The sequence below is a fragment of the Tasmannia lanceolata genome, unplaced genomic scaffold, assembly GCF_043159265.1.
Source record: "Tasmannia lanceolata isolate RefF3 unplaced genomic scaffold, GAP_Taslan_0.1 ptg000003l, whole genome shotgun sequence".
NCBI lineage: Eukaryota > Viridiplantae > Streptophyta > Magnoliopsida > Canellales > Winteraceae > Tasmannia > Tasmannia lanceolata.
In genome coordinates, this window is record NW_027518680.1 from 62,114,076 (window position 1) to 62,242,947 (window position 128,872).

General features: G+C 39.0%; 6 protein-coding genes, 1 long non-coding RNA gene and 3 pseudogenes across 8 annotated transcripts in view; 5 read left to right on the forward strand and 5 right to left on the reverse strand.

Annotated features, from left to right (window-relative positions):
- Positions 1–4,502, forward strand: part of LOC143864131 (cytochrome P450 81Q32-like) — a 4,662-nt gene extending 160 nt beyond the window's left edge. The window contains exons 1-2 of the mRNA XM_077374954.1: positions 1–746; positions 3,882–4,502. The exon at positions 1–746 is cut by the window's left edge and continues 160 nt beyond it. Coding sequence (XP_077231069.1) covers positions 1–746; positions 3,882–4,502 — 1,367 coding nt within the window. The remainder of the gene's footprint in view (positions 747–3,881) is intronic.
- Positions 4,503–7,209: 2,707 nt separating this feature from the next.
- Positions 7,210–7,850, forward strand: LOC143864139 (MFP1 attachment factor 1-like). The gene has a single exon (XM_077374966.1). It carries the CDS (start codon positions 7,263–7,265, stop codon positions 7,692–7,694), a length of 432 nt encoding a protein of 143 aa, XP_077231081.1. The 5' UTR covers positions 7,210–7,262; the 3' UTR covers positions 7,695–7,850.
- Positions 7,851–28,006: 20,156 nt separating this feature from the next.
- On the reverse strand, positions 28,007–31,061 carry MEE59 (maternal effect embryo arrest 59). The gene is made up of 4 exons (XM_077374981.1): positions 30,771–31,061; positions 30,557–30,658; positions 28,591–28,746; positions 28,007–28,228 (listed from the first exon to the last, which is right to left on the reverse strand). The coding sequence occupies exons 1-4, from the start codon at positions 30,993–30,995 to the stop codon at positions 28,184–28,186; spliced, it is 528 nt and encodes a 175-aa protein (XP_077231096.1). The 5' UTR covers positions 30,996–31,061; the 3' UTR covers positions 28,007–28,183.
- Positions 31,062–37,033: 5,972 nt separating this feature from the next.
- Positions 37,034–41,308, reverse strand: LOC143864143 (transcription factor bHLH113-like). Of its 2 annotated transcripts, XM_077374998.1 has the most exons (6): positions 40,821–41,298; positions 40,589–40,732; positions 40,039–40,104; positions 39,666–39,731; positions 39,514–39,564; positions 37,034–37,519 (listed from the first exon to the last, which is right to left on the reverse strand). In XM_077374998.1, the coding sequence occupies exons 1-6, from the start codon at positions 41,052–41,054 to the stop codon at positions 37,373–37,375; spliced, it is 708 nt and encodes a 235-aa protein (XP_077231113.1). In that variant the 5' UTR covers positions 41,055–41,298; the 3' UTR covers positions 37,034–37,372. The 2 variants fall into 2 exon arrangements, with proteins under 2 accessions (XP_077231113.1, XP_077231120.1); XM_077375005.1 differs by lacking the exon at positions 40,039–40,104 and having other exon boundaries at positions 40,821–41,308.
- A 6,002-nt stretch (positions 41,309–47,310) lies between these two features.
- Positions 47,311–64,912, forward strand: LOC143870003 (uncharacterized). The gene is made up of 3 exons (XM_077376531.1): positions 47,311–48,291; positions 61,677–64,295; positions 64,464–64,912. The coding sequence occupies exons 1-3, from the start codon at positions 47,523–47,525 to the stop codon at positions 64,910–64,912; spliced, it is 3,837 nt and encodes a 1,278-aa protein (XP_077232646.1). The 5' UTR covers positions 47,311–47,522.
- Positions 64,913–66,513: 1,601 nt separating this feature from the next.
- Positions 66,514–89,600, reverse strand: LOC143864164 (uncharacterized). Its single transcript, XR_013241112.1, has 3 exons — positions 89,440–89,600; positions 88,497–88,537; positions 66,514–67,475 (listed from the first exon to the last, which is right to left on the reverse strand). It is a non-coding gene; the product is annotated as an uncharacterized LOC143864164 (long non-coding RNA).
- On the reverse strand, positions 84,097–84,818 carry LOC143864156 (VIN3-like protein 2 pseudogene; annotated as a pseudogene).
- Positions 89,601–97,604: 8,004 nt separating the features above from the next.
- Positions 97,605–101,027, forward strand: LOC143870004 (uncharacterized). The gene is made up of 2 exons (XM_077376532.1): positions 97,605–100,293; positions 100,462–101,027. Exons 1-2 carry the CDS (start codon positions 97,605–97,607, stop codon positions 100,908–100,910), a joined length of 3,138 nt encoding a protein of 1,045 aa, XP_077232647.1. The 3' UTR covers positions 100,911–101,027.
- Positions 101,028–102,298: 1,271 nt separating this feature from the next.
- On the reverse strand, positions 102,299–109,153 carry LOC143870005 (VIN3-like protein 2; annotated as a pseudogene).
- A 5,542-nt stretch (positions 109,154–114,695) lies between these two features.
- LOC143870006 (receptor kinase-like protein Xa21 pseudogene) lies at positions 114,696–118,015 on the forward strand (annotated as a pseudogene).
- Positions 118,016–128,872: the final 10,857 nt, after the last annotated feature.

Sequence of the window (128,872 nt, forward strand, 5' to 3'; positions counted from 1 at the left end):
ATCTCTCCCTCCGATACGGCCCCGTCCTCCTCCTCCGATTTGGGTCCCGCCCCGTCCTCGTAGTCTCCTCCCCTTCCGCCGCCGAAGAATGCTTCACAAAAAACGACATCATCTTCGCCAACCGCCCTTCCTTCCTCGTCCTAAAACGTCTCAATTACAACAGCACTACCCTCGGCACCACCCCGTATGGCCCACATTGGCGAAACCTCCGCCGAATCACCACCGTCGAAATCTTCTCCACTACCCGGATCCTCATGTCCTCCGCCGTCCGATCAGAAGTGATTCGATCTCTAGCTCTACAGCTGTTTCGAGACTCCAATCAAAGTTTTCGAAAAATTGAGCTGAGGTCTACGCTCAAGGAACTGACTTTTAATCTCATGATGCAAATGATTGCCGGAAAACGGTATTATGGGGAGAATGTGGTTGATTTGGAAGAGGGGAAACAGTTTCGTGATGTTATCAAGGAGGGTTTCTCCCTCATCGGAACGCCGAATTTGGGCGATTTTTTGCCTGTTTTGAGGTGGGTTGATTTAAAGGGACTGGAGAAGAAGTCGTTGAGATTGTTGAAAAAAAGGGACCCTTTCTTGCAGGGTCTAGTGGATGAACGTAGGAAGAAGAGAGGCTTTGGTTGTTGTTCTACAGAGGAGGAAGGTGAGACCGAGAAGACGATTATTGATGTTATGCTGTCGTTGCAGGAGTCGGAGCCTGAATACTGCACCGATGAAATTATCAAAGGCGTCATCTTGGTAAGAAACACTCTTTTAGTTTTGTTGTTTAGACCGAAAAATATACTTGGAATTTATCCATATAATATAGGGAAATGTTATCAGCACTACTGTATTTTGATGAGGGCACTCCTCACTTTATTAAAAGTACGGTATGGGGGGGGGGGGATATCATTTCCCTAGTATTCATCTATATCGGCTATTGATTGGGAAACGATATCACCACAACCGTGTTTTAATAATCTTGTCTTTTATAATTTAAAGAGCTGTTAAAGGTTGTTACACTCATGGTTTAAAATTTCGGATACCGGTGGGGACCGAAACCGGAATTTTCTGAAATTTCATTTTTCACCCTTTCGGTTTAATGACATTATTTATTTAAAAAAAAAGTGTTACAAAATTTCGGAATTTCGGTCAGGAGTTTGGAACCAAATTACCAAATTTCAGACCGAAATTTCGGTTTTTGGTGGGGTCCGAAACGGTTGCTGAAACCGAAATTTTAAACCTTGGTTACACTTCCCAGAAAGCACTGACAAGCCAACTAAAAACAAGACAAGCTGAGTTTGTGCAATTATTAAAATATGGTTGTGCTGATATCATTTCCCTGCTGATATTTGCATTCCCATGTTTTGATGCCCCACTCACTTTCTCTTTTATTATTTGCTCAGCTCTTATAGGCTATTACATTTCCTAAAAAGTTCTCGATTGGTAGAGTACTAAAAAAGAAAGGACAATGTGAATCTGTCTCATTATCAGAACATGGTAGTGCAAATATCACTAGCCAACTACTGATATTGGCACTACCATGTTTTGATAATGGTCAAACTCACCTTGTCTTTTACTATTTAATCAGTTGTCAAAAGTTATTACAATTCCCATCAGCCACTTAAGATAGAAAGAACAGGTCGAGTTCGGCTCATTATCAAAACATGGTAGTGCACTCATAGCATAGTAAGAGGATTTTGTCTTGATGAATGAAAAACAACTAAAGATCCTAGCCTTAACAAACAACTAAGAAAGCAAATCCCAAAAACAAAATTTATTTCATCCAAGTGGGCACGTAACGGAGTGATCTTGTAATGTCTGCAAAGTCAACGACCTTGATTTCATATAAATCCCCCCTCCCCCACTGTGCCTCTTGTAAGGCCCAAAAATTGCCTTTTTCCATCAATTGTAAAAATGAATCTATGTGTACTCAATTCTCTTTTCTTTCTCTAGGTTATATTTCTTCTTGTTTCTATAATAATTCATTGGATTAAAGATTATTGGGTGGCGACAAAATTCTGTAATTTTTGTCCTCTGGTACCGGAAACCAAAGTAGCTGAAAAGTGGCGTCGGACCATTTTTTCAAAATCAAAAGATGATTTTGTCCTCATATAAAATATATATAAAAAAAAAGAAGCACAGTAAGAGTTATTCTTCGTCTCCTTCTCCCATTTTTACATCCGGTTTTCATCCTTTTTTTCATCTCCGCAAGTCAAGAGAAGAGGAAGAGAAGAGGAAGAAAAAGAACAGGAAAAAGTAGAAAAAAGGGGAAGAACAAGAAAAAAAGACAGAAGAGAGGATGGAGGTAAAAATAGAAATCGACAAAAAAAATGGTAAGTCGCTAGGGAAAAAATCGGACAGAAGAGGAAGAAGGGAATAAAGAAAAATTAACACCGAAAAAATGGAAGTCAGAGGAAAAAATGGAAAAGAAGATGAAGGACAAAAAAAGAAGAATCGACACCGAAAAAAGGCGAAGGCACCGAAAAACATGGAAAAGAAGAAGAAGAACTCATGGTTGTCTTGGTCAGACTCGGGGTTATCCCGATCTGACTTGGGGTTATTCAGATTCGAGGTTATCTTGGTCCGACTCATTGTTATCCCGTTCTTACTCAGTGTCATAGCTTATCTGTTCCAAACTCAGGGTTATCTTGGTCTGACTAACCCTGAGTCAGACCCGGATAACCTTGAATCAGAAACGGATAACCCCAAGTCAGAACGGGATAGCCCTAAGTCAGAACCAGATAGCCTCGAGTCTAATCTAGATAACTTTGAGTTCTTCTTCTTCTTCTTTTCCATTTTTTCAGGCAACTTCTATTTTTTCAACATTGACTCTTCTTTTTTCCCTTCTTCCTCCTATTATTTTTCATTTTTTTCAGCAACTTCCTTTTTTCGTCGTCGATTCTTCTTTTTTTCCCTTTTTGTTCCTCTTCTTTTCCATTTTTCAGACAACTTCCATTTTTTCCTTCACCGATTCTTCTTTTTTCTTCTTCTTCTTCATCTGCTTTCCATTTTTCCTACGACTTTCATTTTTGCCTTTTTCATCCTCTCTTCTTTAATTTTTTTTCTTCTTCTTCCTCTTTTTTTCTTACTCTTCTTCCTCTTCCTCCTCTTCTTCTTATCTAGAGTTGAAGAGATGAAAACCGGATGAAATACGAGAGGGGATGAAGAAGTATTGCTGTGCTTTGTTTGACTTGACGGTAAAACCGTCTTTTGGTTTGAAAAAGCTGTAAAACGTCACTTTTAAATCACCTTGGTTTTGGGTACAACCGGACGAAAATTTCAGATTTTTGCCGGCACCCAATAGTCTTTAAACCTAATTTAGATCTCCTAAAATCCCTACTCCCAAAACAGAAAAGAGAAAAACACTGCCACAAACAGGATTCCGTTTAGAAAATAAAGACAAAAGGGGAAATGACCGACCATTTGGTCCCACCATGCCTTTCCTTTATATGAGAAATTTTATGAGTGTGACACACTAAGGGTAGACCACAAAATTTTCATATCATGTTTGTAACTAATTAACTGGGGCCCACCACATATTTTACTTTACTAGTGTGGTATATAGTTAGCAAAACATGATTTGGCAAAAAAAACAAGAGAGGGAAATTTTGAGTTGAATACCGAATCGGTAAAAAAAAAACTTAGTAAAAATAAAATAAACATAAAGACTATGTATTTAAAATTTTGTCATTTACAAAATATAGTAGCGGCAAAATTGGAAAGTAGGCAAAAATGTTTTTAAAATGTTTTCCTCACAAAAATGGAGGTTTTTTTTTGTTTTTACTATAGAAATTTTAAAGGGGGTATTAAACAGAAAACCAATAAAATGTCTTTTTTTATTCAAAAAAAGAATTGGAGTTATCTTACATTATTTTGTTTAGCTTTGATCAGGCAATGCTAGCGGCGGGAACAGATACTTCAGCATTGACGATGGAATGGGTAGTGTCACTTCTCCTCAACCATCCAAATGCGTTGCATAAAGCTAAGGTGGAGATAGATATCCATGTGGGACAAGGTCGTCTGATCGACGAATCAGATCTTACAAAGCTTCCATATCTCCATTGTGTCATTAACGAGACGTTCCGACTTCATCCTGTAGGCCCACTTCTATTACCCCATGAGTCATCTGAAGAGTGCACTGTTGGAGGTTTCGACGTGCCACGTGGAACGATCCTGATGGTCAACATGTGGGCCATTCATAGGGACCCAAAGCTATGGGTAGAACCCATGAGTTTCAAGCCTGAGAGATTTGAAGGTTTGGAAGGTGCAAAGGAAGGTTTTAAGTTTATGCCATTTGGGCATGGAAGGAGGTCATGTCCGGGTGCAAACTTGGCCATGAGGGTGATGGGGTTGGCATTGGGAACTCTGATTCAGTGCTTTGAGTGGGAAAGGGTTGGGGAAGAGAAAGTTGACATGAGCGAAGGGAAGGGGATTACCATGCCCAAGGCTGAGCCCTTGGAGGCAATGTACAGACCTCGCCAAATCATGATCAACAGTCTATCTCAACTGTAATCACCGATTCCAATCTGTTTCTCTTCTGAAAATCATATGTAATTTATGTATTTTGAACACCTCGGGAAAGTGAACATTCGATTGATTTCATTCCAGTTTCGACACTAGATCCTCTCAAGCCACCCCTCTCAACAATTCCTCATTTATCGATTTTATGCCAACTGGTCCCTTACATTGTCTAGACATTAATTCCAAAACCTGAAAATGATCAGAGAAGTGAAGTGAGAAGAGGGAACTGATCAAGGGGAGCCTCGACTTAAGAAAGTACCATAGGCCATTAGTGAGAAGGTAGTCAGTCACTATTAGTGGTGCAACCGGGTCGATTTTTGGGAATTCAAGTTGAGCATTTACCATATAATCGAGTTGATTCCTGGGTGCAACTTGGGTCAATTTTTTAGTATTCGGGTTGAGCTTTTACCTTAAAATATAGTCAGGTTTGGGTTAATTCCAATTCATTTCTTTAGCAAAAGTCCACCCTGACCCAACCCAAGTTGCACCCGATTCCAATTCATTTTTAACCAAAAGCTCACCCAAGCTGCACCCCTAGTCGTTTCAAGTGATCACCTAGACAATCCCGCTTCTATGATGGACAAAAACAACCATGATTCATTGCGTACTTAACAAATGTGCTTGGTGATGGGGCCATTGATCTGAGGAGCCATCACAGTGTAATCCTATTAGTCCAGGTCGCCCAAACCTAGATCTCATTCACAAGATTGAGGCGTGCAAAAAACCAACTGCTCATTGACATCTTAATGGACCCCTTCTTCATCTTGATCCAAGGCCTAGAATCACCCGACGAGCCGGGAATTTCGCAAATTTATGGATACGATCACTGTATATTTTGCGATAGATCCCCGCCCGTATGATCCCTGATCATCTTAAAAAAATTTCCTTCTTGAAAAAGACAAACAAAAGGGGGTTGAAAGCTAGACAGGAAGGATAGAAATATCAGTGCCCCAGAGAAAAAAAAGGGTGGCAGGGTTTTGGTGGTACGGTTCCATCGCAGATTGGAGGGTTACGATCATCCTAAAAAAATAATCTACTTGGCATAACATATTTATACCATCAATGAACGGTTTGGATCATCCTACTAAGTGGGCCCCACTGTACTTTTAAAAAAATAATCGCCTTCTAAATTCTCAAAAAATCAATGGAATATCAAATCTTAAAAGTATATCTTCTTCATTGTACACGATCAAAGGTCTAGAATCAGTTTCCCTATGTAAATTTTTCAAATTTATGGATCCAATCACAGTAAATTTTGCAATATATCCCTGTCCTGACCCCTGCGTTCCCTTGTCATCTTAAAAGATTTTTCTTTTTTGAAACAAGACCAACAAAACGGGGCGAAAAACTGGAAAAGGGGGTAGAAATATCACTCCCCATATAAATAGTACTTTCTATAATATGTAGTTCCTATTTAGATCGGAGGGTTAGGATCATCCTATTGAAATGATTTTGTGGTCACAACCTATTTAGCGTGTGGCCCATCAAATGGACGGTTTGGATCATCCAATGGTATGCGGCATTTAAAAAAAACTGACTACACCAGCTTACACAGTTACACTGTATAAGAACTAAAAGATTTTACACGGTGTAAACCCTTATAATCCCTTATTTTTCAAAAAGTACTATACGGACCGCACTATAGGATGATCCAAACCGTCCATATGATAGGCCATAACGTAAATAGGTTGTGCCCAAAAAAAAAACCCATTTCCATAGGATGATCCTAGCCCTCCGATCTATAGAGGTTTCCATAGTTTGGTCGGTATAGTACTTTTTGAAAAATAAGTGACTATCAGGGCTTACATCGTATATAGAGGTGTCAACGGATCCACTTCGGATTGGATCCACCTATGTCTTAGTCACGATCCAATCAAACCCTTATCGGTCGGATCAGATTCGGAGTGTTCTTCAGATCCTACTTCTTGTGTCCCAGTCATAATCCATTTCAAATCGGACTGTCCATCGGAGTGTCCTAGTAGGTCATGCTTACAAAACAGCAAAAAATCTCAGCTTTCTTCATTTGAAATGAACTCCAAAACTTCCTCAATTCAGAAAAGAATTAGTCACTATATCTAATAACAACCCATGATTTTGATGAAGATCGAATAGGATTTCATTGTTGAAAAGAACTCCAATGTTCAAGGGTGCGTGAGGATAATACTTTCTACTAACTAATTCTTGTTAAGGGTGAGTGGCAAATTTACAGGAAGAAAAACCGATTGAAGAAAGGAAGAAAAAAAGATGTACGGAGAAGGGGGGAAGTGGAAAGTCATAAGCTAAGCAATATTTACTTCATTTTTATGAAAATTCCTCTCCTCTTAAGACTAATATAAGAAATGTTTTGAGGGTATTTTAGTAAAAGAACTTCGGATCGTGACTATCCATTGGATTTTTTTACCATGTCTTAGATCACGATCCAAAACGATCTTACGAAGAGGATCCAAAATATGTCCAAGGATCCTTCTAATGTGCCTAGATCCTGTCTATTAAGGTTCGGATTCGGACTATCTATCGGACCGTCTGGGTCCATTGACACCCCTAACCATATAAAATCTCCCTCTCACTCTGAACTCTTACAATCGATCCCTGCCGTACGATCCTCGATCGTCTTAAAAGATTTTTCCTTTTTCAAAAAAGACAAACGAAAGGGGGCGAAAAGCTGGAAAAGAGAGTAGAAACATCACTCTCCCAATCAGACCAAAGGCTAAAAAAGGGTTCTGGTGGTGCATTCTTCTCATCTTAGTAACAATGGCAGGAACCGAAGAAGAGCATCAGCCTCAAATGAAGGAAGAAAAGATAAATTTCTCAGTGAGCATCTGGCCTCCGACGCAACGGACCAGAGATGCAGTGATCCAACGGTTAATAGAAACCCTATCCACACCGTCCGTTCTTTCCAAGCGATACGGTTCCATTCCGGCCGAAGAAGCCTTGGCCTCTGCTCGCCTCATAGAGGAAGAAGCCTTTTCTCTGGTATCTCGTTCCGACCATAATTCTTCCGCTGCTGATTCCGATGAAGTCGGAATCGAGATCCTTCAGATCTATTCAAAGGAGATCAGTAAGCGTATGCTCGAAGTTGTGAAATCTAAGGCTGCTTCGGCTTCTCCATCAGACAACTCTCAGACTCCCCACATCACTAGTGAGGAAATCTCTTCTCTTGAATCTGAATCTTCTCAAACTTGATTTCTTTTTTAGGTTGTCGATACTATCTGATCTGTTAGGGTTTGGATTTGGACTGTTTGGATGTTGTTGGATTTTGTTTGTGTAACTCTTTGTTAAAGATTGGGTTTATGATCTCTCTGTATGTTGTTTTGAATGGAACTTTTAGGGTTTGTTATTGCTTGATCTTGTTATAGATAATATATGGTGAAGAACTGTTAGAAGTAGGATTTTTTTTTTGTTTCTTTTATTGAATTATTTGGATGAGTTTGGAGGAAGAAGGTTGGAATATATGTGAAATGATGTTTTGGCATGAGTGTTAGAAAGAATGATATTATTATTAATTTTTTTTAATGTGAATTTTAGATGCATTTGGTTTCCTGATGAATGGGAAATCTCTGGATCTAGACTATGTTAAGAAGGCAGTTAATTCGTGGGGTATTGTTTAGGTATTAGTCTTTTTCTGTTTGTTTGTTTGTTTCTTCAAATGTGGAGGATCCTTGGCCTTGTAACTTCATTCTCAAAGTCTTGGTGCATGTTGCTGCTTCTCTGAAATGTTAGGGCCTATGATTTGTGGACACGGACATGGTTATTGTGTGTCGACATGGACACGGCGGCCCTCCAAAATGAATACACGGGGACACGGCTAGAAACCGAGACAATGTTACATATATACAGACAATAAAAATAATAAAAGTCATTGGCAACACAAAAATTATGAATTTAAGGCATAGTTATGAATTTAAACATCCTACATATTGGTTTTTTTAATAGTCAAAGTTGTAGATATATACTATTTGACTAAAAAAATTAGTTCTTTATATAATATTTGGGTAACAGATGTTTTCTTTATCGTTTCTGTCACCCATCGATTGGAGTTCTATGAGAGAGAAGAGTTGCAGTCTCACAGTTGCAACAAAAAAAAAAGTTATCTATAATATTTTGGTATAAGATGTTTTAGGAGAAAAGTACGGAATACGGATAATGATTGCCATATACTACGAATCTCGGATACCTTTCATCTTATCTATCAAATAAACACAAGTCTTCAAAAGTGGTCCACAAAAGACCCTAATGCCCTTCCTGACAGAATCAATATTTGTCATGATTATCTCTGTAACCATCTTTTTTATATTTTAGTATTATCTTCGATAGAAACTAGGGCTGCATTTAATGCATTTCACCTTAGCTGTCATCCTTTGGTTCGTTTGAACATGTGTTTGAACCCAAAAAACCTTGGGTTCGTTTTAATCTTTGCCGTTAGCGATAAGCAGAGATCGTTGGATCATTGACAAGTGGATATATTTTTATATACTTCAGATATTCCGGTGGCGTACTCAAGAATCCGGCGGCGTACTCTAGAATCCGACGGCATATTCGAGATTCCGGCGGCGTACTCGATATGTTTGAACCCAGAAATTTCGGCAGCTTACTTGAGATTCCATCGGCGTACTCGATATTTCGGCGACGCACTCGAGACTCCGGCGGCGTACTTGATATGTTTGAACGATGTGTGTTTCTTGATACGATGGGCCACATTAACGGTATAACTAATAACATAGCTGTTCTCAGCCAAAAGTGACGTAGGAAATAACAAAATATTCAAATGTAGAGTTGAAAGATAATGATTGACGTTGGGCTATGAGTGTGTCAGAAAAGGCAATAGAGTCTTTTTACCTCTACCTTTTCAAGATTCGTGCGTGTATTGATGATAAGAGTAAACTTGTCATTTTTTGTGGAAAGTGAAAAAAACTATCCGTATGTCGTGCTTTTCTCTTCATTTTCGGCATTTATGTCACCCATCGATTATAGTTTTTTGAGAGAGAAAATAGTTGCAGTTTCACAGTTGCAACAATACAAGTTGCAGTCTCAGCAGAGTCAAGGCTGCATTGCAGAGATGTAGAGTTACACCTGTCTGCTTGCTGCTGCCAAAGTTACCTTTTACTTTTTGCATCTTGTAAGGAAAAGTATTTTTATGCAAGGAAAAGGAACTTTTAAACTTTTGGTGTGACTACCGAGTATCAAGGAAAAGGAGTCTGGCGTGTCCAAACCAGTGTTTAAAAACTCCTTGACTCGGCAAGGAACTCGCCCGAGTCGACTCCTTTTTACCTCGGCCGCATTCCGCGTTTCACCACATCCGCGTTCCGCGTTTTGCCTTACAGAGTCAATAAACTCCTTTGACTCTCCCGAGTTATGACCTCGTCAACCGTGTTAACCGCGTTCTTGGCCCCGTCCGCGCCGAGTCACAGGATTTTTCTTGACCGCGTTCCGCGTCAAATCCGCTTTTTTAAACACTGGTCCAAACAAGTGTCGACATGTGTCCACACCCGTTCCCGTGTCGACACGTCCGTGTCAACATGCCTATATGCTGAAAATCTGAAGTGTCCACAAATCATAGAGCAGTATTTGAATTTTCGGTTCAAATATTGTGTCGAACTTGTTTGTTTGCTCTAGTGCTGTACTGTTTTTTTTTATTTCTTCTTGTTCTTCATTTCTATTGCTCAACTTTCTGCATTTTCCCTACACCACTTATTCCCTACATTATTTGGTGTTAGCCCAAGTTCTGATCTCATTGACTTTCTGCATCAAAAGACTCGCATCAGTTGCCTCTCTATCTTGGAATCCATGAGTTGCGATTCTTTTCCCTTTTTAGAAGCCATGTCACACACCAGCTCAAACACAAGTAATATCAGCCCAAACAAATATAATAGCACAAACAGCCAAGCACAACCCAAACAAGCTGAAATGAGTGCCGATCACCAATGCAAACAGTCCACAAAAAAAATCTGCTCAACACCCTGCAAGTAACTTGTTCTCAGATTTTTAGAGTTAGGGAACTCCACAGGCTTGCTCTGATACCACTTTTGATGCAGGGTAAAGCGGTCAACAATTTCTGAAGGTCAGTTTATCCCAAAGTGATTTATTGAACTCTCAACTTCTAGGTATTAAAGCTTCTTAGAACAAATAAGTCTTCATTGAGGCATAGAACCTGCTTATGTGTGGTTTGGATCTATGAAGAAAATCATGTACTTGATGTTAAAATTGTCATACACCTTTCACCAGATAGCTTGTAAGAAGGAATTTGAATACACTTTGAAGGCAATCAAATGTGGCTCTCGGTTGTACAAAACAATTAGAAATTCTAAGTAAGAGTTAAAAAATTAGTGGTCTTTTCCATCCATTCAAGATTGCATGACAATATGCATACAAGTCATGAGAGCTCAACTAAGTTTCTGATCTAGCACAAGGCATTTCAACAAATACCTTATGTGCATACATGGAAGAACCAACCAATGACTTAATGCTTCCACCTACTCAACCATGAACATGATTTATATCCAGTTAGGGCTTCTTCCAATGAACCGAAGATTCATGCATTCCAAATCAATTTAATGAAGAAAGAGCACCTATGCAAAGGTTGTGATGAATAGAACAATATCATGACATTAAGCTGCTTAAATGAGGACAAAAGGACTCATTAGAGGAAGATATTTTCTTCAAGATCTAAACTCATTCATGCAAGCTATTGTAGCACAGCAGAAAGTCATTAACATATTGATCTAAATGCAAAGGCTCTTGATCGTATGACCTAAAAGGAAGTAAAATCTGAGCAAAGGCCTATAGGCAACTTTGCTACCTCTATTGCAGAAACCGAATAAGCACAAGGACTACAAATTCGGTTCAAAACACCAGGAAACCCTTGCAATGTACATATCCAAAGGAACTATGCTTCCAATGTCTTCAAATTTGGCCAATTTCAATCCAAACTTCCATGATTTCTTGGATCTGATGATATAAAAGGAAGCTAAGGATATTTTTCAATTAAAGAGGAATCAACAAGAGAACTCACAACACTTGGAGAATTTCCAGTAGCTTCAATTCACACAAAGCAAAAGGACAATTCTGCTCCTTTAAAGATTTTCACTGAAGCTTTTGATGGATCTTGGCATGGAAACACCAAGATTCAAATCAAATGTAATCCCTTGCAGATCCAAGGGTTGATGATGAAGAAGAAAGGGAGAAAAGCTTGATCCCAAGCTCAAGAATCCCTCTCTTGAGCGTATTGTGCAAAGTAACCTTCTCTTGGCAAGAGGTTTCTCACTAAAATGAAATAAACACAATTTTTTATTCAAAATCAAAGTCTCTAATGACAAATGGCAATTGGCTTTTATAGCCCATTAAAATCCTAAATTCCTAAACTACCCTTATTTAAAAGAAACAATGACAATTAAGAACTAACTGCCTAAACTACCCTCATGTATACGGATAGTTTTTTCAACTTTCCACAAAAAAGAGCACGTTTGCTCTTATCATCAAAAGACGCACGAATCTTGAAAAAGTGGAGGAAAAAAGACCCTATTGCCCTTTCTGACACATTCAGAGCCCAACGTCAATCAATATCTTTCAACTCTAGATTTAAATATTTTATTATTTCTCACGTCTGTTTTGGCTGAGAATGACTACGTTATTAGTTATACTGTTAAGGTTCCTCGGCCTATTGTATCAAGAAACACCCATCGCCCAAACATATCAAGTACACCACCGAAATATAGAGTACGCCGCCGGAATCTCGAGTATGCTATCAGAATCTTGAGTATGCCGCCGGAATATCGGGTACGCTGCCAGAATTTCTGGGTTCAAACATGTGCTTCGGACATATCAAGTACGCCGCCGGAATATCGAGTACGTCACCGGAATACCAAGTACGTTGTCGGAATTTCTGGGTTCAAATATGTGTTGCAGACATACCGAGTACGACGCCAGATTCTTGAGTACGCCACCGGAATATCTGAAGTACATGAAAATATATCCACGTGTCAATCCAACAGTCTTTGCTTATTGCTGACGGCAAAGATTAAAATGAACCCAAGGTTTTTTGGGTTCAAACACATGTTCAAACGAACCAAAGGATGACATCTAAGGTGAAATGCATTAAATGCAGCCCTAGTTTCTCTCGAAAGATAATACTAAAATATAAAAAAAGGTGGTTACAAAGATAATCATGACAACTATTGATTTTGTTAGGAAGGGCATTTAGGGTCTTTTGTGGACCACTTTTTGAAGAATCGTGCGTGTTTAGTAGATAAGATAAAAGGTATCCGAGATTCGTAGTAGGTGGCAATCATTATCCGTATTCCGTACTTTTCCCGTATTCCGTACTTTTCTTGCTAGAACCATTGAAACAAAAATGAGACACTACATTAAAGAGCATCTAGGCCGATGTAGCTTTGCTAAGGGGATGCTCCTGCATTAGGGCCCACGTGGACAAGACTATTATATTACCTAGTTTCTAATTTCAGTTGGAGGGCCTTTAGAGTCTATGTTCGGGACGTCTTATTTGTTTCTAAAGTTGGTATCGTTCTTTGGTCTGTTACTTTTAGAAAGTTTATTAAATTAGGATTGTTAGTATAGTTTTTAGAAGTTATTAATTTTGATTAGAATTCTTTTTAGCAAGTTTTTTTAGGAGTCTTCGTTCTTATTCCCAATTCATTGAATGAAATGGCATACAAGTTCGCCAAACCTGGGAATGATGGAGAAATATTGTTTGTTTTTTACTCTCTCACCCCTTGTTGTAATAAGTTCTCTTTTGTTTGTGTAGGCTTAGGGTCATCTCGGTCAAGGTTTTAAATCTCGGTTTCGGTTTTGGCCATCAGCGAAACCGAAACGTTTCGGTTTCAGTACGAAATTTCGGACGAAATCTTGTAAAAATTTCACCGAAATTTTCGAAGCGTTTCACTGAAAATTCTAAAATTAAACGTTTCGGCCAAAATTTCCGAAACACTTCGGTCGAAATCTTGTACTTTTCTAAAACTATGTGCATTTCGTTTCATTTTCTGCCGAAACTGAAATATTTTGGCCGAAACGTTTCGTTTCGGCTGAAATTTAAATCCATGATCTCGGCCTATCCATTTCTCCTTTTCTTAATAAATTTTGATATTCTAAAAAACGCATGTTTAGAAGTCTTTTAGGCCTTTCTATATATTTTATAAGATCGATGGCCAGCCTCACTATAATTTAATGAATAAAGAGTACAGTTTTTTCAACTTCATGCAGTTCGTGGATGTGAAGTCTACCAATCGAGGTGTGATGTTTTGATCTCCTTTGGTTTGATGCTGTAGAAACCCCTAAGTGTGATGCCCTGGGTCTTGGTGGTGTGATTTCAACAGTACTATCCTTTCTATCTAATCTATTTAAAAACATTTATAGTTATTTTGATTTATATTTGATTCAATCCTGAGTTTTTTTTTCTTCTCCCTACCACTAATTCTACCTACCACTAATTAGATCTTTAGTTTTCTGCCCTCATCTTGTTTAGGACTGTTCTATTCCATTCTCAACCCTATGGACTGTTTAGAATCATCTTCAACCCCTACGGCCAGTTCAGAATATGAGTTTTTCTGTTTTCTTTCTTATTGTTTATCTCTATGCAATCCTTTGGTGTTTTTCTGAAAGTTTAGATTGTGTCTTCTTAGATCTCAGCTGCTAGATCTGATTCATCCATTCCTAGATGTATTCAAAAGCCTAAGTTATCTTCTTCATCCCATTTAGTCTGGTTTTCATCATAGATTAAAGCCTAGAAAACTTAACCTATTCCTGTAAGTTATCATCCCATTCAGTCCAGTTTGTGTCATATATTGAAGCTTGGTAAAACTGAGCCTATTCTATTGCTCATATCATTCTCACGACCAGTTTATTATCCAGGTTCAAATCCTGGAATTTTCAAGTTTATTCCATCTCATAGTCGGTCCTACATTAGAAGCCCTTGGTGAATAAATCAGCCACTTGTTCTTTACTAGAGACATAGCCGCGATAATCTCTCTATATTCTATCTTTTTTTAATAGAGAAGCTTTTATTAAGAGAAAAAAGAAGAAGAGAAATACAGCTGAGGACCGAGATTGTCAAATACAAGGCAAGAAGTGGAACATAAAAGGGAACAAAGAGGGGAATAAAAGCTAAAAATCTCGAGGAAGAAAGTCAAACATTTCCCAGGCATCTCTAGCAACGCCCCCCGCCCCCCAAAAGAAGAAGATAAATACAGCTGAGGACTGAGATTTGGCATCCCTATTTGCCGATCTCCTCACATGCCTATAAGAAATACGTCCGTCTTCTACCTTTTTTTTTGAATGGTACGTCCGTTTTCTACCTTACACATATGAAATGGTAATATATTTCAATGTGCTTTCTACGAGCAGGGAAGATTGGATTTTGAGATAGTTTAACGGCACTTTGACTATCACAATAAAGAACATGTGTTTCCCGATCTCAAGTGCAACTCATGTAGGAGATGTCCCAAGCCATGAACTTGTATATTATGCCCCTGTACTGGATCTGGCCAAAGCGTTGTTTGTTGCTGCATGTGATTAGACAACCACTAAGTAGAATATAATATTCTGATAATGACCTCTGTTCGTCACTCTCTCTCTCTCTCTCTCTTGAAGAAGGTAAATCTATTGATCCTGAAAAGCCAATTACAAGCTAACACAGGGGACTAGCTATAGATACATAATAGTAAACAATCCCTTAAAACGATACATCACCCAGTTGTCCAACCTTAAGAGACTTGATTAGCTCCACATGCATTTTTTTCACTCCTGACTTTGCCAACTCGTCCACTTTGTTGTTTGTGGACCTATACCTGGGGACAAATTGAGTTTTAGCAGTCTCAAAATTCCGATATAATACTCAAGAGTTTCCAAGAACCTATTGCCGAACCACTTGCCCAAGCCAAAATGATGGAAGAGTCCCCTTCGACGATCAAAAGGGAGGAGAAGCACGTACCATCTTGGGCCCCACAATAATGATGTTGCTTCGGCCTCAGTAAGCTCGCATACGCCAACAGGACCCAAGAAGGATAGCAATATATGCCTATATGGTCGAAAGAGTCCCTTATAAGCATGGTTTTAAATTTCGGCTGAGGACCGAAATTTCGGATTTCGGTGAGGAATGAAACGAAATGGTACCGAAACCGAAATTCTCGAAATTTATCAAATTTTGAATGAAATTTCGGAAATTTCGAATAATTTCGTCGAAACTTATAATAAAATAATACTTTTTTATTGCGTTCAAGAATTTCAAACAAAATGACCGAAATATCGTTAATTTTGATCCAAAATTCGTCCTAAAAAACCAGGATTTCGTGCGGCAGTGCCAAATTTCGCCTGAAATTTTGGGATTTCGGCTGAAATTTCGGTTTTGGATAAGTCTGAAATTTTAGCCAAAACTGAAATTTAAAACCATGCTTATAAGACCCCGAATGCCTGCTCATCTTGGTTTGCCTCTTGCACTCTCGTTAGAATTGAGTTTTAGCCACCAAATAGTTGGAGGGTGCTAATGCTTAGAAGGGTGTTTTTTAAAGATTTTCTCCCAAATCATTGAACGCCAATTCCGAATGATTGATTTTCTATTGTCTGGTGCCCAATTCACTTGAGCCAGGAATTCCAACTGAAGTAGAATTGGTCGGTTCTTAGTTTGCCCTAAATGGTTGGAGGACTTTCCTGATTTATGCCAAAAAGCCCTTGACCACCACTGGGTGTCAGATCAAAGATCACTCCTCCCTTCTTGGGGACCCGCGACTTGAGTCTTGGGGCCCTCCTCCATTTAGATTGAGATATCTTGGTTGGAGTGTCCTAAGATGGAGGAGAAAATGGGTGAGTGGCGGGCCAATGCAAAAGTAGATGGTCCTGCAGTTGTTGTGATTGGTTCCAAACTGCGGCTTCCGAAAAAGAAACTCAAGTCTTGGAATTCTGATAGATTCGGAAAATAAGAGAGAAAAATGGTTAATATCCATAATTAAGGAGATAGATTTAGCTCTGGGAAGGGGGTTGGCCGGTCAGTCAGAGATAGAAGAGGAAGGGCGACTGAAAGAGGAGCATAAAAGGATGCTTTTGCAGGAAGATATCTCTTGGTGACAAAAATCAAGGGTGGGAGGGTTGCAGGAAGGTGACAAGAACATGGCCTATTTTCATGAAATAGCTAGTGTAAGAAGACGAAGAAATCGTATTGAGATTCTTTAGATATCGGATAACAAGTAAGCAATTACGAAAGTAGTGGATTACTAGCATTAATTATTTATGTCCGATGAGGTTTTGTGTCCTTCCCTTCAAGGAGTAGATTTTAAAAGCCTTGGGGAGGTCGAGATAAGAAAGCTTGAGATACCTTTATCTGAAGAGGAGACTGAGAAGGGGGTTTTCTCCTTGGGGAGGGTTAGAGTTCCTAGCCATTTCTATCTTGTTCTCTCAGGGTTGCTGGGAATATGTAAAGGAAGATATTTTTTGTTTCTTCAAATAATTTGTTGATGGAGCTGGACCGTGGTACTAAGGCCACTTTCATTGCCTTGATCCCAAAAGTTAAGGGAGCGTCATCAGTAGCGGAATTTAGGCCTAATAGTTTGGTTGGGAGCTTATATAAGATTCTTGCCAAGGTTCTAGTGGAACGGCTAAAAATGGTCTTGCCCTCAGTTATTTCTGGCAATCAAAGTGCCTTTGTCAGTTATAGACATATTCGAGGCGTTCATTGGTAGGTAACGAAGTTGTGGACTTATATCAAAAGGTTGGCCATGGTGATATTATCTGTAAGTTGGACATGGAAAAGGCTTACAATAGGGTGGAATGGAAATGCTTGGATGACCTCATGAGTAGAATGGGGTTTGGAATTAGATGGAGATCTTTGATATCAAGATGCATATCATCAGCTTGGTTTTTTATACTCATCAATGGATCACCAAGAGGATATTTAAGGCATCCTGAGGCTTAAGACCAAGGTTACTTGGAGCGCGATTTGTTCCGGTACGCGATATGGGAATGGGTACGGGGTACGATGGTAGCCCGGTACGCGGTGCGATGAGGGTAGGTTAAATTGGTTCGCTTTATGGGGTTGGGGTCGGTCAGGAGTTCTAATTCGAGTTGCTTTGGTGCTCTCTCTCTAGTTTAATGTTATGCCAAGAGATACTAAAGCATTGTTAGGCTCTTAAATATGACGGTCAAGCATATCAACTGGTGGCTACTGACAGTTTTTGGGAAAGGTAATTACATATGACAACTATTTAAAAAAGAGATTAAAACTTATAGTGCCAATATCAGTTTTTGGGAAAGGTAATAATATTCAACAACTGTTTAAAAAGGAGGTTAAAACTTGTAGTGCCAATATCAGTAGGATTGTGGTCGGATTATCTGTTTAGGGTTTTTAAATGGCTGCATGTCTTCCACGATTTCCCTTTTCCCTCCTCTCTAATGCCATTTACAAACCTCCATCACTCTGCAAAAGTAAGGAAGCAGGGAAGGAGGTTTTATAATACTGTACATGGATTGTATTTCGATTGGCAATCTTCAATAGAAATTTATGTCGAAACAACATCTGTTTTAGGTTAGTCTCTTTGCTTCTTCTCACTTTCTTCTTTTTTTTGGCCTCAAATAAAGTATATGATTAGATTAAAGCTAGGAAGGAGAGTTTTTTTTTTTTTTTTTGGTTTTCTTTCCCCCGTCTTCCCTCTCTCTCTCTCTCTCTCTCTCTCTCTCTCTCTCTCTCTCTCTATACGTCTCTCCCTTCCCTGCGGGTCGCCCGGGTCGCCATTTTTGGCGATCCGGTTTGAAAAAGACCCACGTTTGGGGTCTTCGCTAGATTGCGGGTCAGAGGGTGGTAGGGCGATCCCAATAACTTTGCTTAAGACAATGGGATCCTCTTTCTCCCTTTCTCTTTGTCATTGTTGCAGAGACTAAGGTTTTAAATGTCGGTTTCGGCTACAACGGAAACCGAAATGTTCGGTTTCCTTAAAATTTCCACCGAAAAGTACAAAATTTCGGTGGAAATTTCGGCCATTTCGGTGGAAACCTTTTACATTTCGGTAGAAATTTTGTAAATAAGGGTGAAAAACGAAATTTTGGATTTCGGCGAAATTTCAGGGAAATCATGTAAAAATCCGATTCAATGTAATTTCAGTTTCGGCCCAAACCGAAACCGAAATATTTCGGCCGAAATTTAAAACCATGGCAGAGACTCTAAGCCGTCTTATTGAAAGGGCAAATCATGTATTTTAATTGAAGGTTTCAAGATAGTTGTGAACAGGGTCGAAGTGACCCGTTTTCAATTTGCAGATGGCACTATTGTTCAGTTCCACTGAGGTTTTGAAAGTGATGAACATGAAAGCAATCTTGAGATGTTATGAAGCAATAACGGGGCAAAGAACTAACTTTCATAAATCCAGAGCCTTTGGAATTAATTTAGAGGAGGGAGTAATTCAAGCGTTGGCTGGCATTATAGGGTGCAAAGTGGATGTTCTCCCTTCTACTTATCTTGAGCTGCCTCTTGGGGCAGGTGGGACCACATAGTGGAAAGAGTGGAAAAAAGATTGAACACTTGGAAGAGAAATCTGGTGTCTAGGGGAGGAAGAATCACTCTTAGTAAAGCAAGTAGTGTTCGCTAATATTCAAATCTACCAAATGTCGGTATTTAAATGCCACATCAGTGTTGTGAATTAAATTGAACAAATACAAAGACGTTTTCTGTGGGGGGGCACTGGTGATAAGTGTGGTATCCCGCTGGTAAAATGAGAAGAAGTATGCAATCCCATCAAAGGAGGATTGGGAGTAAGGAGGATAAGAGAAACAAACTTTGACTTTAGGGAAATGGTTATGGAGGTTTGATAAGGAGGAGTCACCCCTTTGGGCTAGAGTAATTGTAGGAAAATGTGGTGCTATGCTCGGTCATTGGGCGTCAGAGGACAACGACAACTTCAGGTGCCAAGGGGTAATGATATGGAGAGAAATATTGAGATTCAACCATTTGTACACAGTTGGTATAAGATACAAGGTCTATTCCGGGAATAAAATTCGGTTTTGGCAAAATAAATGGTGCTTTGATCGGACACTAAAAGAAATGCTTTTGGACTTGTTTATCATTGCAGTGTGTTATAATATGGAAAGGGTAACTGAAACTTTATCTTGGAAGCTTCAGAAGGAATTTCTTTGAGAGAGAACTTGCATCCATTGCTAGACTATTGGCGATGCTTGATGAGGGCCACATTAAATTGAATGGGTAAGACAAACGGGTTTGGATCTGGAATACATTTGATGATTTCTCAGTTAAGTCTTTCTACCATCATCTAGTGCCTAGCCCGGAGTCCTCCAAGGTAGCCAAAGCTGTTTATGATCGTCCTTTGCAAAGCAGAGGAGGTGGGTAGTAGCGAAGGATTTGATCTAAAGATTCTTCTTCCAACTTGCACAAGATGCACTGTCTTGCCATAGAGACATTGCGTCTCTTGAGTTGATTGCAAGTGTTCATCCGCTTGTTAGAAACCGTCCAAATGAAAGCCGTCACCTTAGGGGGAGCCGACGATCTCCATATTGTTGAGTACTTGGTATCCTAGCCATTTCCACTAACCAACCTATAGAAAAATTAGCGAACCGAAAAGATGCCAGAAATTTCAGGGGACCAAACCCTACAATCTTGATTGAATGGGGAACAATAGTGGGATTCAAGGAGGGAAAAGAGGTTGGAGAAACTGACTATCTTCTGATCCTTGAGAAGCCTTGATATCTCATTGAGATCTCTTCTGAGCTTGATGATTCAATCAACCTTCACATAACCTTTTCTATCCATTTAGTTGAAAACTCTCGTCCCTTTGTCAAACGCCAACTCATAAAGGTCTGGGAAGGCATGACACAAACCAGAATCCCTAGCCAGAGATTACCCAAAACCCGTTTACCCTCCCCCATGCTCACATATGATCTTACACACGGTTCAGAGAAAGGTTGAGATAGACAAATAGAATTCCTTGCACCCGGTCCTTTACATGTAGGAGTGTCCCTACATTCCCAATCCAGCCTTGCCCATATTTATCACCTAGGATTTGATGACATAAAGTGTCCTTCGCTTCACCATAGCACCCGGGCCATTTCCCCCAACAGGTACATATTCCTCATCTTAATTCGTTGGATACCAACCCCTCCTTGACGTATAAGTCTACAAACCTTATCCCATCTCATGAGATGTTTGATATGTCCCTTAGTCTCGCTACGTTCCCATCAGGAATCTCTCTACAATTTCTCAATGCATCTTGCCACCTTAGACGAAACTTTGTAGAGAGATAAATAGTACACCAGCATGTTCACCAAAGCATCCTTTATAAGCTTGATTCTCCCTCCAAGTGATAGGTATTGGCTCTTTTACGTTGCCAACTTTCTCTCTAATCTTTCCAGCATGGGTTCCACAAAGAGGCTCTAGGCATCCTATGCTCCAGAGGTGAGCTGAGATATGTTATTGGCAAGACCTCGCATTTAGGATAGTAGCATTTTGCGTTGGGCACTGCCTTTTCCTTCTCCAAGTTCTATCTTGCTAGTAAACTCTGAGAAGTTGACTTTTAACCCATGTGGCATTTCCAACCATCTAAGGATTCCCTTTGGATTTCTTGTGTGCTCTAAACCTTCCTATAAAAAGATGAGCGTATCGTCGGCAAAATGCAAATACGAGATGGGTATGGGTACGAGTGTCGGAATCTAACATAGGTATGGAGTGTCGAATTTAGCAAACTCAAGAAAAAGGATTCGTGGATTTGATCATATATTTGAATAAATTCTAAAAATTTAATGCTTTTACATATTAATATGATTTTAACAGATTTATATTGGGAATTTTAATAGGTAAAGCATATGTAATGCTTTATTTCTGTATGAAAGGCTTACTATTAGGTTGTATTTAAACTCAAAACTTGTTCTAATTATAATTTTTTCAGAAAATGGTAGATAAAAGAGATTTAGAAGTCTCACAACAAATCCTTGAAGTGTCAGCTAGATTGCTACTTTTCCATTCCGTCGCACTTACTGGGATGGACCGCTTCTGATGGCCTATATCAGAGATGACTTTGACGGCCTTCTACTCCTACTGCGAGAGTGGGTCATTCACATATTTGATCTAGGTGGACTAGAACTCTAGGCGAGTTCTTTTCAAGAGGGGGAGAATAATGTAGATTGTAGGCTCAATAAGAGGCATATTTGCCCATTAGAACTCTTAGGATTTTTATTTCCATGTCATTTAGTTTCTAGGATTTTTATTTTCATGTTTTTGTTTTTAGGGCTTTTATTTTCCATGCTTTTTTATTTCGAAGTTATTTCAATTGCCTATATAAGGCCCTCATGTGTTAGGGATTTTAGAGTTTATTTTGATGAATTAATGAATTAAGAATAGATTTCTCCCGAATTTCTTCTATTCTTCTGTTCCTCTTCTTCTTCTTCTCTTTTCCACTCTATCTTCTCCTTGGCATATTGAAAAGAACCCATGTAACAAAGGTTACTATGTAACATTATCTGTTTTGATTTCTCATTGATAATAGGGGGGTTTCTGATCTAGACGGTACGTGTCTAAGCTTCTCTTTACTTGCATGACGATTTCATTGTATATTTCTTGGATGTTATGGACCACTGTTTAAAACTCCCTGACTTGATCATCAACTCACCCAAGTTGACGCCGTTTTGTGTTGGTCGAGTTCTCATCTGAGTGAGTTTTGCACTGCAAGCCAAGCAAAAATTCCTTAAACTTGCCCGAGTTGATGAAACATCGACCACGTCAATCATTTACTTGCCCAAGTTGACTCCTTTTACCTTGTCTGAGTTCTAGTCCTGTACAACCGGAGTCAATTGAAATGGTCGTCTAATATGCACCCTTGGGTTCTTACAAGGGTCTTCCAGACGAGCTAACATCTCTATGCTTTCTCTCAATGTTCTAAACAAAATACACATTTTCCCCCTAAGTGACTTCGTTACGAAAGAGACTTTTTTTTTTTTTTTTTGAATAGTCATGAACTAAATTCATTCAAAGAAGAGGGGGCAGAGATGATCAATACAGAAATAAGGGGAAAAAAGAAGATAAAATACAGAGATGACTCCTCAAGGGGGAAACAGAGACTTCTATTCTTGTAAGCTATTTTACATGGCATAAGTTTCAACATGTTGGAAGCCCTCATTTTGGTTTGAAACGTCCTTGGAGATGGTATTAAACAGTGTTCTCCTTCCACGAATTATCACATCATTAAAATAGCATCTGTTCTGCGTATGTTAATTAGGATATATGCTTTCAGTTATTGCCTCTAATTCTATGTCTGATCCATATATAATATGCTTTCTCAACCATTTCTGCTGAAATTTGGTTTGTGAGCTGGATCTTATATTTTTTATTCCTATTAGGTAGCGATCAGATATTTCTATTAATTATCTTTGCAAATGGTCTTGTGGGTGTTAGTATTACCCAAACACATTGATAAATGTTTAGAGAATCCCAATTACAGTCACATACTTAAACTGAGTAACTCTATTTAGGAAACAACAGTGAATTTATGTGGCATTGATCCGCCGCTGGTAATGTTGGCTGATGTTCAACGTTGAGGAGTTCCGAGGTATGAATGATCACCATGTCAAGTGTGTATCATTGTTCATGTGCTTCCTATGCCATCTTGGACATTGAAGGAAATATTTGACATGCCACATACCGCTCTGTGTGCTCTTTCGGTTCATCTCCTTAGGTCTGACCAGTGAGAATTTGCCCCAACACCCCAACCCTTGTAAACCCTTCTTTCACCTCATTTTTATCAGCTAGACATTTCTTTCCCAGATGCCTGCGGGCATCTGCTTCCTTTTTGGGTCATCGATGAATCATCTGTAGGTGGAAGAATTGTTGAATCCTCATTTTTATCAGCTAGACATTTCTTTCCCAGATACCGTCTTCAGTTATTCTGTTTGAATGATCCACCCAGAAAGACCCAAAGTCTAACATCTTTCACCAAATTCAGGGTTGTGTTTTGGACCTGGAATCAAGTCTCTAGCAACAATATTCTCAAGCAAAAAGATGATGCAATGGGTTCTTTCCTAGGTTGAGAAGGGCATTCTCAGTTCTCTCTAGTCGACACACTAAACTAGTGTGCATTTGGACAAAAGTAGTCCCTTAACTTCTTATTTTTGGATTCTGATTTAGCTTTCCTGGAACCAGATGAAGAAACCTTTGTTATTGTCACACCTCTAAATTACAGTGAACTGTAGTTTTACTTTTCACAGTGGACTCGAACGGACGAGACTGCGATTGAGACTTGATATCTCCTTGAGTTGAACGGAAGAGATTTCGATTGAGGCTCGATATCTCCTTGTATGGAGTGGCAATCGGGTGTATAACCCACTTTAGTTTTGGATGCAGTCGCCTGTGAACTGCAAGAAAAATGCAAAAAATTGATGGTGGCTGTTAGGTTTTTTCTTGAGCCATTTTTTGCGCGTCACTTTGGGATCCTTTGATCTGATGGTGACCACAAGTTCGGCGTATTGCCATTGACTTTACCGCAAGTTCAGATGATCCAAGCCTTGTTTAGTAGGGGTGGAACTTGGGTCTGGTCTAGCTTTTGCTAAAAAATTAAATGGATCACCCGAACTTGACCTGATTTTATGGTAAAAGCTCAACCCGAAAAAATTAAGTGTTAATTTTTCTTGTCGTTTTATCTTACACATGGGATGTCTGTTTGACACAGGATTAGGACCATGTGTTTACCTCATGACAGTCAAGATACCCATGAACTCATCAATAGGCAATCAAAGAAGTATTTAATAAAGTGGAGTGCCATTATCAATGCAGGGAATGTAGATTACAATATAAATGTCCCCTTGGGGCCCACGTTTACCTATTTCATGTGATTGGATCCGTTCCCTTTGAAAACAAACACATTGATCATATGATCCTAGCTCATTTATCCAAAAGCCTCATTTAGGGTTGCGCCAAGAGAAGCAAAACCTTTTATTTTTGTAGTCCTTTATCTTACACATGAGATGTCCACTGAGGATGGGACCGAGACCATGTGAGTTAGGGGTCTCGTGATCTTGTACAAGATCAATGGTCTTGATTTCACGTAACCATTTATTTTTTATAGTCCTTCATCTTACTCATGAGATGTCCATCGAGGATGGGATCGAGACCACGTGGGTGACGTCTTGTGATCTTGTACTAGATCAATGGTCTCGATTTCACATAACCATTTATTTTTGTGTTCCTTTATCTTACTCATGAGATGTCCATTTGAGGATGGGACCGAGACCATGCGGGTGACATCTTGTGATCTTGTACAAGATCAATGGGCTTGATTTCGCATACCCAAAACTTGCCTTCTACCATTGATTGTAAAAGTGACTTGTCATTCTTTATACAGTGGATTCTGGGACGCCTTTGCACAGCGGCCTACAAGGGACCATAGATGGGTCAAATGGGGTGTGGGCTAGTCTTTGCCTGTTATATTTGGTTTGAGTTATCCTATATGAGTTGTCATTTCTTGAATAGTCATATGGTAGATGTCATATGAATTTTGAAGGGTGAGTAATCTCACCGTGAGTTCTTTGCTTCTTAGTAAAAGATGATGACACATCTTCCCTGTACTTCTATTCACACTTCTGAACTAAGTGCCGTTACGAGGGGAGGGGAAAAAGTTCTTGGAAGTTTGACTGTCCCCGTAAAGAATCGTTTCGCATGGTTAATATGTCTGGGAATGTATCATTTGGTATTAGAGCTCGAATTGCTCTCTGACTTGACAAACGTAGGACTACATGAAGAAGCTGACCATGATACATGTACATAATCTCATGCCCACGTGTGCACATGTTCATGATCCTTTGAGCTAGTGTGCCAAGACATGCCAAATATTTTGATATAAGTCTCGCCTTGCTTAGATGATCGTAGAGTTGGATCATTAAGATGACTTTGTTGGCTTATGTAAAGAAGCTAAATCCTTGGTTTTTTTAGGCGTGAATCTTGTTGATGGGATATTTATTCAACATGAAACCAAGGTCGTGGTGGCATCTCATTGTTCACACTATATTAGAAATACTAAGGCAATTCGGATTGTCATTAAGGTGAAATTTGAAGCAATTCGTTCAAACCATTAGCTAATTTCAACGTAGATTAGTGAATGGCACATGCACTTTTTCTTATTCTTATCCGGGCTGTTTGGCACGGGAATAGCTTTCAGAGGAAATGGAGGCATTTTAGGTTTCTAGGAAAGGAAGGTAAGGTGGAGGGCAGAGAGAAGATTGCCATTATCCTTTGTCTTCTCTATGTTTACTCTCGTCAAAGGGACAGGAAGGGAGAAGAGATGATTATGGAAATCAAGTAGAGTCATAAACTTATAACTATAAAGCAAATGATATCATCACAACCATGTTGTAATATTTGCACCAACTCTGCACGTCTTATTATTTTAAGTACTGTCAAATGTTATTACATTTACCAAAAAAAACTCTCACAAGCCAATTGATAGAGAAGACAAGCTGAGTTTGTGCAATTATTGAATCATGGTTGTGCTGACATCATTTCCCAGTTTTAATATCAATATCTGTTGGAATTTTATTCGTACTTGATGGGGAAATCAAATTGTTACCTCTGGCCATGATAATCAGACAGAATCCATAGATGGTGCACACCATCTGACTGTTAAAAATGTGCACCGGACAAAGTATCGTGCTTAATGAGAAATCAAACTGTTACTTCTGGCCTTGAATCCATGATAATCAGATAGAATACATAGATGATGCACTCGAACCGACTGTTAAAAATATGCTACATACAAAGTATGGCATATCGAACACTGAAGAGGCCGTCTAACTTAACCAAGTCTTAGTCCTTATGCTTAGATCAATGGAATCACACAAAGAGGCCTGATTGCTCTTGCTTTTCCTTCTTTTATGTTGCTCCCATTAAGCAACCACTTATGCTCTGTTTGGTTGCCGGGTTTTTTTTGTTCCCGGGAGTTATGTGGGAGAAAAAAATACCCTGGGAGATAGGTGGGAAAAAAAGAGTCCTGGAAGTATCCTGGTAAAATAAAAATCTCATGTTTGGTTATGTGGGAGAAAAAAAATACCCTGGGAGATATGGTGGGAGAAAAAAAAACCTTTGTTTGGTTGCTTGAACTGTTGGGTAGAAAAAAATTCTTCTCAAGCTTATTTTTGGTTCCTGAGTTTATTTTTGTTCCTGGGATTATCTTGGGATGGGATGAAAAGGCAATCATTACAAAAGTGGGATTAAAAAATTCACCCCACAAGTAATCATTACAAGAGTGGGATTAAAATAAACCTAGACCAAACATGGGATGGGACCAAAATTTAACTTACTCTCCCACAAAACTCCTAGGCACAAAAAAAACCCGGCAACCAAACAGAGCATTAGGCGTGTTCAGCAATCATCATAAAAAGGATTTCTAGTGATTTTGTTGGACGAGAAAAGTAAGAAAATCTTGGTCAGGAGCCACACCCACAAAACCTTTCTCCCTTATTTCTCCTTTTTTGTGCGAGTGGATGATGAAATTCCACTGAGTAACTCGGAGTCGCTCCACAGATTCTCATCAATCCGTTTCTACTCGGATCTTCTGCCAAGAATGAGAGGCCTTGCTGAAGACGCCTTTAATTTAAATTTTACAGATTAGCGTTAGATTTCCATTCACCAAGACTTGCTAATTTAGGATTCTTGATAAGAGTTATCTTTAGTTGGCCCAAATCCTTAAAAAATCTCCCTAATCAATTAGGTTTTGCCATTGTTGGCCGTTCTAATGAAAACATGTTTCCAACAATATCCTCTGGGTGAGGGTTGGAACGTGGGTCGGGTTGAGTTTTGGTAAAAAATGAATAGGAATCAACCTGAACACGACCCGATTTTACAACAATATCCTGTGTGTAGAGTTGGGAACTTGGGTCAGGTCGGGTTGAGTTTTTGTTAAAAATTGAATAGGAATCTACCTGAACCCAACCCGATTTTAAGGTAAAAGCTCAATCCGAATTCCTAAAAATCGACCTGAGCCCCTACCTCTGGGCAGTGATAAATCGGCCCCCATATATCTTAAATTGACCCGCATCTCTCTCTCTCTCTCTCAATAGACCCCATATATCTTAAATTGACCCGCATCTCTCTCTCTCTCTCTCTGTGTGTGCACTGCCCTATATGGGGTTGGATTAAAGATATACGGGGGCCGATTTATAACTGCCCTATCCTCTCTGACCTTGTTGCATGGCCTAGAAATGAGGAAAGAAGAGAAGCGTTTCTACCAATACCCTATGTTCCCTTCTTGCATGACCTGGAAATGGGGAAAGAAGATGAGCGTTTCCATCAATACCCTATGTTCCCTTGCATGACCTAGAAACGGGGAATGAGCCTCCTAATTTTTGAATGGCACAAATGCTGATGGTGGAACATGAAAGCTACCAATGGATACCATAATCCCATGCCCAAACAACCCCTTTAAGATTTAAAACATTCATATATTGTTGGAACCATACCATCATTATTTTATTTAAATGACTATAAATAATCAGATAAGACAGTGACGAGGGAGTTATCTAAAACTTTGAGAAATTTAATAATTTAGCTTGGTTTATTTACTTGTTTTGATAAGCAAATCCTCTTCATAAACGTTATTACTTGTAAAGAAAACCACTACAGATAAAAAAAAACTTCCCATACAGAATTGAGAAGAGGCAAAAAGCGGAAGCCCACCAACTCAAATTCCCTCTCAACAACTCTCGCTCCGATTTGGCTTAGAAGAAGCAAAAACAGCCTGAAAGATAAAACCCAATAGAGTAATTCAGAGCATACAGAGCTGTTAAAAGTATAAAAGATTAAATAACGCCAACTCCAACATCTTAAGCTTTTGGAGCAATTGGTTGTTTCACATGGCATCAGAGCCAAAGGTCCTCAGCTCAAGCCTTCTTGATAGCAAAAATCCACATGCAATGGCCAAACCCAAAAGAAGGGCCACATGTGCCACGTGTAGGCCAACCCTAGAAAGTTGGGCCACACGTGAGGGGGAGTGTTAAAGTACAAAAGATTAAATAACACCAACTCCAACAGCTTAAGCTTTTGGAGCAATTGGTTGTTTCACAAAAGCGGAGATATAGGTGTGCAGTGATATCGTATTACCTCTTCTCCATCGACCTTTGGTATCCAGTCATTTGTTGCAGGGTTGCTTTTTAAACCCTTCATATCTCTCCCTCCATCTCCAAACCCTTGCAAGCCACCAAGAAGAGACCCATCTCCACCATCATCTGCCACCATTCCTATAAATCCACTACCAGTCTGCATCCAAAACCAAATCAGTAACATGCTCGACACATACATTCTCAAACATGTATACAAACAGAAAACAATGAATTAAACGCTATTACGAAAGCCATTGAGCTACAAGTTTGAAGGAAGTGGCAAGCAAACATATCTTTTATATAGAAAATACAAATTAAGAATCCCAACCCTAATCCCAGTACAACAGTTTGACCCAAACTCGAAAGCTATTCAATTTTTAGACGGAAAAATACCCTTAATTTGGAGGTGCTGCCACCGGTTACAAAATTCTCCCAAGTAAATTGATGAGATATTGAAGAAAATCCCATTTTTGCCATTTTGTTTCAAACTTAAAGAATCCTCGTACAATTCGAAGGTCCTCTTAATTTTCAAATTAAATGTGTATTTTCTAAATTAAATCTAATTTTTACGATTCAAACTTAAATTTAATGAATAATTCTTAAGTTTTTCATAATTATTCATAAATCTAACAAAAAATTCAAACTTAACGAAAAAGATATTGTAGTAAAAACTAAATTCACATCCTATTCTTGTTGGGGGTTCCACATGAAAGCAAAGATCTCACACCGGAAATGTGAAAGAGATGTGGATGCGCTTGCAAGGGCTTAGGCACAATCCTTAACGACTAACCTTTTAGGAGTGAGTTCTACCCGGGTCCCAACAATTCGTATTAGAGTTTGAGAATGGAAACCCGGTGTACCCTTGAGGAAGGATTTTGGGAAGATCTCATTAACCCCAGTAACCTTGAGGACGGAGAAAATCCCCTGTGGAAGATCTTGTAGTTCCCACATGGAGGGGGAGATTGTTGGCAGTTCCTTGCGAAAGCAGAGATCCCACATCAGAAAAGTTATAGATATGTGGATGGGCTTATAATGTTTTGGTCACCCTAATGTCTAGCTTTTAAGGGTGAGTTCTAGGTCCCAACATTAATCATAGGGATGTCAATGGTCCAATACAAAAGGTAATTGATAAGATTTCGGTATAACAGTTGGATCTGAATTGTGTCGATTGGATCCATATCCTATGGTCCAAAACTATTTCGGGTCATGACCCGACATAGTTATAAAATCCGATTGAGCCTCCTAAATCTGAATGAAGGCAACAATCATATTTAACTTTACTATTAAGAAAAAAAAATGCACTTTTCTTTAAGCGATTCCCAAGAAAGAACTTTTCTTCAACTGTATGGTGCTTGATTGCCAATGTATCATCGAAATCCTTGGAGACTGCGAGACAAGAAACATGTGTAATAATTGCATATCTGGTGGCATGGCATCACTTAGATCTCCATATGAAATAACCCAAAAAAAAAAAAGAAATTTCTTAGGTGATCCTCCCCTCTTCTCTCCTGGTTAACTTGCATCCAGACAGAATAAAGCACATGGCTTTACCAGGGTTTTAATTGCATCCAAAGAACGTTTAAACGACAAATAACATTTCATTTTGATGATGACTTTCCTGTCTCTATCGTGTTTCTTCCTTTTCCCTCCCCTAACCCTAGCCATAAATGTGACCAGTGTACGTAGGACTATCGGTCCCATTCAAAATGGATCATGACCCACCAATCTTAGAAAGTAGGATCTAAAGAGCACTAGGAAAAAAAATGATCGGACTGATAAGGGATCCAATTAGATCCAATCCGAAAAGGATCGGACTGAACAATTCTGAAATCCGAAATTTGTAACTATGGCTGCCATCAATCTCTTCCCTTATGGACTCTGCTCTTTGGTATGGTTTAAAAGGGCCAAAATATGTTGGTGTCAATATCAATTCTATAGGTGAAACTAAACAAAGAAAAGAACCAAACCGTGTAATGTTGCTTGTCAACAGAGTTCAACTCCTTGTAGTATTGTGTCTCCTCAAAATCTTCTTCTACATAAGAACCACCACCTTCTTTCCCATATATGATCTGAGAGAGAGAGAGAGAGAGAGAGAGAGAGAGAGAGAGAGAGAGAGAGAATCAATAATATTAGTAGAAATATGGCATATTGAGACAAAACAATAGAGGAAAAGAGACTGACATGGGATTGAGATTGAAGAGTTCTAAACTTGTCGAGTTCAGGAATGATTCCAATGGAATCGTCATCGGAAAGGGAATCATCAGAGACTCCTTCACTTCGATTGGGTTTCTTTGGGCGCTTTGGAGCAATGGAATCAAAGTGAGATCTGACCTCTTGGGTCATCTTCACTTGTTGATCAGCCTCCAAAACCTCATCGCTCCGACTTGGTTTTATCACCACCGCCATAACTCCCTTCCTCTCTTGCTCTGGTTTTTTTTGCCTTTATGAGTAAGGAAGAGGACAATTGGGTTTTTTATAGTCTGGTAGTGTCTAGAGTAACGATTGTTAAATAAGATTAAAAAAATAGAGAATCCTACGGTTTAGGATACAGAATGGAACGTGGCAGAATCTTGGGCATCGAATGAGTTATGATTAGACCTGGCAAACGGTGGGCTGCGTTACTTTCACCCAACCCATACAGGTACGGGTGGTGGAATCTTACGACTTACAGGTCACTATTTTGTGAACCCGGACCCCAGCCATATGGGCTGGGTGGACCAGTGCGTCTAAGTCTCCAGTTTTTATTCCCACACTATAGGATGATCCAAACTGTCGATGTGATGGGCCATATGGTAAATAGCCTGTGCCCAAAAAATCATTTTCATAGGATGATCCTAGCCCTCTGATCTATGGAGGGATTTCATATTATTATTTATGGAAACCTCTATAGATCGGAGGGCTAGGATCATCCTGTGGAAATGATTATTGGTGCACAACCTATTTGAGTTGTGTTCCATCACATGGATGGTTTAGGTCATCCTATGATGTGGTCCATATAGTACTTTCTGAAAAATATGGGCTATAAAGGGCTAACACCATATAAAATCTGGATCATTTGGGTTTTTAGGGGAACTTGGGTATATCCAGCTCGGCCTAGTTTTTGTCAGGCTGGGCTAGGCCAGGTCAAATTTCAATGGGTCACTAATTTAGTAACAGGGTCACTAACAGGTCACTGATTTAGTGACCCAGACCCCGCCGGGTGGACTTGTGGGTCCAGGTCACTTTTTGCCGGGCCTGCTTATAATTGATGATTTGATTAATGAAAAGCTACCTAATGGTACAAAAGTAGATGGAGCACTCATTCAATTAGAAAATTATGGGTGTCATGATCCGATGGATCTGACAGATCTGATTTTAACGGACAGGAGTTAGGCAAACAGCCTGATCTGAACCGTGTCCATTAGATAATGATCCACCTAGCCATAAAATTAGATGGAGCGTCCTAAAACCAATGGAGGGCTCTGGTATAGAAAAATAGCCTTCATGTTTTTCTTCATTTCTTTGTTCATGAGGGTGCTTAGGGATTTGCTAGCATCCATCGCAGATGGTTTGTTGCATGTCAGATGAGCCACCTCATGAATGAAGACAAAAGCTGCTGTAAAGTGAGCCTGTGTGGCTGGTCTGACATGCAAGAGAGCATCTGCGACGCTAGCAAATCCCTTTTTATAATGTCTACAATCCTTACAAAAAAAAGACACTATTTTATTTGTTTTTTAGTCGCTTTTTGGATAGTTGATGATTATGCCCTATTTCCTCCCTATATCTTATGCCCTAATTATATATAACCTATTTTTTGGTAGGTAATGAATGGTTAGGCAGACCCCAACCGGCATTAAGAAGCAAAAGCATATACATTACGATATTGGGGAACACCAGTTCAACAGAATCATTCATTATGATCTGTTGGAGTTCATTGGTAATGCTATCAGGGGGAATATCCACCCCTGTACAAGGATAAGAGAATTTTGAAAGAAGATCAGCAGCTTAGTTTCCTTCTCTCCAAACGTGGGATAGGGACCATGAGGGGAAGTGAGAGAGACTCTTTTAGCATTATTCAAGGTGGGGATCATTCTCCAGGGGCATAGGCTTGGGTTTTTGAAGGCTTGAACAGCACCCTGAGAATCTGATTCTATCCATATGGGGTATTGGGTGTGAGTTACTACACAATTGATTCCAATTGAAAGGGCTAGGATTTCTAGTTCTTGGATTTGAGCTGGAGGAACATTGAGATTATATATATAACCTAAGCAGGACCTAGAACACACATATGGGCTGTCCAATTCAGAATTGATTGTGAACAATACTCAGGAAGTAGGAACCGATGAGTACTCCAAAAAAAGATTCCTACTAATAAGGGGTCAAACTGATCATGACCAAGACATCGGTGGATCTGATCCAAAGTGGATCTCCATTGGCACCGCTATAAACAATTTGTTGAATTAGTAATATATAATCAATTGGAATAACTTCTTTAAGAAGGGGCATTCTTGGAATGTGTTTTTATAAGCGCACTGAAGATGGTTTTATCTTTAGTTTGGGGTTATCAATCAAAAGAAGTGATTTAGGGCTTTTCTCTACAAGAGAAGGGTTTTTTTTATCTCTCTCCAAGGGTTTTTCTTTTGCAAAGCTTAATGTAAGGGTTTTGGATTTCTTTTATGGTGTTTTTGGGGTTGTAAAGACGTTGTAAGAGGGAGTTGGGTATTTTTGCTTGAGTTGCAAGAAGAAGGTATTGGTGGGGGTTTTCACCATTGTTGGAGAGGTAAGGATTTTAACCCTTGTTTGTAATTTTTCATTGTTCATAGTGAATTTCTACCAACCAGATTACCCGAGTAAGCCAAGTGCCGAACTACGTAAATCTCTTGTGTCTCTTGGTTTGTTATTTTCTTTCTTTATTTCATAACACTCATTTCTTATTCTTTTTTTTTTTTGGTAGGCAAGCTCGGGTTAGGCGGACCCCTACCAGAAGTAATTATGAAAGAAAGGAACAATACGGAAGTAGGCCACGAGGGCAGCTAAAAGGGAAAGAAGGAAAAATCGTACAAGTTCCCAATATCCCAATAACACAAAGCCAAGAAACAGGCAAGCCAAGGCACAAACAGCAGCTGGAGGGCGTTATGAACGAGTGTAAATTGTGCCAGAGAAGTCGGATCTGATGATGTTTATTAGATCAAGAGGGAGGGAATCAGTTGGGATGTCTTCACCTTTTATGGGGCATTTGAATTTGGATAGGAAATCGGCTGCTCCATTTGCTTCTCGCCAAGAGTGGGTGATTTTCCAAGCAGGGAGCTCCGATAACTTGGCGCTAATAGTTGCAAGGGTTGGAATTAGTTTCCAAAGACATCTGGCCTTTCCATTGATCACACTGACTGAGTACAGGGAGTCTGATTCATGCCATAAATTTCTGATTTTGTATCTCAATGCAGTGCTGATATCTCATTTGTTGCACACACTCGTTTGGGCTAATTCCGTGTGTTATTGGAGGCTATTTGGTATTGTTTGGTTCGAGGCTATTTGGTATTGTTTGGTTTAAGTAGTTTCCTATACCGGATTTCTAGTAGTAGGGTCTTGCCGCAACACAATTATCAAACCTCCGTGACAAGTGTTTATTAACCAAAAAATTCATGAAAAATTTGGATAATTATATAAGCCACTTATCATTAGCCTGTAATGTCATCATCGGTTGTAATAGACCAACTCCCGAACGAACATAAATAACTTAGGGAGATGATTTAATCGCCACCCCCCCCCCCCCAAAGGATAATGCGCCCCCCTTTTAATGGAATTATTGACACATTATCACGTTAAAAGGGAGGCGGGGGAGCTGCCCATAATTCACATTAACAGGGGGGCACATTATCCTACAAGGAGGTGAAAAATCCATCGCCCATAACTTAGCTGTAAAGCAGTTGTCGGAATCATATCACGGAACAGGACGATCCAACGACTACCGCTAGCTTCATCCAACGGACAGGGTGCAAAACACTTTGGTACAAAATACTATATATTGAAGATAGCAAGTGAAGAGAAGACAAGAGAAAACAATTTCATAGACCAAGACTAACGGTGTCAATTATGGCTCGGGCTCGGAGGCTCGCTCGAGCTCGGCTCGAGCTTGGCTCGAATCCTTAACGAGCCGAGCCGAGCCTCTCGTTAAGAATTTAATATATTTAAATATATATATTATATATTAATATATACATTAAAAGGGTTGTCCATGGAGTGAAAGAGGGGGGGGGGGGGGGCAAAATATGTCACTTCATTTTTGGAACCCCATTTGTTACTAGGACCACCCCCATAATGTAAAAAAAGTAGTCAAATTACACTAGTAGGGCTGTCCAGGGAAGATGTGGGGGTGTGAACATAATATAACCCAAGCTCGGTAAGGCTCGCGAGCCTGGTTCGACCCCGAGCCCGAGCCGAGCCTCACTTGTGAGCTTAACGAGCCGAGCCGAGCCGAGCCTGGCCAAGCTCGGCTCGTTTACACCCCTAACCAAGACGTTGGTTTATCGTAGACAACATAGAAGAAATGAAGTAAACTCCCCATTTCTACCTGCCTCTGCGTTTAGGTGTGATATCTGAAATAGTCAAACCATAAATTAGGTGTGATATGGAGGAATAGTCCAACCATGAAACAATGATGTTAATCCCCGATTAGGTTATATGTAATTTCTTTTGTAGGAATCCCAATGCAGCTAAACCCTTTTTTTTTTTTTTTTTAAACAGATACAGCTAAACTTGATATCCCACTTTGGCATAGAACAACAACCGAGGATTGCCAGTATTCCAATTCAATGCCTGGGTCCCAGGGTGTGTTTTGTTGCACAAAAGCTCAGCAGCCGTCAGAATTTGGCTTGGATTTGGCATGACATTTCACGTTTGGTTGCTAAAATAGCATTGGACTCCCCTCTGATTTCCTTGGATGTCTCATATGTAATAATTGCTTGTCCACTGATGTAGATTCATTGTCCCTTTGTGACTTTTAAACCAAATTCTTTCAAAAGCAAGGAATTTTAGGTGAATTTTCTAAGGAATTGTGCTCTCTCTCTCTCTCTATTGGTAATGACAACCCTTACTTATTCTCATACTCTCTGAGTATATGTCGCGGAACCAAACACCACTTACACTATTCCAACTATTCTAACACAGGATAGATGATGATGGTCACTTTGATATAGAATGAGGATTGCCGCTATTCCAACTCATTGCCTTTGGTCCATTAAGGGATAAATGATTCCAAGCTGTTAAATAAATCTTGATTGTAGGTGGTTGAGCTACTGGACTAGTTATTCAAAGTCTTACCTTGTCTTTTCTATTCCATCGCTGTGGTGGGCCAAACTTGTTCACGACAAAAACTATGAATCGCATGGCTGCTCGTAGTATGGAACATAAATTTTTAGGTTTTGGACCACATGAAACATGGGATCACCAATGACTTTCAGCGGCCACCTTTAGAAAGACTACACATAATGTCACTTTTACTACCAATGGGAAGCCAACTTAACTTAGGGAGGGACAAGGCATAACGTCACTTTTACTATCAAGGGTTTTTTTAATTCTTTTTTCATTATTATATTTTACCCCCAGGCCAACCTCTACCTAATCCGATCCCACCCAACTCAGGCTCGATTTTCCAAATTGGAATAGACAGGTCGAGTTAGGTTTGAGAGATTTAAAGGCAGGTTGGGTAAGGTTGAGAGATTTAAAGAACGATTGGATTAGGTTTGGCCATCCTAGACCCGAGGCTCAGGTTAGGTTTGAGGCTAGGGTTGGTCTCAACCCAACCCTACCCGAGTAGCACCCCTATGAAGAAGATAAATGACTACATAAATCAATGGTCCAGCCTTTCTTGATGAGAAATTATACGATGCCCGACAGTCAAGTCACGTGAAGGTGGCACTTCAAAAGTACTACCCTTGATATTTGATCCAACAGCAGCCTCTTAAAAAGTGTGTCATCTCCTGTATGTTTTTCAATGACAATCGGCCCATCTCATGGTTGGTCATATAATCAATAGATCCGATCATTTTTTTTTGAATAGATCTGATCACATACACTCATCTCCTGTATGTTTTTTTCCAGCCACAGCCTATCCATATCGAGGCCGTTCATCCCGTGGGCCAGACCATGTTCAGATAAATGGCAACGATCGCCTTTCATACTATACCTTAAAAATGTTTCATGTTTAAACCATACTCTAATTCTATTCCCAGAATGAAGTCAACCTCTAAAAAAAATAGAGCAACTGCTCCCATATCTTTCTCTATACTTATAAGGAAATGGAAAGAATCCTGCCCATTTCCCACCAGCCATAAGGAAAGGACAAAGAATACCTAACATCATTCATTGAGACAGAACTCCAACCTCCCTTGTTCATCTTTCTACCAATCTCTGTCATTAATATAGATGGATTATTAGCAAAGAACATTGATAAGAAAACGCCATAATGCAGAGTCAAAACACGACTACTCATTAAGCTCAATGAGACTGTTCTCTGTCAAAACAAAATCAGGGTTACTTCTCTTTTCAACTATAAAAAACACCCCTTAAAACCAGTTTTTCTTCTGACTTCTGAGTAGTGTGATACTTATGATTTTCTGATAACCATTGGGGGTGGAAATATCAATTTTCCTTCATGTTTTTTCCATTGGTTATCTTTTCTTTTCTTTCCTGTGTAGGCTGCTTCTAGTAAAAAGGAGGCCAAAAAGGAAGCAGCAGGTATATGAAAACGACAAAAAAACAAGAAAGAAGAAGAAGAAAAAAGAGGCAAAAAAGAAAAAAAGATTTTAGTGATTTGAAGAGTTTTTGGTTCCCGTGACTGGTGACCAGAAATCAGCACCGTTGGTATTTGCCACGTGTACGGTGCATGCAACTGGTACAAGGCATAGTCCTCGGCTACTTAAATCGTATCTCGATTCCTCTTCTCCTGCCTCCTGCAAGAAGAAAAGAAAATAGATAATGCAAATCAATTGATATGTTATTCAACCCCTCCCTTTTGGTAATCACACACATAATGCAAGAAAATTGCATCCCCTCTGAGATAACATTAATCATGTGAAAATACATGGTTTTATGACTCAATTAGTATGATGGATTGCTGGAATCAGGAATTGAAATTGGCGTCCTATTCTGATTCCCTTGTCAATTGAATGAACACATAATTAAATAAAAATAGAAAAAAAGGGCAGTCGAGTGCAAGAGGCTCCCGCCATTGCAGGGTCCGGGACAGATAGATGTATACAGCCTTACCCTTGCTTTGCAGAAAGGCTGCTTCTGTAACTCGAACCCGAACCCGTGACCATCAAGCACAATGGAGCAATCTTACCGTTGCGTCAAGGCTCGCCCTTTATAATTAAATAAAAATATAATTAAAAAAAAAATCCAATGAAAAATTCATTCTGATCAGTGCTGAATCACAACACCATCTCTTAGGGAGAGAGAGATTTTGGCTTTTCCCCACTTTAATTCTGCTCTGATATGAATTCCGCCCCCTAATTTCCGTTCATTTATGGAATCGAATGCTGGAATCGAGCGGAACTGGGATCATATGCTGATTCAAGAATCTGATCTTGACAATCCAGACGCATGCTGAAATCGACATCTTGTTCCAATTCCGCCTGATTCCAGCATTTGGTTCAAATAAAGGAACGAAATTTGTGGGGAGAGCTCAAACCGAGGAACACATTTAGAAAAAAATGCCAAAATTTGTTTCCGGCCCAAAATGCGATATTTTGATTCCACCCCGTTTGGAATTAAATGTTTATTGGAAATTTTTATTTCAACGTTTCCTAATTCCAGCAATCCGAACCCACCTGTAAAGTAATTTACATCAATAAGGTATTCAATAAGGTATTTAATAGCTATAGAGAAATTTACATCCATAAGATATTTAATAGCTCTAAGAATATGGAACGCGAACAGGCGAACAACGTTCACACAAAAAATACATATTATGACCATGGTTTAAAATTTCGACCTAAATCCGAAATTTCAGATTTCGGTGAGGACCAAAACCGAAATTTTCTTAAATTCAATTTTTCGCCATTTACCAAATTTCGGACCGAAATTTCAATTTAATGATATTATTTATTAAAAACAAAAAGTGTTACAAAATTTCGGTCCGAAATTTGGGTCCGGAATTTGGAACCAAATTACCAAATTTCGGACCGAAATTTCGGCGAAATCCGAAATTTCGGTTTTTGGTGGGGTCCGAAACGGTTACCGAAACCGAAATTTTAAACCATGATTATGACTAGAGTTTTGTGGTAAAAATGATCCCACAGCTATAGAGCTATACAATACAAGGCATTTAATAGCTACAAAGAAATTTAAATCTATAGAGATTTTATATCTATAGAGAAATGTATATGTATAAGATATTTTATAATAAAGAAATATGCATTAGTTAAGAAGACTTTAGATTTATAAGGTTTTAAATAGCTTCCAAGAATATAGAAATTTCATAATATCTTATATTCCATGAATAATATATCTGATAGCTATGAAGAAATCTACATTTACAAGGTGTTTAGTAGCTAAAGGAAATAGATACAAGGGCGCCCTTACATAAAGAGCAGGAGAAGGGCCATTGATTGGATCCACGCCATTAAGTGCAGCCGAATTTACTTTCTCAAATGTTGCGGAAATGACGGGGATCCAATCAAGAGCCCTTTTTCAGCTCTTTATGCAAAGGTGCCCTTGCATCTATCATTCCTCACTTTATATTTATAAGTTATTAAGTTTTGGCTCTCCATGTTTTTCCCATTAGGCCATGTTTGGCAACCATAAATATTTTCCCAGGTAATATTAATTTTTCTGCAATGGTGATTTTCCCATTAAACCTAAGTAGGTTTGGTAAAGACAAAACACAGGGTGTCAATATCAACCAAGGAGAGGAAAATCAGATAAAATGGGTATATGTCTTTACCGGCAGAGAAGCAGAAGATGGAAGGCGTTGCAGGTACGGAGAGCTCAGGACCTGAAGAACAGAAATAGAAGAAGATATTCACCAGAAATTAAACACACAAATAAATAAATGTGAAAATTTCCATAAATGCCCTAATTTTTTTAATAAATTACCTGAACTTGGTCATGCAGAAACCTGATGTATCCCATCGCTTCATGAAGAACTGAAGCCGTATCTGTCTGCATCAGTCAAAGTCAAACAGACCCTTCTGTCATTAAACAGAAATTCTCAGAAGAATCTGTAAATTCAGATATTTCAGCTCATTTTATTTTGGATATTGATATTGGCACTGCCATGTTTTGATAATTACAGAAACCCAATTTGTCATTTGTTTTTTAATGGACATCTGGGTGCCTTTTGGGAAGTGTAATAACCTTTGACAGCTGCTTAAATAATCAAAAGACAAACATAGTTTGTGAAATTATCAAGACAGTGTAGTGCCAATATCAGGGCCTTTTTTTTTCTATTTAAAAATTTCTCGCCCACCTTGCCAAAGGGAGAGACAAGCTGCTGCAATGCCGTAATTCGCTCCCCCAGCTTCTCTTTCCTCACCTATCATTGAAACAAAATAAATCAACAAACACACATAAAAATTAAGGAGATGATATCAGCACAACCATATACCATGTTTTTATAATTGCACCAACTCAGCTACTATTTTCTTTTCAATTTGGCTTATGATAGCTTTTTGTCTTTGAGAAGTGAGAACCGTAATAATCTGTGACTGCTCTTAAAGTAATGAAACACAAGATGGCTTAGTGCAATTATTAAAACAGGGTTCTGCTGATATCATTTCGGAAAAATTCAGGACCACTGATATTGGCACTACGGTGTTTTAATAACCGCACAAATTCAAGTTGTCTTTTCTTTTTCAATTGTTTCAATGATCTTTCTTTAGAACTGTAATAACTTTTAGCAGCTGTTTAAATAATAAAAGACAAGATGAGTTAGTGCAATTATCAAAACATAATAGAGTAAATATCAGTACCCAAATTAACTCCATTTTTTGTTGGAAATTTTAAGCATTCAGACCGACCTTAAATGGACCAGTTGCAGAGGGCTCTGATTTGGGTTTTTTACTCATTTTCCGGCTATCAGCTGAACCCATCTCCCGAGTCAACTCGACACCCGACCCAGTTGGTATTTTCTTCTCACTCTTCTCTTCACCACTGTCCGATTTCTGTTAAAAAAAAAAAAAACCAATAAAAGTTACAAATCAGAGAACTTCCTTTCACATGCAACGAATTTCTTGCATTAAAATTACTTACCCTCGAAGAATTTGAAGATGAATCGCTACCCGTAAGGCCGGATTTCGAAAAACCCATGACAAGCTCGTTTTGGCCATCCCCAAAACACAACATTTTTGAAGGTTTTTCAGCAGAAAAAGAAGAAGGGTAGATGAAACCCTCATCTATTTCAAGACCCACATCGTCTGATTCCATAAACTGAGCAAAATCCCCTTCTGAAATTGGGCTTCCATTAAAATCATCAGGTGTAGACATTGATGTTGCAAAAGAAGAGTGTATAAGAGAGAAATAAAGAGAAAATCAGAAAACCCTAAAAAACCTAATCTTTTCAAAACTGTATATTCAAGTCGCTTTCTCGTTCCAACAAGTGAGAATAACGAAGCTCTGTAAACACCTGTTGAAAGGGGACAGAAAAGAGAAAGGGGGCTTCTTTTTCGAGTAGTATTGTAAAAGAGAAAAGAAGGTTCAAAAGAAAGAGGGTTTTGTTGGTTTGTTTGTGGGGTTTTTTGTTAGGGGAATGATATTTTCCCCCCTTCTATGTATGGATTCACCCCTTATTTTTTAGATGGACGACACAGCCCACACCATAGGATGATCCAAACCGTCCATTTGATGGGCCACAACATAAATAGGTCGTGCCAGAAAAATATTACCATAGGCTGATTCTAACCCTCTGATCTATATAGGTACTCAGATTATGAAACTTCTTTAGATCGGAAGGTTGGGATCATCCTAGAGAAATGATTTTTCGGGGCACAACCTATTTACATTGTGGCCCATCAAATGGACGGTTTGGATCATCCTATGATGTGAGCTGTACTGTCCATTTTAAAAAATAGGAGGTGAATTCATACATAGAAGGGGTGAATTTATCACAGTCCTTTTTGTTTTGTTTGTGGGGTTTTTGTTATTTGGTCATTGATTTGCTCAAAAACTTCAGTTTCGAAGTTTTACAGTCAAAATCAAACACCGACAAACCAAACTCGCCTTTCGGTGGATTCAGCGGTTTCTGGTTTGTCTCTAGGCGCGAAAACATATAGAAAGCTCACATATACACCACCCTCTTTTGTCGGGGAATGATATTTCCACCCCACTTTTTACTACTTTGTTGTTTGTGTCTTCATAAAAATGGCTGCATTTCCACCGCTTTTGTTTTTCTTTTTAGTGGTGTCAGGAACAGAAGCAATTTCTTCTCTTAATTTTCTCAGACCTTATATCTGTAACCACACCCAGGGGGCCATCTTATTAGACATTGAGGCTGCAAATCGAATGACCATCTTATCGATCTCATATCATGTGAGTGAGCTTGATAACTATCAACTCCTATTAATCTGGTTTTTGGGGTCCCTTTCCTTTGATTGCAAGATCAATCATCTTATTTTCCAGTCAATATACTTTGATAGCATGTTTAGTCATAAGGGAAAGCCCCCTTACCAAAGAAGAATTGAAGGAAATCAAAAGCCCAAAACTCAGAACAAAAGATAAATGACGGAAAAGATCAATATATAATTTAACTATTTTTGTTAAACCCTAAACGAGGCTTGATGGATCAAGGGCCGAGGATTATCCAATCAAGGTGACCTCAATGGCATTTGGCTGGACTTATGGTTGTCGTTCAGATCAACAGATACGATCGCGTAATCAAGGCAGAAGTGTTGCATGGCAAGTATCTTTTAGGAAGAAGTATAAAAGTGGAATTTTTGTATGCTACTAGAGTATGCGTGTAGAGGGTGAGCCTTGGCGCAACGGTAATGTTGCTCTATTGTGACCTGGTGGTCGCAGGTTCGAGTCACGGAAACAGGCTCTCTGCAAAGTAGAGGTAAATCTACATACATCTAGCCCCTACCCAGACCCTGCAATTTGAGGGAGCCTCGTGCACTAGTCCGCCCTTTTTTTTTAACCACAGTGGGCTTGTCTTTTAGGAAGGAGTATAAAAGTGGAGTTTTTCACCTTTATTTGATTAGAAAAAGAGTAATATTATGGAAATTTGTCATCATTTTGTAAATTATCGTGAAATCAAATGATCCTAACCATCAATCAGCAGCCTGAAGAATGGAAGATTAAGGCCCCGTCCATTTGAGATTATGCCAACTGATTGTGAGTCCAAAACCAATTATTGGACTTAAAATTAAACGTAATTTGATCCCAATAATTTGTTTTGGACTCTCAATCAAGTGGCATAATCTTAAAACAAACAGGGCTTAATAGAGAGAAGTAGTGATTGTTCATTTGTAGTCCAACAATCAGATGATCTTCCAATGAAAGCAACATTTGGTGCCATTGTCCATCCAAGGTGGAGAAGTTGGTCTAGATGAGCATTCCCAACATCAATTTGTCTACCTTGAAGTATTCCCATATGCTACTTGTTCTTTTATGTTGCTGGTTTTTGACTTTGTTTACTGTTGATGTCTCAGCTTCTGGGGGAAAAAAAAATAATACAATTTTTAATATTATTTAGATATTCTACAGTGAAATAGTATACCCTTTTTATAATTGCGCTCCACACTTAACCAACTGCCGAGTAAATACAAATGCTTACTTTTATCAGTTTGTCTTGCGACTAATTCAAAACTAAGACCAAAGCCAGACCACGAGGTGAAGTGGGTTTGTTGAAAGTGTACTAGCATTCTTGGCCCATGCTCTGCATGGGTGTAAGATAATGGCCCCAACCCATCAAGATATGAGGTGTAAAATAGTGTACTCAACCTATGGATGGGCTTTGGGTGGGGATCTTCGGACCCACGCCATAAAAAAATGGGGTAAAATGGTGGGCCCCATCTGATGCTTGAGTTTGTGAGAATCCATCCTTCCCAAATATGGGGAAAAGTGATGTGCCCCTCCCTATGCGCATGGGTTTGGGTGGAGATGGTGGCCCACTCATGGCTGTAGATGGACCTCACCTTATCAAGACATGTGTTGTAAAATGATGGGTGCCACTCAGGCTATGCGTGAGGTGTAATAAAAAATTTCTCGGAGGGAACGGATGACAAACATGGTTAGTGTATGTTATAGCTTGTAGATGATTGAAAAATATAAAAGGAAGTCTAATGAGCATTAAAAGAAACACAACAAACTGAATGAGAGAATAAAGATAGGGAAATGATTTTTTCACCCCCCTTAGGATAATGCGCCCCCTTTTAACGTGAATTATGGGCAGACTATAAAGTTTTTTGACGTCAAATCACGTTAAAAGTGGGGCGCATTATCCTTGCGTGTGTGGGCTCCCTTAAGATAACTATAGTCATTCATAGTTATCATTGAAATAAAAAAGAAAAGAAAGATAGCTGTAGTTAACCTTCTATATTTTAACACTCCCCCTAAAATGGATTAGTGATACAGGCATCATTTTAGGTCTCAAGCATCAAATGCAGGACTACAGACACATTTGGTGAAGATGTCAGTAAGTTGGGTAGTACGGTGAACAAAGTGATCTTGGAGATTGCCATATGGCGTGTTTGGTTGCCAAAAAAGTAGGAATTTTTTAAGCATTTGGACAGAATTTGAAATTCAATACCACGTTTGGTTGTTTTTTCATCCTACGGAAAGCCAGTTTGACTCCCCTGGAGCCATCCAGCAACCAAACATAGCAATCATCTAGCTCCAAAATACCCTTATCACAACTTCTCTTATTCTTTGGGCATGTTTGGAAACCATGGAAAATATTCCATGGAATATTAGTGGTGCGCGTCGTTAGAAATGAGCAGAGAGGGCGAGGCTCAAGAGTGAGAGTGAGGGGAGCCTGAAAAGCACCTGAAAAACTGAAAAGAAGACCAATTTAAACTAGTGTATCTTTTTCACTGGTTTTTTTGGGAAGTCGTACATCTGCCCCTTTTGATTACTTGGGACAACCAGCAGCAGTGTACATGGCAATCTGCCCTATTGTGTTCTGACGTAAAGTAAATCCCAATTCTTTTTTTTTTTTTCGGAAAAATTGCTAATGGGGAACACCAAAATACAAGAATTGTCAACGGGGACACAATTTTGAGAAATTGTTAAAGAGGGTTGATAACCTCCTTTTGAGAGTTTGATAACCCCATTTAGAGGGTTGATAACCCCCATTTCGTCCCTCTCTAACAATTTTTCAAAAGTGTGTCGCCTGTTGGCTCGTATTTTGATGATGTCCCCATTGGCAATTTTTCCTTTTTTTTTTTTTTTTTTTTGAGGGGGGGGGGGGGGGGGGGGGGTAGATTTCTTATGCTCAAACCACGATCTCTCCACTCCCGTCCTCTCAAGTTCCCCCGTCGCTCTCACTCCTCTTTGATTTTAAATTTTTGGGAAGATTACGGATAGATACCCTCAACCAAGGTTTTAAGTTTCGGTTTTGGGCGAAATTTAAAACCTTTCCGAAACCGAAATTTCGGCTGAAATTTGGTAAAAGCTCTCAAAATATCGTTTTTTAAAGCCGAAATTTCAACCGAAATTTCTGTCGAAATTTGGTAAAGGATTAAAATAATATTAATTTATCAATTATTTCGCCGAAATTTGGTTACATTTTGGTTTCGGTGCGATTTCGTTTCCCGACTGAAATCTGAAATTTCGGTCGAAATTTAAAACCATGCCTTCAACTATCTAACATTTTTCTAACCCTATAGTTTCGAAGTCACCAACGACACCCGTGAACTTTATGACACATTCAAGTTGACCCCCCTCCGTTGACGGTCCGTCACTTTAACCTGACGGAATGACTTAAACTAACCTGAGTTAATATTTTGAGGATAGAAATACCCTCCTTACTGGTTTTAAGCCATTTGCAAAGGGATTAGCGTTACAACATTTCCTTCCAAGCTTGTTTCTTCTTAGTTGAAAGTTCCTCCTCAATGGCATCAAGTGGCTCTTCTTCAAGACATCCCCCACCATAGACAACGAAACCCCACTCCATGGCTACATCAAACCCCACATTTCAAGAAAAAAACACTGATAAAGACAAAAAAACCTAAAACTAGGGTTGCAACTTGGGTCGGGTTTTATCCGACCTACATCAGCACGACCCGAAAAACACATGGGCCGGGTTTAGAGATCGTGGGTTTTACTAAAAGAAACCCGACTCACCCAACCCGAGTTGCAACCCTACTTTATTGCCTGCTATGAGACACAGTGGTGAAGATAATATCAATGGAGGTAAATCATATGAAATGGTCATGACATCTATTTAGACTTGATGTGGCCTCAGTCATTTCACATGGATAGTCTTATTTTTACTTATGACTATGTTCTCTTTCTGTATTACTCTATTTGCTAGATTTATCCTCTGCTTAATAGGATGGGATTTCTTTATTTATAGTTCATGTGTAATGAATGGGAAGAGCTAGGAGATTAGCCTTCATCCGAGTATTCATTTTGCAGAATGAAACTTGAACTATGGGTTAGTCTCTAAAGTTAGTTAAATATCTGGTCAGAGTGGGAAGAGTATGTTCAGTACTAAAGGTGCACCTCTATTTTTTTACTTATGACTATGTTCTCTTTAATCTCTTTGTTCAGTACTAAAGGTGCACCTCTATTTTTTTATACCAGTGCATTCTTTAAATCAAGTTAAAATAATGCGACGATGTGAAAAAACCCGACCCAGCCTGACCCAACCCAAGAAACTAGCTTGAGTAGGGCCGGATTTATGAATCGTGGGTTTTTTCAAAAGAAACCTGACCCGACCCGAGATAGTTTCTTGGGTAGCGTAGGGTTCTTCAAAACCCGACCCGTCCGACCCGAGCTGCAACCCTACCTAAAACATTACGGTTTATATGCAGAGCATGATAATAATGTGAATGAAGACAAATAAAACCCCTACATCGAGGGTTTGTACTGATAAACAAATGAGGGTTTGAATCAGACCCTAATTTTTCAGTTTTGAAGTATGAAAACTTTAATTTTTAGTTGGGGTGAGGACATTATAGTCATTTCCTACTCTAAAAAGGGGCCACAGGTAGGGGTGCAACTTGGGTCTGGTTCAACCCGGAAAAAATCACAGGTTGGGTTGTGTTTTGAGTCGGGTCGTGTTTGGGTTGAGGAAGTTGAACCCAAGTAGGGTTTGGATTTGGGTTCGGGTTGAGGTTTTGGGTTGATTAGACCCACATCAAAACTTGACGTTTTAAAAAAAAAATTGTTTTACCGTTTTTCTATTTTATTTTTTTAGAACATAAAAACCTAAAGGGGTTAAGATATATATCACCATAACCAGGTCAATCAGGTTCAGGTTTGGTTCTGGTTGAGATATTAATTTTTTCGGGTTAGCCTTAATCAGGTTGAGAGCCAGGTCAGTTCAGTTGGGCTTCAACCTAGCCCAATCCAAGCCGAGTTGCACCCCTAGCCACATGGAGGGGGAGTGTTAGAAGCATAAATGATTGAGTAAAAGTCAAACCGCTCAAGCTTTCGGAGTAACTGGTTGTTTCACAAATTCCCCCTTCACTGAATCAAAATAGGATATCCATTCAAACACCAGATTCTGGCAATCCAATGTCCATTGGAAGCTTGCTGCCAAGTCTGTTGGCGAACTTGCTGCCAAGTATGTTGGAAGCTTCTCAATTTGACCAGCATAGTCGGGTCCAAGTCATCAAGGAGATGGCCATTGACCCCTATCGCCACATTTCCCACGAAACTGGAAACTAAGACCCCCTCTTCTCTCTATTTCTCTCCACCAAAACAACTCCTATTCATAATCCCAGAGCAGTAGTATCGGGTCTCTCTTCCTCTCAGAAAAGATTAGTCCATCTCCTTCTTAATCCATCCGCCATGGGAGAAGGCCGAGGAAGAAGAGGAGTTGGGTTTCTACTCCTGGCCTTTGCCAAAATTCTCACCGTGTCCATGAGCGTTTATGGCCAAAGCGAAGACGACGTTCGTTGCCTTCAAGGCCTAAAAGCCTCACTTCAAGACCCCCTCCACAAACTAGACCCCACATGGAACTTCTCTAACACCTCCTCTAATTTCATCTGCCAATTCTCCGGCGTCAGCTGCTGGAACCTGCAAGAAAACCGCATCATAGACCTCCGACTCCCCTCCCTCCAACTCTCCGGCCAAATCCCCTCCTCCCTCCAATTCTGCCTCAGCCTCGTTACCCTAGATCTCTCTAGCAACTCCCTTTCCGGCCAAATCCCACCCTCCCTATGCACCTGGGTCCCTTATCTCACCACCATCAACCTCTCCCACAACCAATTCTCCGGCCAAATCCCCTCCAGTCTCTCCAATTGCAAGTTCCTCAACACCCTCCTTCTAAATGACAACATGCTCTCTGGTACTATCCCTACTGAGCTCTCTACTCTCCAACGTCTAATAATGATCTCCGTCTCTGATAATCGGCTCTCAGGCGCAATCCCTCTCTCATTCTCGTCATTCAATAGTTCTGATTTTGAAGGAAATGATGATCTTTGTGGTCTCCCTCTCCAATCGGGTTGCGGTCGGCACCACCGCCGGCTCATCATCATCGTCGTCACCGGTGTCATTAGCGGTGTGGCCTCTCTCCTTCTGAGTTTTGGGATTTTGTGTTGGTGCTTCTCCCGCTCCGGTCGCCGTTGACACCGTTGTATTCTGCAGTATTTATAGAATGGGACCAACTCGTCTTCTCTTTATTCTGCAGTAGAGAGCAGCCACTTCATAGGAATAAGACAAAATCTGCTAAAAAGTGAGCCTGTGTGGCTGTTTTCTATTGCAAAAGTGAGCTACAAAATGCAAATCCCATATTTTTATATAGGCTGCTGATATTGCCACTACAATGTTTATAGAGTGGGACTAACTCACCTTGTCTTTATCTAACTGCACTGGGCGGGTTCACAAACTCATTCCTCAGCATTCTTCATCCAACTCTGCCAGCTTCTCATATATCTCCTGCTCCCTATTTGGGTGAGAAACATCTCCTGCAACAGAAATTTGCCTTTGTCTCCAATCTCAGTCCAGCTGCACCCAACTTCCTTCTTTAACCCTCTATCTTTCATCAATCTCCTCCCTCTTACTGCGTCATCCCACATACCAAAGGCAGCATATAGATTGGAAAGACAAATGGTGAGTACTGAGTAGTCTCATCTTCAATTTCTAACTCAAGAATCCTTGTTGCAGCATGCACACCAAGTTCTAGTTGCTTATGTGCATGAAACGCCCTCCATTTAAAAAAAAAATAATAATTATCCATTTAAAAAAAAATGTGCATGAAACGCCCCGAGTAAGACCCTCCACAAGCTCAAGCAAAAATTCTGCTCAGTCCCAAGGAGACCAATGCCAATCTCCACCAACCTTTCAGCTCTTCCAAACTAAATGTGATAATTTAATTTTGGGAGAAGTCTCAATCTTCACTTTCCATTGTAGTAGTATATATACAATCAATTAAGTAACCACTCCCATGACATAAGGGAGAGATATACAAGAGATTAAATCTATAGGATACAATAGATAAAGATACAATCTAAAAGATATGACAGAATAGGTAACTGAGTCCTTGATACAGGGAAGAGATAAATGATGTATAAAGGTAGCTATTGTTGTGTAGGACCCACACGGTTTTGCAATCTTCCGAGTGTCTCCAATACTCCCCTCAAGTTGGAGAGTGCAAATTTTGGACGCCCAACTTGCCAATAATAGACCGAAATTTGTCGCGGCCCAATGGTTTGGTGAAAGGGATTTGCTAAGGTCCATCGCAAAAGGCTTTTTGCTGTTGTCAGGCCAGCCACCTCGTGAATGGAGACAACAGTTGTTGTCTCCATTCACGAGGTGGCTGGCCTGACGTGCGACAGACCAGCCTCTAGCAATTTCCTACATCAGCAAGTTGCGAATGAGAAGTTATGTAGCCGGTTAAAAGTTAAAAAAAAAGAGGAAAAAGTGGACCCCCCTATTTATTTACCTTCGTCTTCACAGTTCAAATTTCTACACAGAGAAATAGCGTAATAATGTTCAATGGGGATGGGAGGTGCTTCAGCTGACTTTCCCCCTTCCACAAAAAACTGCAAGGAGAAGTTTAGCTTCTCAGATTCATCAAAAGGGTAAGCTTTCTCCACTCTCACCTGCTCTTCCTACACTATCTGAGTCTCACTATCATGATCTGACATTATGCAAAATGAGAAACCGCATTCGGATATCTGGAGCCGTACCCACTGGGAAAGTTTTGCCAAGAAGCAGTGTAAATCAAGGTCTGAAGAAGCAGTGTAAATCTGTTGGATTTTTTAAGGATGAAAACCCACTAAAATTACGAAGCAAATAAATATGTGAATTTTAAAAACCAAACAATCAAGAGAGCAATCTCACAAAATAACACTAAAGATTTACGTAGAAAATCCTCCTACGAAGAGGGAAAAACCACAGGGCGAATCTGATAAAAATATCGACTAATCAAAATAGGAAATAAAATGTCACTCTCAAGTTAACTTGATAAAATAAAGAAATTATAGAGATACAAGGTTACCTAAGTGGGAAAGACAAATCCCACTTTCTCACACAAATACCCACTTCAATCTTCAAGTCGAAGAAACTCAAATCCTTGGGAAGTCTCCGTGCAACGCAACGAGAGGATTCAATGGCGAGGTGAAAACTGTTCATCTGATAACAGCCTACCCAGCGACCCAATTTCTTCTACCGGGATCGGAGCTCTCTCCCACAGACCGTAATGATTCCACCCTTGCTATCGTTGTCTCTCAGATTCAATTGCTCTATTTGGGAATACACCTTAGCTTTCCTGCAATTTTTGAAATTGCGTGTCTGGGAACGAGCAGAAAGATGGGTTTCATAAGTTCTATTAACTTCTTAACTGTGGAGGAACCTTGCAATTTATTTGCTAACGAACAAGCTCATATGCTTCCACGGTATATTTATCACCGCCCAAATCGAAAATGTCCAATATTTGTGGGGGCGTTAAAAGGGGATGAATGCCAACTAGAAGGGGGTGAATTTATCACCGCCCAAATCGAAAATGTCCAATATTCAATTTATGGGCAGATGAAAGGGTGGTTCCCACTGGTTAATTCCTAGCCATTGATCTCTTTTGGATCAATAATCAATTGAATCGACTCTTAAGGCGAAAATCAATGGTTAATCTTATTGGAAAGACAACGGACATAATGCAACCCATAAGATGAACAGTCATGGTCACTCCTCCTGCATCCCATGGCAGCTTGAGAATCTTAAAGATCGAATAATAGTAGCCGGATCGATGGACTAAAAGAGGAATGGGCAACAATTAGGATAATAATTAAGGGACGAGAGAGAGAGAGAGAGTTGTGGTTTTGAGTATAGTTTTATAAAGTTGTACTTTATGTGTCAATGGGCATTGATAATGCACCGGTTGTCACAGGTATCCTCATAGCTATAGGATGTTGTGGCCCTCCAAAACTAATCGAAGACCGTTTTATAATTGTATCAACAGTATATATACTGAGTATATGACCAAACCTTATGTCATATCATTTGATTCACTTTATGGGGTATAATCAAATACAGATATAAGCATTCCAAAAATAACATAAACACCCAAAATCATTTCAATTGGTGTTCCTTAAGGGTCTGTTCAGTTGCGTTTATTTTGAGGAAAGGAAACGGAAACGGGCTCTTTTTTCCTCGGAAAGCGCTAAAATGGTCATTTAGTTGACGGGATAAGGAAAGCGCCAATCCGAAGTGGAATCCGCCGAATCCCACGTGGCAACTCACTTTCCGCCCTTTACAATCCGTAAAAAATAGTCGGATTTGTCACGGATTCTCGCTAGGGAAAGCGGAAAAAAGCAAGTCGCGTCCTCTTTTTTGGGTTTTGAGAATACGAAGCCCTAAACCCACATATCTTCGTCATCATCTTTGGTCTGTGGAGAGCAAAACTGCTGCCATCTTCTCCAATGCGGTGGTTTTCCGATCTCCACTCCACTTTTCTCTAGAGGTAAGCTTCTTACCTCGTCCCTCTCTCCTCTTTCCTTATTTTATTTTTTATTTTTTTTGTTTTATTGGTGTTTTATCGCCATTTTTAGGAGTTTTTTCATCAGTTTCAGATGGGAAAGAAGAATGGGTTTCTTACACATTTTAATGGGGATTTATCACCATTTTTTAGGGGTTTTCAGTTTCAGATATTGGCAACTACCTGAAACTCTTTTTCAGAAAATGCACATTTGAATCTTTTTCTATTAATTCTTTCTCTGCCATTGCAAAAACCCCTAATCTAGGGATTTCACTCATCACCCATGTTTAACCCCTCGAAATACCTTCCTTTTCAAAAATTTTAGATACTTCTTGGAATATGTTGTTCTGTCAAAGAATGTTAAGATATTGCAATATTTTGTAAATATCTGGGCAATTTCTTTTTTAACCAGGTGACCTTATACCTATAATTTTGGGTGCATTGCTCGAAGCCTAGACAGTGGCCCTTGACAAAGCTAGTAAGCGAAGCAGTATGTAGGTTGTTCTGTTTTGTTTATGGGTTGTTCTGTTTTAGATGCATGTTCTCCTTTTGATACTTGTAGTTTGTCTCTGTGCTTTATCTCATTGGATTTAGTTTACCATGAATGGTTGGAAGAGTTGGTTTCTTTCATTTCTCTCCTTTTTGTTTACTCTATCCAGGAATAGAGAATTTTCTCAATTTTATGTAGGCTGCTGTTTGGAGAAGGGGTTGAAGATAGGGAATTAGGCACTTGTGTCTGTCATCTATGTTTTCAAAATGGGCTGCTGTTTGGAGAAGGGGTTAGCAATTGTTCCTTCTTTGAAGACCTGGAAAGAAGAAAAAAAAGCATGTGCACAAATTGATATGTACGTGAAATACAGATGTTCATGGAATGATACTCCTAATTAAATGATTAATACATGCACATTCAGCTGTAAGGTGTCTCTTCACGTTAGTTTGAAGTAGGAAACTCATAAATAAGATCCCAATGATTTGAGATTATCTGGTTGAATTTCAATCCGATCGTCAACCTTTCCAAAACCTTAATTTTTTCAACAAAGAAGTCAAGAACCACCACCTCGTAGCAGACTTGGTCTTGGTGGCTGTTCTCTCCCCAAAATATGAGCTGGGAAATCGCTTTCTACGAAATTGCCTGGCAACTGCCTATATTGCATAACAAGCCCTTACATATTTAGAGGAATGCTACACTCAAGGGTGCCTTTGCAGAAATCAGGTGAATGGGCGCCCCTATTGGCTGCATGTCATCAAAGTGCAAAAATAATGGCTGCAAAGTCAAAGAGTGACGTGTTTTTGCAAGGGCACCCGAGTTTAGCATTCTACTTGTTTAAATATGTGCAAATATTTTACAAATGCCAACAAAACTCCCTCTCCGGCCCTTCTCACAACTGACCCCACAAATATTCCATGGAATATTTTTCCAACATTTCCAAACATGGCCTTTTTGTTCCCAATAAGTACCTTGATTTCTTAATTATTAATGTTTGCTTGCCCATATTTTTACCTGAAAAAATATAAATTAACTCCGTATAATTTCTCATAAGAAAATGATATTAAAACCACTTCTGTGATGTTTCTTTTCCGTTTCCTGGCAACTGAACGCGCGCTCTTACTACTTTCTTAGCAGTTTCTTTTCCTTTCCGTTTCCTTCTGCCACGTCATTTCCTTTTCCTTTCCGTTTCCTTGCTGCAACTGAACAGGCTATAAGAGTCCACTTTTGCAATGTTATCAAACGGAGTGCCATATTGCTTTACCAAAAATCAGATAGAGTAGGTTTCTAAAACACTTTATTTCCCTTTTCAGAGTAACTGTTAACATGCAAGCTTATGCTATAAGTTTGCATTCAAAATAAACACATGCCATATGTATGTGAGCTTGGGCATGCATATAAGGGAAAACATGTTTGTAATATCTTTCCTATTCAAATAAACCGGTAGGGGTCCCGCCAAACCCCAGCTTACCTATCAAAAAAAGAAGGAAAACATGCATATATCATATGCAAAGTCACAATAATTGAGATTAGAAAACTAGTTTCAATAAACCCACATCCCAAAAAACAAGGTAAAGTTATTGTAATCGAGAAAATTTCTGTGGGTCAAGTAATTAGAGCCAAAGTTCTAGGTAAGTTTTGTGATCTGCAAAGAGAAACAGTAATTGAATTTAGGTCGGGTGCAAATATCAACCCAGATGAGCTCCAAATAATGAACTCTTTATCTTTTAGTCTGGGTGTCATTATCAACTAGTGGGGTGTAGTGACTCCTGCTCATGGAAGTCGCCATACTTTCCTGACTTTTGTTTTCAACCACAACTTATAAACCGTATCCTTCCGAGATAGTATGGTGGTATCTAGCCTTACTTATCGGGTGGCCCACGGGCTAGCATTTGACTAACTACTGTAGGTGGACTACTACCTATACTTTTACCCTGGATATCCCTAGACCTGGCAAAAAGTGACCCGGACCCGCGGGTCCACCCGACCCGTCCGTAAATTACGGGTCCGGGTCACCAATCAGTGACCCGTTTGAAATTGACCTGCGAGTCCACCCGGCCCATCAAAATTGGGCCGGGCCGGGTGGACCCACGGGTGCCCGTATAGAAGTGCAAAAGGAAAGGTTTTATCACCTGTTGGCCTTTTTTTCCGTAATTGTCATAACTTTTAGTTTTTCTTGGATCAATTACCAATGGGGAACAAAATTTTGGTGGAATTATCAATAGGACCCATGCTTTTCAGAAATTATCAACGAGTTACAAAAGAGGTATTGTCATTAAAAGCTGGACGAAAATGCTCTTTTCTTAAGCACCACGTTTTTCTTTTCCACTTTTCCCTCTTCTCTCTTCTTTCCCTTTTTTATTTTCAACTTTGTTTTTTTACCTTACCAGTCATCTTCTTCATCATTTAGCCACCATTGGAGGCGGGAAAACTCGAAAATTTGAAACGTGAGTTCATTTCCATTAATCTCTCAATATCTAGGTTTTGTTTTTCATTGGTTTTAGCGTTTTGCATTTCTCCTTCTCCCTTTCAATGGAGGATGAGGAAGATGAATCGTAGGGTGGAAAGAAAAAATGTGAAAATGAACGAGTGAAAAAAAAACAGGAAGTAAAAACGTGTTCATAAGGGACTTGATAAGCCCATTCGGAATTTGGTAACCCCATTTTGATACTGGATAACCCCAACCCCAGAGACTTGAAAAACCCCTTCCAAAACTCCAGTACCCTTAGGCAATTTTAAGGGACTTGATAAGCCCATTCGTAAATTGGTAACCCCATTTTGATACTAGATAACCCCAATTCCAAATACTTGAAAACCCCCTTCCAAAACTCTAGTACCCTCCGCCAATTTTCAGGGACTTGATAAGCCTATTCGGAAATTGGTAACCCCATTTTGATACTTGATAACCCCAATTCCAGAGACTTGAAAACCCCCTTCCAAAACTCCAGTACGCTCGGCCAATTTTCAAGGACTTGATAAGCTCATTCAGAAATTGGTAACCCCATTTTTGATACTAGATAATTCCAATCCCAGAGACTTGAAAACCCCCTTCCAAAACTCTAGTACCCTTGGTCAATTTTCAGGGACTTGATCACCTCATTCGGAAATTGGTAACCCCATTTTTAATACTATATAACCCCAATCCTAGAGACTTGAAAACCCCCTTCCAAAACTCCAGTACCCTCGGCAAATTTTCAAGCACTTGATAAGCCCATTCAAAAATTAGTAACCCTACTTTTAAGAGTTACTAACCCCCTTCCAGAGAGTTGATAAACCCCTTCTGCTATAAAACCCCATGCCTATAGCAACTCTTCTAATGACATTACAATTCTGCTCATGATAGAAATAACAAAAGAAATGGATGTTGTTTTCATTAGGTGCTTCATGTATTACATCCCAATTTGTGTATTACAAAAAAAAAATTTAAGTAAATAAAAAAATGTGTAGCTATCCATTCATATATTACATCAACTTTTTCTTATACAACCACTTGTCTTCTAAAAAAGTGAGTGAAGCCATCCATGCATTATCTTTAGAACCCACCCTAAAATACAAATCGCTTAAACCCTAAACAAGATAAATTAGAAATAGAGGAATGAAAAATAGTGCAAACCCTAAAAAAAAAGAAAAATAAAACCTAAATACAAAGAGATAGATGGTAAGAACTCAACATTTAAGTTTTCAAGATTTGCCAGCAACAATGGTGGCTGAACAAGGAGAAAGATGACTAGTAGGGTAAAAAATAAAAAAAGGTGATAATGAAAAAGTAAAAGAAGAGGGAAGAAGGAAAAAACAAGGTCAAAACGTGTTGGAAGTGCCAAAGGGCATTTTCGTCCAGCTTTTACTGACAATACCTCTTTTGTCCCTTGTTGATAATTTTTGAAAAGCATGGGTCCTGTTGATAATTTTGCCTAATGTTTGTCCCCTATTGGTAATTGTTCTATTTTTCTATGTATTTTTTTCTGTAATTGTCATAACTTTTGCTTTTTCTATGTATTTTTTTTCTGTAATTGTCATATTTTAGAATATTCTTTCGTTTTTTTTTTTTTGTAGTTTTTCTACTTTGCTTCCATTTTCCCTTAATTTCTCATTTAAAACTTAGTACCCATGATTATTATTTATTGCTAGCCACGTTTTCACAAATCCTACTTCTGCCAATCTCTGCAGTTTGCACCATGCGATAATAAGACAAATCTCTCAAACCGTCAACATAAATGGTTAGCAAAGGTGGTTAGCAAATCCCTAGACAAATTAAAAAAAATCTTAAAAAATATGTCAAAAATCCGGGTGACCTGCGGGTCGACCCGGCACGTATGGACCTGGTGCGGGTCCAAGCTTAGTGACCTGGAAAATTTTCCGGGTCATTTTGACCAGGCCCGTTTGACCCAGACCCGTACAGGCCGGGTCAAATCCTGCCCAGCCTGCCCGTTTGCCAGATATCCCTACCAAAATATGGGAAAAGTCTTATACGCCCCCTTTTTTTTTAAAACTATCTAACAGCCTTTACACATCAACCATGACAGACATCATTATGACCAATATTATGAAAGCGAAATGTTATCAGCACTACTGTATTTTGATGATTGCACTCCTCACTTTATTAAAAGTACGGTATGGCCCTCACCATAGGATGATCCAAACCGTCCATTAGATGTGCCACAGCCTAAATAGGATGTACCTCAAAAATCATTTCCATAGGTTGATCCTAACCCTCCAATTTGAATGTTAGAGGGTTCATCCTAACCCTCTATAGATCAGAGAGGTAGAATCAACCTATGGAAATAATTTTTGAGGCACAACCTATTTAGGCTGTGGCCCATCTAAATGGACGATTTGGATCATCCTATGGCGTGGGCCATACCGTACTTTTAAAAAAGTGAGGTGTTCGATCATCAAAATACAGTAGTGCTGATAACACTTCCCTTACTAAAATAGTTACCTATTTTGAGAAGGAAAAATTTTCTTAGAAACACAAGGTGCTCATGGATCTACTAAAAACGGTTTGGGTGTCCTTTCCTTTTTTTCCTAATATGGCAAAACCAGATGAAAGATATTCATCAGTTTCCTCTCACAAAGAGACCTTAGCAGTGTGGGAAACCAAGAGACTTAATCGGCTAACTTAGAGACCTTATCTGTTTGGGAAAGCCGCCTAGCATGAAACATGTTATACCCAGTCGGTCTCATGGCCACATGGGTCCTTTGATATGCCAATGGCATGCATGGGGCGCCGCTGCCAACAATCGATCACAAAACGGCCTCGGCTGAATCTAGTATTTCCAAAACACTTGCGATTTATCTCTTAGACTCCCTAGTGAATAGAATACAAGGTAGATAGTGGGAAATAGAAAAGCCAACGTTTTCTCTTAAAGTGGGTCCCACCAATGTGGGCTACACCATAAAACGCCACCAGTGATACAATTTCCCCATACATAATATGGCCAAACATAAGTTATCTACTCCAGGGAGTAGATAAGTTATCTACTCCAAGGAGTACCTACTCTTTTCTCTTTTAATTAATCTTTGAAAGCATAAAAAAAGAACGATTCAAATCCTACTTGTTTTGATAATGATATCAAATATTTGTTATGCCTTATATATAATGTTATAAACAATAAGAATTATTTAAATCTTTGAAAGATTCAAATCCTACTTGTTTTGATAATGATATCAAATATTTGTTATGCCTTATATATAATGTTATCAACAATAAGAATCATTTAATTCTTTGAAAGATTCAAATCCTACTTCTTTTGATAATGATATAAAATATTTGTTATGGCTTACATATAATGTGGCCAAACATAAGAATCATTTAAAGGGATTTGCTGGTGAATTTGGTGGAAAGGCATTTGATGGCTTACCTTTTCATTAGAGAACCGCCACATAGGCTCACTATTCACAAGAATTTGTCTTATTCATTTTATTCATCTGAGTTGGCTGTTCTCTCGTGCAAAAGTCCGTTGTGAAATATCTTTATGCAATAATTTCCTAGCAAATCCCCAGTAACAAATATATGGTCACAGCATGTTCTTCAACAAATTAAATCGTTTCTTTCGCTCTCTTTCATGAAATATAGGAAAAATCTCTGCATCCATTCCACCGGGCTCCCTCATCTGCACGGCAGCTAAGTCAAGTAAACGTGGCCGGGCACACTTAAAATATTTGTTATGCCTTATATATAATGTGGCCAAACATAAGAATTGTTTAAAGGGATTTGCTGATGAATTTAGCGGAAAGGCATTCGATGGCTTACCTTTGCATTAGAGAACATCCACATAGGCTCACTATTTGCAAGAATTTGTCTTATTCATTTAATCCATCTGAGTTGGCTGTTCTCTCATGCAAAAGTCCGTTGCGAAATACCTTTACACAATAATTTCCTAGCAAAACCCCAGTAATAAATATATGGTCACAGCGTGTTCCTCAACAAATTAGATCATTTTTTTCGCTCTCTTTCATGAAATCTAGAAAATTTCTACATCCATTCCACGGGGCTCCCTCATCTGCACGGCAGCTAAGTCTAAGTAAATGTCATCGGGCACACTTAAATTAACAACTATGAGAGGGCTTATGACGATGGTAACGGTCCATTTGATGGAAGTTAAATGCCTATCTAGGTAATTTTGGTGTTTTTAGAAAGGTTTTTCGATTACCTATCTAAGGAGTCCAAGATTATGCGATTTGGACTTGATTTGGCTAAGTTATAGGCAGTTTTAGGATATGGTAAGTGTCTATTACGGGATTACTATTTTAGGTAAGTTTTAGTCAAGTTTTAGGGTTTATTAGATAGACGGCTACGAATAGTTGCTTAAGCCTTAAGTTAGATTTTAGGGTTTATTTTATTACAAATAGATGTTATGAAAGTAATGTAATGGACTTTGATTATTGAATGAAATTTGCCTTCAGGCTTTTGAGTTCTTTTGAGAACTATGGAAGAATATTTCATCTATTTTTTTATCAATTTATATTGATCTGTTTTTATTATATCTTATGTTGAAGCCTAAAATGAATATTTATGAATTCAAGTCAGTTCAAGATCGTGACATAACATCTCTTCGTCTTGGGGACTATGAAACAAGTTTTTATCCTCAAAAGTTTCAGTTGATGAACATTCTTCGATACTTCAAAACTTGAGGACGTGTTTTCTTGAACCAGGGATGTTTTGGCAAACTTCAAGATCGTGTGGATGGTTCGTTTCCAATGCTTAAGAGAATTGGGGACAATGCATTCAAGATTAAATTACTCAGTGATTACGGTGTTTCCACTACTTTCAATGTTTATGATCTTATTCCAAATCATGAAAGTGACTCCTTCAACTCAGGGACGAGTTAATGTTAAACCAAGGGAGATTGATACAGGTGGATACCCGCTACAATGTTTGCTGCCCGATTTTCGAGGCAATTTTTGGACTACTAGATGAACGAATTTGGAAAAATGGTAAACTATGAAGTTTTATCCCTTTGAAAGATGTTTACAATGAGTATAGGGATGCAAAATTTGAACAAGTAGTTAGTGAGATATGACTGTTTTAGTCGACAGTGTTAGTAAGTTCCTAGGCAGATTAATGTGTTTGTGAGTTACTAAGTTATTTATGAGTTTACAAGTCCCTAAACTAGTTAGTGGGCTAGGTTGTATGTTTTTCTCTTGTATTCCTCAATTAAAAGTGCACCATACATCTGTAATGGCAATTTTGTTAAAGAAGAGAATCTTTTCTAATATTTTGACAAGAATTCTACTTCTTGTTTTTCCTCCACAACCCTAAGGACTGCGTTCGTCGATCCAAACTGTATCACCTTTAGTTTGACTGCCTTGTGAATAAGGAATTTAACAATTCGTCTAGTGTAGAGAGAATAAATTCAAAAAAAAAAAAAAAAAACCAAAACAAAACACTACGAGAGAATACCTTCTTCGAGGCAATGTCCATTGATGTCTTTGCTGTACACAATCGAATTGTAGGGAGAAAAAGTAGAGGGAAGAACAGATCTAAGCTATTGGATCAAATGACAAAGGTATTGTTGAGAAAGAGATGGCTTTTACCAACTGAAATGAAACATTTGATTGATGTAATAGGAGAAAGCTTTTCCATTCCTTAGCTAGAATATATGTGGCTATAAAAGAGTGATTAAGTGGAACAAAATTAGCCAGGAGGTAGAATTCTTGATGGGCGAACAACCAGAGCTTATTACTCACTACATCAAATAATTTTCAATAGTCTCCGCTTCTTTCGACATAGAATGGGCGAGAAACAAATTTTAGACCCATTTTCAACTTAAAAATGGGTGTAAAATTTGTTTTACACACATTTTATGTTGAAAGAAACATAACATTAATGAAAGATGTGAATCTATTCGAAAGAAAAACAAACGCATGTCCGTTGAAATAGGCCTTGCTATCTGCTCCAGTAACAAATCATTGGTTTAATTGGATAAGTGAATAAAATTGATAGACCTTTCTCTTCCTGTCAAGACGATAAGAAGAATAAACATCCCAGTTGACAGAGCCTAATGGGAAGTGATATATCCGCCCTTTTGATTACTTGGGACACTCAGCAGAAGGGTACATGGCAATCAGCCCCACATCAGCTCCTCTGCAGTCATTGATACACTGCTGCTGGGTGTCCCACGTAATCAAAAGGTGTGGATATGTCACTTCCTGAGACTAATTCAATTTCTTTTGCTCCGTAGCAGCGATATTCATGGGCCGGTACGTCTTATACAAATAATATTCACAACAACTAGAAGGTTTTGGACAGTAAAAATAGGTTCAAAAGAAATGGAACCCTAGGAAAATTACTGTAATACAGTGAATATTAATAGCTATGACAAGTGGAGCTTCCTCTCTGTTTTGACCATTTAAATGTTTGAAAGCCTAAAAAAAACGATTCCAATCTTAGTTGATTTGATAATCATAGCATATACTTGTTAATGCACTTATAAATAATTTGGTAAAACATTAGAATCGGTAAAAGGGATTTGCCAAGGAATTTCCCATAAAGGCATTCCACAGCTTACTTTTTCATAAGAGAACACCCACATAGGCTCACTATTCACAAGCTTTTGTCCTATTCATTTAATTCATCTGAGGTGGCTGTTCTCTCATGCAAAAGTCAGCTGACGGTGTTGCTTCATGAAATCTAGGAGAATCTCTGCACCCATTGCACAGGGCCCCTCATTCGGACGGCAGCTAAGTCAAGTAAAGCCCGTCCGGCCCACTTAAAATTATCTAATGTGAAGGGGCCCACGTAAATCTTAACAGTCGATTTTTGTATGTGTTTTACGAAATAAAAAATGATCATCGACCCATATTCAGCCAGTTGAAGTACAGTGCAGAGAGAAAATCAAAATGTACCCCCCTCTCTCACTCCCCCCTATAAATGGAAGAGTTTGAAGATGACTCTACATCTTCCACCCAGGCTTGCATTTTTAGAGTTCAAGGGGATTCTCTTCACTTGCCATGGATCTTCCCAATAAAATGAGTTGTGGGCTATTGAGTTCAACATTTCTCTTCCATGTTACCCACCTTTCTCTGCTTTTCTTATCAGTACAATCTGGCACCACAGGAAACGAAACCGATCGACTAGCTTTGCTCGCCTTCAAATATGTACTAACCGATCCTAAGGGTGCCTTGACCTCATGGAACAATTCTCTCCATTTCTGCCAATGGCAGGGAGTCACATGCAGTCGTCGCCATCCGCAAAGGGTCATTGCCTTGAACCTGGCCGATCAAGGTTTAGTTGGACCCATGGCTCCCCACATAACAAATCTCACCTTCCTCAATGAAATTGACCTTACAAACAATCAATTCTACGGTCAAATCCCCCCACACATGAGTCGTCTATCCCATTTGCGTTATCTCAATCTAAGCCTTAATTCATATCAAGGTGAAATACCGGCCAATATAACAGCCCATTGCCCAAAACTCACAGCCATGAATTTAAGTTACAATAATTTTGTTGGCGGAGTTCCCAACAAGTTCCACTCACTCTCTCGGCTTGCTTTCTTAAACCTTATACATAATAACCTCACAGGAAAAATCCCACCTACGCTTGGGAACCTTTCATCACTTATCCAGTTAGAGCTAACATTGAATAGTCTGGAAGGAAGCATCCCATATGAGCTTGGACAACTAGCAGCCTTGGAATATCTTGAACTCGGAGCGATTAATTTGTCTGGTATGATTCCTCCCTCGCTTTACAATCTCTCATCTCTAGTTATATTCATTGTGGCGGATAACCATTTGCATGGAAGCCTTCCACCCGACCTGGGCCTCTCTCTTCCTAATTTACAAGCGCTTCTCATGGATGTAAACCTATTCACAGGAGCCATTCCACTTTCATTATCTAATGCGTCACGACTTTCATATCTTGATTTTGGTACCAATAGCTTTAGTGGATTATTGCCTACGAATTTGGGAAGCCTTCAAGATCTCTATTATCTTAGCTTCGGACATAATCAGCTAGGAAGCAGAGGCAAATCCAACGACATGATTTTTCTCACTTCCTTAACCAATTGTACTAGTTTACGAGTACTACAACTGGCAGTCAATTACTTAAGTGGTGCACTGCCCAACTCTATAGCTAATCTCTCAACTCAACTGACATACCTGACATTAGGAAGCAACCAGATATTTGGGAGCATCCCTTCAGGTATTGAAAATCTCTCAGGATTAACGGCAGTGGGCATGGAGATGAATTTTCTCACAGGTACTATTCCTGTTGTACTTGGAAAGCTTAACAGGCTGCAAGTATTGACCTTGCACACAAATGGATTGTTCGGCCAAATTCCATCTTCCCTTGGCAACATAACTCATTTGTTAAGACTCGATTTATCTGAAAATAAATTACAAGGAAGCATTCCATCAAGTCTTGGAAATTGTGGATATTTGAATGAATTAACCCTTCATCAAAATAAGCTTAGTGGTATCATACCCACACAAATTCTTAGGCTTTCCTCTCTATCGATATACCTTGACTTATCCCATAATTCTTTCACAGGGTCCCTTGCATCAGAAGTTGGAAGCTTGACACAACTTGGGGGATTGAATATCTCATACAATAATTTATCAGGAGAAATTCCCAGCACGTTAGGCAACTGTCTGAGTTTGGAATACCTTTATATGGAGCATAACCTCTTTCAAGGAACCATTCCTTTATCATTGATCAATTTAAAAGGTATTCAACAGCTAGATCTTTCGCACAATAACTTGTCTGGAAAGATTCCAGAATCCATGGAAAACTTTCTCTTTCTCGAGTATCTAAATTTGTCATTTAATGATCTTGTGGGTGAAGTACCGAAAGAAGGGATTTTTAGAAATACGAGTGGGATTTCAGTTCAAGGAAACAACAAGCTTTGTGGGGGTATCCTAGAACTACAGTTGCCAGCATGCCCTGCCCAAGTTTATCAGAAACGTGGAATATCTCATTCTCTAAGAGTAATAATTTCAATAGTCGGTTTGGTTGTATTCTTTACTATATCATCTTGTTTCTTTGCTACCTTCTATTGGATAAGACACTCGAGAAAGAATCCTTCTGTTACGTCATCTTTGGATGATCGATGTTTAAAGCTTTCTTATGCGGAGCTCCTTAGAGCAACCAATGGGTTCTCTTTGGAAAATTTGGTTGGTGCTGGAAGTTATGGTGCCGTTTATAAAGGATTTGTAGACCACAATGAAATGGTTGTTGCAGTGAAGGTTCTCCACCTTCAACAACACGGAGCTACGAAGAGCTTCAACGCCGAATGTGAAGCCTTAAGAAACATTCGGCATCGGAATATCATTAAAATCTTAACTTCTTGCTCAAGTATTGATTACCAAGGCAATAATTTCAAAGCTTTGGTTTTTGAGTACATGCCTAATGGGAGTTTAGAGAAGTGGTTGCATCAAAGTAGAGATGGGCAACATCCACTGATGAACTTGACCCTTATACAAAGGCTAAATGTAGCCATTGATGTGGCTTCTGCATTGGATTATCTTCATCACCATGGACAAATACCACTTGTTCATTGTGATTTAAAGCCGAGCAATGTTCTCCTTGATGATGACATGGGTGCCCATGTAGGTGATTTTGGGTTAGCACAGTTTATTTTTGAAGCCACTGCTAATCGTCCTAACAAAAAAAGTAGCTCGATGATGATGAAGGGATCTATTGGATATGTTGCTCCAGGTAAATGGCTTTCTCAAAAAAATTTATTCTTTTTTATTGTCTTATAAAAATTCTGAATTTTTCATTAATTAACTTAATTATGCGATGAAGCTTTAATTTGCAACATCTCATATTTTCACTATAACAAGATCAAAGCTTTGATTTTTATATTCATGTTTAAATGGAAAGAGTATGGTATGGGAGGAAAGGCATCTACACATGGAGACGTGTACAGTTATGGAATCTTGTTGCTAGAGATGTTCACAGGAAAAAGTCCTACCGATAGCATGTTTACGGATGGCCTAAGTCTCTATCAGTTCGTTAAGATGGCTCTACCAGATCGAGTAATGGAGATCACTGACCCACAATTGCTCTCAGAAGAAGTCCCAGTTGTCAACAATACTAACAACGAAAATCATAGCAATATGACACCTAGAATGCATGAATGTATGGTCTCAATGTACAGAATTGGTGTCTCTTGTTGTGCAAAATCGCCAAGACATCGAATGCAGATGGGTGACGTCGTCAGAGAATTGCATGTGATCATAGACTTAAATCTTGGACGTGGCATCTATCGAGATATGCAAACTGGGATGCCAGATTTACATGAGGGTTCATCTTATCTTAGTAATTACTAAGGTGTTTATCGAAGTTGATTAGTTCGAGGAAAAGAATCATTCCAAACATCTCCTTGTACCCTCATCTTGAGATATGTAACTTTCACGATGAAGATGGTTGTGTCCCGCCTTAATGTTGATTTTCACGGTTTCTAATTTCTCTAGGTTGTTTCCCCTACATTGAACTTTTTATTTCCTTTCTTTAACAATGTTATCTTTGTTCATCCAAAAGAGAAAAAAAAGAATTAAAAAGTGGTGGGTGGCTAAAAATTTGATGCCAAGATTCTGCGCACATAATAATAATCATCACTTAAATTATTGGCATGGAACCATATGATGTATATGCATATTATGTAATGAAAATGCTTTCTAGTAAAATTGTTTAGGTTATATAGTTCTTTGAAGCAGGAGATTAAATTACCCACCCACCTTTGTAATATAATTGCTCGTGGGGACTGGTAAACCATGAGTACTTTGGTGGCTGATTACTTTACATTATTAACAATATTAGTGGATGGATTGGAAGAACCCAAAAATGGATAGGTCCCACCAAGAATTTTATCAAATGATCTCACCTACTAGTAAATGTTAATTTTTCAATGCCCTCCAAATGGACAGTTTAAATTAAAAAAAACAGTGAAGATAAAAGTAATAGTATACATTCAATGGCGTAATTCTTTTTAAATGAAATAAATATAATTAAATGGCTTTCTCAAACAAATTTAATCCATAACTAAGTAAGACTCTTTGACAGGCAAGTCTGCTCCTTGTACATTTAGACCATGATAAACATAAGTTGTCTTGATCCCTCAAAAGATCATGATGAACATATGCATGCTCATATCTCCAAATGGAATTGTCTGAGATGAATCAGATAATCTGATTCAATGAGAACTTATCCTGATAGTGTAATTTAGTAAAGATGATTCATATAATCTGATTCGATGAGAACTTATTCTGACTAGTGTCATTTAGTAACACCCAGTTCGTGAATATATTTACCTATCTAGAATTACATCTTGACGTGTATGTCAAGAGAAGCTCATCGTGTGGATAGAAAGTAGCTAGATTCATAGCTGGAAAAAATTCTATGATATTATGTTATGACCTGTATACATCGAATTTCTAGTCAGAGGTCTTGATTGTGATCAGATAGTCATGGTGCTTACTATGCTGCCTATCCAATAGCAATGTCAAGTATTTAATCGAAGATTCACAAATTATTTTGTAAATATATTTAATCATAAACATGAATATTTTCATGAGAATTTTGGGCGTTTTGTTCATTTAGGCACTATTTTGAGAAGCTAAATGATTTAGGCACGAACTCAACTTGTCACATATGCTTTAGCCAGCTGTTCAACGCGGTTTAAAGCTTTTTGGGAATTGTAACAACAGGTTAAGCATATAGAGCAAGGTGAGTTCATGCATATTATCAAAATATGTGCTGATATCATTTCGTTTGATAAGTGACTTTGAGTACAGAACTGCTGGACTCAAAATTAGATGCCGCTATGGGGTAAATTTTCTAGTCATTTTATCCTCTGATTGAGTTTGATGTGATGGAATGACAATTTTTCCCCAAAACTAGCTTTTGCATGAGATGAGACACATAGCCCATGTAAAGAAATGTTATTCAATTTTCATGTAAGCGATTCCATAAATGTATGGCTGAAAACAAATGAAGATCATACCAACAAGAATGAAATGGCAATTTTATCCCTACAAGAACTAGAATGCTTTACCTGTGGCCCGTCTATTATACCAGCGGCATCTCCATGTCGCTGAGGATGAGATCAAAGACCATGCCAACGGCACAAAGATTGATGGTCGCCTTCACCAACTCGATTTCCACACAAAGGCTGGTTTAAGAGCATGTTCTGAATGTTGCGTTTAACCCTATTTTCATCCACGATGAGGGCGCAGTTAACTTGTTCTTCAGCTCAAACCCTGTCTCGAAGAGGAAGCACCAAGATCTGATACCAAAAATCGTGTGTTTTGTATGAGCAAAGTACAGGTTGGTTCTGCTGGATAGTCAGTAGTATCAGCTTTTTGATGCCATACGGTGTAACCTGCAACCTCTTCTGATATTGCATCTTCTGAGCCCAAAACCACAATAACAGAAATCGAAGATGCATCTTCGAAGCTGATAATGGTGGGAGACATCAAACTCGCATCTGCAAATGTTAAGCACTCAAAATGACTTCTTGATACTGTCCATGTTTGCCTTACGAGCAAGCAAAATATACTATCATGTTATAGGGATTTCCAAGCAATCCATACCCTGCATCTTAGAATCAGGGAACACTTTCAAAACACAAGAAAGTATAGAGTCTAGCGTCTCCAATTCAAAAGCACACAGCTTCTGAACCTCTGCACCAGATGAGTGCCTGTTGACAATGCCACATGCCAAAGATCCAACTTCTGCCTCAAGCTTCTTTGCTGCTTCATCCACAATCTCATGTAGCTTTTGGTATTTCTTGGTTCCACTGAGAAGTATGCGGCTTAGAGAGACCCGATAACACAGTACATCAACTCATCTAGCATCCTTCGGTATTATTAGCTGTTGCCTCCAGCATCGCACCTGCATCAACGAGAAAGGGTTCGACTTGAAAGCAGAGTCTTGGTTAGCCATTCAACCGTTGTTTGTAAACTCGCACTAGGACAATAACTTACCCAATGTAAACGGAGTCAACTAGGACGAATTAATCATCAACTCAGATGAAGAGGGGAAAGGGTGTTTAAACAGTGATCTACACCTTGTATAACAGTTGCTAACTTCTCATAAAAACAACATACGAAATGAAAAAGATCAGGATAAGGTAGGGACATCATTTTCTGTCCGAGAATTTTCAAGCGACTAAAAGTTGAGATTTTGATGCTTCAAGTAGTAACAGTCCAAAGTTAGGAGCCAGAAATGCAATTAAGTAGGTTCAAAGGTAGCTTACAAAGTCTAATAAACGCCAAAGAAAAAAGTTTGAAGATTAACATCACCAGAAGGTTTTGTTTAAATTTTGCTTACAATATAGAGCAAGGCCTCCCAGCCCTTTAACAGTGAACAAGACTGATGCCCTGTAACATATAAAATTTACCCAAAAAGCAATACATTATTCTCGTGCAATGGGAATCCTGCCGGGATTGTCACACAAAGGAAAAAAAGAGCTTGTTCATGGTTCAAAGTTGAAACAAGGTCTTGAGGAATTAAACAAAACCACAGAAACATAATAAAAGGTAACAAATACTATATCAAATCCTCTACGGCAATAAAAGCAAACAATATCAACCATGTGACAGGTCTTTTGCGAGATTTAGGTGAAACATCATCACATGATTGCAGGAAGAATTGGTAAACAGGCAAGTACCTCAGCTCTTTTGCCCTCACATAAACAATAACTAAACATATCTTTTCCATGTGCAGGTATCCATTGATTCCATTCCTCGTAAGAAACCAACGTAACTGTTACTTTATCCTGGTTAACCATAAAAGTACAGATAATCCTAAACTGAATGCTTTTCGCTTCTCACCCAACCTCAGGATGTTCCTTGGAAACATGTTAACAAGGATAAACAAAAATAATCATTCACAAAAACTGACAGTACGACCGAATGAAACTGTTAGTATAATCGAGTGCCGATATTTTTTTTTGAAATAGCGAATTGCATTAATAAGAAAAGATGACAAGGGAGCACCCGAGAAGGGGCAACCCAGAGAACAAAAACAAGAAAGAAGAAACAGAGAAGAAGAAGAAACGATACAATAAAAATAACAAGATTAAATTACGGGGGAAGATGATCGAACCAGAGAATACTCTCCCTCCCAACTCCTTGCTTGGCTAACCCATCCGCCTTTTCGTTTGCCGACCTCCAAACGTGATTAAAGACAATAGCCGAACCTGTAACAAAATCCTCAATTTCTTCAAATAACGCCAAAAATCTCCAAGGAGGAGCTACACCACCCTTCAACCACCGAATGACATTCAATGAATCCCCTTCAAGATATGGTCTAATACTTCTTTGCTCAACTTCTTGATCCCAAAATAAGCAGCTTTAACTTCCGCCTCAGAAGAATCACACACACCAATAGGACCAGAAAAAGCCCAAAGAATCTCACCAAACTCATCACGGCAAAGACCGCCCACCCCCGCTGGACCCGGGTTTCCAAAACAAGCACCATCAAAGTTGATTTTCAACATTCCTAGCATCGGAGGCTCCCATCTTTGGACTATGTTAATTTTCCTCTCAGTACTAAAGCACACTTCCCTCCAATGTTTCCAAAGATCAAAGGCCGATACAAAAAGAAAAGATGGAAGACATCTAACCCATGTTATGACCAATGCTATAATCCGCATGTACAAATAATAAGGTGATTTGGCCAAACCCTCAAACACCCTAGAGTTTCTTTCCTTCCAAACCACCCACCACATAGCTAGCAAACACACATTCCACAATAATTTCCCTCTCTTTTTCCATGGCGTAAACCCCCACATACTCAAAAGATTCTGAATAGTTCTAGGGAAGACCCAAGTGATTCCAAACCTCAGAAAGATACATCTCCATATGATCCTGGTGAAAGAACAGTGCATTGATAAATGGTCCACAGATTCCCCATCATTAAGACAAAGAGGGCAGTGATCAATTAGCAACAACCCACGGTTTCTCAAGAAGTTAATGGTTTGTATCCTTTGATGACAAACGGCCCAACCGAAGATACTAACTCGAGGTGGGCAATGAAAATTCCTTACCTTTGCAGAAAATGCAGGAACAGAAGGAGGCATCAAACCATTATAAAAAGATTTGACAGAGAAAATGCCGGATGATTCCACTGTCCATATTCTTTTGTCTTGACCCCCACGTTTTACATAGCACTTATTAAGGAGCCGCCACAACCGAGATTCATCCTCACTTTTCCACTCAAAAAGGATTCTACTAAAGGCAGGACACCATATCAACTTACCATCACTACGATCAAAACTTTCACAAACGAAGGCTTCTTTGTTAACAGCCACCCGATACAGCCTAGGGAACAAGATCATTAACTGCTCCTCTCCACACCACACATCACTCCAAAACTTAATTCTATCACTACCATAGACCCTGAACCTCACCTTTAGATTAAAGGAGCAAGCTAATTTCAAGATATCTCTCCACGCAGTCAACCCCTTTTTCTTATATTCGTCCTTTGATTCCCACCCACCCGGAATACAACCATACTTACTACAAATCACCTTAGCCCATAAATTAGACTGCTCTTCCCCAAATCTCCACAACCATTTTCCCAATAAGGCATGGTTAAACTCCCTAAACCTCCTAATGCCCAAACCTCCAAACTTTATAGGCACACATACATCACTCCAGTTCACCAAAGAGATGCCTTTCTTCTCCTCATTTCCACCCCACAAAAATCTATGCTGGATCTTTTCAATACGCAAGGCAACACTAACCGGGCACATAAAAAGAGACATAAAATATATAGGCAAATTGGCCAATACAGCCTTAATCAATACCAACCTACCTCCCCTAGACACAATATTTCTCTTCCAAGTATCCAACCTTCTCCCAATCTTCTCAATTATCGGTTCCCAAACAGTTTTATCAGGTTTACTAACTCCTAAAGGTAAACCAAGATAAGAAGCGGGAAGGTAATCAAGATCACACCCTAAAATTCCGGCCATCTCTAAAGCCTCAGCCGAGGGAATATTTAGGGCATACATTTTAGACTTGTGAAAATTTGATCTTTGACCAGAGATAAGTTCGTAACATCTTAAAGTAGCTTTCAAATTGAGCACTTGATCCTTATGAGGTTCACAAAATAAAAGGGTGTCGTCCGCAAATTGTAAGTGAGATACCTCTACATTATCACCCCCTATTTTAAAACCCTTAAATATCTCCAGACTGCTACCTTTAGCCAGCAATCTACTAAGAATTTCTGCCATAATTACAAACAAGAAAGGGGATAACGGATCCCCTTGCCGAAGACCCCGAGAGGATTTGAAAAAACCCTTGGGAGACCCATTGATCAGAACCGAGAACCACGCCGAGGATAAGCACATCCTAATCCATTGACGCCATCTTCCCCCAAACCCCATTCTATCGAGTAACATATCTAAACACTCCCACTCCACCCTATCATATGCTTTTTCCATGTCCAATTTACACAAGATCCCTTTCAACCCAAGCCTGCGATAATAATCAATAGCCTCATTCGCAATGAGGGAACAATCCAAAATTTGTCTTTTGGCCACAAAGGCACATTGACTACCAGAGATAATCATAGGGAGCACTCTTTTAAGGCGCTCCGCTAACACCTTAGCTAAGATCTTATACAAACATCCCACAAGACTAATAGGTCAAAAATCAGAAACCTTGGAAGCCCCCACAACCTTTGGAACTAGAGTAATAAAAGTAGCCCCAGTACCCTTGTCTAACACCATGCCCTGATGGAATTTCCTAAAGAAACCTACTATATCTTCCTTCACATATGGCCAACATGCTTGGAAGAATGCCAAACAAAAACCATCCGGCCCAGGAGCCTTATCTCTACCCAAGGAGAAAACCCCTCTCTCAATTTCCTCCTCCTCAAAAGGCTTCTCCAAAACTCTGCATTGATCCTCGTCTAGGCGCTTAAAAACCAACTCCTCCGGAGTCGGTCTTAAAGAACCATCCGACGAGTACAATTTCTTATAAAATTCCAAGATCACCCCAGTGATCTCATCCTTATCTGTGATCTTTTCACCCTCAGCCTCCAAGAACTCAATCCTATTGCCCCTCCTCCTTACACTAGCCATGGCATGAAAATATGCAGTGTTCTTATCCCCCTCCTTTAGCCATTTAACTCTTGACTTTTGTCTCCAGGATATTTCCTCATGCAGAAGTATACCATTGTGCTCCGCCTTAATTCTACCCAACTCCTCTCTCAAGATGCTGGTCCCATTCCCCTCACCCTCAAGAAAATTTATTTCCCCTATCTACTCTCCAACCATCTCAAACGATTTTGATCAAGGGCTCTTTTCTCTTTGACCCATTCCCGCAACTTTTTCTTCACAAATCTGAGCTTACGACCTATTACCACATCTGAAGGCCCTTCCGATTTAAGAAAACTCCACCATTCCCCCAACCTTTCCTCCATACGAGGAGCTTGCAACCATGCAATCTCAAATCTAAACGGAGGAGGACCCCAAGATTCAAGCCTAGGATATAAAAGAATAGGGCAATGATCGGACACCGAGTGAATCAAGGATCTTTGATACACATCAAGAACCAGATTTGACCAACCGGGACATATAAGAAACCGATCAATCCTGCTCTGACTCTCGCCTCTATTCCAAGTAAAACGAGCCCCAGCCAACGGAAGATCAACTAACTCATGGTTAGCAATGAAATCATCAAATGCTACCATGTTTCTTGTTGTTCTCCTACAACCGCTTCTTTCACCTACGAATCTAATCTCATTAAAGTCTCCTCCTATGCACCATGGAAAGACCTACCGGTCCCGAACCACATTTAATTCCTCCGAAAACCTTCTCTTTTCCACCCTTAAGGAAGGCCCATAAATCCCAGTGAAAACAACCTTTGATGCATCCTCCACCCGCTGGAGGACAACGAAAAGTGAATGATTTCCTATCCATTCATCCACACTTATCCAACACAGCTCATCCCATGCTACAAGAATACCCTCCGAGGCCCCATTGGAACCCATATACGAGAAACTCCAATCCCCCCTAACCCCTAGACTCTTCAAGGTAAACCTATCTATTACTTCTAGTTTTGTTTCCAAAATGCATATCAGAGTTGGTTTTAGTTTTCTAACAAGGTCTTTGATTTGGGCCCTTTTTGCCAGGGCCCCCAATCCATTAATGTTCCATGAGAGAATCTTCATAATGAAACAATTTTGATGAATTTCCTCCCCTTTCTTCCACTCAACTTCTTGGCAGATGGAGAGACCAACACCTCCACCTCACTCGATTTCCCTTCGTAATTTATCTCGGATTTCAATCTCGCTAACTCCCTAAGCGACTTCTTAGAACACTCAGCAAAACTAGACTTCCTTGAGTCATCCCCCTCCACCTCTCTAATTTCTGCCGACTTTATCATCTCACGGTAATTTTCCACCGGGCCTCTATACTTCACTCCTAATTTTTTACTTACCTCGATAGTATGATCTACCATTCTATCCACCTCTCTAGCCCTCTTTTCTTCAATTAACCCTACACTACTCTCCAACCCTCCCACAGAAGCACCCCTAATCAGGGAACAAGAATCAGGATCCCTTAACGGATGTTCCAAATCAAGTGCTATGCTTCTAGTGTAAGCGCCATTTAAATCAGAATATGGTAATGGAATTTCCGGATTTAATCTGTCAACACATTCATAAAGGACTCTATAGCCCAAATCAGTTCTCTGCACATCAACACAAGGAGAAGAAAAATCATTAGCCAAAACCAAATCAAAGGAACTCATACCTTCGACGGACATGCCTCTAGGGATACAAACCTCTAACCCCAGTTGAGGTCTGATGAATTGATCCCGATAACTCCCACCCTCTTTATCTTCTACGTGCGATCCGCAAGGGCTACAAATATCATCTTCCATTTGAAACCTGATTGCATGGTTCCGATCATTTGCACCTACTCTGCCTAGAGGATTTGGACTCCTTCCCTCGCCCAAACAGAGATCTCCACCCGGAACATCAGAAACCTGATCTACGCATGATGATGCTATGCAAGTTGCAACATTAATTCTATGGAACACAACTTCCGTAGAAATATCCTTCTCCACCTGATAATGGCCTCCTCTTCTCGCTCGAGGATCTCCCTGGTTCAATATAGAGGAATCACACCCCATAACCTCCTCACCACCAATTACACTTTCTGCCCCAACAGATATCTCCCTCCAATCGCCAAAACTAAGTTCCTGAGCATCCGAAGTTTCGATCCCTATCCCAGGAGGCGATAAACACTGGTTTGGAATAGGAGAGAACTCAATCAAAGGTGGAAATGCAATCCCGTGGGACAATCCCCTGCATCTAGAATTAGAAGGCGACTTGGGCCCATAAGCATGACCCACGTTGGCTTTCAGAGTGCTGACTATATTATCCACCATTTGGATCAAATGATTTCTCAGCCCATTTAATGGTACATCCACCGGGTCAACAGATTCTAACTCATGTTCATTTACAGAAGAGTCCACAATAGGCCTCCTACCTACCATAGGGAGATCCAGCCCATAAAATCTCGGTAAGTCATAACCGGCCAAACCGGTAGGCTGATTGCAAAGATAATCATCACCAACCCCCACACAGCTGTCACCCACAGCCGCAAATCCCGAGATCTCCTCCCGCCCACTTCTCTCCAACTGGCAATTAACATGTGTTTCATGAATTTGATTTTCAAACTCATAGCTATTTTGCGCCCCAAGCCTATCATTCGCCATAGATCGAACGCCCTCCCTCTCCTTGCTAGTTTGCACCTCCACCATCTCTGTCCCCCTCTCCAAACTGCCTTCAACACTCCTGGAATCTCCATCGATGCTAAAATCCTCCTCGGATCCCTCCGAACTGCTCCGATCCGACAATGATGCATATACCTCCTTATTGGATAATGCCGATTCCTTCGAGCTTTTTGCCCACATCGTTAAACCCTCAATACACACCGGGATAGACACCACCACCGGACATTCCGAATTGGTCGCGATACGCAACCTAGCCCTTTGATATCCCCTTGCAGCTCTACATGATTCATCTATTTCGATTACCCTGCCAATTTTCATGCCAATTTTCTTAAAGTTTTCCACACACCAAGCATTAGGAGGAACTCTAGAAATACTCCACCACTCCGTCTCTACCAAGTTTTCAAACTTCTTCGACCAGGTACTCAGCTCCACAAAAGGCGAATTCCCGGCAGAAAACCATGTAAGTTTTTCGTTCATCAAAACTGCCTCCGATTCTAGGATTATCATCACTTCCAATTCATCAAGTTTATACACCTTGATAGACCCCTTAGAGACCTTCCTTTGATTCAGCCAGAACTCCAACGCCTGCACATTACCAGACCATCCCGGTCCGATCCTGCCCCATATGCTATGATTAGAGCCTTTTAAAGACACCAGGGGGACTACATCGCTACTCTCGGGTTCTCCAAAAACAATGTTAAGAGAAGAATCAGAGATATTGGTACCAGGATGTCCAACGATCTCCTCATCAACAATCGTTCGAGAGTTTGTAGCATTATGATTCGGATCCATCACCTTTCTTGCTAAGTTAATGTCAAAAGAAGACCAAATTTTTCCACAGCCCCAACATTCTACCCGTCTCTTGAAGTTATGAAAGCTACATTTACAACACTTCCAGTCTCCAAGGTTATGAGATCCCCTTTTTTTCCACATTTTATCAACTCTCTTTGTCCTACGATTCCTCTGGATCAGCCATGGAGGCTCCATTCCTCCGGATCAGCTACTATATAGGTTGAAATCTCTCTCTGTGTTTGAACGAAAGAGAAAGATGCAAACCTAAAATCCCCAAAACGGGAGATGCAACCGAGAAGAGGACAATCTTGTTTCTCCTCCTCTGGAAGAAACGAGAGATACAACCCAATAGCAACAAGATGCTAAAAACACCCACAAGCAGAGGATCATTGGCGAGGACAAAACCCACGATGGAGAGAAGAGTGCTTGGGCGAGATTTCTTAGAATACAAGATCCAAATCGTGCTGTTCGAGCCCTCGATCCAAAACCTGAGAGATAACTGAATACCCTTTCCCATTCTGCAATTCCTGTGATGGAGGCTCCCTTTTCTCAGCTGATCGAAGAAGCGTCGCAAAAGCCAGATCTCAGATCCCCTTTTCTTCTCCCATTCGGAAAAAGCCAGGCTCACACAGAGTGAGGCAATCTCAATAGCAAGGGAAATCGGAGGCGAGGGGGAGGTGAATGGCATCGGAGATATTCTCCATGGAACTCTTTTCTCGATATCTTGCCTAGCCTAATACTCCCATTACTCTTCCAAGGTTGAGGAAGATAGACTTGAAATTTTTACCAGAATTGAAGAGCATTTGTAGGATGATGTTTATTTTCGAGTGCCGATATTGTAATTGCAATTGGTTAATAACAGGATGTAACGAAGAACCTCAAGTAAAACCAAGTGACTTTTTCAAGTAATTGATTGTGATATGTGTACTTGTATGGAAAAAAATCCCTTTCCTCAAAATAGAAAACTGGCCAAATCCAAACTAACCAGGTTACACTGCACACTTAATAGATGCCTGAGCAGAAATAGACCTTTTATCTATGATTAGTGGACACAGACACAGGTGTTGCGTGTTGACACGGACACGAAGTGTCGAACACGGCAACCCCCCAAATTTAGAAATGGGGACACGGCTAAAATAGAAAGTATATATGATACTACAACAAATATTAGTCAAAGAAGAGCTTAAAAGAGTTTATAATAAAAGAATAGTTAATATTAAAAGAGGTAAACACAATATGCAATAATAAAACAGAATGTCACACTTGACTCAACACAAAAACACGTCCACACACCCACAATAACTTATACTAGTACATTTGAAAGTGTCCGAAGGAGTGTTGACGCAGGTGGACATGCGTGTCATGTCGGACATGGAAGGATACGTGTGTCAGCAATAAATTCAAAGTGTCAACTAAATCATAGGCTTTTTTCAAAGGGTAAATGACAGATATACTAATCAAATCAAGGAAAATCTACAAAGGGGCCGAGGTGAACCCCAAGGCTAAATCAAAAGGAGAAGAACAAAAAAAAAAGTGCCCGAAAAAAATCACTCCTTGAAGCATTAGAAGCTTGCCCTATGATACCCAAAATACAAACATGGATATGGACATGGCCGCAGGAATGGAGATATGACTCCATATTTTCCAAAATATCTGACCCAAATACAGATATAGGTATTCTATACAATGACATAGGATATAAGACACGTATAAATTAGATGGAATTAATAAAAACTTCAAAAAGACATTTATAAGATACATACTCGAAATTATAACTGCAAATATGTGACAGTAATAAGAGAAAACATGATAATTATAAAAAAAAGAGTGAGATGCGTTTGAAACATGAAATTTATTTTCACATACTCTAAATCACTCACGAACAAAAAATTTATAAATTATAAGATACAAATCACTATTTCTAATTACATAATAAACAAATATTTAATTTACTTAAGCTTTTGGAATGAAAACAAAATGGATATTTAACATGTTTCCTAGAAGTACTAGCACTCAATACATGTAAAACATGAGTATAGCTCCCCCATTTACAAGTGTAAGGGTAATAGAGTTTTCAAGTAGAAATTTTCTTCCGTTGCATTAATAATTATTAATACGAGAAAAAGCTTGTAATAAGTACGAAATACCTAGAATCATTCAAAAAAAGGTATGAAATACCTAGAATTATGGAACTAATAAAGATGTCATATAGATTACACATAGGCATCAAATATTACGTGTAGAAACAAATATTAGAAATTCAAAAGGTTACATATCACATGTATTAAAGCATAAGAAAAATCCTTCTTGTATACAAGTAGTTATGAAGAAAAAAAACTGCAGAATTCCAAAACACCACATTGTCAAAATTTGCAACTTTAAGGCATAATGACACAATTTGAAAGTTAATAGATATAATAATGTATAATGATAGAATTTGTTAGACACCATATTACATAACATCAATGTTTTTTCTCTTCATAATTCAGTTATGTGAACAACTTTGAGATAGAGCCGCCCAATGACAGAATCTGTAATAACCATCAACGGAAAGACATGTTTCCTCAGTTTTTTAACAACAATTTTCCCATTATGGAAAGCATTGCCTTGGCAAATCCAAATTTCCAGATGATAAAATTAAATTAAATTCTCAGCGTGGTTCTTGAGGAACCCAATAGAGAGGAAAGTACCAATGATTTAGTCGGCACTTGGAATTTATAGCTGACCCATGTGTCCTGCAGTGTCCGACAAGACACGCATGTCCACACATGTCGACTGATGCAGTGCCAACATGGCAGCCATGTCATGCCTAGGTGGTTTTGGTGGAGTTCCAAGGTGCAGTCCCTCATTAATGTTGCTGGTCCGTTTTGAACCTACTTTTTGAGCCTCTAAATGGAAGAATTATGGAAAATGGTAAACTACAAAGTTGTAGGTCTCTTTGAGATCTTTCCAACAAGTATTTGTGCTTGGAAATTGGATAAGAGGGTAGAAAGTTATGGTAGTTTTGGTGGACTGTGTCTGTGGGTTCCCAAAACAGTCAAAGTTAGTGAGTTCCAATGCAATTAATGTTATGTTAGTCCCTAAGCTAGCTAGTGGAGGATCTTGAACGAATTCGCTTTGATTTTATTTTATTTAAAGAGTTAGAAACCATCTTTAGAGGGGATTTTGGATGTTGAGAAACTTATGTAATTGATGGAATATCAATTGGGTTGAGCATTGCTCCCATTTTCTTCTTCTTCTCTTGTTGTGTTCTTGATTTCTATTTTTCTTCTTCTTCCCTCTTAAGCACCCGCATTATCTGGTATCAGAGCTAACGTTACTCTCTTGGGCTAGCTTCGATTTGATTTTCATGGCGGCACGAAGAGGTAGAGGAAGGCGTGGTAACCAAATGATAGAAGATTTGAGAGATGAAAGAGATGATGAACTTCAAGCACTTCGAAGACAAGTTGATCAACTTACCATGCGACTTGAACGCCAAGAGGCTCGTAGTGAGCATGGTAGATCAAGCCGTGGAGGTTCTAGTGATGAATCCGATGTGAATCCCTTCGCCAATACTCATGAAGATGCTAGGTTGGGAAGGTTCTATCGTGATTTCGACACCGTCAAGATTGACTTGCCGGAGTTCCATGGTCGTCTACAACCCAAAGAGTTTATTGAATGGCTTAGTGCCATTGAGAAGTTCTTTGATTACAAGGAGACACCCGAAAGCCAACGTGTGAGGCTTGTGGCTACAAGGCTTCGTGGCTACTCTTCAACATGGTGGGATAAGGTTCAAGAGATGAGAATCCGCAAAGGAAAGCGTAAGATCTCTTCTTGGGAGAAAATGAAGTCAAGGCTTAAGGAGAGATTTTTTCCGTTGGATTTTTCCCAAATTATCTTTTCTCAATTCAACAACCTACGCCAAGAATCCAAGAGTGTGTTGGACTACACCGAAGAATTCTACAAACTCATAGCTCGTAATGATATTCAAGAGGGTGAAGATCAACTTGTGGCAAGGTATGTTGATGGTTTGAAGTTTTCCATTCGTGATGAGGTGGAAATGCACCGATCCTTGAGCGTCAATGATGCTTATCAACTAGCCTTAAAGGTGGAGGCTAAGCTTTCTCGTCGTGGTGCTAAAAGGTATGTGGATGTTCGTAGTCTCTATCCTTCTTCTAAAGGTGAATCTTCACATGGTAGAGGAACAAAGTCAAGGTCCGAATATTTCAACAAAAATTCTACAAAATCAGCCCCTACACATCAAGTTGGAAATCAGCCCAATCGTCCCAACAATTCAAATGCTTGCTTCAAGTGTGGTCAAGTTGGCCATCGTTTCAAAGATTGTCCAAAGCGGTAAGTAGTGGCCTTCGGTGATGAAGAAAATGATGATAATTTTGTTGATGATTCAAATCAGCCCATATATGATGAGGAAGATGACATACAACATGAAGAAATCGAACCCGAAGAAGGAGAAAGCTTGGTGATCCAAAGAGCACTTGCTACACCAAAGGTTGAATCCGATGATGATTGGCTCCGTTCCAATATTTTCAAGACTCGATGCAAATCTCATGACAAGGTTTGCACCATTGTGATCGATGGTGGGAGTTGTGAGAACATCGTATCTCATGACATGGTGAACAAGCTCCAGCTCAAAACCGAACCACATCCAAAGCCCTATCGAATTGCATGGTTTAAGAAGGGTAATGAGGTAAAAGTTACTAAACGATGTTTAGTTTCATTTTCTATGGGTAAGAATTACCATGATCAAGTTTGGTGTGATGTTGTCCCTATGGATGTGTGTCACATACTCTTAGGAAGGCCATGGCAATATGATAGAAATGTTACCCATGATGGTCGTAAAAATACATATACCTTTCGAATGAAAAAAGTGGAGATTGTTCTTTTGCCTAGTAAGGAGGAAAAGACACCCAAATCTTTACAAGAGGAGGGTAGTAATTTTCTCACTTCATCAATGTTTGCAAGAGAAAGTGAGAGTAGTGGTGTCATTTACATGCTAGTGGCGAAAGATTTGGGAATATCCTTTAATGTGCCTAGTGAGTTAGAACCTCTCTTGGAGGAATTTAAGGATGTCACACCCGATGAGTTGCCCAATGGACTCCCTCCTTTAAGAGACATTCAACATCAAATTGATTTGATTCCCGGTTCTAATCTTCCCAACAAGGCTCACTACCGTATGAGTCCTAAAGAGCATGAAGAGTTGAATAAGCAAGTCATGGAGTTGTTGAAGAAAGGTTACATCAAAGAAAGCATGAGTCCTTGTGCGGTGCCGGCATTACTTACTCCAAAGAAAGATGGAACATGGCGTATGTGTGTGGATAGTCGTGCCATAAACCGGATCACTATCAAATACCGGTTTCCCATTCCAAGAATTGATGATATGTTTGACATGCTTGCCGGTTCAAAGATATTTTCCAAGATTGATCTTAGAAGCGGCTACCATCAAATTCGAATCAAGCCGGGTGATGAGTGGACCGCTTTCAAGGCATGTGAAGGCTTGTATGAGTGGCTTGTTATGCCATTTGGTCTCTCCAACGCTCCAAGTACCTTCATGCGGGTAATGAATCAAGTCCTTCGCCCTTTCATTGGAAAATTTGTTGTTGTTTATTTTGATGACATTCTTATTTATAGTCATGATAAAAGTGAGCATGTAGAACATTTGAAGGTTATTCTAACCACTTTGAGAGGTGAAAAACTCTATGTAAACCTCAAAAAGTGTTCTTTCATGACAACTAGCCTAGCTTTCCTAGGCTTTGTTTTGACTTCAACAGGGATTAGAGTGGATGATGAGAAGATCAAAGTTGTCTAAGAATGGTCTACCCCAAAGAGCTTGCAAGAAGTGAGGAGTTTCCATGGATTGGCCTCATTTTATCGCCGATTCATAAGAAATTTCAGCACCATATCAGCCCCCTTGACGGATTGCATGAAGAAAGATGAGTTCAGGTGGACTATGGAGGCCGAAAAGAGTTTTCAACTTATAAAGGGCAAGTTGTCTAGTGCTCCTGTGCTTGCTTTGCCGGACTTTGAGAAGATGTTCGAGGTTGATTGTGATGCCTCTCATGTGGGCATTGGCGGAGTACTTAGCCAAGAAGCTCATCCCATTGCCTTCTTTAGTGAAAAACTCAATGAAGCAAAGAAGTACTCTACCTATGATGTGGAATTTTATGCCATTGTTCAAGCACTTCGGCATTGGCGATCGTATCTTGTTCAAAGGGAGTTTGTTTTGAATTCCGATCATGAAGCTCTCAAGCACATCAACAATCAAGGAAGCCTAAATCGAAGACATGCAAAGTGGGTTTCTTTCTTACAAGAATATACTTTTGTGTTAAAGCATAAGAGCGGAAAGTGAAATCAAGCGGCGGATGCTCTTAGTAGAAGAGTGGCTCTTCTTAATTCCGTGAGTGTGCAACTTGAAGGGTTTGATACCATTAGAGACATGTATGCAAATGATTAAGACTTTGGTGAAATTTGGAAGCTTTGCAAAGAAGGGAAGCATGCAGATTATCTTCTTCAAGATGATTTTCTCTTTAAGGGGAATCGTTTATGCATTCCAAAATGCTCCCTTAGAGAGTATGTTATAAAAGAACTACATTCGGGAGGTTTGGGAGGACATTTTGGAAGAGACAAAACTATTTTGCTAGTGAAAGAAAAGTATTTTTGGCCGACCATTTACATAGATGCGATGCGTTATGTGAAGGGATGCCGAATATGCCAAACATGCAAGGGACAAACTCAAAACACCGGTACCTACACCCCACTTCCACTTCCTAATGCTCCATGGGAAGATGTTAGTATGGATTTTGTGGTTGACTTGCCGAGAACTCAAAGAGGTAATGATTCCATCTTCGTAGTTGTTGATCGCTTCTCTAAAATGGTCCATTTCATTCCTTGCAAGAAGACTATGGATGCTTCTTATGTTGCTAATCTTTATTTCAATGAGGTAGTTAAGCATCATGGTGTTCCGAAGTCCATTGTTTCGGATAGGGATACTAAGTTCCTTAGTCATTTTTGGAGATGCTTATGGAAAAGAATTGGTACTCTTTTGCTCTATAGTAGCGCCTATCACCCTCAAATCGATGGACAAACCAAGGTGGTGAATCGAACTTTGGGAAACTTGCTTAGGAGTTTGGCGGCAAAGAGGCCCAAGCAATGGGATATGGTGCTCCCTCAGGCGGAGTTTTCTTATAATTATGTTGTGAATCGTTCTACCGGTAAAAGTCCATTTGAAGTGATTTATGGAAAAACTCCAAAACACTATCTTGATCTTGCACCCATTCCCGATCCATCATTGTCTAACAAGAAGGCGGAAGATTTTGCTACTACCATGACAAAGATTCATGAAGAAGTGAAGAAGAATCTTGAAGAAAATACCGAGAGGTACAAGCAAGCGGCCAATACTCATCGCCGAATCAAAATCTTCAATGAAGGTGATCTTGTGTGGGTTTATTTGAAGAAGGAACGATTTCCAGCCGGATCCTATAACAAGCTCAAGGAGAAGAAGATTGGTCCATGTCAAATTCTCAAGAAAATCAACGACAACGCATACAAGATTGAGCTCCCTCCAAATATCAATACTCATCCAACTTTCAATGTCAAAGACTTGACAACTTATCATGGAGAGCTTGATGAGAACTCGTGGGCGAGTTCTTTCTCACCCGGAAATGATGATGCAGTGCCAACATGGCAGCCATGTCATGCCTAAGTGGTTTTGGTGGAGTTCCAAGGTGCAGTCCCTCATTAATGTTGCTGGTCCATTTTGAACCTACTTTTTGAGCCTCTAAATGGAAGGATTATGGAAAGTGGTAAAGTACAAAGTTGTAGGTCTCTTTGAGATCTTTCCAACAAGTATTTGTGCTTGGAAATTGGATAAGAGGGTAGAAAGTTATGGCAGTTTTGGTGGACTGTGTCTGTGGGTTCCCAAAACAGTCAAAGTTAGTGAGTTCCAATGCAATTAATGTTATGTTAGTCCCTAAGCTAGCTAGTGGAGGATCTTGAATGAATTTGCTTTGATTTTATTTTATTTAAAGAGTTAGAAACCATCTTTAGAGGGGATTTTGGATGTTGAGAAACTTATGTAATTGATGGAATATCAATTGGGTTGAGCATTGCTCCCATTTTCTTCTTCTTCTCTTGTTGTGTTCTTGATTTCTATTTTTCTTCTTCTTCCCTCTTAAGCACCCGCATTATCGACACTCCTTTGGACACTTTAAAATTGTATTGCTAGGTGTGTCAGTTAATTTGGGTGTCTGGACACATATTTGTGTAATAATCAATAATTTTATGTGTACTTTCGTGTCACAATTTTTATATTTTTAGATGTTGCCATGGAAGACAACTCATATCCATGTCGAAACTTGACACATGAATCCATATTGACAGACTATGATTTTATATACTTTCTATTTTAGACGTGTCCCCGTTTCAAAATTTTGGTGGTTTTTCGTGTCCGACACTCTGTGCCAGTGTCGACACGTGACACTCTTGTCCGTGTCCACAAATCATAGGAGGAAACAGGTTACTGTGCCTGGCAATGAAAAGGTCCTCAACATATTGGCACAAACTCCTCGTTGGAAACCAACAAAATGCCAGAAGAGCTAGCCTCATTCATTCATCCTTCCATCCCAAGTGTTTTACATCGAATCCCACAGTAAAATAGATATATAAAAGCCTTTTCAACTTCCATAGTCCAAACAATGTGTATCGAAGCCTTAACCAACATATGGTACGCAGCCTAAGGCTGCCCGCTCTGCACCATTTCTCTGGCAGCTTCAAACACTCGAAACAACCACAACCACAAGAATCAGATATTCATATTTGAGAATCTTTAATAGCCTCTAGATAGGCCAACATTTTTATGCTGGTAAGGCACAGAAAGTTCTAGGTCTATTCTAATTGACATTAGTAGAAAAAAAGATGTTAAATAGCATACATATGCCAAGATTCACACACAAACACACACATAACAACATGACGATAGGGTCTTTATATTGAAGAAAATCCCAAACCCCAACAATGAAGTAAAGCTTAATAACACAACTATAAAAAGAAATAAGCATGTAGGCAGTTTTACCCAAGCAAGTCATTCACTTTCTAGCAAGATATGCAATAAAAGCACCAATCCAATCTTGTATATTGTACATTTTCAGCAATGCCAGCTCTTTCATGCTTAATAGCACACTCAATACGGCAAGATATGCCACATGAATTGCCCTGATTAAGAGGGTCGGAGTTGCAAACCATCCGAAGACTGGGATCCTTGTTATCATCATATTTGTAGCATATACAGCACGAGCATCTCTCGCAAAACTCATCTTGTTTCCGTACAATCGCCCTACAAGCTAAGTTTTTGCAGTGCATTAAATTGCCATTGTCAACTGCAAAATGGTTGGTTACAATGGCCACTCGTGATGGGTGATCCATCTTCCTATGTCTTTGGGAAGAGATTTGGGTGTTTCTTGGGGAAGGGTGTGACCCAAAGTGTTTGTTGTCAATGTTTTTTTCGGTTTCTTCTCAGATACAATTTTTAAAAGATGCTCTATCATTTTAGACTTTGTTAAGCCAGCTTCCTCTCTTTTCCCATCTCTGCACAGAGGATCTACAAAAGCTCCTGGCGACTCCATGACTGTACCATTTCAGGGGCTCCCTGTGACCGTTTTCATACTTCATACAGAAGTTCTCTCTTTCTCTCCATCATTTGGATGGATCAAGCACAAATGCTGGAGTAACAGAATCCTACATTAGTTGATGAGCAAGGAATAGATAGCAAGATAAAGACTTCAGGCTCAAGATATTAGCCTGACATAAAAGTTATACAAGGACAGCTTCAAGAAGAAGTCAAACAGAACCAGAGCACAATATTCAAGTTATTAAGCAAGTTGGGGATGACAAAAAGAAAGGTGAAAACATGCAAACGCTCATATATTTCCCTAAAAATGTGACCCAATCATCAATCCTATATTTACTTTTATGATTTAGCTGACACTTTGAATTTATTGCTGACACATGTGTTGTGTTGTGTCCGATACGACACGCGTGTCCACACGTGTCAACACTCTTTTGGTCACTTTTAAATGTACTCTTCTTTACCGTGTCAGTTGTGGCATTATGTTTTACTATTGAATATAGAGTTTATCTCTTTTATTATTAACTCTTCTTTTATTATAAACTCTTCTTTAACTAATATTTGTTGTTATATCCCCTCCCCTAAACCAAAAAATGTAAACAAACTCTTATTCCAATACCATATTTATTGTATCATATTGGTCTCCCTTTCTCGTGTGTGTGTGTATATATATATATATATATATATATATATATATATATATATATATATATATATATAGAGAGAGAGAGAGAGAGAGAGAGAGAGAGAGAGAGAGAGATGGTTTGAATCATTAATTGGATTGATTCGCTGGTTTGATTGAACATGCTTATCTGGAATGGTCTCGAGGACTTAAGTGTGCATATAGATCATCATATGTGTGTGACTTTTAGGCTATTGTCATCAATAGTAAAACCCAAATGGATCAATGATCCATATCATGTTGAAAAAACTGTGATGGGCTAACCAAAAGTGTATGATTACTGCGTGTAATTCCCACAATTATGGTTATTAGGAATCTCTTAAGATGCTAGTAAAAATTATTTGCTTATGGTCTTACCTGCAAGTAGTTTTCAGTTAAATATGATTGTTTCATTGTTTGCAAATAATGGTTATAAGTGGTTTTAGCAATGCCATATTTAATGGCCTCTTTGGAAGCCAAAGAAGCCATAATGTCCTATTTAGAAATGAGAAATTATATGGTGGCCGAGCGTGAAGTCCTAAGTGGGTAGTACATGAAAAGTACCACCCTTGATTTTGATCCAACCGCAGCCTATTAAAAAAGTGGGCTGCTGTTGGAACAAATATCAAGGGCGGTACCGCCCACACGGGACTTCACACTCGGCCACCATATAAATACTCTTTAGAAATAAGATTAAACCAAAAGAAACTTATGTTAGTATATCAAATCTAGTAAAATTGGTTCTAGGGTGTTAGTTGTTGTAGATTAGGCAATAAAGCATTTAGGTATTAGATTAGGATTATCTTTCATAAGCTTTTCCTTCTATGCTTATCTTTGAATGACATAACTCCGGGTAAGATTTCAGTTAATTGTAATTGTCTAAGATTAATAGAAATTTATCATTTTTCATCTTATTTGTTTTTATGAATAAAATTTTGTAGCATCTAAAGAGGCCCTAAGGCCATGTTTGGCAGCAATGAATGTTTTTCCATGGAATATTGGTTTATCAATTGGAGAGAGAGAGAGAGAGAGAGAGAGAGAGAGAGAGAGAGACTTGGGCGGGAATGCATTAGTAAGGAGAGGGTGAAAAATGGCTGAAGATAGGGAAAATAAGAAATTCTACTCAAAAGTGAGTTCTTGTTTTCCTTATTCTACACCCCCTTAGGATATCCCCAATCATACCCTCTCAATTCTCTCTTTCTCCTACTCTCTTTGGCCCCTTTTCAACAGTTGGTAAGCTAATATTCCATAAAAAAACAAATTCATGGTTGCCAAACATGGGCTAAGGGTCACTTTTGGATCTCCATCAAAGTTATTTGCAGAAAATGTTATATGCAAATGGTCTTGAAGTTAAATATGACAAATAATGGCTCTAACAGCATTGGAAATGACATATACGTCCTCTTTTTTTTTTTTTTTTTGAATGGTCTGGAAATGGCATATACTTAATGGCTTCATAAGAGGCCTCAATATCTAATATTTTACAAATAAGATTAGATTAAAATAAGGCCACGTTTGGATACCAACAAGATTTAGATTTGGATTTAGTTAATATTTTGAACTGGATCATATCCTTAGATTTCCAAATCAGCTACAACAGTGCAAACAATTCCAATTTTCAAATCTTTTCTGCGAGACATTATTTGGAAATCAATATTTGTGGCAACTTCCTTCACCATCGCTGCTCCTCGACGTTGCTCCGGCAGCAGTGAGACATCCCTCCCTCCCTCACTCTCTCTCTCTTTCTCTCTCTCTTAAAACATGATCATCTTCGTTTTGTATCCAAAACTCAAATCCAAATCAAAATACAAATGCAGGTGGTATCCAAACGAGCCCTAAGCTTATTTGCAAATACGAAACTGGATTCCAAAGATGCTTACGATCTACCCGATATTTTTAAAAGTTTACCAGTTGTTGGTGGCAGTATTGACAACTATAGCCCATGTGGGTAGCTTAGAAAAAAGCATGCGGCAAGTTAAAAGCTTGTTGTGGTACTGTCGAGTTTTGCATTTCCTGTCTTGACTCTTGAATTAGCTGTGGCTTAAATGTAACTACGGGTGCAACTTGGGTCGGGCTCAACCCGAATCCAACTAGGTCATCCGTATTTTGGCATGGGTTGGGTTGGGTTGGGTTGGATTAGGCTTGGGAAAAGACAACCCGATTGGATTATGACTAAGGTCTTGGGCAACTCGATCCAACTGCGTCCCCCAAAATTTTTTACTGTGATTTTTAAAATCTTATAGTCAATTGACCTTATATTTTTTTTCAGCTTTCACTATAGGCCAATGCAAAACAAACCCAGATCCATTTACGAAATTAGGTTAGATGGGTTGGATTAGGGTTGAGAGATTTAGAGGCAGGTTGGGGTTGCAGTTGACCCTTTCCAACCCAAGGTTCAGAATGGGAGGGATTCGCATTGAGATAATGCTACCTTGGTTAGGCTGGGTTGAGGTAATTGCCTTTTATTGTTGATAGTAAAAGTGGATTTTGTGGGCAAGCACTCTTTTCGAAATCGGGTTAGATGGGTTGCCTTTTATTGTTTATAGAGCTTTAATTATTATAGCTTCAATTATACTCAATATTAGAAACTTGAAGTAGAAGATTTTTAGAAGGCATGCATGATATCTAGTTAATAATGAGCTTGTAATTAATGTTATTATTTACAGAAAAGATTAAATTAAAATAATCTCATCGATAAATATTGGGACAAAGGCTTTGTTGAGTTGAGTTGAGTTGAGTTGAGAATCTCATCGATAAATAGCGACTAATACAGTGTATCCAAAGAGTCCCTAATATTCTTAGCACTAGCATTGATGTACATTTGTTTAAAAGTTTTATTATTCGAGTGTTTATATGGTGCCCTAGTGTGAAGTACCATGCATGTGGTACCGCCCTTGATATTTGATCCAATGATAGCCCACTTTTTAAGAGACTTCTGTTGGATCAAATATCAAGGGCGGAACTTTTGACGCACCACCTATGCTCCGGCACCATATAATAAGTCCAATAATTTAGATAATGTTATAAAAACAAAGAAATCTATACTCCATCCACATATAAAAGATGAAAGAAGATTAGACTCGTACCTCTTTTTCCTATATCACCCATCTCGTTCGCCATGTTAATCCTGTCAATTGGAATTTACGTATAAGCATGGAAACAAAAAAAGACAAAGGTATTTTCATCTATTGTTTTGGTTACTTCTACCTTTTCTCTTTTAATCAAGCTCGTTTGTTAGGGCTTCAATTAACTAGTTGTAATGAATGAAAGAATTTAAGAGTGCAGCGAAAGGATAAAAAAATGGCTAGCAATTGTATTTATATTAATATTATTAAAAGAAATTTATATTTCTGAGATTTTATAGGGTGAATGCACATGTAGATCGGTATTGGCGGTATCTGGGAGTAATTAATTCCGATGCGAGGTAACCGTGTGGTGTTTGATGCGAAACCATTTAAGCTAAAGTCTGAATCTATAGTGTGATGTGAAATTATTAATGATGGGTTTCCTTTTCAAAATTTAGTGGGAAATAATATAAATTGAAGGTCCTTTTAGATAAAAATGGAACAACCATGGTTCAAATTATCTTTTATAGTGTGTAAAAAGGGTTTTGGTAGGGATTTTCGTAGAAAGTCATTTAGCGGCTGGCCGTTGCATGAGAAAGGCATTTCTGATTTGTTTTTCTAACCTGGTTTCTTATCCAATAATTATGATCTGGTGAAAACAAAGTTTCTTTTCCAAACTTTTCGAAAAAACTTCCTTTAATCTAAACAGTGCCAAAAGATTTACATCATTATCACGAGAAAATATAAGTGCACTTTCCAGAAAATTTAATTCCAGAAGGCTCAATTCGAAAATGAACTACACATAATTATTCATTCACATGTCAATAACAAAGTTCTAAGACAAAGTAAAACGATAGAATCAGAGGACAGGTTAAAGAAAAACAGTTAAAGAAATGAATACCAACAACCCTAGATCTATCAGTCAGAATAAAAGAACACAATACAGAAGAATTTAACTCCTCACCTTCTCAAGACGACTCCATCTCTCTTTTTCTTCTTCTTCATCGCTTTTTCTCTCTCAGCCCTAACGTGGAAAACAAGAGAAGAGAAGGTGTCATTTTATATAAAATCATAAGGGTAGTGATATCTCCACCCTTCTCTTCATTTTGACAGGGTGGAGATATAAATTTGAGGCTTTTGCAAAACAATTCTGGTAATTTGCTTTGTTTGGAAAAAAAGAACCTTCTAGATTCAAGATAACGGCCGGAGGTATGACGTTGGAATTACCTTGTACTTGGACAGACAATTTGACAAATTTGGTAACGTGAAGAGACCAAAAAAAGAAAAAAAAACTTCTATTTTGTGAGATATTATTGGGTGTAAGCCTTATAGTCCCTTATTTTTCAAAATGTATTGTAGGGACCACACCATAGGATGATCCAAACCGTCAATGTGATGGAACATAACGAAAATAGGTTGTTCCCCAAAAAATCATTTCCATATGATGATCCTAGCCCTCAGATCTATAGATGTTCCCATAACTAGCAGTTCCTCTATAGATCGGAGGGCTGGGATCATCCTATGGAAAATGATTTTTTGGGTACAACCGACTTACGTTGTGGCCCATCACCTACTAGACGGTTTGGATCATCCTATAGTGTGGTCAGTATAGTACTTTTTGAAAAATAAGGGACTATAAGGGCTTACACTGTATAAAATCTCCTGTTTTAGTCCCAAAAAGATGGACTAACCTGATTTGCAAAATTCAACCAACTTGATTACTCTATTTGCAAATCGTCAAAGCAGAAGATTCTTTTTTGCAAATAAAGGAAACGGAAGGGCCTACCTGGTGTGATGGAGTCCCCAATACAGAATGGGTGGAGATATAATTTTTAGGAAAAATAAAGTTGCACCCCCTCAATTTGGTAACACATTCAACGATGACCCTACAGTTTGAAAGTTATCAACTACACCCCCTAACTTTTCAATGTGTATAAGGTAGACCCCCCTCTGTTGACAGGCTGTCACTTTAATCTCAGGGAATTGCTCAAACTAACCTGGGTTAATATTTGAAGGACAGAAATACCCTTTTTTCGATTGCCACCCTCACGACGAGGTTTCCTGGTGAGGTTATTCTTCAGCTGTAAAAGTCCTAGTTTTGAGGAATTTTATGAAGAAGAAGACATGGGCATTATAGGCATTTCCTCGTTTTCGTCCATTCCGTCACGTTAAAAAAACCCATTGAAAAGTCAGGAGGTGTAGTTGATGACTTGGCATCGTTGAATGTGTCAGAAAGTTGAGAGGGTGTAAATGTATTTTTCCCATAATTTTTCCTTATAATGAGAAGTATTGGACGGAAACGAATGTGCAGTAACTCACTCCTTTTTCATGGAAGTTGCAAACAGAAAAGGGTTTTGCTAGCGAAGAATCCTAAAGGGCATATTTGGATGTAGGTAAAGTTTTTCATCGTATAAAACTTTCCTCAATCAATTCCAGAAAGTTAAAGGAGGTGAGCCAAACATTAAAATTTAAAAGCCTAGAAAATTGAAGTGTGTGAACCAAACCTCAGAGTTCAAAATTCCGAAGAAAAAACCTTCTTGGAAAGTTTTACTTTCCAAGAAGAACATTACCTACGTCCACACATGCCCTCAAAGTCGGTTTTGATGCCGGAAATGGATGCACGAAGACGAAACTTTAAAACACTCGGACGGATGAAAGAGCTTCGACAAGGAGAAGAGCGCGGTTGTTTCCAGTAATGCCGAATGATAGTAATGCGAGCTATTTATCTTATTTTTATCACTTTTCTTCTTATTAGATATTACCTAGTTAGAAAATGAATATTATGTAGTATTCCTACCATTAGCTACGTCTCTCACGTATTTTGTAGGTAAGAAGGATATTTAGCTAGGACTCTTATTAACTAGAAAAGTTGCATTTCACCTCTTAGGATTAAATAAAGTTGTAATTTTCTATTTTGAAGAAAATGAATAATCATCTATTTCTCTGATAAATTTAGGAGATTTCACTAAACTTTTGGATACTTTTACAAGGGATGAATGTGTGCTTATATAGAGCACTTACATGATAAACATGGAATGGAATTAAGATATTTATAGAAGGAAATAATCCTAATCAAATCTACCAAATCAAATCTACTCTCCTAATCTCTCTTGCTTGCCTCTTCTAATCCACTTGCCTAATTTATCTAGTTGTCTTGTTTACCCAACTTACCTAATCTTCCTCCAAGATGATCCAATGGTGAGATCTTACCGAATCCAACCATTGGATCCCACATATTCTACCATGCCCCCTCAAACATATATAGATTAAACCTCGATATGTGTTTGATTACAAAACAATTTCCAAAAAGAATAGAATTCCCCAAATTTCTAACAATTTGATAAATAATGTCAAAAGTTGACGACGAAGATCCCTTGATGATGGTGACTGGTGATAGGGAATGTCGTCTTATGTTTGCCAAAAAAGATAATGATTCCTGATTATTGCGGAGAATGTGTCGCTCGCTGGATCCCACTACTACAAACCTCGCTCGTTGTTTCCATATTCTCTACAGTTTTTTGTATTATCCCCTAGATGTGGAAAATCTGAGTCTTTTCCATGCGTCATATAAGGAATTAAAGTTCCTCGAAAATTGTGTTATCTTAGAGACACAACTTAGAATGGCATCATTTTGACGTTTTCGTCAAGATGGTGTAGTACGATGAAATTTTGATATACGCAAAATAGTTGTCAGCTAAATTTTTTATTGCAATATCAAAAATCTTGAAGTTATTTTTTTTTGTATCTTTTATGTTTTTTCGACATACACCAATCAAAACTAACCCCGACCAATTTTGAAAATCAGGTTAGATGGGTTGGATTAGCGTTGAGAGATTGAGAGGTTGGTTAGGTTACAATTGACCCTTTACAATCCGAGCCTCAGATTGGGTCTGGTTACGGTTGAGATCTACGTTGTGTTGGGCTAGGGTTGAGGTAATTGCTTTTTATTGTTGATGGTAAAAGTGATTTTTTAGTTGGTGATCTCTAGCTCAAAGGCGCCTTTTGGAAACCGCAATAGATGGGTTGCCTTTTATTGTTTATAGCGGCATTAATTATTAGAGCTCCAACTGTACTCAAAATTACAAAATTGAAATAAAAGAGTTATACGAGACATAAATGATATCTAGTTAATAATTAACTCTTAACTAATGTCATTATTTAGAAATACAATTAAGTTAAAATATTCTTGCAGATAAATATAGACTAATTCACAATGCACCCAAGGAAACCCTAATACTCTTAGCATTGATTTACACTTGTATAAAGATTTTATTGTTGAGATAATGCAAAAATATAAACAAAGAAATCTATCAATCCCAAATATAGAGGAAAGAAGTTTAGACTCATACATCTTTTCCTTTGACCTAATCCATTCAGCATGTTAATCTTATCAATTCAAATTTACATGTAAGTAACGTGAAAGGGGAAAAATGCAATGGCAGTTTTGTAAGCCCAATGGTTCCCACCTTGGCATTCCCATCTTCTTTTGATGATTCCAATACACAAGTGATTTAAGATCACTAATGTGTTTGATTGTTTAAGTTGTAGATCATAATTGTGCTAAGACAAGATTGCTTGGATTGAGGCTAAGAAATACTCATTGGACCACATTCGGAAGGCCAAAGACATCGGAGATCCAAAATGCATGAAGACTTGAAGCATCGCAATTGAAGATCGAAGTCATTTTATGTATAAGATCCAATCCTAGTTTAGGTATTAAGAGGCATAAATAAAGTTAATCTCAAACACCCCTAAAATGTTTAAGAGATTGTCATTGTGGTGTTCCAACACTTTGGAACCCTCATAACAATCCCAACTTGGTGTAGAGTTGGAAGTCCCAATGAATAAGAAAACAGAATTGAAAATCTACTGAAATTAGGCTTCTCAAAACTCCGAGAGAAGTCTCGGAGCTCCGAGCTCGGAACTCGGAGAAATTTCTCAGAGCTCCGAGATTTGGTCCAGTAGCTTTTTTCCAACTTCTGTTTGTATTCTCGGAACTCCGAGAGAAATTCTCGAAACTCCGAGACCACTATAACGGGAAGAAATTATAGCCGTTTGGGATTTCGCCAGATTTACCACTATGCCCCTCAAACGGTCATATTTGGTTTTTCTATATATATGGGTATTCCTAACTTCCAAATTATCAATCCTAACACTCTAAAAACCTATTGGAATATCCTAAGAGTGAATCAAGCTTATTTATGCCTCTCATCCTCTAGATTTAGGATTTGGATCATTAGGCTCAAATTTGTACATCTTCTACAAAGTTTGTAAACCCTTGTGAGGAATTTTTTATTCTTTCTTTCTTTATCAACAAGATTGTATTCGGGCGAGTGTTCGGAGAAGTGGAGCCCACTCTCTGTGGTGAAGATTGCCACCAAGGTTAAAGGCAGTTGGAATTGTAATCGGCATCGATCTTCGCCGAAGTTAAGAAGATCAAATAGTGAAGCCATCAACGGGTTTGGTTGGTGGAGTGGAGTAGGCCTCGCGTTTTGAGGACCGAACCACTTTAAATCTCGTGTGCACTCTCTCTTATCTCTTGCTTTACATTTGCATTGTACTTAGGATTTAACTGGCGTGCTTAAATTTCATTCTTGATCTCTTAATCTTCAAAATTGGGTTAGAAGTTTTCAAAAGGTTAAAACTTGTTAGGAACCTAATTTTACCTCCTCATTAGTTGCCACTAGAGTAGTTCTCGGGCCTACCCTTGGAATTTCAAGTTTCATCTCGAGGGAAAGTTTTGGGTGTCCACCTTTGGAGGATTAATGGCCTACCACCATAGTTGTGACTGGGGACTTCGAGAACACGAGTGCAATCCTCAGAGTTGGAAAACATGAATAGGAGGAAGCCTTTCTCCAAAGTAAACATCTGGTGGTCTACTTTGAGGTTCCATCTGCGAGAGAGGTTTTCTTTCAGAGTGATGAAATAGGGTGATCTACCCAAAAAGTATCCCACAAGGCAATTTAACCATTTGTGGCTTCTTGCACTTCTTCATCTTTGATGAATAGTTCTAGATTTGTCTCCTCTTCTCCCGGAGAGATGAAATTGAGATTTGTTGGAATTAGAATAACGGCACTCTTCTTACAACTTTATCTGATTTAGTGAGTATCATTATTATCTTCCTACACAAAATACTTTGGAGATTGTTGACGCCTAACTCTGGGGTGTTAATGCACCCAAATCCAATTAATTTAAAAGATTGGAACGTTGATGGATAGGATATGGGCACAAACGTTAGATTCAAATGTGTCCATGGATTCATATCTTTATGTCCAAAATTATTTTGAATTGGAAACAGACAGATCAACACAAAATCCAATGAATGTGTGTAACCAGAAACCCATCATTAGGCATTCCACTCACGTAAAATTTCTAATGTGATATAGGATGAGTCAGACCATCGATATTATGAACATATCGTGGATAGGTGATGCAACAAAAATTAAGATTATACACCCTCTAATGAAGGGAATAGTATCATATTTTACTTCATTCTTGAGTTTGTAGAAGAAATCTTCCATCCGGACACATTTAGATTATACACATAGAGGAAGTGAAATGGCAAACTCTTATTGCCTAGAGTCGGTACATTGGTTTTTTGGGAGAGTTGTGTCCTAGATCTTGATCATAACAATTTAGAACTAATTTGAGAGAGTTGTGTCCTTGATGGTCATTGATTTTTCTTTGATTAGCAATTTCTTTATCTCTGTGTGAGATTTAACTTCAGACATTCTTTACGTTGCAGCTTTTGATTAAGGACTCGTCTATCTTGAATTTTGATCAGCATCCTTTATCTTCGTGTTTGAAGATCATTATGTATTCGTTGGATGCTTCTTATTCCCCCCTCTCCTAAATTGTCTTGGCATCTAAAATTCCAATTGGATAGTTTAATATTTGAGAGAGAGAGAAGAGAGACGGGTATTTAATTTGCGTAGAGAGGGTGGGTTATTTAATTTCGGTATTTTAAGAATAATAAAAATTGGGCAGTGATAAATTCACCCCCTTAAATAGAATTGTTAGGATATATTTATCGGATGGAGGAGCAAGCATAACTCCAAGAGCCATTAAAACTTAACGATTTCCGTTCAAGGGGGTGAATTCATCCTTTAAGGGGTTGAATTCACCACTGCTCTAAAAATTTATAGTTAGTCGAACAAAAAAAACTTCACATAAAGTAGGCTATTGAAGGATAGAGATCTTGATATTTTGTGTTTAGGGAGGGAACGAAGTGTAATTTATATTCATTACAAGGGGACTTGTACAAAAATCCCCTTTTATTAAATGAGCGGGTACAATGGATCCAAAAGATCCGAATGCTAGCGGAGAGGATTTGGGCACAACAGCCGGATCCAACTGTGCCCATTAGATCCCCATATCGAAGGTCTGAAATTATTTTGGATTGATATTTTTGTTCATTTTTGTGTATTCATGAGTGGTATTTTCATAACATTTTAAAATCCTACTCAAAGCCATAAACAACATTTCATTTAGCCCCATATCGAAGGTCTGAAATTATTTTGGATTGATATTTTTGTTCATATTCATGAGTGGTATTTTCATAACATTTTAAAATCCTACTCAAAACCATAAACAACATTTCATTTTCCCAGTTTTCGTTTTCATGACGATTCTCTCTCTAGTCTCTTCCCTTCTTAAACCCTTAAACCCTAATTGTGTTCAATAAAAATATGACCTAGGTATTAGTGAAAAAAATCCCACACTCCTATTTATATAAGAGAGAGAAATTTCCTTCATTTCGAATGCCTTTCCATTTATTGGATTAATCATCGAAATGAGGTAAAGGTATGCTGCGGACAGAAATCACCAAGAATAGTTTTGTTCGTTGGCGTGGAAAAGTTTCTTTTTTTAAAAAAAATTGTATTTTCGTCATTTTATTTTCGGTATTTTTTTAGGGCATCAAATCTTGTTCTTTTGGCCTAATTTTGGTGTTTTTAGAAAGGTTTTTCGATTACCTATCTAAGGAGACCAAGATTATGCAATTTGGACTTGATTTTGCTAAGTTATAGGCAGTTTTAGGATATGGTAAGTGTCTATTACTGGATTATTATTTTAGGTAAGTTTTAGTCAAATTTTAGGTTTTATTTATGTTATTTTAGATGGATGGCTACGATTAATTGCTTAAGCCTTAAGTTAGATTTTAGGATTTCTTTTATTATAAATAGATGTTATGAAAGGGGCGGATATATCAAGACTAATTCAATTTGTTTTGCTCGGTAGCAGCGATAATCATGGGCCGGTTTGGACCCTAGGAAAATTACTATAATACAGTGAATATTAATAGCTATGACAAGTGGAGCTTCCTCTCTGTTTGGACCATTGCTTTCTCAAAATCCAAAACAAGCCTTATATAATATTTGGTCAAACATAATTTAAATCTTTGGAAGCGTAAAAAAAGGATTGCAATCCTCTCTGACAAGTGGAGCTTCCTCTCTGTTTGGATCATTTAAATGTTTGAAAGCATAATAATAAGGGAGATGATATTTTCACCTCTCTGCAGTACGCATTCGCCCCCCTTTTAACGTGATTTTGACATCAAAAAGCATTAAAGTTGCACACTGTTCACGCAGTTATATATAATTTGGTAAAACATAAGAATCGGTAAAAGGGATTTGCCACGGAATTTCCCAGAAAGGCATTCCACAGCTTACTTTTGCATAAGAGAACAGACACATAGGCTCACTATTCACAAGCTTTTGTCCTATTCATTTAATTCATCTGAGGTGGCTGTTGTCTCATGCAAAAGTCAGCTGACGGTGTTTCTTCATGAAATCTAGGAGAATCTCTGCACCCACTGCACAGGGCCCCTCATTTGGACGGCAGCTAAGTCAAGTAAAGGCCGTCCGGCACACTTAAAATTATCTAATGTGAAGGGGCCCACGAAAATCTTAAGAGTCGATTTTTGTATGTGTTTTACGAAATGAAAAATGATCATCGACCCATATTCAGCCAGTTGAAGTACAGTGCAGAGAGAAAATCAAAATGTACCCCCCTCTCTCACTCCCCCCAATAAATAGAAGGGTTTGAAGATGACTCTACATCTTCCACCCAGGCTTGCTTTTTTAGAGTTCAAGGGGATTCTCTTCACTTGCCATGGATCTTCCCAATAAAATGAGTTGTGGGTTATTGAGTTCAACATTTCTCTTCCATGTTACCCTCCTTTCTCTGCTTTTCTTATCGGTACAATCTGGCACCACAGGAAACGAAACCGATCGACTAGCTTTGCTCGCCTTCAAATATGTACTAACCGATCCTAAGGGTGCCTTGACCTCATGGAACAATTCTCTCCATTTCTGCCAATGGCAGGGAGTCACATGCAGTCGTCGCCATCCGCAAAGGGTCATTGCCTTGAACCTCGCCGATCAAGGCTTAGTTGGACCCATGTCCCCCCACATAACAAATCTCACCTTCCTCAATGAAATTGACCTCACAAACAACCAATTCTACGGCCAAATCCCCCCAGCCATCAGTCGTCTATCCCATTTGCGTTATCTCAATCTAAGCCTTAATTCATATCAAGGTGAAATACCGGCCAATATAACAGCCCATTGCCCAAAACTCACAGCCATGAATTTAAGTAACAATAATTTTGTTGGCGGAGTTCCCAACAAGTTCCACTCACTCTCTCAGCTCGCTTTCTTAAACCTTAAACATAATAACCTCACAGGAAAAATCCCACCTACGCTTGGGAACCTTTCGTCACTTATCCAGTTAGAGCTAACAATGAATAGTCTGGAAGGAAGCATCCCATATGAGCTTGGACAACTAGCAGCCTTGGAATATCTTGAAGTCGGAATTAATTATTTGTCTGGTATGATTCCTCCCCCGCTTTACAATCTCTCGTCTTTAGTTAAAATCTCTGTCGCGGATAACCAGTTGCATGGAAGCCTTCCATCTAACCTGGGCCTCTCTCTCCCTAATTTACAAGCACTTCTCATCGATCTAAACCTATTCACAGGACCCATTCCACTTTCATTATCTAATGCGTCACGACTTTCATATCTTGATTTTGGTACCAATAGCTTTAGTGGATTATTGCCTACGAATTTGGGAAGCCTTCAAGATCTCTATTATCTTAGCTTCGGACATAATCAGCTAGGAAGCAGAGGCAAATCCAACGACATGATTTTTCTCACTTCCTTAACCAATTGTACTAGTTTACGAGTACTACAACTGGCAGTCAATTACTTAAGTGGTGCACTGCCCAACTCTATAGCTAATCTCTCAACTCAACTGACATACCTGACATTAGGAAGCAACCAGATATTTGGGAGCATCCCTTCAGGTATTGAAAATCTCTCAGGATTAACGGCAGTGGGCATGGAGATGAATTTTCTCACAGGTACTATTCCTGTTGTACTTGGAAAGCTTAACAGGCTGCAAGTATTGACCTTGCACACAAATGGATTGTTCGGCCAAATTCCATCTTCCCTTGGCAACATAACTCATTTGTTAAGACTCGATTTATCTGAAAATAAATTACAAGGAAGCATTCCATCAAGTCTTGGAAATTGTGGATATTTGAATGAATTAACCCTTCATCAAAATAAGCTTAGTGGTATCATACCCACACAAATTCTTAGGCTTTCCTCTCTATCGATATACCTTGACTTATCCCATAATTCTTTCACAGGGTCCCTTGCATCAGAAGTTGGAAGCTTGACACAACTTGGGGGATTGAATATCTCATACAATAATTTATCAGGAGAAATTCCCAGCACGTTAGGCAACTGTCTGAGTTTGGAATACCTTTATATGGAGCATAACCTCTTTCAAGGAACCATTCCTTTATCATTGATCAATTTAAAAGGTATTCAACAGCTAGATCTTTCGCACAATAACTTGTCTGGAAAGATTCCAGAATCCATGGAAAACTTTCTCTTTCTCGAGTATCTAAATTTGTCATTTAATGATCTTGTGGGTGAAGTACCGAAAGAAGGGATTTTTAGAAATACGAGTGGGATTTCAGTTCAAGGAAACAACAAGCTTTGTGGGGGTATCCTAGAACTACAGTTGCCAGCATGCCCTGCCCAAGTTTATCAGAAACGTGGAATATCTCATTCTCTAAGAGTAATAATTTCAATAGTCGGTTTGGTTGTATTCTTTACTATATCATCTTGTTTCTTTGCTACCTTCTATTGGATAAGACACTCGAGAAAGAATCCTTCTGTTACGTCATCTTTGGATGATCGATGTTTAAAGCTTTCTTATGCGGAGCTCCTTAGAGCAACCAATGGGTTCTCTTTGGAAAATTTGGTTGGTGCTGGAAGTTATGGTGCCGTTTATAAAGGATTTGTAGACCACAATGAAATGGTTGTTGCAGTGAAGGTTCTCCACCTTCAACAACACGGAGCTACGAAGAGCTTCAACGCCGAATGTGAAGCCTTAAGAAACATTCGGCATCGGAATATCATTAAAATCTTAACTTCTTGCTCAAGTATTGATTACCAAGGCAATAATTTCAAAGCTTTGGTTTTTGAGTACATGCCTAATGGGAGTTTAGAGAAGTGGTTGCATCAAAGTAGAGATGGGCAACATCCACTGATGAACTTGACCCTTATACAAAGGCTAAACGTAGCCATTGATGTGGCCTTTGCATTGGATTATCTTCATCACCATGGACAAATACCACTTGTTCATTGTGATTTAAAGCCGAGCAATGTTCTCCTTGATGATGACATGGGTGCCCATGTAGGTGATTTTGGGTTAGCACAGTTTATTTTTGAAGCCACTGCTAATGGTCCTAACAAAAAAGGTAGCTCGATGATGATGAAAGGATCTATTGGATATGTTGCTCCAGGTAAATGGCTTTCTCAAAAAAATTTATTCTTTTTTATTGTCTTATAAAAATTCTGAATTTTTCATTAATTAACTTAATTATGCGATGAAGCTTTAATTTGCAAAATCTCATATTTTCATTATAACAAGATCAAAGCTTTGATTTTTATATTCATGTTTAAATGGAAAGAGTATGGTATGGGTGGAAAGGCATCTACGCATGGAGACGTGTACAGTTATGGAATCTTGTTGCTAGAGATGTTCACAGGAAAAAGTCCTACCGATAGCATGTTTACGGATGGCCTAAGTCTCTATCAGTTTGTTAAGATGGCTCTACCAGATCGAGTAATGGAGATCACTGACCCACAATTGCTCTCAGAAGAAGTCCCAGTTGTCAACAATACTAACAACGAAAATCATAGCAATATGAGACCTAGAATGCATGAATGTATGGTCTCAATGTACAGAATTGGTGTCTCTTGTTGTGCAAAATCGCCAAGACATCGAATGCAGATGGATGACGTCGTCAGAGAATTGCATGTGATCATAGACTTATATCTTGGACGTGGCATCTATCGAGATATGCAAACTGGGATTCCAGATTTACATGAGGGTTCATCTTATCTTAGTAATTACTAAGGTGTTTATCGAAGTTGATTGGTTCGAGGAAAAGAATCATTCCAAACATTTTCTCATACCCACATCTTGAGATATGCAACTTCCACGATGAAGATGGTTGTGTCCCGCCTTAATGTTGATTTCCACGGTTTCTAATTTCTCTAGGTTGTTTCCCCTACATTGAACTTTTTATTTCCTTTCTTTAACAATGTTATGTCTGTTCATCCAAAAGAGAAAAAAAAGAACTAAAAAGTGGTGGGGGGCTAAAAATTTGATGCCAAGATTCTGCGCACATAATAATAATCATCACTTAAATTATTGGCATGGAACCATATGATGTATATGCATATTATGTAATGAAAATGCTTTCTAGTAAAATTGTTTAGGTTATATAGTTCTTTGAAGCAGGAGATTAAATTACCCACCCACCTTTGTAATATAATTGCTCGTGGGGACTGGTAAACCATGAGTACTTTGGTGGCTGATTACTTTACATTATTAACAATATTAGTGGATGGATTGGAAGAACCCAAAAATGGATAGGTCCCACCAAGAATTTTATCAAATGATCTCACCTACTAGTAAATGTTAATTTTTCAATGCCCTCCAAATGGACAGTTTAAATTAAAAAAAACAGTGAAGATAAAAGTAGTAGTATACATTCAATGGCGTAATTCTTTTTAAATGAAATAAATATAATTAAATGGCTTTCTCAAACAAATTTAATCCATAACTAAGTAAGACTCTTTGACAGGCAAGTCTGCTCCTTGTACATTTAGACCATGATCCCTCAAAAGATCATGATGAACATATGAATGCTCATATCTCCAAATGGAATTGTCTGAGATGATTCATATAATCTGATTCGATGATAACTTATTCTGACTAGTGTCATTTAGTAACACCCAGTTCGTGAATATATTTACCTATCTAGAATTGCATCTTGACGTGTATCGTAGAGTTATACCTACAGGTATATGTTTATTCTTTTTATCATGAGAGAAGCTCATCGTGTAGATATTATGTTATGACCTGTATACATCGAATTTCTAGTCAGAGGTCTTGATTGTGATCAGATAGTCATGGTGCTTACTATGCTGCCTATCCAATAGCAATGTCAAGTATTTAATCGAAGATTCACAAATTATTTTGTAAATATATTTAATCATAAACATGAATATTTTCATTAGAATTTTGGGCGTTTCTTTCATTTAGGCACTATTTTGAGAAGCTAAATGATTTAGGCACGAACTCAACTTGTCACATGTACTTTAGCCAGCTGTTCAACGCGGTTTAAAGCTTTTTGGGAATTGTAACAACAGGTTAAGCATATAGAGCAAGGTGAGTTCATGCATATTATCAAAATATGGTTGTGCTGATATCAACTCGATTTCCACACAAAGGCTGGTTTAAGAGCATGTTCTGAATCTTGCGTTTAACCCTATTTTCATCCACGATGAGGGCGCAGTTAACTTGTTCTTCAGACCCTGTCTCGAAGAGGAAGCACCAAGATCTGATACAAAAAATCGTGTGTTTTGTATGAGCAAAGTACAGGTTGGTTCTGCTGGATAGTCAGTAGTATCAGCTTTTTGATGCCATACGGTGTAACCTGCAACCTCTTCTGATATTGCATCTTCTGAGCCCAAAACCACAATAACAGAAATCGAAGATGCATCTTCGAAGCTGATAATGGTGGGAGACATCAAACTGGCATCTGCAAATGTTAAGCACTCAAAATGACTTCTTGATACTGTCCATGTTTGCCTTACGAGCAAGCAAAATATACTATCATGTTATAGGGATTTCCAAGCAATCCATACCCTGCATCTTAGAATCAGGGAACACTTTCAAAACACAAGAAAGTATAGAGTCTAGCGTCTCCAATGCAAAAGCACACAGCTTCTGAACCTCTGCACCAGATGAGTGCCTGTTGACAATGCCACGTGCCAAAGATCCAACTTCTGCCTCAAGCTTCTTTGCAGCTTCATCCACAATCACATGTAGCTTTTGGTATTTCTTGGTTCCACTGAGAAGTATGCGGCTTAGAGAGACCCGATAACACAGTACATCAACTCGTCTAGCATCCTTCGGTATTATTAGCTGTTGCCTCCAGCATCGCACCTGCATCAAACGAGAAAGGGTTCGACTTGAAAGCAGAGTCTTGGTTAGCCATTCAACCATTGTTTGTAAACTCGCACTAGGACAATAACTTACCCAATGTAAATGGAGTCAACTAGGACGAATTAATCATTGAGCCCAAAACCACAATAACAGAAATCGAAGATGCATCTTCGAAGCTGATAATGGTGGGAGACATCAAACTGGCATCTGCAAATGTTAAGCACTCAAAATGACTTCTTGATACTGTCCATGTTTTGCCTTACGAGCAAGCAAAATATACTATCATGTTATAGGGATTTCCAAGCAATCCATACCCTGCATCTTAGAATCAGGGAACACTTTCAAAACACAAGAAAGTATAGAGTCTAGCGTCTCCAATGCAAAAGCACATAGCTTCTGAACCTCTGCACCAGATGAGTGCCTGTTGACAATGCCACGTGCATCTAAAGATCCAACTTCTGCCTCAAGCTTCTTTGCTGCTTTATCCACAATCTCATGTAGCTTTTGGTATTTCTTGGTTCCACTGAGAAGTATGCGGCTTAGAGAGACCCGATAACACAGTACATCAACTCGTCTAGCATCCTTCGCTATTATTAGCTGTTGCCTCCAGCATCGCATCTGCATCAAACGAGAAAGAGGTTGACTTGAAAGCAGAGTTTTGGTCAGCCATTCAACCATTGTTTGTAAACTATCACTAGGACAATAACTTACCCAATATAAACGGAGTCAACTAGGACGAATTAATCATTAACTCAGACGAAGAGGGGAAAGGGTGTTTACACAGTGATCTACACCTTGTATTACAGTTACAAAATGAAAAAGAGCAGGATAAGGTAGGGACATCATTTTCTGTCCGAGAATTTTCAATCGACTAAAAGTTGAGATTTTGATGCTTCAAGTAGTAACAATCCAAAGTTAGGAGCCAGAAATGCAATTAAGTAGGTTCAAAGGTAGCTTACAAAGTCTAATAAACGCCAAAGAAAAAAGTTTGAAGAATAACATCACCAGTAGGTTTTGTTTAAATTTTGCTTACAATATAGAGCAAGGCCTCCCAGCCCTTTAACAGTGAACAAGACTGATGCCTTGTAACATATAAAATTTAGCCAAAAGGCAATACATTATTCTCGTGCAATGGGAATCCTGCCGGGATTGTCATACAAAGGAAAAAAAGAGCTTGTTCATGGTTCAAAGTTGAAACAAGGTCTTGAGGAATTAAAAAAAACCACAGAAACATAAAAAAAGGTAACAAATACTATATCAAATCCTCTACGCCATAAAAGCAAACAATATCAACCATGTGACAGGTCTTTTGCAAGATTTAGGTGAAACATCATCACATGATTGCAGGAAGAATTGGTAAACATGCAGGTACCTCAGCTCTTTTGCCCTCGCATAAACAATAACTAAACATGTCTTTTCCATGTGCAGGTATCCATTGATTCCATTCCTCGTAAGAAACCAACGTAACTGTTACTTTATCCTAGTTAACCATAAAAGTACAGATAATCCTAAACTGAACGCCTTTTTCTTCTCACCCAACCTCAGGATGTTCCTTGGAAACATGTTAACAAGGATAAACAAAAATAATCATTCACAAAAACTGACAGTACGACCGAATGAAACTGTTAGTATAGTCGAGTGCCGATATTTTTTATTGCAATTGGTTAATAACAGGATGTAACGAAGAACCTCAAGTAAAACCAAGTGACTTTTTCAAGTAATTGATTGTGATATGTGTACTTGTAAGGAAAAAAATCCCTTTCCTCAAGATAGAAAACTGGCCAAATCCAAACTAACCAGGTTACACTGCACACTTAACAGATGCCTTAGCAGAAATAGACCTTTTATCTATGATTTGTGGACATAGACACAAGTGTCAGTGTTGACACGGAGACGAAGTGTCGAACACGGCACCCCCAAAATTTAGAAATGGGGACACTGCCGGCTAAAATAGAAAGTATATATGATACCACAACAAATATTAGTCAAAGAAGAGCTTAAAAGAGTTTATAATAAAAGAATAGTTAATAATAAAAGAGGTAAATACAATATGCAATAATAAAACAGAATTTCACACTTGACTCAACACAAAAACATGTCCACACACCCACAATAACTTATACTAGTACAGTTAAAAGTGTCCAAAGGAGTGTTGACGCAGATGGACATGCGTGTCATGTCGGACATGGAAGGATACGTGTGTCAGCAATAAATTCAAAGTATCAACTAAATCATAGCCTTTTTTCAAAGGGTAAATGACAGATATACTAATCAAATCAAGGAAAATCTACAAAGGGGCAGAGGTGAACCCCAAGGCTAAATCAAAAGGAGAAGAACAAAAAAAAAAGTGCCCGAAAAAAATCCCTCCTTGAAGCATTAGAAGTTTGCCGTATGATACCCAAAATACAAACATGGATATGGACATGGCCGCAGGAATGGAGATATGACTCCATATTTTCCTAAATATATGACCCAAATACAGATATAGGTATTCTATACAATGACAGAGGATATAAGACACGTATAAATTAGATGGAATTAATAAAAAATTCAAAAAAACATTTATAAGATAGATACTCGAAATTATAACTGCAAATATGTGACAGTAATAAGAGAAAACATGATAATTAAAAAAAAAAGAGTGAGATGCGTCTGAAACATGAAATTTATTTTCACATACTCTAAATCACTCAGGAACAAAAAAGTTATAAATTATAAGATACAAATCACTATTTCTAATTACATAATAAACAAATATTTAATTTACTTAAGCTTTTGGAATGAAAACAAAATGGATATTTAACATGTTTCCTAGAAGTACTAGCACTCAATACATGTAAGACATGAGTATAGCTCCCCCATTTACAAGTGTAAGGGTAATAGAGTTTTCAAGTAGAAATTTTCTTCCGTTGCATTAATAATTATTAATAGGAAGAAAAGCTTGTAATAAGTATGAAATACCTAGAATCATTCAAAAAAAGGTATGAAATACCTAGAATTATGGAACTAATAAAGATGTCATGTAGATTACACATAGGCATCAAATATTACGTGTAGAAACAAATATTAGAAATTCAAAAGGTGGCATATCACATGTATTAAAGCATAAGAAAAATCCTTCTTGTATACAAGTAGTTATGAAGAAAAAAAACTGCAGAATTCCAAAACACCACATTGTCAAAATTTGCAACTTTAAGGCATAATGACACAATTTGAAAGTTAATAGATATAATAATGTATAATGATAGAATTTGTTAGACACCATATTACATAACATCTTTGTTTTATCTCTTCATAATTCAGTTATGTGAACAACTTTGAGACAGAGCCGCCCAATCAGTAATAACCATCAACAGAAAGACATGTTTCCCCAGTTTTTTAACAACAATTTTCTCATTATGGAAAGCATTGCCTTGGCAAATCCAAATTTCTAGATGATAAAATCAAATTCAATTCTCAGCGTGGTTCTTGAGGAACCCAATAGAGAGGAAAGTACTTATGATTTAGTCGGCACTTGGAATTTATAGTTGACACATGTGTCCTGCCGTGTCCGACACAACACGCATGTCCACACATGTTGACACTCCTTTGGACACTTTTAAATTGTATTGCTAGGTGTGTCGGTTAATTTGGGTGTCTGGACACATATTTGTGTAATAATCAATAATTTTATGTGTACGTTCGTGTCACAATTTCTATATTTTTAGATGTTGCCGTGGAAGACAACTCATATCCATGTCGAAACTCGAAACACGAATCCATATCGACAAACTATGATTTTATTTACTTTCTATTTTAGACGTGTCCCCATTTCAAAATTTTGGTGGTTTTCCGTGTCCGACACTCTGTGCCAGTGTCGACACGTGACACTTTTGTCCGTGTCCACAAATCATAGGAGGAAACAGGTTACTGTGCCTGGCAATGAAAAGGTCCTCAACATATTGGCACAAACTCCTCGTTGGCAACCAACAAAATGCCAGAAGAGCTAGCCTCATTCATTCATCCTTCCATCCCAAGTGTTTTACATCGAATCCCACAGTAAAATAGATAAATAAAAGCCTTTTCAACTTCCATAGTCCAAACAATGTGAATCGAAGCCTTAACCAACATATGGTACGCAGCCTAAGGCTGTCCGCTCTGCACCATTTCTCTGGCAGCTTCAAACACTCGAAACAACCACAATCACAAGAATCAGATATTCATATTTGAGAATCTTTAATAGCCTCTAGATAGGCCAACATTTTTATGCTGGGAAGGCACAGAAAGTTCTAGGTCTATTCTAATTGACATTAGTAGAAAAAAAGAAGTTAAATAGCATACCAATGCCAAGATTCACACACATACACACACACACACACACACACACACACACACACACACAACATGACGATAGGGTCTTTATATTGAAGAAAATCCCAAACTCCAACAATAAAGTAAAGCTTAATAACACAATTATAAAAAGAAATAAGCATGTAGGCAGTTTTACCCAAGCAAGTCATTCACTTTGTCGCAAGATACGCAATAAAAGCACCAATCCAATCTTGTATATTGTCCATTTTCAGCAATGCCAGCTCTTTCATGCTTAATAGCACACTCAATACGGCAAGATATGCCACATGATTAAGACGGTCCGAGTTGCAAACCATCCAAAGACTGGGATCCTTGTTATCATCATATTTGTAGCATATACAGCACGAGCATCTCTCGCAAAACTCATCTTGTTGCCGTACAATTGCCCTACAAGCTAAGTTTTTGTAGTGCATTAAATTGCCATTGTCAACTGGAAAATGGTTGGTTACAATGGCCACTCGTGATGGGTCATCCATCTTCCTATGTCTTTGGGAAGAGATTTGGGTGTTTCCTGGGGAAGGGTGTGACCCAAAGTGTTTGTTGTCAATGTTTTTTTAGATTTCTTCTCAGATACAATTTTAAAAAGATGCTCTATCATTTTAGACTTTGTTAAGCCAGCTTCCTCTCTTTTCCCATCTCTGCACAGAGGATCTACAAAAGCTCCCGGCGACTCCATGACTGTACCATTTCAGGGGCTCCCTGTGACTGTTTTCATACTTCATACAGAAGTTCTCTCTTTCCCTCCATCATTTGGATGGATCAAGCACAAATGCTGGAGTAATAAAATCCTACATTAGTTGATGAGCAAGGAATAGTAGCAAGATAAAGACTTAAGGCTCAAGATATTAGCCTGACATAAAAGTTATACAAGGACAGCTTCAACAAGAAGTCAAACAGAACCAGAGCACAATATTCAAGTTATTAAGCAAGTTGGGGATGACAAAAAGAAAGGTGAAAACATGCAAATGCTCATATCTTTCCCTAAAAAATTGACCCAATCATCAATCCTATATTTACTGTTATGATTTAGCTGACACTTTGAATTTATTGCTGACACACTTGTTGTGTTGTGTCCGACACGACACGCATGTCCACACGTGTCAACACTCCTTTGGACACTTTTAAATGTTCTCTTCTTTACCGTGTCAATTGTGGCATTATGTTTTATTATTGAATATAGAGTTTATCTCGTTTATTATTAACTCTTATTTTATTATAAACTCTTCTTTAACTAATATTTGCTGTTATATCCCCTCCCCTAAACCAAAAAATGTAAACAAACTCTTTTTCCAATACCATATTTATTGTATCATATTGGTCTCCCTTTCTCGTATATATATATATATATATATAGAGAGAGAGAGAGAGAGAGAGAGAGAGAGAGAGAGAGAGAGAGAGAGAGATGGTTTGAATCATTAATTGGATTGATTCTCTGGTTTGAGTGAACCTGCTTATCTGGAACGGTCTCGAGGACTTAAGTGTGCATATAGATAATCATATGTGTGTGACTTTTAGGCTATTGTCATCAATAGTAAAACCCAAATGGATCAATGATCCATATCAGGTTGAAAAAACTGTGATGGGCTAACCAAAAGTGTATGATTACTGCGTGTAATTCCCACAATTATGCTTATTAGGAATCTCTAAAGATGCCAGTAAAAATTATTTGCTTATGGTCTTACATGCAAGTAGTTTTCAGTTAAATATGATTGTTTCATTGTTTGCAAATAATGGTTATAAGTGGTTTTAGCAATGCCATATTTAATGGCCTCTTTGGAAGCCAAAGAAGCCATAATGTCCTATTTAGAAATGAGAAATTATTTGGTGGCCGTGCTCGAAGTCCTGTGTGGGTAGTACGTGAAAAGTACCACCCTTGATTTTGATCCAACCGCAGCCTATTAAAAAAGTGGGCTGCTGTTGGAACAAATATCAAGGGCGGTACCGCCCACACGGGACTTCACACTCGGCCACCATATAAATACTCTTTAGAAATAAGATTAAACCAAAAGAAACTTATGTTAGTATGTCAAATCTAGTGAAATTGGTTCTAGGGTGTTAGTTGTTGTAGATTAGGCAATTAAGCATTGAGGTATAAGATTAGGATTATCTTTCATAAGCTTTTCCTTCTCTGCTTATCTTTGAATGACATAACTCAGAGACAGATTTCAGTTAATCGTAATTGTCTAAGATTAATAGAAATTTATCATTTTTCATCTTATTTGTTTTTAAGAATAAAATTTTGTAGCATCTAAAGAGGCCCTAAGGCCATGTTTGGCATCAATGAATCTTTTTCCATGGAATATTGGTTTATCAATTGGAGAGAGAGAGAGAGAGAGAGAGAGACTTGGGCGGGAATGCATTAGTGAGGAGAGGGTGAAAAGTGGCTGAAGATAGGGAAAATAAGAAATTCTACTCAATAGTGAGTTTTTGTTTTCCTTATTCTACACCCGCTTAGGATCTCCCCTTATTCTACACCGGTCCTACTCTCCTTGCCCCCTTTTCAACAGTTAGTAAGCTAATATTCCATAAAAAAACAAATTCATGGTTGCCAAACATGGGCTAAGGGTCTCTTTTGGATCTCCACCAAAGTTATTTGCAGAAAATGTTATATGCAAATGGTCTTGAAGTTAAATATGATTATTTGCAAATAATGGCTCTAACAGCATTGGAAATGACATATACTTCCTCTTTTTTCTTTTTTCTTTTTGAATGGTCTGGTGAAAGTCTCATAGACAGAACAATACAAAGAAAACAACAGTGCTCTTATTTGTTAATGAAATTTTATTTAACTAAACACATAAGAAACCAACCCATAGGAAAAAGAAAAAGGAGGTGAAAGAGTCCAAAAGAGGGGTTTGTTGTGTTGTTAGGGAAGGAATGGTGAGGAGACAAAAAGGGGTTTGGGTCACATGCTAGCGGGGCCAGTTGAGGAATTTGGTTGGCTGGGGGGGGAGGGCGTGAGAATATAGTGTTTTTTACTGTTTGAAGGGATTTCTCGCTCTCTCCACTCCTATCCTCTCAAATCTCTCCCCCCTCCCTTCTGCCCTTCATTCTCAGCTCCTCTCTCAGAATTGGACCCACGAATATTCCATGGAAGAAATTTTCATGGCTGCCAAACATCACCTTGGTATTTTTCAAGGGAAATGGCATCCCTACTCTCTTTTTTAATAAGTGTGACCCTTTATTTGTTTTATGTTGGTCTAATCTATACTACATAGAGGAATGCTAAACTGAAGGACATCCTTGCAAACCCTAGCTTAATGGCTCTTCATGGGGTCCACGCCACTCAACCACATTTAAAGCTGCATAGAAAAAATGCAGAAACTGAAGGAAAGATTAATGCGGTTGAGTGCAATGGGTCCAATAGGATGTCCTCGTGACTGGGTTTTTGCAAGAGCATACTTCAATTTAGCATTCCTCATATATGAGTGAAAGCCCCCCTCTTACCTTTTAAGGGGCTAATTAAAATCAATTTCCAAAGTTTGGTGAAAGAGGGTTTTACCTACCCATCCTTTCACTTCCTAATAAAATCCTAAACTATCTTGTAAACTGCTAGTATATAATTTGATGTTGAACAAATCAAGTAGAAAATGTTTTATGAGCCATGGTTGTTAAATCTCTTTCTCGGAGCCAACTTTTTGAGCCGCACGGGTGCAACGTGGGTGCGATCGGATCAGTTGATCTGAATGCCGACTACAAGTCTAACCCATTGTGCTTGACCTCTCCTTGATCAATCAAGCCTCATTTTAGGGTTGACAAACAAAACTGAATTTTTCTTGGGCTTGAGCCTAGTACTCAACTGGTTAAGGTTTTTCTTCAACCTTGAGGTCGGAGGTTCAATCCCAACTTACCTACTTAAAAAATCTAAAGTTTTCTTTTCGTTTTTTAGCCTTATTTCTTATAAACAAGAGACCATTCAGGATGGAACTGTTAGGTCTAAAATTGGTAACAGGCTATGGTAGGGTCGGAAGGACTGATTTGGCACGCTACAGCTGAAGGGCTGGTGGAGTCCTGCACTGCACAAGGACACAGACAAGGAAACAAAGGGTCAGAAGACCAACCCGGAGTGGTGCTCCGGACAGGTGCTTCGACACTCAAGTCAGTATGAGCAGGAGTGCAGAGCAATGTCAGAGCAGAAAGCTAAGAGTTTTCGATCTCAGATCCTCACCTTAGCACAAATGAGGGCTATTTATAGTGGTTCTGAGCCACCTGTCCAGGACAGGTGGTAGCCCCTGTATGGACCAGGTCTGAGCCACCTGTCCAGGACAGGTGGTAGCCTCTGTATGGACCAGGTCTCATACCTACGAGGGGCAGGTGGAAGTCCCTGATTGGTCCAGGTGTCGTACCTAGCAGGGACAGGTGTTGGCTTTGCAGTGGTCCCTGTGAGGGCCACGTGTCAACAGCCGATTGGTTGTAGATTTTGGACCCCATCAGTTGCCCCCTGGTTCTCCGAGTCGTGACAGTGGCTAGGGGAAGCAAAAAGAGGGTTAAAACAGCATCTGGCCGGCCTTACGGGCTCTGGGCGGCTGGGGCCGGCCTGAAGAAGCACGGCCGACAGGAGTCTGTGGGCGACTCAGTCCGGCCAAAATTGGACCAGAAGTCTGGCCGGCCAAACCTCCTGGGCGTCCGGGCTGGGCAGATCTCCTGATCGTCGAAGTATTGCGCCATATTCTGTCCGGCTTAGGCTGTGGACGGTTAGGCCGGGCAGATCTTTGTCGCGTAGCGAACACGTCATATCCTGTCCGGCTTAGGCGCTGGACGGCCAGGCCGGGCAGGTCTTTTGTCGTTCAGCTAACGCGTCATATCCTGTCCGGCTTAGACGCTGGACGGCCAGGCCGGGCAGGTCTTTTGTCGTCTAGCGAACGCGTCATATCCTGTCCGGCTTAGGCGCTGGACGGCCAGGCCGGGCCGATCTTTTGTCGCGTAGCGAACGCGTCATATCCTGTCCGGCTTAGGCGCTGGACGGCCAGGCCGGGCAGGTCTTTTGTCGCGTAGCGAACGCGTCATATCCTGTCCGGCTTAAGCGCTGGACGGCCAGGCCGGGCACGTCTTTTGTCGCGTAGCGAACGCGTCATATCCTGTCCGGCTCAGGCGCTGGACGGCCAGGCCGGGCAGGTCTTTTGTCGCGTAGCGAACGCGTCATATCCTGTCCGGCTTAGGCGCTCGACGGCCAGGCCGGGCAGGTCTTTTGTCGCGTAGCGAACACATCATATCCTGTCCGGCTTAGGCGCTGGACGGCCAGGCCGGGCAGGTCTTTGCCTTCTGGACGCTTAGGAACTTGTGCCTCGCATTTAATGCGGACGGCGCGGACGGCGCATTTAATGCGGTAGGTGACGTGGCGCACTCCGGCTGGTGGGAAAAGGGCGGGATTTTTCCCGCTCTTCCCAGCCTATATAAACCGAAGTTTTACTCCTCATTTTTCACTTTTTACTTTCTACTCTCCTCCTCTTCTGCTCAGCTAGTCCACTCTCTGCCCGCTTCGGATCAGTGAGCCCGGAGATCTTCGACCAACACTTCAGTTCGGTAATTTCTTCTAGCTTTTCCTTTCTTTCCTTTTAATGTCTAGCACTAGTTCGGAGACGGACTCTGACTCAAGGGAGTCCGGTTCGACCGGTAGTATAGGATCTGGGGCGTCGGAGAGGACGAGATCGGCCTCTCCTGCGGAGGCCGGTGCTGTGGGCGAGGAAATGGTAGTAATCACAGTAGACGAGGAGAGCGGGGAGGAAGTGATTGTGGACTTAGACACAATCCCGGTCCATGGGGACGGACCGTACCGGGCAGAAACCAGCGGGGACGAAGAAGAAGTTGAGGCGATAGCTCCTCGCTCGCCGCGCGCACCCGTCGAGGTGATAGCGGAGGCACGGATGGAGGCCGATCCGCAGTACAACATCGGGGCCTTGTACGAGGTGAATCACCTAGGGCCGGGCAAACTTCAGGCCGTCAGGGACAAATACTGTATCCCTAATCGGTACATTTTGAGGGCGGCCATTGAAGGGGACCGGGCCAGCAACGATAGTGCAGAATTACGGGCCGGGCTCAATTTTCCCTTACATCCATTTTTCGTCGAGGTGCTGAATTACTACGGGCTGGCGATCACACAGGTCGTGCCGAACTCTTGGAGGACGCTGGTCGGCTTCCTGTACCTTTTGGGAGTTCGTCTCCAAAGGAACCCCACCCTGCCCGTCTTCAGGATGTGTGCGCCCATTTCGCCCAATTCGCCTTGCGCTCAGCTGCTCAGCTGGTTAAGGCTTTGTTCTTCAACCTTGAGGTTGGAGGTTCAATCCCAGCTTACCTACTTAAAAAAGCTACACTTTTCTTTTCGTTTTTTTGCCTTATTTCTTATAAACGAGATGACCATTCAGGATGGGACCAAGATCTTGTTTGTCCCCAATATCGATCTTGACAATGATCTGCCTCTGTGTGGGGAATTTTTTTAGGATGAGTTTTCACATGTTTGGTAAACTCATTTTTCTTGATTTTTTTTCCCAAACTCAAATGAATTAATTGTTTTTCAAGGAAACTGCAAGATTACTAAATCCCGGATTTTTTCCATAGAATGTTTTTTCATGAAAAATATTATATTTCATCATTTTTTCCCTAGATCCAAACATCCCCCTAAGGGTGCATTTGGATTGCTGGAATCAAGCGCTATAATCAGCGTCATATTCTGATTCTCCATGATTCTGATTTTTGGTTCAAAAATAGAAACAAAATCAAGCAGCAGAAATGATAGCTTGGCTAATTAGAGAGGGGAAAATGCTAGAACATGTTTCCTACACCTAGAGGTAGTATTTTGATTCAACTCTGAACCTGATAAAATTCTTAATTAGAATTTTTTTAATTAAATTTGGTTTACATTTTTCATTCCATTTTCAAAGAGAATCAGAATAGGATGCCAATTCTGATTCTTGATTCCAACAATCCAAATGGTTTCCATAGTCTCATGCACCTTTTTAGTTATTTTTTGTTTTATTATACCACTTTGCCGTAACACAAGCAAACAAACAGAAAATAGAAAAAGAGGTTGGGAAAGGTAGAACAGAAAAAATAAAAGAGAACAAATCATATTATAACAAATAAATCAGGGAAATGAGATGGGCTTTAAATGTTTGTTAGAAAATGAAAAATTATTAATGACCAAGATTAATCGGTACAAGTCCAATATTAATGCCCATCTAGTCATATCTTTCTATCCACTCGTCAGATCTCTCTCTCTCTCTCTCTCTCTCTCTCTCTCTCTCTCTCTCCCACTATAAATAGAAGGGTTTGAAGGTGATTCTGCATCTTCAACCCAGACTTCTTTTCTTAGGGTTTTAGAGTTTCTCTTCCCTTTCCATGGAGCTTCCAAGTAAACTGAGTTGTAGGTTATTGCCTTCATCATTTCTCTTTCATGTTACCCTTGTCTCGTTCCTCTTCTTATCAGTAGAATCTAGCACTCTAGGAAACGAAACCGATCGACTAGCTTTGCTTGCCTTCAAACATGAAATAACCCATGACCCTAATGGGCTTTTGACCTCATGGAACAATTCTCTCCATTTCTGCCAATGGCTGGGAGTCACATGCGGTCGTCGCCATCCTCAAAGGGTCATTGCCTTGAACCTTGGCGATCAAGGCTTGGTCGGACCCATGTCCCCTCACATAGCAAATCTCACCTTCCTCCGTGAAATCCACTTTGGAAACAATGGATTCTACGGCCAACTCCCCATAGACATGAGTCGTCTATTCCGTTTGCGTTCTCTCAATCTGAGCGTCAATTCGTATGAAGGAGAAATACCAGCCAATCTGACTGCCCATTGCCCAAAACTCACGTCCATGAGTTTACGTTACAATAATTTTGTTGGGGGGGTTCCCTACAAGTTCCACTCGTTCTCTCAGCTCGCTTACTTAGACCTTTGGAAAAATAATCTCATGGGAAACATCCCAACTTCCCTTGGGAACCATTCATCTCTCATCCATTTAGATCTAGGATATAATAGTTTGGAAGGAAGCATCCCGCATGAGCTCGGACGACTAACCAGCTTAGAAGTCCTTCAACTCGGTGCAAATAATTTGTCTGGTATGATTCCTCAACCAATTTACAATCTCTCGTCTATTGTTGATCTCTTTCTGGCAGATAATCAGTTGCATGGAAGCATTCCACCCGACCTGGGCCGCTCTCTCCCTACTTTACAACGGCTTCTCTTGGATCTGAATCTATTCACGGGACCCATTCCAGTCTCTTTATGTAATGCATCACGACTTTCAATGGTTGATTTTGGTGGGAACAGCTTTAGTGGATTCATGCCTATGAATTTGGGAAGCCTTCAGGGTCTCTATTCTCTTAGCTTCGGAAATAATCAGCTAGGAAGGAGAGGCAAATCCAACGACATGATTTTTCTCACTTCTTTAACCAATTGCTCTAGTCTAAAAAAATTACAACTGGCCACCAATTACTTAAGTGGTGCACTGCCCGACTCTATAGCTAATCTCTCAACTCAATTGATAAAACTGACTTTAGGAAGAAACCAGATATTTGGGAGCATCCCTTCAGGTATTGAAAATCTCGTAGGTTTAAAGACACTAGGCATGGAGACAAATTTTCTCACAGGTACTATTCCTGTTGGACTTGGAAAGCTTAACAAGCTGCAATTATTGACCTTGCACACAAATGGATTGTTCGGGCAAATTCCATCTTCCCTTGGTAACATAACTCATTTGTTAACACTCGATCTATCTAAAAATAAATTACAAGGACACATTCCACCAAGTCTTGAAAATTGTGGAAATTTGGAATCCATATATCTTTATCAAAACAGCCTGACTGGTACCATACCCAACCAAATTCTTAAGCTTTCCTCTCTATCAATGTACCTTGGACTATCATATAATTCTTTAACCGGGCCCCTTGCTTCAGAAGTAGGAAACTTAAAACAACTTGGGAGATTGTACATGTCTGGCAACAGTTTGTCTGGTGAAATTCCAGACACGTTAGGCAATTGTCTTAGTTTGGAATACCTTTATATGGATCATAACCTCTTTCAAGGAACCATTCCGTCATCATTGGGCAGTTTAAAAGGTATGCGAGAGCTAGATCTTTCACACAATAACTTGTCAGGAAAGATTCCAGAATACCTGGAAAAGTTTCGCGGCCTCGAGTATCTAAATCTGTCTTTTAATTGTCTTGAGGGAGAAGTACCAAAGGAAGGGATTTTTAGAAATGCAAGTGCCATTTCAGTTTATGGAAACAACAAGCTTTGTGGGGGTATCCTAGAACTACAGTTGCCAGCATGCCCTGTCCACGTTTATAACAAACGTGGAAAATCTCATTCTCTACGAATAATAATTTCAATAGTCAGTGTGATTTTATTCCTTATTATGCTATCTTGTTTCTTTGCTCCCTTCTATTGGAAAAGAAAGTTGAGAAAGAATCCTTTTGTTTCGATGCCTTTGGAGGATCTATGTTTAAAGCTTTCTTATGCGGAGCTCCTAAGAGCAACTAATGGGTTCTCATTGGGAAATTTGATTGGTGCTGGAAGTTATGGTTCTGTTTATAAAGGATATTTAGACCACAATGAAACGGCTATTGCAGTGAAGGTACTCAACCTTCAACAACACGGGGCTACTAAGAGCTTCAACGCCGAATGTGAAGCCTTGAGAAACATTCGGCATCGAAATCTCATTAGGATCTTAACTTCTTGCTCAAGTATTGATTACCAAGGCAATGATTTTAAAGCTTTGGTTTTTGAGTACATGGCTAATGGGAGTTTAGAGATGTGGTTGCATCAAAGTGGCGATGTGCAACATCCGTTGATGAACTTGACCCTTATTCAAAGGCTAAATGTCGCCATTGATGTGGCCTCGGCATTGGATTATCTTCATCACCATGGACAAACACCACTTGTTCATGGTGATTTAAAACCGAGCAATGTTCTTCTTGATGATGACATGAATGCCCATGTGGGGGATTTTGGGTTAGCAAGGTTTATTTTTGAAGACACTGCTAATCACTCTAACAATCAAAGTAGCTCGCTGACAATAAAGGGATCTATTGGATATGTTGCTCCAGGTAAATGACTTTATCATTATTTTTTATTCTTTATTATTATCTTATAAGATTTTAAAATTTTCATTAGCTTGATTACAAGATGAAGTTTTATTTCGCAACATCTCATAGTTTCTTTCTAACAAGATCAAAGCTTTGATTTTTGTATTCATATTTAAATGGAAAGAGTATGGTATGGGTGGAAAGAGATCTACGCATGGAGACGTGTACAGTTATGGAATCTTGTTGCTGGAGATGTTCACAGGAAAAGCTCCTACCAATAACTTGTTTACAGATGGCCTAACTCTCGACCAGTTCGCTAAGACGGCACTGCCAGATCGAGTGATCGAGATTACAGACTCACAATTGATCTCAGAAGAAGTCCAAGTTGTCAACAATAATAACAATGAAAATCATACCATTACGAAAAATAGAATGCATGACTGTGTGGTCTCAATGTTCAGAATCGGTGTCTCTTGTTGTTCAGAATCACCAAGAGATCGAATGCAGATGGGTAATGTTGTCAAAGAATTGCATGAGATCAAATACTTATATCATGGAATTGGCATCCATCGAGACAGGAAAAAGGACACCAACTTTACGTGAGGGTTCATCTTATCTTAGCAATAACTAAGGTATTGTTTGAAGTTGAATGGTTCAATGACAAGAATCGTTGGAAACATTTTCTCATACCCTCATCATGAGATATGCAACTTTAATGTGACGATGTTTATGTCATGCATTTGTGTTGATTTTCACCTCCATTTGTTTGTATTCTCTTGAAAATTCCAGCTCTGTTCTTTGTTTGTTCTTGAAAATAAAGTGATATTGAGGAAATAGACAAACAAACAATGCTGCTGAAGGGGGTTGAAATATCATTTCCCTTTTGAGAATGCTATAAAGTCCATCACTTGGCCAAGTGGGTCTTTCCTCATTGTAGTACTTCAGTGGACTTAACTTCATTGATCGTTTAGTTCAATGTTAATTGAGGTTTATTCTGTAAAATAAAATTTTAATAATATCAGTCTTTATTCCTCAGTACCTCATTTCAAAAAAGTGCGCATAAGTTATGAATGATTTTGGGAAATGTCATCAGCACTACTATATTTTGATGACCGCACTCCTCACTTTATTAAAAGTACGATATGGCCCGCACCATAGGATGATCCAAACCGTCCATTGGATGGGCCACACCCTAAATAGGTTGTGCCCCAAAAATCATTTTCATATATAGGTTGTTCCTAACCCTCGGATCTGTAGAGGATTAGGGTCAAACAGTCCCTCTACAGATCGGAGGGTTAGGGTCAAACAGTCCCTCTACAACCCCGGGAGCGCGACAAACTGTGGGTTTGTTTATCCGCATTGTTTTGTCGTCCATTATCCGTTTCACGTAAAATGGGCGGAAAACAAATTTTACGCCGATTTTTTCATTTGAAAAGAGTTACAAAGTTTGTTTTACGCCCTCAAAAGAAATAAAGGGAAAAGTTGCTGTCGTAAGGTCTTACTGTGAGAAGCGCATGAGAAGCATGGCTTTGGCTTCACCCACATTATACTGGCATGATCTGAGTCGTTCGTTCCAGGACATCTGGCCCGTTGATAACTATTTAAGGGAGCAAAGGGCTCCCCATTGATGGGGTCAAATTCCATGTAAGATGTACCTTAAATTGAGATCATAACTGCCTTAAATGGAATATGGCAATTGCCTTTCAAATCAAAAGGAAGTCGTACATTTATAGGTGAGGAATATTAGAGGGTGTTGCCGAAATAAGAATGAATAGAAATATAGCTGATTTTTTTACCTTTTCTAATTTATCACCGGTTTCAAAGGAGAATAAATAGACTCATTTTGAGATTTTTTTTTATATACGAAAAAGAGAGGGAGTGACACTCACAACCAGTTTTCAAAATCCAAAACAAACAGGGGCTTAGTATAAGAATCTAAATCATTGATTGGCTATAATCCAAAAATGGCGCAATGATCAGCTAATCTAAACCATCCAACCTGTAAATAATGCTATGATGAGAAAAGATAATTAGGGCAGTCTTAAAAAAAGAAACATCTATAGATCAGAGGGTTGGGATCATTCTATGGAATAGATTTTTTCAGGCACAATTAATTTATGTTGTGGCACAACAAATGGACCGTTTAGATCAACCTATGATGTGGGCCGTTCAGTCCAATTTGAAAAATACTAGACTATTCAGGCTTACACCATATAAAAACTATATTTTCAAGACCAATACTCTCTTTTCCATCTTTGAAGACAAACCCATAGTGAGGGCTGTTATTAACATTGCTTTAGTGATCAATTGGATCTTTGGCAATGAAATCAATGAAAGTCCCAGCAAACAATAAGAGAAGAAATCAATCAATGTATTCAATATAAATTTTTTCCAAGGGCAAAATCACTGAAACAAAAGTTTTAAAAGCATTAATAACTGCAGAATAGTTGCATCAACACAAATTCTCTGAGCCATGAACTTTAAAAAAGAAGAAAAAAAGCATACCCAAAAAACCAAAGATGCCTTGATTAAATGTAAAGACCATAGTATTTCCAATTAAAACGCACTGCAAGATGTATAACCAGTTGTCATGTAGCACACCACATAACGCCAATCAAAAGCAATGTTGTAGTTGTTGGGATAAATTCTAGCCTTAGATGGCATTTGCAAGGATCAATTTGTGATAAAAACTAGCTTTGGGGTTGATAAAACACAACTCCTAAAGATGAGGAAACGTGGCTACTTTTGAGGAGAAGTTGGGGGGTGGAAAGGAGGCGCGATGGAGAGTCTCTCTTTCCTCCCAACATCTATAAAATCTGGGCCTCGGGCCCCCTGCTTGCGCGTGATAAGTTGTGTTCTATTTCGCTCCGCCATCCACGTCGGAATGTGAGAATGGAAGCCGGTTCCATCACCGATCTCCACGAAGCAAGGAAATCCGAAGAGCAGTTCATCTCTTCAATCTTCTGCTATTTAGTGCCATCTCCAGACATCGTTTGTACAAGAAAAAGAAACAGTGATAGAATCTGGTGTCACGCCCCAAACCCTCACCTTGGGCGTAGGACATGACATCGCCGTACACCTGCGAGACAAGTCCCGCAAATGTACAAGGCTACAAAGCAAATAACAGAAATAACTTGGCATTCCATAACTAAAATATCAAAGTCACTGTAAAATGCGGACCCATTACAATCAAATCAAATCTCAGCTCTCCCATGAGTCACAACCAAATAATATAAGAAAGTCTTTACATCTTATTCAAAGCTCACTTCCTAATGAATCTGAAATAACTAAACTAATCTTCAATCCAAAGTCCAGTTCCAAAGTTAAACGTCCTGTTCCTCGTTAACCTCACGAGGGTCCTGAAAATGTTATATAACCACAGTCAACTGAAAAGCTCAGTACATAATAAAGCACTACTCTAAGTATAGTCTATGCATATCATGGTTCAATAGGGTCAGATAACAAAGTCAAAACTGAGCACTGAATTCTTAACTGAACAATGGGTACAAAATAAATATAGTGTGTATTAAACAAGGTACTGAATTAATGGTGCAATAAAGCAATTCAATTTCTAAGTTCGGAACGAAGTCAAAGGTTTTCAGAATTCAAATACACTTCAGAGTCATCGGCATGGTCAAGAAGACGTGTTATTGCTTATACACCGACCATCCACGGTGTTGAAACTAGTTTCTCAAGTTCAGATACAAGTCGACAGGGCCAGTGTTATATCCCACTGACGGGGCAGAAGTTCCAGTGTACTACCCCCACGGTGGGTTTCAGAAATTGCTAATTGTACGACCCCCATATAGCAGGGTTTCAGAAATTATCCAAGCCTCCACAGAAGTATTCAATTGGTGTCCAAGGTTTATATTCAAATAGTTCAAAGTATTCAAATGGTTCCAATAGTTCAAAGTTCAAAACAATAGTTTCAAAGGTTCAAAGTTCAGAACAGATATTCATAGCAGTTATTTCAAAAGTTATAAAGTAGCAGTTGGTGAAACAATTAGCATGCTAGACTCAAAGCTAATTTCAGAGGTTCAAAGGCTGATCAATACATGTTTCCAAAGTCAATAGTGATTCAAGACGAAGAGGGTTTATAAATACCCAAAGTAGTACGTTATTACGTACCTCAAAGATGTTCGATTCATTTCTTAAATTTGATTATGATTCAACATCTTGATCTGAACAGAACATAGGTAACAAATAAGGGTCCAAAAAGGTAACCCAAAAGCCAAAGGGTCGGAATTCAAACTCAAAATCCAAATTCAGGCGCTCCAGTCGACTGGCCCTCAACCATGTTTTAGTCTTAAAACACAGTTTTGGGGCGCCAGTCGACTGGCCCTCTATTATTATTTTTCGGCAGCCACAGATTTTGGACGAGCCAGTCGACTGATCCGACTAGTCGACTGCCCTTCGAAAACTTGTTTTTACCTGATTTTTCCAAAACTTTAATATCTCCTAACTTTTTCGTTTGGACTCCAAATTACGTGAGGTCGGGTCCGTTGGATTCATATCGACGAGAGGAATCCATCAAACTTAATTTCACACTCTGAATTCAAACGTACGATTTAAGAAAAATTGCTAAAGATTCTCATTCGTATCTCCAAAACTCAAATTTCTGAATTCAGATTCTTACCAATCGACTTTGAGTTTGTTGGAACCATAAAATAATGTTCGGTCCAAGAACTCAAGATGAATACAAAGATTTCTTATTTCTAATCCATATTAATCACAATTTTCTTTTTTTCTACTTATCAGACCCTTGTTTTAGGGTTTCTAATATTCCAAATCGCTCATAGCTCATAAATCTTACCTTGGTTCGCGGCTTCAACTCCTCGGTTTTCTTCTTTTCTTTCTCTGATTTCTGACTCTAGGGTTGAACAAAATGTTTAGGGTTTGTTTAAGCCACAAAACGATGTATTTATAGGCTTTATTAGGAAGCCCTAATCTGAGTCAAATACAAACGTACAAAAATGCTCATCTTTTAGAAGAGGAGACGAAAATTTTAAAGGGGGTATTTTGGGTATTTACATCTGGTATGTCGGCTTATAAAATTTTATTAAAAGAAGCTTAAAGTAATGGTTTCTTCAAAATTTTGCGCCCAATGATCGTCTTTGTGCTCCTCTAGAATGAGCACTTTCAGTAGTTGCAACTTTAAAGAATGTGATGATCATGCTGCAAAAAAGAAGTAAATAATAGTTAATATTGGCAAGTTAGGAATTGAAAGAGTTCTCCAAGAGGATTCTCGAAAGAAAACCTAATATGCGTACCTTTTAATGAGTTACGGGTATGTTGTTGAGGGTTGAGAGAGAGAGAGAGAGAGAGAGAGAGAGATACTAATAGCAAGCTTGTAAGCTTTTATCTCTATGAGAGAAACACATGAACGTTAAGTAAAACCAACTGATATATCCGGAAATCAAATGGTTAATTTTATTGCAAAGTGAAATAGAGTCTAACCAAAGTTGACTGTGATATCTTTGAATAATTAGTGTGAGACAGATCAAAATAAAAGTCTACAAAATGTGTAGACTGGAATATTGTGGTGAACTAGTTGTCCCCAAAATCACAGATAAATGCAATCCAATGCAGCAAATAATAGAAGGAAATTAAAGTGCTACAACAATTATGTACCAGTATTCAGAATTCAGGGTTGGAAGAACTTAATAGCAGGTTTGTAATGGGCTAATAAATTAAAATTCAAGGTTGAATGTTAGCAAATGAAGAAGTTGGTTTAGATGTATAAAAGTGGAAGAGGCTGAAATATTGTGGTGAACTAGTTGTCCCCAAAATCACAGATAAATGCAATCCAATGCAGCAAATAATAGAAGGAAATTAAAGTGCTACAACAATTATGTACCAGTATTCAGAATTCAGGGTTGGAAGAACTTAATAGCAGGTTTGTAATGGGCTAATAAATTAAAATTCAAGGTTGAATGTTAGCAAATGAAGAAGTTAGTTTAGATGTATAAAAGTGGAACAGGCTGAAATGATGGTAGTTTTAGAAATACTGCAATGGGATCAAAATGAATAGCTTAAACCGCAAGAAAGGAATCAATAAGTTGAATAAATTTTCAACAAGAAGAATGCATGATCATCCAGCAATTAGCAGACAATAGAAAGAAAGAAAGAGGAGCTTATGCCACCAATTACCAGACAATAACAGGAAAGGAAAATTGCTATTTTTAGTTTATCAATCAAGGGTTGTAAGAAATCAGATTTGGGGGATACTTTTGGAATGAAATCGTTGTGGAATGAATTGATTGAGGGATATTTTGCATGGTAATGGAAGGTTAGGGAGGAGATTAGTGATTTTAAATCAATTTGGGTTGTCTGGGAAGATTTTAAAGAGGGACAGTTGGATTTTTTTGCAAAAAATAGGAATCTAGGATAAGATTTTTTATTTTTTGCATGGATGAAGAAATGGGAAAGATTTGGGGCTGGCTTTCTATTTGTGGTGAAAACGCATGAGGGAACGGGAGAAATTTCGTTTTTCAGGGCTAAGGGCATGATTTGGTAAATTCAGAAGGATTTTTTACTATTTGGATATTTAAATGAGGGAGGGCATGGGTTGTAAATAGTAGAAAAAGTAAGGGCACTCTGGGTGTTGATTTTCTTAGAAAAAAATCACGTCTTACAGTGAGAAACCCTTAACATGAGGAAAAAGAGGGTGAGAGAGTAATTCTAGCGGATACGAGAACCCTTTCACCTCTTTTTGCAAGGGCTACCTTCAGTTTAGACTTCCTCTAAATAGAACTATATCTGATTTTTTTGCCTATTCTAATTTATCACCGGTTTCAAAGGAGAATAAATAGAATCGTTTTGAGATTTTTTTTATATACGAAAAAGAGAGGGAGTGACACTCACAATCAGTTTTCAAAATCCAAACAAACAGGGGCTTAGTATAAAGTTTTGTATTACATCCAGTAGGCTCGTTTGCTAACATCATCAATCGACTCAAAATTCCCAGCATGAGCTACACCCACTATCCTCCTCAAACTCACAGATTAACCATTGATATTAGAACAGATTCAAAGGCACGCTGATTTTTCACAAGTTAAATGAAACATATGTAGCAAACAAAGACGATTGGCACTGTATATAGTAAATAATGTACACTAAAATAAGATCCATGCGATACTTTGAGCATCACAAGTACACGGACGATTTGAAAGCTTCTCACAAAATGACCATTTATAAATGCACGAACCCAGCTTCACTTTTCTTCCTTTAATTGGCTTGTCATAGCTTTTTGGGAACAGTAATAACCTTTAACGGCTCTTTAAATAATAAAAGACAAGAAAGATTAGTGCAAATATAAAAACATGGTTCTGTTGATAATATTTCCCTTTTTAAAATTGTCATAAAATTTGTTTACGCACATTTGACGAGAAAGAAATGGAGGCTAACTTGTGTTTTTTCTTAAACCCAAAGGGTCACATATAGAAGAAAATGGGCGTAAAGCAGATATTATTTCGATATAAAATGGGCATAAAACGAATTTTACGATCATTCTTTTGACATAAAATGGTCTAAAACAGATATTATAACCATCTTTAAAATGGAAATTTATTTTACGCCCATTTTATGTCGAAAGAAAGAAACAAAGACTTTCTTTTTATGAGGAATGATAGATGCAAGGGCCCTCTTTATGCAACGGCCCTTGAATAGATCCATGTCATTAAGTGCAACAAAATTGAGTTTCTCGACTTTAAAAATTATGTGGATCTATTCAACAGTGTTTAAAAATTCGTTGACACGAAAGAAACTCGGTGGAGTTGACAAGGATTTTTCACCACATCCGCATTCCGCGTTTTGCCCTACAGAGTCAATAAAAAGTCCTTTGACCCTCCCGAGTTATGACCGCGTCAACTGCATACTTGGTCGCGTCCGCGCAGAGTGAAAAAGGATTTTTCTTGGCCGCGTTCCACATCACATCCACAATTTTAAACATTGCTCTTCAAGGGCCCTTCTTTAGCCCTTGCATAAATAGGGCCCTTGCATCTATCATTCCTCTTTTTTTATTAAATACAAACAACCCTATAAACAACCCTATAGAATAGAAAGAGTAGCGGTGGTGGTCATAATGTTGACATCTGGTGAAAGTCTCTCCATTGCTTAGGGGTGTAAACGAGCCGAGCTTGGCCAGGCTCGGCTCGGCTCGTTAAGCTCAAAAGCTCGGCTCGGGCTCGAGCTCGGCTCGGCTCGGTCAGGCTCAGCCAGGCTCGCGAGCCTTACCGAGCTCGGGTTATATTAAGTTCACACCCCTCATCTTCCCTGGACAGCCCTATCTAGTGTAATTTGACTACTTTTTTTACACTATGGGGGGTGGTCCAAGTAACAAATTGGGTTCCAAAAATGAAGTGACATATTTTGCCTCCCCCTTTCACTCCCTGGAAAACCCTTTTAGTGTATATATTAATATATAATATATATATTTAAATATATTAAATTCTTAACGAGCCTTAACGAGCCGAGCCGAGCCGAGCATGGCCTAAATCGGGCTCGGCTCGTTAAGCTTAACGAGCCTGGCAAGCCGGGGCTTAGTATAAGATTCTAAATCATTGATGGGCAATAATCCAAAAATGGCGCAATGATTAGCTAATCTAAACCATTCAAACTGTAAATAGTGCTATGATGAGAAAAGAAAATTAAGGTAGTCTTAAAAAAAGAAATATCTATAGATCAGAGGGTTGGGATCATTCTATGTAATAGGTTTTTTCAGGCACAATTAATTTACATTGTGGCACAACAAATGGATGGTTTAGACCAACCTACGATTTGAAAAATACTTGACTATTCGGGCTTACCCCATATAAAAACTATATCTTCAAGACCAATACTCTCCCTTCCATCTTTGAAGACAAACCCGTAGTGGGGCTATTATTAACATTACTTTAGTGATCCCTTGGATCTTTGGCAATGAAATCAATGAAAGTCCCAGCAAATAATAAGAAAAGAAATCAATCAATAAAGATTGAATAAGATGCTGAAAATAATTTTACTAAAAAATATATATATCTCTCAATTCAATTATTTTTAAAAAATGAGGGAGCAATTGGATTCTCTCGATATTCTGTCATGGATGTATTCAATATAAATTTTTTCCAAGCGACAAAATCAATGAAACAAAAGTTTTAAACGACATTAATAACTGCAGAATAGTTGCATCAACACAAATTCTCTAAGCCATGAACTTAATTAAACCTAAGGAAATCAACGGTTAAACCTTTAAAAAAGAAGAAGAAAAACATACCAAAAAAAACAAACAAAGATGCCTTGATTAAATGTAAAGACCATAGTATTTCCAATTAAAACGCACTGCATGAAGTATAGCCAGTTGTCATGTAGCGCACCACATAACGCCAATCAAATGCAATGTTGTAGTTGTTGGGATAAATTCCGGCCTTAGATGGCCTTTGCAAGGATCAACGGCCAGGATCAATTTGTGATAAAAACTATCTTTGTGGTTGATAAAACACAACTCCTAAAGATGAGGAAACGTGACTAATGTTGAGGAGAAGTTGGGGAGTGGAAAGGAGGCGCGATGGAGAGTCTCTCTTTCCTCCCAACCTCTATAAAATCTGGGCTCCTCGGGCCCCCTGCCTGCGCATGATAAGTTGCGTTCTATCTTGCTCAGCCATCCACGTCGGAATGTGAGAATGGAAGCCGGTTCTCATCACTGATCTCCACGAAGCAAGGAGAAATCTGGAGAGCAGTTCATCTCTTCAATCTTCTGCTATTTAGTGCCATCTCCGGACATCGTTTGCACAGAAAAAGAAACAGTGATGCAATCTGGTAAGTCGGTTTATAAAATTTTATTAAGAGACGCTTAAAGTAATGGTTTCTTCAAAGTTTTTGCCCAAGATCGTCTTTGTGCTCCTCTAGATTGAGCACTTTCAGTAGTTGCAACTTGAAAGAATGTGATAATCATTCTGCGAAAGAGAAGTAAATAATAGCTAATATTGGCAAGTTACGAATTGAAAGAGTTCTCCAAGAGGATTCTCGAATGAAAACCTAACATGCGTACTTTTTAATGAGTTATGGGTATGTTGTTGAGGGTTGAGAGAGAGAGAGAGAGAGAGACTAATAGCAAGTTTGTAAGCTTTTATCTCTATGAGAGAAACACATGAACGTTAAGTAAAACCAAGTGATAAGTCCGGAAATCAAATGGTTAATTTTATTGCAAAGATATAAAGCAACCAATAAGATGAACAATCACGATTACTACGTGCATCCCATGGATGGTTACAACAGCTTGAAAATCTTAAGGATCTGATTATATCCCTTTTGTCGGATCCTCTTCAAATTGCTATTCTGATTATACTTTCTGGGTGACGATCCATTTCGAATCGAACTAAGGGTCCTAGTTCAATCTTACGTTTTACACAGGGCTTAAGGTCGATGGACCGAAGATGAAAGAAATTTTACTAATCTTAAGAAATATTTTTCCTTTCCAAACTTTTCCAAAAAAGTTCCGCAATCCAAATGAAATGTGGGTTGTTGTTTTGAGAATAATTTATAAAGCTCCAACATACCCCTCGTGATTAGATATAAATACACAAAAAATATGAAGGACACTTTCATACATTAGTGCCCTTCATTAGGAGCTACCGGACCTTAGGATAGGAATCCAATGGACGCGTGACTAGTGCCTAGTGAATTCACATGACGCTGCCCGACTACTCAAGTAAACGTCGTTGGGCCCCACTTAAAGTCGTGAGAACGTGGGGCCTCACTTAAAGTAAACGTCGTGGGGCCTCACTTAAATTAAAATTTCTTGATATCCTAAATCATGAAAACGTGGACGGGCCCATTTAAAGTAAAATTTCTGACGTGAGATGCAGTGACTCTCTTTTTTTGATGGGAAAGGGTCACGATCCATTTCAAATCGTCGTGGGGCCTCACTTAAAGTAAAATTGCTAACTGCATCCCATGGATGGTTACGACAGCTTGAAAATCTTAAGGATCCGATTATATCCCTTTTGTCGGATCCTCTTCAAATTGCTTTTCTGGTTATACTTTCTTGGTCACGATCCTCTTCAGATCCAACTGTTGTGCCTCATTCTTGCCCCTTAACTCTGGGATGTACCTTAAATTGAGATCATATTCATAACTGCCTTAAATGGAAATTGACCAACAGGGGAGACCTTTTACCCTTTTTCGCACGGGCTCCTGTGAGTCTAGCATCCCTCTTTTTATTGGACTCTAAAAGGATGAGTTCTAATGGAATATGGCAATTGTCTTCAAAAACAGCAAATCAAAAGGAAGTCGTACATTTATAGGTGAGGAATTCTAGACATGATGGTGATGTGTAGCCAATAGGAGAGCCCTTTCACCTCTTTTTTGCAAGGGCTTCCTTCAGTTTAGACTTCCTCTAAATAGAAATATATCTGATTTTTTTGCCTATTCTAATTTATCACCGGTTTCACAAGATAATAAATAGAATCGTTTTGAGATTTTTTTTTTATATACGAAAAAGAGAGGGAGT

Bases quoted from the DNA above. Each gene is read 5' to 3' on its own strand.
- LOC143864139 (XM_077374966.1), top strand. From the start codon at position 7,263: ATGGCAGGAACCGAAGAAGAGCATCAGCCTCAAATGAAGGAAGAAAAG.
- MEE59 (XM_077374981.1), bottom strand. From the start codon at position 30,995: ATGGCGGTGGTGATAAAACCAAGTCGGAGCGATGAGGTTTTGGAGGCT. The intron at 30,659-30,770 runs GTCAGTCTCTTT...TCTCTCTCTCAG, and splicing joins CTCTTCAATCTCAATCCCAT to ATCATATATGGGAAAGAAGG. The intron at 28,747-30,556 runs GTTTGGTTCTTT...TTTTGGATGCAG, and splicing joins TTGACAAGCAACATTACACG to ACTGGTAGTGGATTTATAGG.
- LOC143864143 (XM_077374998.1), bottom strand. From the start codon at position 41,054: ATGTCTACACCTGATGATTTTAATGGAAGCCCAATTTCAGAAGGGGAT. The intron at 40,733-40,820 runs GTAAGTAATTTT...TTTTTTTAACAG, and splicing joins CATCTTCAAATTCTTCGAGG to AAATCGGACAGTGGTGAAGA. The intron at 37,520-39,513 runs GTAAAGACATAT...TTCTTCTTGCAG, and splicing joins CATCTTCTGCTTCTCTGCCG to GAGGCAGGAGAAGAGGAATC.
- LOC143870003 (XM_077376531.1), top strand. From the start codon at position 47,523: ATGGGAGAAGGCCGAGGAAGAAGAGGAGTTGGGTTTCTACTCCTGGCC. The intron at 48,292-61,676 runs GTCGCCGTTGAC...TTTTCTTATCAG, and splicing joins TTGGTGCTTCTCCCGCTCCG to TACAATCTGGCACCACAGGA. The intron at 64,296-64,463 runs GTAAATGGCTTT...TTAAATGGAAAG, and splicing joins TATTGGATATGTTGCTCCAG to AGTATGGTATGGGAGGAAAG.
- LOC143870004 (XM_077376532.1), top strand. From the start codon at position 97,605: ATGAGTTGTGGGTTATTGAGTTCAACATTTCTCTTCCATGTTACCCTC. The intron at 100,294-100,461 runs GTAAATGGCTTT...TTAAATGGAAAG, and splicing joins TATTGGATATGTTGCTCCAG to AGTATGGTATGGGTGGAAAG.